Source organism: Panicum virgatum, chromosome 2N (genome assembly GCF_016808335.1).
Source record: "Panicum virgatum strain AP13 chromosome 2N, P.virgatum_v5, whole genome shotgun sequence".
Taxonomy (NCBI): domain Eukaryota; kingdom Viridiplantae; phylum Streptophyta; class Magnoliopsida; order Poales; family Poaceae; genus Panicum; species Panicum virgatum.
This window is the reverse complement of record NC_053146.1, coordinates 69,408,441-69,521,569: the sequence shown is the minus strand read 5'-3', so window position 1 is coordinate 69,521,569 and position 113,129 is coordinate 69,408,441. Positions and strand designations below refer to the sequence as shown.

The window sequence follows — 113,129 nt, the reverse complement described above, 5'->3', positions numbered from 1 at the left end:
GGGTTGCTGCTGCTTCAAGAGAGACAAGCAGCCAGCACAAGGCTGCCACGTGCTTGTCCAATCCTGTTCCTCTCCTGATTCACTCTGGTCGGCAGCTCCAGCAGCCTCCAGCCCAACAGTGTTTTTCTCTCACACCGCTCCAGCACCAGCTTCCAACCACCAACCAGCCAACAGTATTTTTCTCTCACACCACTCCAGCCACCGGCTCCAGCTCTAGCCCAGCGAACAGAGTGATTGACTGCGCTGCACTAGTACCGACAGTTAGGAGTAGCATGTTTGTGTTCTTTTTCCAGGGCAGTTTCATTCCCAGCCCCGGCCCTTTAATCTGTCCGGATCAATGGTCTTGTTTGGAGAAATATACTAGGAATATTTTGAAGGTTAAAGAATAGCCTCAATTTGAAGGTTAAAAAATAGCCTTAAAAATAACCCACCAAAAAAATAGTCTTTAGTCTGTTTGGATCTTTGGACTATTTGACCGTTCATGCACTTTTCTGATTATTAGGCTCCCACTACCTTGGATCTAGCAAACTCTGCTCGTGGCCCTTCCTATGGCCGCCCTCGCGTTCCTCTGTCATCGTGGTCCAGCGCCGCTACCGCCGCTAGCCGGTGTTGTCATGGTCAAGCGCTGCCGCCACGAGCTGGTGCCGTCATGGCTTAGCACCACTGCCGCCGCCACCAGTAGAGTCCAGCGCTGCCAGGCCGCCATGGAGGAGAAGAACGGAGGAGGAGGAGGAGGAGGAGCCGCGGACACTTGCCCGCCAGTCAGCCGCGCCGCGGGAGCCGGGCCTTTGTGACGCCACGAGTGAGGTGAGGCGGCGCCAGTGGGGGTCGCGGGTGGAGGCTTCGGCGCCTGGGACTGACTGGGAGCGAGGCGGCGGCATTGGCGAGTGGGCGAGGTGGCGGCGCTTCCGGGTGGAGCAGCGACGCTGGCGGGTGGAGGCGGCGGCGCGGGTGGGGGAAGCATCGCGCAGGTGGGGAGATGCCGAGATTGGGATCCGGTGCGGGTGGGAAGATGCCGAGACGAGGATCCGGTGCGGATGGGAAAGAGAAGGAGAGTTAACTTTTTCAGTGGGTCCCACACAAAATAGCGCAAATATCACCCTTTAGGGTGGGATAGTTTAATTATTTGACTGGGCTATTTCCAAATAGCCTTAAAATATTCTACATGTTTGGTTTCTCTAGAGCTATTTGGGCTATTTGAGGGGTGAGATAATAAATATCTTAGGATCCAAAAGGGTCCATGTCACCTGCTACTATAGTAGGTGTATTTGCATGCAGATATGAAATTGACTGATTTTTTAGTATGGCTGTGTTTAGATGAGGTGGAAAGAGGAGAAAAAGTCACATCAGTCACTGTAGTATACTGTAGCACTTTTCGTTTGTTTGTGGTAAATATTGTCCTACCATGACCTAACTAGGCTCAAAAGATTCGTCTCGCAACGTACATCAAAACTATGCAATTAGTTTTTTTATTTAACTACATTTAGTACTCCATGCATAGGTTATTTACTATATTTAATGTTTCGATGTGATAGGAGATGTGATAGATGTGATGGAAAATTTGGAAATTTGGTGGGAACTAAACACACCCTATGATTTGTATGCCTGTGACTGAATTTGACTCGTCGGAACAGGCAAAGGCAACGTTTGCGGCTGCAGCTTCTAGACGTTCTTCAGTATTGTAGTGGGACAGCTGAAGCACTTGCTTGCTACTAGTAGCTCACTTCTCAAATTGAACGCCTTTGCGCTTGACTAACGACGCATACACTAGCTTATTGCAGTGTATCAACTGATGACTTGTTTGCCAGCTCTGTTAATCTTGTTGTATCCTCTGTCGGACTTGACCGCAACAATTGAATAGGCACAATGTGATGTGACTCTTTGGTCAGAGCAAGAGAGAGAGAGAGAGAGCATATCTCTCCTCTCCTCGATCCCTATGTTTTTCTCATTTCGTTTCCAAGTCTTCTTTCCTTCCTACCCACTAAAAATAGCTAGGACCAATGCAAATTGGTCTAGTGTGTGTGGTTCTGGAGTGCTGCATGGACTACACTGAAGAATTGCAGCAGCATTTCTAGCTGTACTCGTCAAACTGAACCATCATCCAAGATTTGTCTCCCGGTCAGAGTAATTCAACTCCAACATTGTCAAACTCAGACCGATCCATCATCAGCCCAAGACAGTTTGTCTCCGAGGCAGAGTGATACGTTCAAAGTAAGTCTGACGACATGCAAGTTTCATTCAGCACATGGTAAACCTGTGTGTGTCATTAAATTGTCTCTCTGCTTGTCCCTTTACAGCCGTGTAAATACGATTGTTGGAGCTGTCAAAAAAAAAACAACCTGATAGCAAAGACATTCATCTCATCAGTGCTTCTTCACCGTACCTGGCTTACCTAATACGTAAGTAAAATTCCTTCTACTACTTCTAGAAGATGGATACTCCCTCCTTCCCCGTTTATAAGGCATGGTGGAACATGACACGGTCTTCTAAACAACACTTTGACCATTTATTTATCATATATTATATCACTTTTGATTATAAACTTATAATCATTGTAAACTATGTTTGATTATGAATCCAATCATATGAAATTTGCATTATAAAAATAAAAATTTAATAGTCAAATTATTGGTCAAAGATGAGAAGATTTGAATCTTGATATACGTGTATGCCTTATAAACGGGGAAGGAGGGAGTAGATCACAACACACAAAACGGCATGTCCTTTTCTGCATGGACCTCGCATTGAAACTTGCACCCTCGCAACAACTCGTGCCGTTTAATTTCTTCCCATAAAGAAACACATCCCCGAAACGAACCCAGTGTCGTTTTTTTATACGAAAATCGTCACTCACCTAACACGAACAACACTACTAGCTCTCTCCACAAGTCAAGGCGTTGTCCTGAAAGAAGAGTATGGCTGTACGAACGACTCTGACAAATCAGGCTGTCCTGCTTTGCATAACCAACCATTATCTATCTCATCTCAATAATGATAAGACCTCGATCACATCATGCGGTAGCATTTGTCTCCATGAACAAACAAAATGCTGTCTCGCGTCACGTAATTTTTGACTCCGCGACCGCTAACGTTTGAAAGGTTTCTCTTGCTTACATTTGACTGCACTGCACTGCACTGCACTGCACTGCACTGCATATTGTGTGATCGTCTACCTGTTTTCTCTGAAATTCTTGGTATGCATATATCAGCCTGCCCTAGTTAGTTGTAGCTACGACCAGGCGTCTAATTAATTAATAAGCTGGGACCCTCACCAATGCAATAATGCAAGCAGTAGATCGAGCTGCACCAGACCAGACTGCTGCCGATAGACATATACGGGGTACATGACCTTTATCTACGCATGCATGCATTTCAACATGGAAGGGTCTAAAGATTTGAAAGTAATTCGGGTCAAAGACGCTTGCAATTTGCATTGGAAGCAGGCTGACCACTGGGCTACATACTTAGGTGAAACGAACCGGGTTCCCGAAAGAGCAACCCGACTCCCTGTATCGTCGTGATAGTCCCTGGATCAGTCGCTATCACATACAAAACTCATTTCAAGCAGTAATCACAGTCATACCAGCAATTACAGAACATTCATGGGTTTAACTTATTACAGCATTCGGGATAACAGTAATAATCTCCGAGTACAAGCCCGATGGGCTAAATGAGGTGCAAACATAAAGCATAACGGTAACTAAGACTTCATGCTGGTCCTCCGCCGTGAATCTTCTTCTCCACGGGCATCCTTGAGTGTAGCACGCCTTCAATCGTACCACCTATCGTCGTTGTTATCGTACTCCGAGTCATACACTGCATCTACCCAATCTATCCCCAAGGATGGGATAGGTCCACGTCACCATCCGCATGAAGCAATATGTGGATGCATTAAGGTAAAAACAATACCAAGAAAAGGCTATGGTTTCCTATGCAAGCATTTATAACAAGTCATTCATTCTCCTTCAGACGCGGGCAGCTCCGGCACCCGGACTCCCGGTCAACTAACTTCCGCTACAACAACTACCCAAGTTCGGTGCGGGAACTCCCTCTCCCCGCTCCTCAGCTGCTATCCGAGCAGGAAAGTGGACTAGAGGGAGGTAGAAAAGTATATGTGTATCTAACTACATTCGTGGGGCCAGATCGAGAGTTGTACATGACCGAGTACGCAGCTATACGTATAGTTTTCACCCTATAGGGGTTGTACACCTGTACCCACTCGCCCCGAATCCAGCCGGCAAGCAACTCCGACTATCTCTGAGGCACCAGTCAACGAAACTAACGGCTACGGCACCATCCTACTCCCGGTCTGGGGCGCGTCCTCCCGCAGTAGGTCGCCCGGGGCTGTGAAGCTATCTAGAATGGAATCTCCATGGATCCTGCGATCGGGGGCGATAGGGTCCTGCCCTCTCCCCCTGACACTGAAACACTATCCTCCAGCAGTAACGGTGCCGCGCATAGCTAGCTCGGGCTGGGTCCCCCCTCATAAAGGATAAGTGGTGTGCACGTTTGACATAGTTCCGTCACTAGGGCCACAAAGTCAAGTCCTTAACCCAGCAAAGGCGAGCGTCTTCGTCCACAGTTTGCATTCCGTAAACACAGTTCGCGATCGGCACCCATTACAGGTATCGCCACCTGAACTCATCAACTCATGTTCCCACGGGAACAGCCTTGCACCCGCCACAGGTGCTCATCACCCATCACAAGTGCTCACAGGGTCGTGCCCAACACACAACCCCCAGCTCCCGACCGTAAGGTTGGAGAAAGGGTCCGCTCGCCCCGCTGTAACCTATCCCCAACTCCTATATATGTGGAGGCACCTTCCAGCAAGCAAGGACTATATCATATATATATTCCCATACCCCAATCTCATACACATAGTAGCAATAGCACGTAACAACAATGATAAACATGGGAAACAAGGAATACGGTAGTAAATGGCTATGCAAGCTCATCTCAACACTCAATTTGGGGGCGTAGCGTGTCTAGCAAGCAATGCCTAATAGGTATTCAAAACATGGATGGGCGTGAACCTGGGGTCTCCTCGTAGTGCTCCTGGAAGTTGGGGTAGTCGTAGCCTCCGGTCTGATCCTCGGCGTCAGGTCCTATTCGTAATTACGGGAAAGTATAAGGGTTCAAGTGCAAAGATGCACAAAAACTCTCCAAAAGAATTTCCAAATCATAGCAACTCCTAGTCTAACTCGTAGGTCATGATTTTAGAAGAATTATGAAACTGGTTTCATAATTTTCGGAGCTATGGTTGATTTATTATCAATTTTCTAAGCCTAAAAGCATTTCTAAAAATAATAAAAGATTATCGGAAAACATAAAGGAAAAAATCAGTGACACGGCGTCACCTCCTCCTTCCTTCTTCCCTCCTCTATTTTCCTCTCTCTTGGCGGCGGCGGCGAAGGGGGAAACCCCTGGGTGGCTAGGGTTTAGGCGTCGGGGCCGTGGGGATTTTATAGGCGGGGTGCTAGGGTTTTTGGCCCGGACACCGAAAAAGGACGGCGGTGATGTGATGGTCGCCGAGCAGGGGTACGTGGCGGCATCAAGGGCTCCGAGGCTAGGGTTTTCCCGAGCGCGGGCGGGTCGCGCGTGCGCGGCGGGAATCGTGGCCGACCGCGGGGGCAGATGCGGGCGTCAGCAGGGCAGGTGGCCGGCGGGAGACGCGCTCCGCGCGTTGTCGCGGAGTGCCACGGCGAAAGCAGGGGCGAGGCACTGCTGCGGGAGGAGAAAGGTAAAGCTGACAGGCGGGGCCCGCCAGTCAGCGACCCAAGGCGGCGGACGGGCGTCACGGGTTGAGGCTAAAGGCTCGGTGCGGACTGGGCCTGGCGAAGCAGGCTGGCTGGGCCTCGCGTGCGCGTTCGCGTGAGGGCGCGCGGAACCGGTCTGCGATGGCCGGTTTTGGGCTGGACGGGGAGGAAAGGTTGGTCGGGCCGGCCGGGCTAGGTGGGTTTCGGCCTGGTTTAGTTAGAGAGTTATGTTAGCTTTTGTTTTTAATTTGAATGGCTGATTCAAATTAAAAACCACTCAATTCAAACAAAAACCATTCAAACCAAATTGAAACAAGTAGAGCTAAATAAACTCCAAAGTTCAAATATAGCACACTAACATTTAGGTCCTTGTGTTAGAGTTATAGTTTAAATTCTTATGAATTTGGTAAAGAATAGCATTATCCCTTGAGTGTTCCTAGCTACTAACACTTCCACGCAAAAAGTTTTTGAAATTTCGTATTTTTGAAGACTATAACATTCCGTAAAATTACGGGATGTTACAGTCTCCCCCCTCACGACAATCTCGTCCCCGAGATTAAGGGTTTACCTGGGTTTCGAACAGGTGCGGGTACTTCTCCTTCAGGTCGGCCTCCTTCTCCCAAGTGGCCTCTCGTTCTGTGTGATTGCTCCACAGAACCTTGCAGTAGGGTATAGAGGTCCTCCTCGTCTCTTTGACGTCTCTGTCTAGTATTTTCTCCGGGTACTCCATATACTCGAGAGTATCTAGCAAATCCACTGCTTCTGCCGGTATAGCTTCATCTGGCACTCGCAAGCATTTGCGTAGCTGAGACACATGGAAAACTGGGTGTACAACGGCAAGTTCTTCTGGTAGCTGCAGCTTGTACACTAGCTCTCCGATTCTCTGGATCACTGGATATGGGCCAATGTATCTTGGTGCAAGCTTCCCTTTCACATGGAACCTCCGAGTTCCACGAAGTGGTGATACCTTCAGGTACACATGATCTCCGACTTCAAAGGCAAGGTCGTTCCGCCTTTTGTCTGCGTAGCTCTTCTGTCGGCTCTGGGCTGTCTTCAAGTTCTCCCAAACCTTGGTCACATTCTCGGCTGCTTCTTCGATTGATTCTGGTCCGAAGAAGGGTCGCTCTCCGACTTCCGACCACATCAGTGGTGTTCTGCACTTTCTGCCATATAATGCCTCGAAAGGTGACATCTTGAGACTTGCTTGAAAGCTGTTGTTGTAGGTGAACTCTGCATATGATAGGCTCTTTTCCCAGTCTGTGCCGTAGGTCAGAACACACGCTCTCAGCAAATCTTAGAGTATTTGGTTGACTCTTTTTGTCTGACCATCTGTCTGGGGGTGGTACGCAGAACTGTACTTTAGTGTGGTTCCTATGGACTTATGCAAGCTCTGCTAGAACCGGGCGGTGAACTGTGGCCCTCTATCTGATACTATACTCTTGGGTGCCCCATGCAGTCGCAGAATGTTGTCGACGTACAAATCTGCCAACTTGGCAACCCTGTATCGGTCACTGATGGGTATAAAGTGAGCCACCTTGGTTAATCGATCAACAATCACCCATATCGCATCATGCACGTTCTGGGTACGGGTTAATCCCACGATGAAATCCATGCTGATGTCGTCCCACTTCCATACTGGAATATCCAAAGGCTTGAGCAGTCCTGCCGGACGTTGGTGCTCGGCCTTGATTCTTCTGCACGTGTCACACTTAGCCACACACTCGGCTATATCTGTCCTCATATCTTTCCACCAGAATCGGTCTTTGAGGTCTTGATACATCTTCGTACTCCCCGGATGTATGGAGTACTTGGAATCATGTCCCTCTCTCAGAATCTCTCCCCTAATCTGTTCATCCTTGGGTACGCATATGCGATCTTTCAACCATAAGGTTCCCTGCTCGTCAACTCTGTAGTCAACTGCTTTTCCCTCCTTCATTAGTTCTTGTATCTCGAGAATCTCGAGACACTGCTTCTGGGCTTCACGAATCCTATCCTCGAGATCATACTTGATGATCATTCCGCTCAGCTGCCCTTGCTCGATTATCTCAAGCTTCAGCTTATCTAGCTCATCACACAAGTCAGGTTGTTCATCACGAACCATCACGTTATTGCAATAACTTCTTCTGCTGAGCGCATCTGCCACTACGTTGGCTTTGCCGGGGTGGTACTAGATATTGAGATCGTAGTCTTTGATCAGCTCTAGCCATCTTCTTTGCCTCATATTCAGTTCCGACTGGGTGAAGAAGTATTTCAAGCTCTTGTGATCGGTGTAGATATCACATTTATTGCCAATCAGATAGTGCCTCCAAATCTTCAGCGCGTGCACAACTGCTGCAAGCTCAAGATCATGAGTCGGGTAATTCTCTTTTGCTTCCTCAGCTGGCGTGAGGCATAGGCAACCACCTTGCCTTCTTGCATCAGTACACATCCAAGGCCTTGGCGAGAAGCATCACAATACACCACGAAGTCCTTCCGGATGTCCGGGAGCGTAAGGACCGGGGTAGTAGTAAGCTTGGACTTGAGTTCTTGAAAGCTAGCTTCACACTTCTCTGACCAGACGAAAGGTACACCATTCTTGAGCAGTTCTGTCATTGGCTTGGCTATCTTCGAGAAGTTTTCAATGAATCGGCGGTAGTATCCGGCCAATCCGAGAAAACTTCTGATGTAAGTGATGTTTCTTGGTTGCTGCCACTCTGTTACGGCTTCTATTTTAGCGGGGTCCACTGCAACACCCTCGGCTGTCAGGACATGTCCCATAAATGCAACCTTCTCTAGCCAAAACTCACACTTGCTGAATTTGGCGTATAGCCGGTTCTGCCTTAACTTCTCGAGTACAATCCGCAGGTGCTCCACGTGTTCCTCTGCCGTCTCGGAATAGATTAGAATGTCATCAATGAAGACCACAACAAACTTATCCAATTCTTCCATAAACACCTTGTTCATCATGTTCATGAAGTAAGCCGGGGCATTGGTCAGCCCAAAGGACACAACAGTGAACTCATATTGGCCGTATCTGGTCACGAAAGCTGTCTTCGGAATGTCCTCGGGGCGAATCTTCATCTGGTGGCAACCGGACCTCAAGTCTATCTTGCTGAAGTACTTGGCCCTCTTGAGCTGATCTAGCAGATCATCAATTCTTGGCAACGGGTACTTGTTCTTGATGGTTACCGCATTCAAGGAGCGGTAATCAATGCACTTTCTCATGGACCCATCCTTCTTCCTCACGAACAATACTGGTGATCCCCATGGTGAAGCGCTTGGTCGGATATAACACTTATCTAGCAAATCCTTCAACTGTTTCTTTAGTTCTACCAGTTCTTCCACCGACATCCGATAGGGCCGTTTAGTGATCGGAGCTGTACCGGGTACTAGGTCGATCGCAAACTCGATGTCCCTATCAGGCGGTAGCCCTAGCAACTCCTCCGGAAACACATCCGGGTACTCGCATACTACTGGTACATCATGTAGTGTTTGCTCTTCTGAACCTACTAGGTTGTACATCCGAGGTACCTCTCGGGATTTTAGGGGTTCTACCTCTATTTTTCTTCCACTGGGGTGTTCTAAGGTTACTAGACGAGGTGAGCATGAGATGACCCCCTTATGTTTGGTTAACCAATCCATTCCCAAGATTACATCTATCCCTTCTGACTTCAGTACAGTCAGATCAGCCATGAAAGGCATTCCTTGTATCATGATCCTCACCCCTTTGCACTCAAGGGTACACCTAAGATCTCCTAGTGGGGAACTGGTTACTATGGGTTGGCTTTTAATGGTCATAGGAAGGGAGTTTTATGTAGCATACTTGGTAGAGATATAGGAGCTAGTCGCTCCAGAGTCGAACAACACCAAAGCTTTTGCACCATTGACTAGGTACATACCTGTCACCACCTCTGGTGCTTCACGAGCTTCCTCCTTAGTCATGTGGTTCAGGCGACCACGGTCGGCGGTGCGAGGCATCTGCGCAGGACGGCCAACGGGTGCTGGGCCGCGTGCAGGCGTCTGGGTCTTCTTGTCGGGACAGTCGTAGGACTTGTGGCCCGGCTTGTGGCAGGTGAAGCAAACAACTGGAGCGGTACCGGTGTTAGCTCGCTGCCCCTGCTGGAAACGGTTGTAGCCTCCTCCACCTTGAGCCGGTCCCTTATTGTAGTTGTTCTGGTTGCCTCCTCCTCCGAAACTCTGGTTTGGTGGGACGGAGCCGGAGAGGTAGTTGCTCCTGGATGGGGGTGGTGGTGCACTCCTGTTCTTTTGGAAAGGGCGGTCACGCATTGGTTGGCCAGCCCATCTCTTCTTGTTGCGCTGGCGATCCTCCCAGGTAAGCCTCTCCTTCTCTGCGGCGATGCAATGGTTCACTAGGTGGTAGAGCGTGGGGAACTCGCATCCGGCCACCAGCTGGCGAATAATGTGGTGCAAGCCGCGCTGAAACCAGAACTGTTTCTTATCATCGGTGTTGGTGTCATCGGGGGCGTATCGCATCATCTTCATGAAGTGGCGCTCATACTCTTCCACCTTCATGGTACCCTGGACCATTGTGCGGAAATCCTGGGCCTTCTGAATCATCACTTGCTTCGGCACGTGCTGGTCGCGGAATGCCTTAGCGAACTCCTCCCAGGTGATGTGAGCGGGGTCTGCGTGGGAGTCGCAATAGCTGTCCCACTAGGACTTAGCGGGTCCCTCCAGCTGGTGCGCGGCAATGGCGACGCACTCCTCATCATTACAGTCGGTGAGGTCAAGCTTCGACTCGATGACCCTGAGCCAGTCGTCGGCGTCCATCGGGTCCTCCGAGTAGCTGAACGTCGGTGCCTTCAGACGGATGAATCTCTCGATCTTCCGGTGCAGGCCTTCCTCCTGGGGGGCGGGGTGTGGTACCCTGAGCTGAACCCCCTGCTCGGCGAGCTGGGTCAGGCGCTGCATCCACTGAGTCTGAGCAGCCATGACCTCAACGAGGTTAGGCAGTGGTGGTGGCGGTGGCGGCGCCTGTTGGTGCTGCGGTGGTTGTTCCACCTCGATCTCTTCATCGACTTCGTCGTCCTCGTCATCTTCTTCCTCTGCCTGCTCTTGGTGCTGTTGAGGGGCTTGGGCAGCCGGGGCTGTGCCCCAGCCACGCCCCGCAGGCGGTGCTGGTGCGGGAGCACGTCCGCGTCCACGGCCACGTCCACGGCCACGTGCGGCGACAACGGCTTCCTCACGAGCGGCTTCCTCGAAGCGGGCCATGATCCGGTTGGACCGACGGATCGACATCTTTCAGAAACGAAGGTTAAAAGGTTTAACGAACGTCACTCAAAAAGAAGAGACTTATACTACTTAATAATTATACAGTCAATTGGAAGAACGAAACAATAACATAAAGCATCAACATAAGATCCAAACACTCAGTCAACCATGCATGAGGTACAGAAGACACCAGTGTTTATCCGAGGCTAAACCCTAACCCTTGATACATCATGACAACACTGCCGGCATTTTGGTCCTCGGCACTACACTACTCATGACTCTCACGCCGGAATGGGACATCGGCGACTGCTGCTCTACAACTACCTTATTCTAGCTCTACTACTCACACACCCTATTCTGAACGGGGGCGCTTGCGGAACGGGAGCACCCTCTTGATCTCCTCTGGGTGGTTGAGGGGAAAGATCACCCTGACGGTCCTCATCTCAGTGACCTTGTCGCTGACGGAAGTCTCCAGAATCATCCGATCGGTGATGATCCGGTGAAGGTCCTCCATCTGCTTGGCCATCTTGCGGTGCTCTGCCTCTGACCGTCGCAGCTTCTCCTCAGCCTTGTCTCTGGCGTCCATCATCTTGTAAGCCTATAACTCGGACTCGCGGACCTGGTGGAGCATCGACACCAAGTGGGTCTGAGTGAAGGCCATGCTCCTGTTCTCTCGCTCCAACCGTGGTATCAGCCTCGTGTGGCCTCGCGAGATAGAGTCCAGCTGGCGGTTCACCTCAACAATGTCCTCCAGCAAACAGTCAGTACTGAGCAAGTACAGACCTGTGGCGTGTACCAACGCACCACTTCTACTCCCCTCCTGGACGGGTGCTGAGAACGTCTCTAGACGGGTGATGTCGGGGTCCTCTCCTGGTAGCACTGCTTGGGGAAGAAGACGGTAGCTGCTGTCTCGGAACTTGTTCTCCCAGTACTGAGCAAGAACCTTCTACACCATCCGGTAGGCGGCGAGCTGGGCGCAGGTGGTGGCGGTGGTCGAAACTGCCTTAACCGACAAGCCGGTAGAGCCGGGGGTAGTCAGATCAGGCATCACGACCAAGTCGGCGTCGTAGCTCTCAAAGTCTCCCTCGGACACCTTCTGTATGGCGAACTTGATGCGGTCCTTGGAGATGTCGGCCTTCCTAAGGACTCGCTCGAACAATCCGAAAGCCTCGGCGCGGTGCAGCTGGTAAGCCTCCTCGTCGTGGTGGAGACACTGCCTCAAGTGCTGCTCGATCTCCTCGACCTCGTCCATTTGTGCGTGAACGTAGAAAAAGGTGTTAGCAAAAGGTGAGATGGTTAGATGAAGAAGGTGGTAAGAGTAAAGTAGAGTCAAAAGGGTAGTTATTTATAGTTCAAGGGGGCATATAGGAGTAGATAGAGTAGTTTTAGATCATTACTAAGCTAACGACCATTCTAGGGCTCGTGCTACAGTCAAGTATGGCTCTGATACCAACTAAAACGAACCGGGTTCCCGAAAGAGCAACCCGACTCCCTGTATCGTCGTGACAGTCCCTGTATCAGTCGCTATCACATACAGAACTCATTTCAGGCAGTAATCATAGTCATACCAGCGATTACAGAACATTCATGGGTTTAACTTATTACAGCATTCGGGGTAACAGTAATAATCTCCGAGTACAAGCCCGATGTGCTAAATGAGGTGCAAACAGAAAGCGTAATGGTAACTAAGACTTCATGCTGGTCCTCCGCCGTGAATCTTCTTCTCCACGGGCATCCTTGAGTGTAGCACGCCTTCAATCGTACCACCCGTCGTCGTTGTTATCGTACTCTGAGTCATACCCTGCATCTACCCAATCTATCCCCAAGGATGGGATAGGTCCACGTCACCATTCGCATGAAGCAATATGTGGATGCATTAAGGTAAAAACAATACCAAGGAAAGGCTATGGTTTCCTATGCAAGCATTTATAACAAGTCATTCATTCTCCTTCAGACGCGGGCAGCTCTGGCACTCGGACTCCCGGTCAACTAACTGCCGCTACAACAACTACCCAAGTTCGGTGCGGGAACTCCCTCTCCCCGCACCTCAGCTGCTATCCGAGTAGGAAAGTGGACTAGAGGGAGGTAGAAAAGTATATGTGGATCTAACTACATTCGTGGGGCCAGATCGAGAGTTGTACATGACCGAGTATGCGGCTATACGTATAGTTTTCACCCTGTAGGGGTTGTACACCTGTACCCACTCGCCCCGAATCCAGCCGGCAAGCAACTCCGACTATCTCCGAGGCACCAGTCAATGAAACTAACGGCCACGGCACCATCCTACTCCCGGTCTGGGGCTTGTCCTCCCACAGTAGGTCGCCCGGGGCTGTGAAGCTATCTAGAATGGAATCTCCATGGATCCTGCGATCGGGGGCGATAGGGTCCTGCCCTCTCCCCCTGACACTGAAACACTATCCTTGTCGGTACCCTGTAGCAGGGATACCCACTCCTACTGTAGCAAGGCAGGACTCGCGTAGTCATCCGTAACAACGAAATAATGGGCGGAGCAGACGGGCCCCATGGGTCAGGCTCTTACCTCACTGGGCCAATGGCCCCGGACCCGCTCCCCGCTCTGGGACGGGTCCGGTGACGCCATGTGTCCCTGAGAAGGGGAAGCTCCGAGCCAACAGCCAATGGCTCGGACTCCCCATAAGGGTCCGAGACCTCCCCGCGTCCGTCTAGACCTCCCACGCGCGTAGAACCAGCATTCAATGCGGGTGGTTGAGGCGTGCTCTGCCACCGCGGCACGCGGGGCAGCCTTTATCAGGCCTCACTGTAGACCGCATATTACCAAGGTATACAGTGCAGCCGCATGCGACGGCACTGCACCTTTTCATCATACCGCCTACGCCGCAAGCTACACGGCCCGTTCAGCTACGCTGCAGGCAACGCCGCAAGCTACTCCCTAGCGTCGTTTCGACAAGACAGGACATGGATATGCTGGACGAAGGATTCCCATGGGCAGAGCAAGGAAATCCAGGAATGAGATCTCCTTCGCCTGCAATGCCATAATGTCTGAACTGTATGTTATTTTATACTACATCGTTGGGGCCACCTGTCGGGGACCCAACGGCCATGTACGCGCCTCCCTTGAGATATAAAAGGGAGGCGCTCGCTACACAGACACATGCTCAGACTCTCTCGAGACTCAGCTGGAGAGCGCAAGCAATACAACACACACTGGACATAGGGTAGTACGCTCCGGCGGCCCGAACCACTCAAAAGCGGCTGTGTTCATCGCGTTCTTCCACCGAGATTGGGCTAATCCTAGCTAACCCCCGAGTACTCACCCTCTAGGTTTAGGCGGGTGCATTACGCCACCCGGCTGTGGGTTTGCACACCACGACATTTGGCGCGCCAGGTAGGGGATTTTAGCTGGTCTTAGTTCATCTCCTGCCCATCTCCATGGTTCGGGTGGTTGAGCACTCCCACCACGACGATGGCGAGGAGATGGCGGAGGGTGTGGCGTCATCTGCGCCACACGCCTCTCGCCTTCCTGCGCCAGGGGCAACCGTGCCCGTGGAGCAGCCACCGTCGGCAGCGGCGCGCGCTACACGTTGGCAAGAGTCAGGGCGCCCATCAAGGGCCCCCTCACAAGCTACGAGCGGCGGAGCATTGCCCAGACACTCTGAGGCAGTGGCGGGACGACGTTGACCATCTCATCCATCTGGCTCAGGCCTCCCCCAGTTCTGCAAGGACTGGGCAACGACCTCCGCCTGGCAATGCGGTGGTACCCTACGGGCAGAGCTCAACCGCAGGCGTGCAGGTGAGGACGCCCGCATCTCTGTGGAAAGGGCACGAGATCGCCGCCTCAACATTGAGGGCCGCAACCTCAATGCCGACTTGGATGTAGCGGCACCCAAGCCTCCGGTAAACGCCCGGATACAGGCGGGCACCCCGGTGGCTGGGGTGGGCTGTGCTGCGCTGGCGGATCACCTCCGCGCGGTGGCATGGCCATCCAAGTTCCGCCCACACCTGCCGAAGAAGTATGACGGTACCACTAATCCGTCGGAATTCCTGCAGGTGTACGTTACCGCCATCACAGCAGCTGGTGGTAACGACGCTGTCATGGCGAGCTACTTTCATGTAGCCTTGACTGGGTTAGCCCAGACTTGGCTCATGAACCTCACTCCTGGGACGATTCAGTCCTGGGAGGAGCTCTGTGCGAGGTTCACTGCGAACTTCGCCAGTGCGTACCAACAGCATGGTGTGGAGACTCACCTCCATGCCATGAGGCAGAAGCCTGAAGAGACGCTCCGGGCATTCATCTCGCACTTCACCAAGGTACGGGGTACCATTCCTCGTATCTCTGATGCATCTATCATTACTGCTTTCCGTCAGGGGTACGTGATGAGAAGATGCTCGAGAAACTGGCGACGCACGAGGTGGAAAGCATTACTATGCTTTTCTCCCTGGCTGACAAGTGTGCCAGGGCCGCTGAGGGCCGCGCATGGCACTCAGCCCCCCAAGATGGAGACGCCAAGGCTAGTGGCTCCATGGCTATCGCCCAGGGCAGTGGCAAGAAAAAGAAGAACAAGAACCGGGGTCGCGGGGAGCCACATCCCGGTGGTCCAGTCGCTGCAGCAACGGCACCAGCTGCAGCGGCAGCGGCTGGGGGCCAGAATGCGAATGGCAAACGCCCGCGCCCACAAGGTGGCAACGGAGGTTCATGCCCAGTGCATCCCACCGCTCGCCACAGCGCCGCTGACTGCCGTGAGATCCAGAAACTCGTGAAGCGGGTCAGTGGGCGGCGTGGGCAGTCCTCTAAGGATGGCTCACCCCCTCCTCGCCAGCGGTCTGGCAAGGAGAAAGCCTCCGACAGTGAGACCGCTGCCGGGGGGAAAGGAGCTGGGGTACCAATCCCCCGCTCGGGAGCTGAAGGGCATTTACAGCCACGACAACTCTGACTCCGACAACGAGGAGCACCGCAAGAAGCTGTACGTAATGTACGGCGGAAGCTGGGAGCTTGTCTCCCGGCGGGACGTGAAGACCCTTCGCCAAGAGGTCCTTTCGGTGAAGTCGGGGGTCCCAAAGGCGGCGCCGCACCACAGGTGGAGGAACACCACCATCTCTTTCGGGCCATCTGACTGCCCGGAGAACATGGCCGGGGCTGGTGTACTACCTCTAGTCACCGCCCCTGTCATAGCCAACATCATGCTCTATCACGTGCTGATTGACGGTGGGGCTAGCCTCAACGTCATCAGCTATGCAGCGTTCAAGCAGCTGCAGATCCCGGAGTCCAAGCTGACTCCCTTTCGCCCATTCTCCGGAGTGGGCCCACATCCGGTATTCCCTCTGGGGAGCATCACTCTGCCGGTCACGTTCGGGACCGAGGAGAACTTCCGCACAGAGAGCGTCCAGTTCAATGTTGCGGAGGCAAACCTCCCGTTCAATGCCATCATTGGCAGGCCGGCTCTCTACCGCTTCATGGCCATTGCCCATTACGGGTATTTGGTCCTGAAGATGCTTTCCCCTGCCGGTGTCCTCACCGTGTGGGGTGACCGAACCGCTGCCGTCGCTGCAGTTGAGAAACTGCACGCTCTGGCGGCAGAGGCTGCACGTTCCGAGGAGGACCCATCCACCTCGCGAGCCAGGGCGCCCGCAAAGGTACCTAAGGTTCAGTCGTCTGATCCGGACGATGTTCTCGTGAAGACCGTGCAGATCGGAGTGGACTCCTCCGGGCAAATGTGGACTTGTTTGCCTGGGAACCATCACAGATGTCCGGGATTCCCAGGGAAGTGATCGAGCACCATCTGAGGATCTACCCCGACGCCACGCCGGTACGCCAGAAACCTCGGAAGCAGTCCGTGGAGCGGCAGAACTTCATCCGTGAAGAAGTACGCAAGCTGCTATATGCTGGCTTCATCGAGGAGGTCCACCACCCCGAATGGTTGGCCAACCCGGTCGTCGTCCCAAAGGCCAACGGGAAGCTTTGGATGTGCATCGACTACACCAGCCTCAACAAGGGAAGCTGCTAGGTTTCCTGATCTCTCATCGAGGCATCAAGGCAAACCCAGCCAAGATCAAGGCGATCAAGGCGATGAGGCCTCCTGGCCACATCAAGGACGTCCAGAAGCTTACTCGATCTCTGGCCGCTCTTAGCCGCTTCATTTCGAGGTTGGCTGAGAGGGCCCTCCCCTTCTTCAGGCTATTGAGGAGGTTCGGTCAATTCTCTTGGACTGAAGAGGCTGAACAAGCCTTCCAGGAACTGAAGCAGCATCTCACCTCACTGCCAGTATTGGTGGCTCCAGAGCCAGGTGAGATATTGTTTTTGTATGTTGCTGCGTCTGCAGAGGCGGTCAGCATGGTGCTGGTTGCCGAGAGGACGGAGCAAGCTCGCCAGGGGGACACCAGGGTCCCTCCGGCCAAGGATGGTGAGCAGGGCCACGGACATGGGGGTCCGGCAACCACTCCTCTGTCTGAAGGTTCGGACCCCGCACAAGGGGGTCCGGAGGAGCCTCGACCCAGTGGGAACCCAGAACCACTGGGGGCCCAAGGACCTGACGTGGTGGACAAGGGCGAGCCGGACCCGGTGACCAGGGTCCGGACCATCCAGAAGCCAGTCTACTACGTCAGCGAAGTCCTCCACGAGGCAAAGGCCAGGTATCTTGAGACGAATAAGCTTATCTATGCCATATTTATTGCATCCAGGAAACTGCGCCACTATTTTTAGGCACACAGAGTTGATGTAGTGACCTCTTACCCGCTAAGAGCGATCCTGCACAACTCCAACGCCACATACAACATCGCCAAGTGGGCAGCAGAGTTGGCTGAGTTCCAGCTGGACTTCCAGCAACGCCACGTAGTCAAAAGCCAAATCCTGTCTGATTTCGTAGCAGAATGGACTCCTTCCCCAAGCAATTCTGGGGGTCCGGACCTCAACGCCGGACCCCGGGGCCGGAAGTCAGGACACCAGTCTTCACCGAGCCCACTGGACACTCTTCTTCGACGGGTCCGTCCGCATGCAGTGGGCTGGAGCTGGTGTGGTCCTCATCGACCCAAACGGAGATCAGCTGAAGTACATGGTGCACCTTGAGTTCAATGCCACCAACAACATGGCGGAGTACGAAGCTCTGATCTTTGGCCTGACACAAGCCCTGTCTCTGGGGGTCCGGCAGCTCCTGGTGAAGGGAGATTCTCAGCTAATCATCAAGCAGGTCCGAGGGGATTGCAGCTGCAACAATCCCCAGCTCACGACATACCTCATTCATGTGAGGAAGCTTGAGAAGGACTTCGACGCCTTGGAACTGCAACATGTTCCCCGCGAATTCAACTCAGCAGTAGATGATCTCTCTGCAAGAGCATCTACCTGGGCATCCGTGCCCGAGGGCCTCTTCGAAAGACGGTTACTGAGACCTACCACCCAGCCTACCGAACTGGGTGAAGGGGATCAAGCTGGCACCTCAAAGCTAGCGGTCCCGGCGGCATTCCACATGTGGTGCCCGCCCTGGGTTGTGTGCTCTGTTGAGGATCCTGGAGACCTCATAGAGCCACTCCCACCTGCTCAGGGAGCTCCCGATGCATGGATCTCCGAGATCCGGGACTACTTGAAAGAAGTATCCTTCCTGATGACGATGTGTCCGCTGAGCGCATAGTACGATTGGCTAAACGCTACGCGGTGGTAGAAGGGGATCTCTACCGCCATGGTGCCAATGGTTTCCTCATGCGGTGCATTTTCCAGGGAGAGGGCCGCGAGTTACTCGCGGAGATCCATGGAGGCGAGTGTGAAGTCATTCCTCATCTCGCACGGTTGCTGGTAAGGCCTTTCGGCATGGCTTCTACTGGCCGACAGCACTCCAGGATGCGGCTGAGCTGGTAAGGTCATGCAAAGCATGCCAGTTCCATGCAAAGCAAATACACACACCGGCTCAAGCTCTGCAAATGATTCCGCCCTCATGGACATTCGCCGTATGGGGCGTGGATATCCCGGGGCCGTTCCCCCAGGCCGTCGGCGGGTATCGGTTCCTCTACGTCGCCATTAACAAATTCACAAAATGGCCGGAGGTTACCCCTGTGGTGAACATTACCAAAAAATCAGCAGTCGCATTCCTCAAGTCCATTGTGTGCAGATTTGGCGTCCCAAACCGCATCATCACGGACAACGTGACCCAATTCAAAAGCAGACTCTTCCAAGAGTAATGCGAGGACATCGGCATCTAGCTATGCTTTGCGTCCGTGGCACATCCCCGCAGCAATGGACAGGTCGAGAGAGCGAATGCAGAGATCCTCAGGGGACTCAAGACCCACACCTATAACTGCTTGAAGAAGCATGGTGCCAAATGGGTTGATGAGCTTCCGTGCGTACTATGGGGCAACCGGACCACACCCAGCCGAGCCACCGGGGAGACCCCATTCTTCCTGGTCTACGGGGCTGAAGCATGCCTTCCCCCAAGAATTCACCTGGGCTCACCACGGGTCCAGGCTTTTGACGAACCCATGCAGGAACAACTGCGGTGTGACGATGTGGACTTCGTTGACGAACGAAGGTGGCGAGCAGCAATCCAAAATGCACGCTACAACCAGGTGCTCAGGCGCTATCTGTCACACCCGGTTTTAAGAAGAAAATCGAATGCATAGCTATATGTATGTCAGGATCAAGTTTCATACATATAGAGACATCATAAGTGAATAATCAGTAACAGTATCACGTAAAAGAGAATTAAAATAACAAATAAAAGACTATCAGAGTTATACAGCTTATTCTGGAAACGCAGACTCCAAACTTCACAGGCAATCGACTGGGGGTTGCGTACGCCTAGAACTCAGCAACATCTTCAATAGACTCCACCATAACTTTCTCCTTCTGAGCAGCAGTAAGCAAGGGTGAGTACACTTATGGTTGGTACTCAGCAAGGCCACAAGAAATAACCAGAATGTGATTTATATCCATCTTTAAGTTTATTAATCATGTGAGGGTCCAAGCCGCTCTTGACCGTGAGCACGGCTGATATATCAGTTTTACACTCTGCAGAGGTTGTACACTTTCACCACAATTCGCGTAAAATCCTAGAAATATATTGGGACCTAACGAACTCAAATAAAATATTTGGAGCTCATGAGAAGATTTGGAAGAGCCTCTAAAAATTAGAGTTTGCTCTAGGGAAAAATGGGAAAAGATTCCAGAAAAATCCGGAAAATTCCCGGGAAGAACTTTTGATGATAGAACACGTTTTGAAAGGTTTTCACACTCAACAACACTATGCATGTGACATGAATGCATCACCAGAAGAACAACATCATTTAATTTGAAAAACAACCGATATTTATTTTCTTTTACACTAAATTCTCTATGAAGAAAAATAAATGTTGAGAAAATTTTTAAAATTGTGAGAAAATTGTTGTTTTATTTTTAATTTTAATCGCATCCTGAAATTCAAAAATTTCAGGGTGTGACAGAACTACCCCCCTAAAAAGGAATCTCATCCCGAGATTCACAAGGTTAGCAAGAGACAAAGGTTTAGGTGGGTACCATCCGACACATGTTAACTTTCTTCACGATCATTTGTTCTTACGATACATGCTCAAACATTCTTCTTTATTCTCTGCAACTCACATCAAACACTTCATGGTTACTCAGTCTAATTTCTACTTTAACCATCCATTCTTTCCTCGGCTTCGTTGGCCCATCTGTTGAAGTAGTTCCCTTGTATCTTGATAAAGTGATTTGAATAGAGCTTGGTTGTTTTTTTCTGGCATGGAGTCTTGTATCACCTCTCAAGTCTTCATGTACTTCTGTCATTAATTATCATTTTCTTTTTCACACCAACTGGCGAGGTGTCCATCTTCTCCACACTTGAGGCAATATAGTCCGAGATCACGGGATCTAGTCTTCTTACGCTTTGTTGGACATCTATTAGCATAGTGGCTTTCTTTACTACCTACAGACCACATTCTCTTAGCATACTCATCCTGGCTTCCTCGCTTTGTGGAACATCTGCTGGCATAGTGACCCTTTTCACCACATTTAAAGCACACTACTCTTTTAACATGTCCATCCCGACTTTCTTTCTGCTCCATCTCCACTCTTTGTGGAATGGCTTGTGCGTCAGGATTCTTCTCGATAGAGTTGTCATATGGAGGTTGAACCACTTCAGGCTGTAGTTGGTTGGAACTGGGTTGAACACTTCTATCGGCCAACGGTTGTGGTAACTCCACCTTCTCTTGCCTTGCTTTACTAATTTGTTTCTTGGACTGCTTGCTTCTTTTAGGCTGAAACTCTTTCAAAGAGATAGTCCAATCGTCGAGGTTTATAGTCTGATTACTATCTCTACCTTGGACGACTTCTTCTAGGACTAGATCCTGGGCAGATAACTTTCTGTTGATCTCTGAATGGTAACGTTGTCTTGCTTCTGCTGTCATTAAGCTATCTTCTTGAAGACATAGACGACCATAATGCTCGCAACATTGGCACGTTCCCGGAGTCTTACTAATCTCATGTTGCTCCTCTATCACTAGCTTTTGTGCTTCGGCGACTTGCCTCTTCACTGGTCCAGGTAGGGATCTCTGCTTTGGTTAACACCATGCGATGAGGTGATACCGTATTGGACTGCATCCTTCTTTGTAAGACTTGAGCTTGCATAGTTATTAACTTCTCTTCATCCATCGGTGGCAGAGTTGTCGAGATCTGTTGGTTGTCACTAGTGATATGGTTACGGTTCTCTGGGAATAAGGCTTGCTCTGTAACATGTTCTTGGGTATCGACCATGGTTGGAACCATTCCTTGCAGTCCTTGAGTTTGTGCTAGGATGTTGAGCTCTCCTTTATTGGCCCTATCTTCTCGATTTCTGTTGGGACTCACCATCTTCAGCTTCTTGCATTTGTTGATCATTGTAGATGCTTGGAGGTTTCTACTATTGCTGTTAGTGTTGCCTTGAACTTCCTTCTTGACATCCTCGAAAGGATTAGGTAGAAATACGGAGGATAACAAGGAGGGGGAAGTATAAAAGAAGAACCCATCTAGGCAACTGATGTCATTGTAGGTAGAAGACCCACAGTACACCAACAATCATTACAAAGATACGAATCAGACAAGGCCATAAAGTCAAGCATCATCATGCAAACACTGAACTCCACCAGTCAACACAGTCAAAGAACGATGCTAACGTTGTTAATAGAGTTAGAAGGGGTACTCCTAAGCTTGATTATATCTTCCAGCTTCGTCATGGATGACACGTGCCTCCTTCAGCGTGTCCAGCGTTGACTCCACCTTTGTGATTGTAGTGGTAGTGAGAGTGTCATAACCTTGCTCAGGCTTCAGACTTGATTCTTTGGTGGCGCTCTGAATCCTTCATCCAACTTGAGCAGGATTGTGGGCAAGTGGTATGATTCCAATTGGTTCGACTTGACTCCTCATGATGAACTAGTAGCTTCATTCTTCAGATGGCTTGCACAAGCATTAGGGTGCGTGGCATGAAATATCTAAACAATTTTGAATCAGAAAAGATACTTTGGAATTCAAGTCAAGAGATGAATCCAAAGCGATATTTATTTGGGAGGAAAGGGAAGGAGAGGGTGTCGAGAATTAAAAAAAGGATTGATTGACCTAGGGTTGAGCATCAATAAGAAAATTATAAAGGAGAGAGTAGGTCAAAATACAAAGATTGCGGATTTTGTTTTACATTTGCAATTAAGAAAGTGCAAATGAAATAAAGGGTCCGGTGAGAAAGATGAGTTATCAAGGTTCATTGAGAAAGGAAAAAAATAGTTAAGGAGAGAGAATATTCAATGGAGGGGGTCAAAAAATAAGCAGGGATAGATTTTATATCAGAAGAAACCTTAAAAAAACGACCATTGCTACTTAGGCTTACGTCCTATAGTTGATACAGCTCTGATATCACTTCTGTCACACCCGGTTTTAAGAAGAAAATCGAATGCATAGCTATATGTATGTCAGGATCAAGTTTCATACATATAGAGACATCATAAGTGAATAATCAGTAACAGTATCACGTAAAAGAGAATTAAAACAACAAATAAAAGACTATCAGAGTTATACAGCTTATTCTGGAAACGCAGACTCCAAACTTCACAGGCAATCGACTGGGGGTTGCGTACGCCTAGAACTCAGCAACATCTTCAATAGACTCCACCATAACTTTCTCCTTCTGAGCAGCAGTAAGCAAGGGTGAGTACACTTATGGTTGGTACTCAGCAAGGCCACAAGAAATAACTAGAATGTGATTTATATCCATCTTTAAGTTTATTAATCATGTGAGGGTCCAAGCCGCTCTTGACCGTGAGCACGGCTGATATATCAGTTTTACACTCTGCAGAGGTTGTACACTTTCACCACAATTCGCGTAAAAGTTCCGAAGAACTTTGAACCCAACCACGCAATGTGCTAGCTAGGCACAATACCACACTTCCGAGGTGTGATTGCATAGGGACGCTACGAGGCCTTTACAAAGATTCCCTAACCTATGACAATCCGCTAAGGTTTCAAGTCAAAGCGGTCATAACACTGTCCTAATGAGGTGGTACCTTGCCAAAGGACCATTAAACAATACCAATTGCCCCAAGAGGACCGAGCTATACCCCGTTGATGCATCCCCTCTTGCCCTTTCGGTAAGATTGTCACAAGCTAGAGTCTCTAATTAATCAGCCAAGACCAGAGCCATATAGTATTGTGGTTGTACTGTTTTCTTGGGTGGTTCTCCATGTTCCAATTAAATCATCATAATACTCTTGTAAATAAGCATAGACAGAAAGATGGTTAGGGTCACTTTCCTTTCACCAATGAAAAGCTACTCTTACTGCTCTTCAGCTTTTGCTCACTCGGAGAACTTGATCTTCAATCTTCAAACGACGATCCTTCAACTCGGGGCAATTAACGAGCAAACATACAAAGCAACAAACAAAAGATACAACTAAGAACAATACACCAAAACAAAGAAAGGCTTTAAAAGAACATATTAAAGGATAGGGCTCGCTGCTACGGTTACGAGAGCGCAAGAAATGCGGAAAACGGAACTAAAACGGCGATTCTATAGACTAAACGGTGCTTCAGGGATCTAGTCGCGATTAACTACGGACACAAAGGGCTAGCAAAAAGTATTTTCGAGGCATACTAAAGTGTTCTCACAAAGTATAACAAGGTGATAAAGCTATTTCACACGTCACAAGGATCACGTGAGCGCAAGAATCGATAAAAACGGAGCTAAAACGAAGAAGTTATGGCTAAAACATGGTTCTAGGGACTTATCTGCGATAGCTTTGAAAGAAAAGGGGCTAGCTATAAAGAAACCAAGGACTAAAAAGAGATTAAACATAAACTACAGGGGTTAGCTTGCAAAACTACGCACTAAGGATGGCGGGTTCTATTTTGGAAAAGCTTAGGGTGTTTTCCATAAAGATTTGGACTAAAACAGAAATAGTTTTGAACTGCGATGGACGGAGGGTTGATTTTGGAAAAACGGAGGGGTTTATTTGCAAAAATGACCATGGTTGACTGGTATTTGGTTTAGTTGACTCGGGTCATATTAGTTCTGGGCCGCTGGATCTAAATCGGACGGCAGGAGTGGATTGGGGTGGGCTGGCGGCGGCGCACGGCAGAGAGTCTCCGAACTTCGCCGAAAATGGCCGTCCGGGGCCCGAAATCGAGCGTGACTAGGCCGGGGAGCAACCGCGCGGGGCGGGAAAGTGATCTAGGGCAGCGGCGCAGGCTCTCATGACCGGAGTGGAGCTCGCGGCGGCTCATGGCGGGGCAGCAGCGACGGTGAGCAGGACCGGGCGGAAACAAGCGCGAGGGAGGGGGAAACGGGCCGGCAAGTTCCTCTACCTCGACGCGAAGCTCCGAGATGGTTCGAAGACGGCGGGGGCGCGACAGAACGGCCACGCGGCGGCGGATCCGAGCTCCAATCGGCGCGGCGGCGGAGGATAGGGTTTTGTGCGTGGTAGGAGGCGGCTCTATTGCGAGCGGCGGCGGAGCAGAGCCGGCGGGCGCGGGCGCGCGCAGGAGCGAGAAGGGGAGCGAAAAAAGGTCGGAGAAATCCCTTGCTACCTTGCGAAACTCTGGGGCGGTGAACTTGTCGAGGAGAAGGCACGGGGTCGACGGTGAAATGGCAACGACTCGCAAGAAGGAAGACACCACGACGAAGAGGACGACGAGCTGAGCACTAGGGTGGTGTCGGATTTCACCGGAGATGCACGGATGCAGAGGATGGTGGGATTCTAGGGAAAATATTATTTTAGGGATTCCCAAACAAGGAGCCTCCCTATGGGCAGTCTATATTTTTGTGTGGAGTTGCCATGAGAATTTGGTTTAATATATAGGGAGAAAAGTCTCACCATCCCACATGAACTAGCAATGTGGTACTAAACCTTCCTCCCAACCTAATGGACTTTACGTGCCTTTAGCCCATTAGGGAACACACGAATGGGCCATTGAGGTCCATTAGAGATTTATGTACTTTTGATAGACTTATCCCATTTAAAATTCGGAATTAATTATTTTCGAAATTAAAATAATTTTATAAAAATCTAGAATTCATATTTAAAGTCCGAAAAATATTCCAAATGGCCCGAAAATTCTAGGAAAAATCCTAGAAATATATTGGGACCTAACGAACTCAAATAAAATATTTGGAGCACATGAGAAGATTTGGAAGAGCCTCTAAAAATTAGAGTTTGCTCTATGGAAAAATAGGAAAAGATTCCAGAAAATTCCGAAAAATTCCCGGGAAGAACTTTTGATGATAGAACACGTTTTGAAAGGTTTTCACACTCAACAATACTATGCACGTGACATGAATGCATCACCAGAAGAACAACATCATTTAATTTGAAAAACATCCAATATTTATTTTCTTTTACACTAAATTCTCTGTGAGGAAAAATAAATGTTGAGAAAATTTTAAAATTATGAGAAAATTGTTGTTTTATTTTTAATTTTAATCACATCCTGAAATTCAAAAATTCTAGGGTGTGACACTATCATCAACGGTTCGTGCACAGTAGGGAGCTCCGGGCTAGCGACCTCGTCCTAAGGCGGATTCTGAACCGAGCAGGGCTCCACAAACTCTCCCCCAGCTGGGAGGGTCCCTTCATGGTTACAGAAGTATGCCGGCCCGGATGCGTTCTCCTGGCCACAGAAGATGGGGTGCCGCTACCCAACCCATGGAACATAGAGCATCTGCGTAAGTTTTACACTTAGACAGAACAGGAAAATGAATTTTTCCTTTGTAATAAGATAGAATTAGCGTGCGGCCCAGAGCGGTTGGGGTCCGTCCTCATAAACCCGGCCTCTGGCATCCATCGCACCATCGGCTAGCATTAACACGCGGCCCAAAGCGGTAGAGGTCCGTCCTCATAAACCCGGCCTCTGGCATCCATCGCGCAAGCCATGTATATCAAGTTGCAAAGGAAAGATTTGCCCCCGATTCTGTCTTTGTGTCAAAATTTTATTTCGCATTTCGATTCTCGAGTTTTTACCTTTCTAACCCCCGCGCGGACTTCCACTCTTGTCGCTACAGCTAAGATCTGTATTGGGTTGTTGGACTGTCGTACAGGTCCGGACCCCCTTACTGCTGGGAGAGGGGTCTGGACCCCTAAGGACCTTCTCTGGAGAGGGGGTGCTTGTTTCCTGGGGTGGTCCGGAGTCCCGTGTAGCCGCTTAGCCGGTTCCGTACCCAAAGCCTACACGCTCCACCACCCTGTAATGAGTGCTCTAGTACCCGGAGCTGGGTAATTGGGGCCCGAACCTCGTTCTAGCTCAAGGGTTGGCTTCCTAAGTCCTACACGGCAGTTCCAGCTCCATATCTCAAAGGATCGAGTACGACAAAATGGTCTCACCCACTGCTAGGGAGGGGTCCGGAACCTCGGAGCCAGGTCTGGTAAAGTCGTGTTTGTTTCCTGGAGTGGTCCGGAGCCCTGTGTAGCGCCTTAGCCTAGGTCCGTACCCTAAGCCTACACACTCCACCACTCTGTAACAAGCATTGAGCTACCTGGACCTGCGTATCCGGAGCCCCGGACTTCGAACTAGCTTGGGGGCCGGTCCAGAATAAGTCTCGCGGGCCTGCTACTAAGCTTTGAATTTGAGTGGTATGCAGGTTAGGCCTTGACTGGTGGTAGCTAGCCTCAAACCATTGAACCTACCTACCATGGGGTCCCGGCATCCTCTTTAAGGCTTCATGCAGATCGAGGTCCAGTCTCAGTGGTAGACAGACTTAAAACAACTGAGCCTGTCTCCCAGGGGGGGCCGGAGCGTTCGCTTTGAGCCAGACATCAAGGATCGATTCTGCATGCGTCAAACAGCTAAGTTGCAGTATCATTACTACCATCCCAGAGAGTTTGATTTTCTTCTCTGTAGTTTTTTCTGCTATACAGGGAATAAGTCGCTCGTTCAACTTGCAATTTATGCTACACCTATGCCCAAGGACGTTTGCTCAACCTCATACGGGGGTCCGGAGTGTCTTCTTCGGCTCCGATGGCAGATAGGTTCTAACAACTGAACCTATCTACCAGGTGGCCAATGCGCCGGGGTGCTGCATACCGCAAACTAGAGCAACTGACAAACAGATAAGTTGAAATTTTCTTCTATTAAAGTTTCAACAAGTACAATGTTTTTTACATAACACAAAAAACAAAAGATCACCTGCTGTGATGGTCCAGCACAGGAATCTGCAGGCTCCCGCTTGAAGTAAGCGGCTACGAAGTCAACGACATCCCGCATGCTTTCCCGAGCGGTGGCCTCCGTCTCCGCCACTGGACCATCGACGATGGGGGCTAGCGAGATGGCTGGGTCGTGGCTCCGGAGGCAGGTCAGAATGTACTCCGCCACCATCTGGCACAGCTCGCGGCCCTCAGCTTCAAGGTGGCCAGCAAGGATCGGCTCCAGGTGCTGGAGTCTATCTGAAGCAGAGTTCAGCACTGGGAGGGCGTCAGCAATTGAGGCTGGCGGCTCCGCCACTTGGATTGGACTCATTCCAAGTGGCACCAGAGCTGAGCTTGCTTTGCTCGCCCAGTCGACGATTCGCTGGGCCCCCCCTGAGCTGGTCCTCCTGCAGCTTCCGGACCGCCTCCTGCACCTGACCATCCAGTACCGCCTGAGCCGCCTCCAGCTGGCGGGCCTTCTCCTGGAGCGAGGCCTCTTTCTGCGCCGCTGACTCCTTCAGTTTTTAAGACACTAGCGCTGGCGCGCAAGGGCTTGCTCCATGGTGGTGGTGAGGGATTCCCGCTGGGCAAGGGACTTCCTCTCCCCCTCGAGCTCTATCTCGACAACGATCTACTGGCTTGCGGTCTCCTGCAGCTCCTGGCGCCATTGGTGCAGAAACTCGGAGAGCTTGTCGAGCTCCAGCTTGCAGACCTCGAGTCCCTGGCTGCGAGACTCGAACTCGAATCGCTGGGCCGCGAGGCTAGCCTCCTCCTTGGCAATAGCCTCCTCCCGCAGCGCCAGGGCTTTTTCCCGTCTCACCACCACAAACTCCCGGTCGAACACCTTCCGGAGCCCTTTCCTGTAGGACTCAAGGTCGGCCTCAAGCTCGGACCGGGCGGCGGCGACACGGGAGGCTTCGGCCTTCGTGTGCTCCTCCAGGTGGATATGCCAGTCGCCGAGGCGCTGACGCTCGCTCTCTAGAGCAGCCCACTCTCGCCGGAAGGCCGCCTCGGCGGTAGAGGTCGCCTCCTCTATTATCCGCCGGACCCGGACCAGCACCTGGGGGAGAGGAGCCGCATCCTCCTCTGGGGGACCCTGCAGGAGCCGCCTAACAGAGACCTCCTCCAGCTCTTCCTCTGCCGCAGGTTGGGAGCTGGAGGAGGGGATGTTCGGCACAGACGTCGGGACCTCAGGAACCGAGGTGCTTGCCGTTGCCGCGCCCGCTGCCGCTGTGCTCGCCGACGCCAAGCCCGGTGTCGGCGCGACTGCCGCCGTAGCCGACGCCTCGGGAGCCACCGCGTCGGGCATTGCTGCGCCTGGCACTGGCGCACCCGCCGCCGCCGCGTTGGGTTCCATCGGGTTAGCAGAGGTCGCCGCACCCGAGCTCCCCACATCCGCTGTCGCTTCCGTCGTGGCCGCTGAGGCACCGGTCGCCTGGACCCCCACTGACGAGCCAGTGGCGGTGGAAGAGCTGCCTGGGCGAGAGGACCTGGCAAACAAAGAGAAAAAGTCCTTCAACAAAAAGCGAAGCACCGGGAATAAGGGGAGTGAACGGAAGAACACTTACCCTGAAGCGCCGGGTCTCCAGCGTCCACGGAGGCTGGGCGACTGCTTCTGCTGCTGCTGCCCTGGTGGTGGCGGTGGTGGTGGAGGCTGCTGCTGCTCCCGAGGCGGCGGCGGAGGCGCACCTCGTGGCTGCTGCGAATGCTTCGGCTGCTGCTGCTGCCCTGGTGGTGGCGGTGGTGGTGGAGGCTGCTGCTGCTCCCGAGGCGGCAGCGGAGGCGAACCTTGTGGCTGATGCTGCTGCTGCTGCTACCAGGGAGAGGCACCTCCCGGCGGTGGTGGTGGCTGCCGTGGCAGCGGCGGAGGCGCACCTCGTGGCTGCTGCAGCTGCTGTTGCTTCCGGGGGGAGGCACCTCCCGGCGGTGGTGGTGGCGGCACGGCTACTCCAGGGGTCCCGCGAGAGCCGGGGGCCCGGGAGCTACCCTGGCCCGCGTCCTCAGCGGTCCTCTGATGCTTTGCGGCGGGCTCCATAACTGGGGTCCCGTCGCCGCGGTGCAACCTGCACCGGCTCACTTCCTCCGACGAAGTGCCGGAGCTGCTCCGGGCCTGGCTGGGACCGCTCGCGACGGAGCTACCAGCCACGGCCTGCTTACTCTTGGCAGAAGAGCCAGACCCCGCGGCGCTCAGCACGGCCTGTTCCCCGGATGCACCAGGGATCCGGATCCCACGGTCCGGGTCGCCTCCAGTTTGCTGTGCTGCTAGCCCACCGTCGTCGAGGGTCGGCAGGTTGGCCAGCACCGCAGTCCTCAGGCGTGAGTCCTCGCAGAGAGGAACGACACCCTGAGGAAGGATCAGGTGCTCCGGGACGAAGATCTCCCCCGTCACCGCCCGCACCAGGACCTCCAGGGCTTCCTGGGTCAGATCGTTGTCCTCCCCGTGGTGGGTCCTGCTGCAGTCTTGGGGCCCGGTGAAGTTCCAGGTAGAACGCGGCCGATGCTTCCGAGGGGCGATCAGACGCTTCAGGAAGTCCCTGAGGACATGCAGCGAGGTGAGGCCGCCCTCCGCCATCGCCCTGATCTTGCTCAGCACGGAGTCGAACTCCGACAGCAGGGACGGCTTGGCCCTCCAGGATTGGCGGTCGGAGGCGGGTCCCCCGGTCGACATGACGAGGCGCTCGTTGGCTTCGGTGGTGGCGATTACCCACTCCTTGTGCCAATCCTCCTACTTCCCGCTAGTAAGCCCGGGGATGTAGGGCGTCCGTAAGTCGCTCCTCGTCTGTAAGTAGTACGCCCCCACTTCATCCTTGCCCTTCCCGGACTTCACCAGGACGAAGAAGTGGCGGAAGAGAATGACGCAGGGCCGCACCCCCACGAACATCTCGCACAAGTGGACGAAGATTGACGTCAGGAGGATGGAGTGGGGCGTGAGATGCTGGAGCTGGAGGCCGAAATCTTCCAGCAGTAGCAAGAATAACGAAGAGATCGGCAGCCCCAGGCCGGTGGAAATGTGCGAAATGAACAGCACAAATTCCCCGACGCGCAGATCGCCGAGGGGAACCGAGCCTGCTCGAATCCCCCAGGCAATCTCCTGTGGACTCCACCTAAGCAGGCGGCGCACCTTGTTCAGCTCCTCCTCGATCTGGAAACGACGGAAACGACGGGGGCTTTAGAAGATGGATAGATCACAACACACAAAACGGCGTGTCCTTTTCTGCATGGACCTCGCATTGAAACTTGCACCCTCGCAACAACTCGTGCCGTTTAATTTCTTCCTATAAAGAAGAAACACATCCCCGAAACGAACCCAGTGTCGTTTTTTTATACGAAAATCGTCACTCACCTAACACGAACAACACTACTAGCTCTCTCCACAAGTCAAGGCGTTGTCCTGAAAGAAGAGTATGGCTGTACGAACGACTCTGACAAATCAGGCTGTCCTGCTTTGCATAACCAACTATTATCTATCTCATCTCAATAATGATAAGACCTCGATCCCATCATGCGGTAGCATTTGTCTCCATGAACAAACAAAATGCTGTCTCGCGTCACTTAATTTTTATCTACGCATGCATGCATTTCAACATGGAAGGGTCTAAAGATTTGAAAGTAATTCGGGTCAAAGACGCTTGCAATTTGCATTGGAAGCAGGCTGACCACTGGGCTACATACTTAGGTGAAACGAACCGGGTTCCCGAAAGAGCAACCCGACTCCCTGTATCATTGTGATAGTCCCTGAATCAGTCGCTATCACATACAAAACTCATTTCAGACAGTAATCACAGTCATACCAGCGATTACAGAACATTCATGGGTTTAACTTATTACAGCATTCGGGATAACAGTAATAATCTCCGAGTACAAGCCCGATGGGCTAAATGAGGTGCAAACAGAAAGCGTAACGGTAACTAAGACTTCATGCTGGTCCTCCGCCATGAATCTTCTTCTCCACAGGCATCCTTGAGTGTAGCACACCTTCAATCGTACCACCCGTCGTCGTTGTTATCGTACTCCGAGTCATACCCTGCATCTACCCAATCTATCCCCAAGGATGGGATAGGTCCACGTCACCATCCGTATGAAGCAATATGTGGATGCATTAAGGTAAAAACAATGCCAAGGAAAGGCTATGGTTTCCTATGCAAGCATTTATAACAAGTCATTCATTCAGACGCGGGCAGCTCCGGCACCCGGACTCCCGGTCAACTAACTTCCGCTACAACACCTACCCAAGTTCGGTGCGGGAACTCCCTCTCCCCGCACCTCAGCTGCTATCCGAGCAGGAAAGTGGACTACTGCAGGGGTTGTACACATGTACCCACTCGTCCCGAATCCAGCCGGCAAGCAACTCTGACTATCTCCGAGGCACCAGTCAACGAAACTAACGGCTACGGCACCATCCTACTCCCGGTCTGGGGCGCGTCCTCCCGCAGTAGGTCGCCCGGGGCTGTGAAGCTATCTAGAATGGAATCTCCATGGATCCTGCGATCGGGGGCGATAGGGTCCTGCCCTCTCCCCCTGACACTGAAACACTATCCTCCTGCAGTAACGGTGCCGCGCATAGCTAGCTCGGGCTGGGTCCCCCCTCATAAAGGATAAGTGGTGTGCACGTTTGACATAGTTCCGTCACTAGGGCCACAAAGTCAAGTCCTTAACCCAGCAAAGGCGAGCGTCTTCGTCCACAGTTTGCGTTCCGTAAACACAGTTCGCGATCGGCACCCATTACAGGTATCGCCACCTCAACTCATCAACTCATGTTCCCACGGGAACAGCCTTGCACCCGCCACAGGTGCTCGTCACCCATCACAGGTGCTCACATGGTCGTGCCCAACACACAACCCCCAGCTCCCGACCGTAAGGTCGGAGAAAGGGTCCGCTCGCCCCGCTGTAACCTATCCCCAACTCCTATATATGTGGAGGCACCTTCCAGCAAGCAAGGACTATATCATATATATATATATATATATATATATATATATATATATATATATATATTCCCATACCCCAATCTCATACACATAGTAGCAATAGCACGTAACAACAATGATAAACATGGGAAACAAGGAATACGGTAGTAAATGGCTATGCAAGCTCATCTCAACACTCAATTTGGGGGCGTAGCGTGTCTAGCAAGTAATGCCTGATAGGTATTCAAAACATGGATGGACGTGAACCTGGGGTCTCCCCGTAATGCTCCTGGAATTAAGTCGGGGTAGTCGTAGCCTCCGGTCTGCTCCTCGGCGTCGGTCCTATTCGTAATTACGGGAAAGTATAAGGGTCCAAGTGCAAAGATGCACAAAAACTCTCCAAAAGAAGATCCAAATCACAGCAACTCCTAGTCTAACTCGTAGGTCATGATTTTAGAAGAATTATGAAACTGGTTTCATAATTTTCGGAGCTACGGTTGATTTATTATCAATTTTCTAAGCCTAAAAGCATTTCTGAAAATAATAAAAGATTATCGGAAAACATAAAGGAAAAAATCAGTGACACGTGGCCGCGCGCTAGGCACGGCGGTGCTAGGACAGGGGAGCGGCGGTTTGCGAGGTGAACGACGGCGCGGCTCGTCGGCTCCTGCAGGCGTGCACACACAAGGGGAAAGGGCTCCCTAGGGCTGTCTAGGGTCGGCTCAGCGACGGCCAAGGCATCGCCGGCACAAGGGAAGGGTAGGCGAGGCGGATCGACGGCGCTCACCTGGCAGGCTCGTGGACGAAGGGCTCAGAGCGGTGGCGATTCGGTGCAAGCGGGCCAAGGCAGTGCCGTGCAGCGCGGCTACGGCGATGTCGAGGTACGGGTCGCCGGCGTGGGGAAGCTCCGGCGGCGACGGCGTCACCTCCTCCTTCCTTCTTCCCTCCTCTGTTTTCCTCTCTCTTGGCGGCGGCGGCGGTGAAGGGGGAAACCCCTGGGTGGCTAGGGTTTAGGCGACGGGGCCGTGGGGGTTTTATAGGCGGGATGCTAGGGTTTTGGGCCCAGATGCCGAAAAAGGACGGCGGCGATGTGATGGTCGCCGAGCAGGGGTATGTGGCGGCATCAAGGGCTCCGCGGCTAGGGTTTTCCTGGGCGCGGGCGGGTCGCGCGCGCGGCGGGAATCGTGGCCAACCGCGGGGGCAGACGCGGGCGTCAGCAGGGCAGGTGGCCGGCGGGAGACGCGCTCTGCGCGTTGTCGCGGAGTGCCACGGCGAAAGCAGGGGCGAGGCGCTGCTTCGGGAGGAGAAAGGTAAAGCTGACAGGCGGGGCCCACCTGTCAGCGACCCAAGGCGGCGGACGGGCGTCACGGGTTGAGGCTAAAGGCTCGGTGCGGACTGGGCCGGGCGAAGCAGGCTGGTTGGGCCTCACGGGCGCGTTCGCGTGAGGGTGCGCGCAACCGGTCCGCGACGGCCGGTTTTTGGGCTGGACGGGGAGGAAAGGTTGGTCGGGCCGGCCGGGCTAGGTGGGTTTCGGCCTGGTTTAGTTAGAGGGTTATGTTAGCTTTTGTTTTTAATTTGAATGGCTGATTCAAATTAAAAACCACTCAATTCAAACAAAAACCATTCAAACCAAATTGAAACAAGTAGAGCCAAATAAACTCCAAAGTTTAAATATAACACGCTAACATTTAGGTCCTTGTGTTAGAGTTATAGTTTAAATTCTTAAGAATTTGGGAAAGAATAGCATTATCCCTTGAGTGTTCCTAGCTACTAACACTTCCACGCAAAAAGTTTTTGAAATTTCGTATTTTTGAAGACTATAGCATTCCGTAAAATTACGGGATGTTACATTAGGAGTACTGAATTAGCAAATATAGGCCATCACTTTCATGGCTGCAGTGGTAATGCTAATTTAGTTTGGATTATTAGCAGCTATATAGCTATAGCTCAGTTCCATGCAATTTGGAGTTGGAGCCATGCCAAATAGAACCGTAATACAATAGGCTGATGTTAGAAAACTAACATAACTTAATCTTAGGATTAGGTAGCCTAATTACATGAACACCTATGAACTGCAAATGATTAGAATTTAATCACTTATATATGGATCTGTAGTCTGTAGATCCACTTATGGCTACTGACGTTCCCGTACGTGCCTGTTTGAGGAAGCAGACGCGATGAGGATGAACACCGGAAGTATAACACCATCACAGAATGGATGGTGGCCGGCGATGGTCTTCGGTGACACTCGCGAGCTGACCTGACTAGGGGGTTAGGGCAGAGGCTGCACTTTCTCATCACTGAGAGAAGGGGTGGCTGCCCTTTCTTATAGCTCGTGGTGGCCCGGGACCTGGCCATTTAGCAGTTGGATAGGTCCACTGATCATGAGTAAGGCTTATTCCAATGTGACCGTATTCTCATGGGCAGTTAGCCTCTTTAGAACTAGGTCCTCTTTAACTAAGCCAAGATCAATTCCAATAGTTGAATTATATCAACTTCTTGGTTACAACGTATTATCAGTCGGACTAGAGTCAATAGCAACGTGCTTGCAGGCATGTCAGTCTATCAACTCCAATAAAACAGTAGTCTCACCATCAAACCTGGGGTAAAAAATGGCGAATCTTTCATGAAGAAAATAAAACAACTGTAAGGTCTAAGGATGGAATGCTTTATCTATTTCTTCTCCTTGCCTAAGCTGATAATAAGAAAAACTATCAATTCGCCTGTAGTTCAACACCACTCTCCAACAGGCTGCGCGGTTGTGCCACTTGTTTCGAAATAAAGGAGAGCATGCACCATCATCATCATTATATTTATACTGTTATATATAGTGACTAATAAGGATAGCGTACGTGGCATCCACTAATATCTCCAAGGAAGGGAACTGAAGGGGCTAGCTAATGATAGTGGATGGAGTATAATGCTGAACAGTACTGCTTTTACATTATGTTAGTTGATGGTGCCATATCAACTTCGCAGCCATTATTGGTGGTCTCTCGCTCGCTTATCCCTTTGTAACACTGAAAAGCTTTGCAGAGTTGTTGCAGTTGCCAATCGTGCAGACACGATCATGGCGAAATTCCACATGAAGATAAGTGATGAGCAGTAGTACCTTTTTCTCCTTCCATGATTTCTTTTGCACCACTAAACAGCATTTACAGTTTTACTAAGAATAACCCATAAAGTAGAAAAGAATACATAGGGCACTTTTTTGCATCTATGAACTGAACCATCCAAACATGGCTAAATAAACTTTACTCTCTGGTTGTTGTTTTCCATAAACCTTACCCAAAATGATGGTTGTGTTCTATAAACTTTCCACATGAATGATAAAGTAATAACTGATGTGTGTGTGTGTGTGGGGGGGGGGGGGGGGGGGGTTGAGTACTAAGTATGTCTATGCACGCATCAGTTCTATACTTTTTTTTAAGAATGCACAGAAGAGCTATATATCTTTGAAGAAGAAGAAGAAGAAATTAGAGTTTACAACATGACTCGGATCCAGAATCTATTCTCTTTATTTATCTTACTCAGCAATGGTGTAATTATGGCCTGATCCAGCGGTGGGTCTGGAGGGGCTCTAGCCCCTTCTACCGCCACTGGACCCATGAAGCTTCTCCTAAGCCTCCCCTACCATTTGTTGCTATGAATGCACTGCGAGAAGAAGTTGAAATTGTCTAGAGGTGAAAGAAATCCCTCCTAACAATTATTCTAGGTCCACCACTGTTAGCATTCTATTTCTTCTAAATTCGTCAGGACACACAATGCACGCCAGGCAGTGTTTGCTCTTTGCTGCCGGCCGCTTAAAAAAAGGAAGGGAAAAAAAAGCAAGAATGTTGAGTCCATCCCCCTCTGCTGTTCCTTGTCAGCCCTTGACGCAGTAGCAACCACCAGTAGTGCTTTACGAGACAAGTTCAAGTTCTGTTTTCCTTTTTCCTTACTAAGAATGCAAACGAGTAGATAGAGAATAGGGATAATTCACTATATAGGTCATGTATGAGCAGGCTAGAAAGTACTCTAAACGTTTTTTGTTTCTGTTCGTTTGGGTATTATCGATGATAACGTAAGCTAGGAGTTCACCAAGAAATTGGTAGTGTTAGTACACTTGTTGCCTCTGCTAATGCTTTTTATTAGAATATGTACCAGACTGATGTTTGCTTAAGTTTCGCCGCAATTAGCATGCGACTTTTCAGACTGCGTAAGCATCAGAATACTAATTAGGCCAGGTTGATGCTTGCTTAGTAGTGCTAAACTTTCCAACCCAAAGAGTTCCTTTTTGATTTATTCAGAATATGGAATCCCAACCATGTAATCACTTGCTCTTCCGTTTCTTACAACAAGAGTAACTAAGATGCTTTGATGCAAAGTATAGAATATAGATCGATCCCTATTCAACCACATGGTGTTAAATCTGTTTATATATTAAAAAAAACTTGCCGTCATGTAGAAGCCTTACATTGCTTTAGCATGGGAACTTGAAACATGGTGGTGAAAGTGGGAACAGGAAGTTTCTTGCAAAGGTAACTCCAACGTTTTAAAGGTAAAGATAGCATGATGGTGACTAACTAGAAGATGAAAAGACCAGGCACTAAATCCTTATGCTGCAGTCCCAAGCCCTCTACTAGTTGAGTTGAATATATTCTGATGAGTCTGCAAACTGTACTGCTGTGTAATGCTCTTTGGAGAGACCAAAGCAAACTTTAATTCAGCTTCGGGAATCCCTGAGGAGACTAATGCTGGGAATATGTTCTATCCTTGTGTGACAAGAAGCTACTAGCAAGTTTCGACAAGGGTGAACATAACATACTACTAGCACTAAGTAGTCTTCATCTTGTTTCCGACATGTGCCATATTTCTCCCTGGTTCCTTTCCCTTGAAACATTGCGGTACTAGTATAAACAATAGGAGATTAGTTAGGAGAAAAGTCTTGTTTACTTCCACTCGAATCGAAACAAAACAGAGAACACAGGGAACGAAAGGAAGAAACAAAGAAGGAAAGCAACTTTAATGTTATTCTATACACTATAGGTGGGATGATCAGCGTAGGAAGCACATCTAACACATTGTCTTAAGTTTAGTGCTAATCATATCAACAAACATGTTGCTGCTGCTTTAAGGAACATGTTCTTGAGCCTGTCCTTAAATTCGGGACAGAAGGCCCTTTTCATCAAACGTGTGTGATTGTTTTTTTGTGGGGCTTAAGTGATGCTCCCTCGTGTGTCAGATGACTGGCTTTTTCTTTATTTCTTTTGCTCTGAATGTTCATAGATGTGACAAAAAACACTTTTATTGGACATTGTGAAACAGAGGTAATGCATGCCACTATGCTTCTTCATTTACAGTATGTTCTTGTGTGCTGCACCGTAGCATGCATTTGCAAGAATCTGGACAAGCGAGTGACGAATGGCCCATTCCCGTGCTGTGCATGTAGATTCCCACCCATGCCCCGGTGACAGAGGCGGCAGACATCGTCGGCGAGCGACGACCCGGCCCACCCCTCAACCATCAGCAACGTATGATGGTTGAGGGAATAATTTGACCTTTGTCACCCATTTCATGGACGATGGAGCAGGCTCGACGATCTAGGATGGTAGGCATGATGCTGCAGCCGGATCGGAACAAGACGTACAGTCAGAGAAGTCAGAGAGATCCAGATAAAACAATGGCCGGGACAAGCTGGCGCTGGCGACCTCCGCCACACCGACCGTCCGGTTGGATGCGATCCGATCCAATCCAATACCATGGACGACGGAAGGATCCAAGGTCAGGGTGAAGGAAGCAGCAGCAGCAGCAGCAGCTCTGAATTTCTAAAGGAGGACAGACAGCATGCACTTGGATGGGCGATCGGCATCAGAGGGGGAGACCCGAGTCTGCGCCTTTGACAAACAGAGCACCCACCCCAGCATTCCGATTTCAACCCCCGGTGTGGAAGCGGCGGACCATCCATCCATCAGTTTGTGGCTGTTTTCAGTTGCACAACACAACAACTTAATTGATACATGGTGTTGGCATCTAGTTGCTACAGTGACGCCGAGCAGAAAATTATTTCTTTTCAAGTAAATGGTTTCAGAATTTCTTTTCAAGTAAATGGTTTCAGAATTTCAGATACAAAGATGTACGTTAAACAGCAGGCAGGCAGGAGATGCACGAGAGGTCAAAGCACCCGTCAAAGTTGACGTGTGCGCAAGGATTAGCATCGCTAATTAATCTCCCCTGTGCTTTTGGCTTTTGGAATGAGTTACGTTCAATGATCAACAGGCAGCGGTGGCATAAACAATTTCTCCACAGTCTCCTCACATCATGCTGCTGCTTCTTCTTTCCAAGTCCACGCGCGGCACCCATCACCGTACCTCATCATCTATAAAAGCCAAGGCTCTCCCGCCCTTTTCACCACAATCCTGCCTCCAAACTCCTCGCATACCCAGCAGCTCATAGCTAGCTCCAAGGAAGCTTCAAGCTGCCACTTCGTTGTCCTGCTTGCTGCCTGCCAGATTGGCGAGCTATATAGTCGATTGGTGAAGATGGCGGCGCCTGATCAGCGAGAGATGATGATGAGCAGCAACGAGGAGTCGTCGGTGGCGCCGGGGGACCTCTGCCGCGGGCCGTGGACGGTGGAGGAGGACCTGTTGCTCGTCAACTACATCGCCGCGCACGGCGAGGGACGCTGGAACGCGCTGGCACGATGCGCGGGTATGCATCATCGATCGTCAACTACAAGTCCATCTTGTCAGACGACAGGCCACCAATGCAAATTGAAGTTGAACTGATGATGACTCCTTGCTGCAGGGCTTCGCCGGACGGGCAAGAGCTGCCGCCTGCGGTGGCTCAACTACCTGCGCCCGGACCTCCGGCGCGGCAGCATCACGGCGCAGGAGCAGCTGCTCATCCTGGAGCTGCACTCGCGCTGGGGCAACCGCTGGTCCAAGATCGCTCAGCACCTGCCCGGCCGCACCGACAACGAGATCAAGAACTACTGGCGCACGCGGGTGCAGAAGCACGCCAGGCAGCTCAACTGCGACGTCAACAGCCAGCGGTTCAAGGACCTCATGAGGTACCTCTGGATGCCGCGCCTACTCGAGCGCATCGGGGACGACGCCCGTGCCACCGCCACGCCGCCGCACCTCCCGGCGGGGCCCGTCGACGACGTGGAGGTGGAGCTGTCCTGCACCACGGCCGCGTCGTCGTCCTCCGTGTCGACGCCCACGGACGGCACGCAGCAGCAGCAGCAGCAGCTCGTGTCGCCGCCGGCGCCACCGGCGACCTCCGCCTTTGGCGAGAGCGCGCCCAGCGGCTACGACGGATCCTATTCTTCCTACAGCAACACTGGTACCATGTGGGACACGTTGTGCCACCCACCACAAACAGACTACCACCCGACGACGGCGCACTTGGAGGCTGCAGCTTGCAGCTGGTCCGACGAGTCGCTGCTGGCCCCGGGTCTCTCTCTCCCCTACGGCGACATGGGGATGGTGGGGTTGCCGGAGCTCGCCGACACCATGTGGGGCGCCGGTGCCGACGACCTGTGGTACACGCAGATAATGGGGTTGTGAAAGCAAGTCCGCCGCTTGGACGGGCACCGAGACCCTGAAAGATCCCAGAGCAGGAAACGTACTCAATCAAGACGGGCTAGAGGAAGGAGAAGGTTATTATTGGGGGGCCCACTTTGCCCGCCAATAATTTGTTCCCCAGTTCTTGCCCATCACATCTCTGTGCGTGTCTCTTTATACTACACCTGTGCTTTCTACTCTTATATAGCTAGCTAGTAGTACTGGAGCAGCAGTTACAGTAGCGCACAAGCTAGCTACCTTACCTTGAGGTTAACTAAACTAGTATAGCTTGGTTGTTTTTACTTTTCATTAGTTACTACTGCTTTATTTCCTCCATTAATTCTTTGTGGGTAAATACGGAGTGGTTATTGGTTTGTAACTTTGTGTCATGTCTGGATGATCTTGGAATGGAGCCAATGGAAATAAAAAATTGAAATACCCCCTGCACTGCACGTCTGGGGCATTGTTGCTTAGCACTAGCAATCTGAATCTGCTGAATGCTGCAAATAAACTTTGTTTGTTTGTCCTGATAATGATGCTGGGCTGATTGCGACTGGCGCACTAATTATTAAATACAACCAATCATATAAATACATATTTTTTCAGGTATGTTCTACTACTTGTATATATACCAAGTGGAAATTAACCAATCATCCACGTATTTTGTGAGGAATAATCGATCACGAAGAGGATGAATTTAGGTGGAACCTAGACTCGATGGGTGTTTTTCGGTGAAATCACATTATCAGGGTCTAATCAATCAGAATGTTCCAAATATAAATAAAGATTTTTGAAAACTGAAAATTCCACTCAAAATTAAAATATTTCTTTGGTACCTTAAACGCGGTGTAACCCTCACAAAGGATAATCTTGGAAAACAAAATTGACAAAGCAATAAACAGTGTTGTCTCTGTCATAAAAATGAAATGGTATAACATCTATTTTTCATTGTTGGTTTACACTGATGGCTTGGGCTACAGTGTACGCAGCACAGGGCCTCTGCAAATCTTACAATATTTCAAATATGCTTGGAAGCTGGCTCAATGGAATACCAAAATACTACAAATCTCTAGTTCTTGAAGGAGCGGCAGCCTTGTATTGGTCTGTTTGGCTCCGCAAAAATTCTAACGTCTTTTAGAACCACTATAGGATTCTTGTCCATTGCTAGCCATAAAAACACCCGAGTGCCACCTTCGGTATATCTCACTCGCCAAAGATTTAGACAGCAAACAACTCTTTGCCGAGTGTTTTTTGTCGGACACTCGGCAAACACTTTGCCGAGTGTTGAGTCGACTCTCGGCAAAAAAATAAAAAAAAGTAGTGCGGCAACGGCAATGTGTTGTTTGTCGAGTGCTCGATGGAATGCACTCGGCAAACCAATAGGCATGCGGCAAACGTGAGTTTTTCCGTAGTGAACAAACACTCTTCTTTTTTCAGGTAATATGATCGCACTGGCTCCGTATATGGGCTATCTTTCAATAGCCTACTTCCAAAGAGGTGCTTATTGCGGCATCTCGTTCTCGGAGGGGTGGCCAAAGATTTTTTTACCCGAACACATAAATGACAGTCTAGTCTTAGCATTGACAGTCACTAGTATGTTCTTTTATGTTTCAGACTATTTTAGGTTGTGTGTTGTTTGGTATAGGTTGGGAAAGATTTAGTTGTTGTATCCCCTTGATGAAACTTCTTGAAATCAATAAAGTTTCTCTAAAAAAAAGAAGATGGCACGCGTACGCATGATTGCTGTGGATCACTCGCTCGCCTTAGGAGTACATGGGCCTTGTTTGGTTTGGTTCTGGTTAGTGAATAGTGATACTTTGACCGTTAATTACGGTGTCAAATAAAGCCAGTTTACAAAATCAACTTCAGAACTCTCGCGCTAGTGACTCTGAAGAATCTAATAAGACCTTTGACCGCGCGATTAGAGGATGGTTACTGTAGCAAATCATCGATTAATTACTGTCATTAGATTCGTCGCGAAAAGTTACACCCATCTCTAAAAAAGTTTTGCAAATAGACTTTATTTAGTACTTTATGCATGCGAGATTCTCTTTTCGAGAAACGTACGTGCTTTTGTTGCGGATCCAAACAAGGCCATGGCATGGGAAAAGGGAAGAGCAAAGAACGAAAAAGGTGTCCTCTGTCAGGCGGGTCTCAATGGAGATGAGGAAGGGAATCTGGCTTGTCATGGCACTGGCATGGGCCAATTAACCTAAACGATGGAGCAGGAACGCGGGTTGATTGATTTTCACACGTCAGGTATTCTCTTCCCGGTGGACTGGATCGATGGATCCGTTGGCCACTGCGGCTGCTAGTGCTGCTCCGCGGCCGGCGATGGCGACGGACCCATGCATACATGGAGCGGTCGATCAGGCAGGGGTCACCTGAGGAAATAAAGCGAGCGCAGGCGCAGCGATGAACTGATTCTTCCCTGCCTCGCGGGTTTCGTGGCCAGGCCGACATGCGATGCAAACGAGACAGATCTAGTGCCGTGGTGGCGAATCATTGCATTTGCATCATATCAAAGTTTCGTGCAGCTGCAGTTTGTTAGCCGACTACGTATGTACTTATTACTACATGTCTGCATCATCTGTAGCTAGATTAATATCTGCTATATCACCATACCACAGATCTGCTATATGCATCTGCAGCAGAGATTCAGAGCTGCCAATGCAAGTTCAGTACGGAGGCACCTGGAAGTGCAGGTAAAATTAGCTAGTATCTGGCCGATCGGATTCATCATGTGAATGGACCCAAAATTAATATATTCAGAGCTGACCAGAACACAAGTAGTAAGTGTGTTTGTTTGTTGCTCTTGCTCGGCGGCAACATAAACAGCGACCGGCCATCATATCAGGTCGACGACGGACGTCGGTTTTAAAATCCGACCGGACCGGCCTAACCGCCGCCCTCCGGTACCGGTTTACCGGACCGGTTAGGCCGGTAACCGGTGGAAACCGGTTGAATTCAAATCCAAATTCAAATAAATTCAAAAACTCCCATACAACCGGTTCCGACCGGTTTACCGGCCGGTTTGACCCGATTTACCGGCCGGTTTTACCGGTTTACCGGTCGGTTTGACCGGTTTGAAATTCAAAAGCTCCCGTGCAACCGGTTTACCGGCCGGTTTGACCGGTTTACCGACCAGTTTGACCGGTTTGGTCGGTGGGCCTTCATGGGCCGGCCCATTTTTTTTTCTTTTTTTTTTGATTTAACTTTAAATTCCCACAAACTATACTAAATGAATGAATTTTTGAGAAACTTTGACACCATTAGATTCATTACACCTTGAAGTATTTTTAGGAATTTTTTGAGAATTTTTTATTTTTTGAATTCAAATTTAAAATTTGAATTTTGGCCGGTTGGGTACCGGCCGAAACCGGAACCGGACCGGTTTGACCGGTAACCGGTCAAACCGGACCGGTTCCCACCGGTTAGGTTAACCATGTGGACGACACGGCCTGCCTGAAGCAGCAGCGCCACCATGCATGTGAACACGCCGCGTGCAGTGCCCCCGGGTCCGCGTGCGCACACCTATGAAGCTATCCCGACCCGATCGATCCCCGGCCTCACCTTTCCTTTTCTGCCTTCACACTGATGCATGGCTGAATATATATAATAATTAATGCAAAAGCAGCAGGCTTCACACTGAGACTCATCTATCCCTGCTGCTGCTGCTGCTGCTATGTACTAGCTTACATCTATCTATCCTCCAAGTTTCCTAGTAGCTAATGCACCAAATAATTCTCTCCACATGGGCACAGGGACGCAATGAGAAAATTCTGCACATCACAGCCGGACCTTCACAAATTGCTCTCTACATTAACCTGTATAGCAATAGGAATAGCATTCTGTATCTACCTGCACCGATACAATAAAGCCATCATTCGGCTTCATCTGCCCCGGAAGCCGCTTCTGGTGGCTGTGCAGCGCCTTCAGGTTTAGTTTCCACGGTATCTGCTGAGTCATTTGAACCTGGGACATCCAGATCATCGCTCTCGCTTACTTCTTCCTCCCAGTAACTCTGTAACAGTTTCATGACCAACTCGTAGATCCTGTCGCTGTTGATGTCCTGCAGATCCTCCAGTTTATCTAAACCCCTGCACTCTAGAATGAACTGTGCATACGGGTTTGTCCCAGATTCCTCGCCCTTCTTCCCCGCCTCACCTGCCTGGAGTATATTCTCAAGACCTTCCAGGCATGTATATAATAGGTCGTGATCTTGGTACGAGAGGATGCTGCAGAGGGGCTCTAGACATCCCCGGCTCACCAAATACCTGCACCCAGATGGAAAGCATGCATTGCAAAGGATCAACTCTAATGTCGTGAACCAAAGTACGTACTGAAGATACATACATTATGAGCACATTCAGACAGAACATACTGAATTTGTTCACTTGAAGCACTGGACACAGCATTTGATAAAGCCCAAGCAGCTTCCTTTTTTATATCTGACTCTGATGTCTTTAGGAGGACAACAAGAGGACTAATAATGCTCGCGTCAATTACGGCCTGTTGGAAGGATTACAAGCCAAAAGATAACAATGATTTCAGGTACAGGATTTAGTTGACACGGGACAACATGATGATGCTACATAGTATGTACATCCCTTTGATGGCACGAAGAGCATTTGTAGGAAATGCACAACGATTCAGATTATGATACCTGAATTTGTTCCTTGTTGCCAGTGGCAATATTAGAAACAATTAAACAAGCTTGTTTCTTGATGTTCTTTGGGTAATTTCGCGCGAGCAATTGGGCTAAACAATTGAGAATGCCATTTTCTATTAAGACCTGCAAGCATTGTTGCATTTGTGTTCAGTATAACTTACAGAGATTTGGGCAAATCAAAGCAGAATGCAGAACTAATTGCCTATGTATTAGACAAAGTATAAGAACTTTCTGGTAGGCATGCAAACTTTTATCTCCCCCTTTAACAGCTATACTGCAGATACACAAATATTTTACAGTAAAGGCGCGTGGAGCCCCTCAGAGACCTCATCAGTGAAGGATAACACACTAAGGAATAATAAGCTGAACCTGAGAAGTACAAAAGCAGTTGCGCCATTGAAAATAGTCCGAAGACGATGAAGCTGGCATAGTAACGGGTGTGATAAAAGCTGATGAGCTTTATTGGCGGCATCAAATGAGGCCTATAACCTAAAGTTATGGTAGTGGGACCAGTGCGGCGCAGAAGAGCAGGGGCATACTTTTCGTTTAGTTATTGCGGATTGGATTAGTTGCTTCGTTAGCTTATTCTTGGCTACTATAAATACCTAGCCGCATCATCAGTTGTTAATCAAGCAAGAAGAACCCTAAAAGCAGTCAGAGCCTACAGAGAGGGAGGGCGACTAGCCAGTTCTTCTTGCTATCCCTAGTCCTGCCAAATCACATTAGTACTGTAATAATAGCTGCAGTTGTAGCTATGAAATGTGAACGCAGAACATACAAGCTTTGGGCCATAAAAGACCAAAGCATTATCACTGCAACCAGCAATTCCACACTGAGCTTTTTTTATCATTGCATTCTTGGTTTTCGTGGTTGTCCTTGGATAGGAGCAGCACATGGAAATCAGCTATTAAAATGCCTGAACCAAAAAACAGGCTTTAGATCCCCTAATAATATCACTACTATTGATTCCGTACATATATTATTTTCTTTTTTCTCTTTCTTTTCCCTTTTTGTTGGTGGCTTGTGTTGGGTTACAACTCTAGCCTACCCCAACTTGCTCAGGAGTTGGGACTAAAAGTCTTTGTTGTTGTGGTTGTTATTGTTGTTGCAGATCACCAGGGATTTGTATTTGCGAAGTAAAGGGCATGACACACAACAACAAAATAGCTATAAAGCTACCTGAACTTGAGCATCATGTCCGGCAGAAATTCTTGCGAGTGCCATAATGACAGGAAGAAGAACACTAGCTGATGCATGCCTAAAATCAGGAGAAAAGAAAGAGACCAGTTAATTATAAGGAATATCAGGTAATAACTTTATAAAAGGTGCAGCTTTCACTATGAAAAATGAATCTGGCAACTTACATCAAGAGATTTACAAGTTGAGGGCAGACCCCAGCATCCAATACATCTTGAATGGCATCATCTACACCACTACATATATAGTATGCAGTCCAGCATGCATCTGCCAGTATCTTCTCATCAGCAGAATGAATCAGCTGGCTGACAATTTCCAGTATCGGTTTCACCTGCAATGATAAGCCAAAACAAATGTCAGTAAACCCTTTCTTCAAAAAAAAAATAATATGAGAAAGTTCAGAAGATAAACAGCGGTAACAAAACCCTACTTGCACTTCGGCTGGCAATTTTCCAAAACAAATATTTGACAGGGCCCACATAGCAGTTCTCAGAACTGGAATTTTCATGTCGTCTCTAAATTGAGAAAGTAATGGCGTAACAACACCATGATCAAAAAGAATGTCTCTGCAGCTAGGCAAGTCTGCAGCTATATTTCCAAGACACCATATAGCCTGTTTCAAATGTCAAAGGTGAGAATATCACAAACCAAACTGTTACACGCACAAATAATGGTTGAGTAAAACTGCTTCACCTGATGCCTGATGTTCGCATTTGGTGACCCTAAGAGTTCCACCAACCTTGGAACAGCACCACATTCTGCAACCAGCAGTGTATAATCAGATGCAGCTATGTTGGTAAGCACCCATGCCGCCTCCATCTGCAAAAGGTACACGAGGTAAACCACAGAAGAAAACAAAGAAGAGAGAAAAATGAGGAGACAAAAACCAAGGAACATACTTGGAGCTGAGGAAGCCCATGTCTTGAAAGAAACTCAGCAAGTCTGGGAAGGACATCCGCTCTAATGATTCTTATCACAGTTGAATTCTTCTCTACAGACATAGCTAAGATCAGATATATATAACAAAAAATAAAGGAGTTGCATCTAGCATTAAACATGTCAAGTACCATCTGAAAGAAGTTTCCTGAACTGGACTGTGGCTTCCAGCTGACTGGTGGTGTCATCTGAACATACTTTGTCCACCAATTCTGACAGGCCTTCAAGCTAACTGGATACAAAAGACAAACTAACGAAATTTGAAAAGAAACACAAAAGGTTAAAAAGAAAAAGCATTACGTTTTTCTGACACCTCCAAATACCAAAACGTCATACACCTCGCATGTTATTCACCATTTCCGAAGTCATATAAGAAACATGGAGAGTAGTCCATAATTTCAAAAGGCGGTAGAATACAACTTTTTTCTGCATCTCTCTACTACTCCCTCCGTTCCAAAATGTAGGTCGTTTTGGCTTTTCTAGATTCATAGTGTTTGCTATGCATCTAGATATAACATGTCTAGATACATAGCAAAATATATGAATCTAGAAAAGTCAAAACGACCTACATTATGGAACGGAGGGAGTAAGTGTTAACCTACTGACATGGTAATGTAAACAAGGATTTGGGTGGAAAAAAAGGCACAGTAACCATCTAATTATTTTCAGAAATTCTTTTGCGCATGAATTTCTTTTGCTGGTTTCGAAACCTGATGGATGTATGCCATGAGTTACTAGTTGCACAAGAGAACGAGAACTGTATTAGCCTCACTCAGGTCACCACGATCTTTCGCTTTATGTAACTTCTTCTGGACTTATCAAAGGTGCGAGAACAGTCGAAATAAGTAGAAGGAACCCTAGCCCTAGGCACGCACCTCTGATTCGATGGCATTCCGGGGAGCCGATGGGTCCGGCGGCGAGGAGGAACCGGGTGGCGGACGAGCGTTGGATGCGGGTGGGGCTTCTTCGACGGATGTAGGAGCGGGATCGGAGGCGTGGACAGTGGGGGCGGTCTCGTCGCGGCGGCGCTTGAAGAGGCCGGCGTCGCGATCGAGGCGGCGGAGGGCGAGGAGGCCGTCCTCGCGGCGGCGGCGCGAGCGGCTGAAGTCAACACGCGGCTTGTAGGCCCCGCGGCGCGCCTCGTCGGACGGCCGGCGCGGGGCGCGCGGCATGCCGGTCGCCGGAGAGCGAGGTGAGCTGTGTCCGCGGTTGCAAAATTACGGGAGCGGACGGAGGGCAGTTTGGTCACAATTTGACAGGTTTGTTCAGATATAAAATGGCCAGTTGGAGGAGGTTTCGAAACAAATAACTGAAAAAATTGACCAAACTGTGAATATAAATTGTAAATGAATCACATTAACATCCCAGATTGACTCACAACAATATTATTCATTATATATTGCAGCCATGACTGAATAAGTATGTTTATGATTGGAAACACAGAGATATAATGAGACATATTTTACTAATTTAGCATAGTAGGAACGCCGTGGTGTACCCATTGGCTCAGATTGGACACAGTTACAAAAGTGTGATGAAGATAAGGAGGCGGTTCAGAAGGCATGTCAAACAATGGAGGTCCTGATCATGCAGTTATTTGCCAACAATGGATAGAGGTTTAGTAATAGAGTTGGTTTTTAATAAGTATCTTTATCAAACTTTTGGATTGGCTATGTCGCCTTTTTATAATCCTGTCAATGTGATCGCAGACAGTGTACTGCAAACTTGTAATAAGCGGTTGTAGCCTCTTTTGATGTCAAGATCGGGTACTCTCTTTTTTCATTATCTAAAAAAAGATTAGATGTTGTACCAAAGCTGACCATACCTTCCAAATTCCAATCCTTTTGTTGAGGCTTTTATTATCAGCGCACGGTCTGCACCTGCACTAGTTAATTGCTCAGGCTTTTATTACCTACTACTCCAGTGTTTTAACTGTTGTAGTGATTAGCACTTAAACTAAAAGAATTTCGGCATTTTAACTTGTTGCGTATAATAATTAATAACATGAATGCGGGAACAAAAAGGATCTAAAAGAAATTTCGGCAGGAGGATTCTATTGTCATCTACTTCTTCCATACTAAAAGAGCAAATCATTCTAGGATTCAAAAATTGTTCCAAAAAATAAGTTATTCTACCCTATTTATAAAGTGCATGTGCATAAAAAATTAATTAGTATCAAATATAAATAATAAATGAGAATAAATATTGTCATTATACCTTCTCGTTAATTTGTCTTGAAATTTCTGGGATGGTTTTCTGGGACAGAGGGAATATATACGGTCTGATTTTGGAATTGAGAGGAGAAAGTTGGCGAGAAATTATACATATTTAGGTATAATAGTCGTGGTAAACTTTATAGTAGATCATTGGACAGCAACTTTAGTAGATCATGGAAGGCCGTCGCCGCAGTGGCGATTGGCGAAGCCCAGGAAAGAGGGGACAGCCAACCACACATAGCGGCGGCCGACGTATATAACCGCCGCCTCGCTTCGAGTCTCGTCACCTCTTCTCTGCTCCTGCTCTCCCCCCTCCCCTTGCCGATTGCCTTTGCTCCCCAAACCCAACAATCTCCCAAGAAAAGGGCCTGCCGCCGCCGGAGATGCTCTGCCTTCCTCCGCGCCCGCCGCGGCATACGCTGGCGGCTAGCGCGACCGCCATGCCGTACATGGCAGCCGTGGGGCCCGTCCCCTGGCAGCCTTCCCCGGCACTGGCGGCTGCGGGGCTCCTCGCCGCGACCTCCCCATACGGCAATCCCGAGCCCCAAACCCTACCCTTCTTGCCGCCGCCGCCGCCTGCGATCCTTCCTCCCCGGGCCCCGATCGTCCTCCAGCTCCACCCCCACCCCGGCTTCCTCGCCGAGGTGGATCGCCGCCGCAGCTGTTCCCTTTTGCAGGTTTCTTTCGCCCCGGAGGTTCTTCAATCTTGGTCGGTTGCGCTCACAATTCCGACCGGCTTCTTTCCAGTAATATAATACGTGTGCTTTCTACCGTGATGCAGCTCTTGAAGGATGAGGGGGCCGCCCCGTCGCCAGAGGATGAAAAGAGGAGGGAGCAGGTCATCCGAGAGCTCAAGAAGGTAAGTCAAAGAAAGAATCTTGCGAATTTGGTGCCCTGCCTGGATTTCTGACATATAAGATGCTCTGTTTCCGCGCTTCTCTCAGATAGTGATGCATTGGGCCAAGGCGGTGGCGTGTGAGCAGAGTGTGCCCCAGAGGCTAGCCACGGCTACGGTCTTGACATATGGTTCTTACTCGTTAGGGGTAAGCCACAGATTACGCAACTATGGGCTTCTGAATTGTTGCGCGTCTTACGCTTCTAGCTCATGTTGTGGCCACTGCATTTTACAAGTTACTGCTTAGCAATATCTATTTTACTTACCTTCTATTTCGACATAGTTTCTGCTTATGATGCATATTAATTCCATATTTCCATGAACCGGAATAAATGGAAAGCACAAACAGCTTCAATCCCCCCACATTGTTCTTTTCCTTTTGAACGAATATACGTTGCCCTTTTCTAGACTTGTGTCGCAATGTTAATAGAGGAAATGAGTTGCCATCATTGGTCTTCAAGCGTAGCACCTATGGATGACACATCTCCACTGGGTTTGCTAATCCTTCTTATTCCTTTTCAAGGCTCACGGGCCTGAATCTGACATTGACGCACTTTGTGTTGGGCCTTGTATCGCAACACTGCAGGTGGGTATCGTTCTTTCTGTTTCATGTCTTTACTGACTTGATATTATTCAGCATGCCAAGTGCCAACACAAGAACTCCTGTGTATTTTGTAGTACCATTTCTTTGTTGTTCTGAGACAAATTCTTGAGGGCAGACCGGAAATATCAGGAGTGCCAACTATTGAGAGTGCTAAGATTCCGTTGATGCGGTTTAGATTCTCTGGTGTTGCAATTGATTTCACATATGCTCAGCTTCCTGCTTTTGATGCATTAAAGGCAAGCAAATTCCACTGACAACATAACTTGTTGCATTTTCTTTTTGGTAATGCTTATACTATCATCCCATCTTATCTGTGTTTCTAGTTCTCTTGGGGTATGATGTTGTGTGGTATTGAACATAGAAATATTGTTACATATTTATTTCAAAAAAAAATATTGTTACATACCTTCTAAAGGACACAGAATGTGCTCAACCTAATGACTAAACTTTTATGTTTGTTAGCAACGATGAATGGATTAACCTTTTAACTTTATGATTTCACTGTTACTGCACCTTGCCCTGGTTGTTGATACAATTTTGTTTGTTATACATAGGAGGTATTAGGTATATCAGTTAACCACCATATGAACTTCATAGTATGCCCATCTGAATGTTCCAGTTACCGTATTAGGTCGTAACCATTTGCAGTACTTCTGCATTTCTACTGGATTCTACACCCATGTGATTTACTTGATATTCTACATAAAAAAAGTATGATCTCTCCAACTGTTTCATGTTATAGTGTGCTTATACAGACTTAGAATCATATGCGAGTATCATGACTCCTCTTCTGGTTTGACATGTTCTCTAGCCAATAAACAGTCCAAGTATTCATTACTTTACTTGCTCCTGCAGGCTATAAATATGTTTTGCCCTCGGTTACTACAGAAAATTGATGAACGGAGCTGGAGGAGTCTATCTGGAGTTCGTGTTAATGAGAAAATTGTTCAGCTAGTACCAAATTCTGAGGTTAAAAACTAATCTACTTGCAGTGCTTTTTATCTTGTCCATTGAATCTATTGTGGGTCAGCATCCAATTAGTCATGTTATTGTGATATCCAGCCCTTGACAGTTCTACCTTTTTCTAATTTATTTTACTTAGACTGATATTGTTCCACTTTTAAGACCTGCCATTTTATTTGATTTGTTTTCTTGAATTGATTGATGACAATGCGTACTCATTATGTATATCTGGCAGATGCTTTAAATTTTGATTTTTCTCTCTCAAATTTTGTTCATTTTACCAATATTCACTTTCCCAAAAATGCAATGCAGAAGTTTCAGGTTCTGTTGCGATGTGTCAAACTATGGGCTAGGAAGAGAGGACTTCATTGTCATGTATGTGGTTTAATTTTCAATGCTGACTGTTCAGTTCTAGTGCAGCTATATGAACATCATATCATCATTTTGGTCTAACAATGGGATTCTTACTTGTGCCATGACATTCAGCATCTTGGATTCTTTGCCGGGATTCATTTAGCGATCCTTGCGGCTTACATCTGTCAGAGATATCCAAACGCCAGTGTCAATGGTTTGTTCGTAATGTTCTTTCAGACTTTCGCTCACTGGCCTTGGCAAGTTCCAGTAAGTCTGCATGATGAGCCAACTGATTGCCTGCACCCAGAGGGGCGTCTCATGCCCATAGTGATGCCTTGTACCCCGCCAGAGTTTTGTGTGTCAAATGTGACAAAAAGCACCTTCAAGAAAATAAGAGAGGAACTTACACGTGGTTATGCTTTCACCAAGGTGAGTGAAATCTACATAACTTTCAGTTTTTTTCCTTGATGTTCATGTACAGATCCTTGAAGTATCATCCACGATGCTTCTTATGGCTCTTAGTATTTTCTAGGATAGACTCAACCTAAGTCAAGAGAAGTCCATTTTTTTCCTAGTTCGTCGGACTCCGAATCCCAAACTGGAGGCATTTTTATTATTTGTTCCCATCCAGATCTAAATTGGAATATCTGTTTTAGTCTGGATGTTTACTAAAGAGCATGGGGCATTGTTGCTTATCAGTGTCGGCTTAAACCATTCTTGTATATTTGTAGACTACAAGACTGAATGCATATCTGGGACTTTCTGTAGGTACTTAAGTTTACACAGAGCATTCTTGTACTTGTGAACAAAATTACTGTTCTGCTATTCTTTCGGGTCACAAATAATTGTCACTTACTTTGTCAATCTGTACTTCTGTGGCACATGCGACTAACTCCATTTCCCTCAATCTGTATGGGTTCGCTTGGTTTCCCTATAGGCTTAAACCATTTTTTGTAGTCCAGTCAAATTTAGTCACGTGATCATTTTCATGGAAGTATGATAAAATTTTTAATTTTACGAAATTTATTGTGGCCTGGGTATCTGATATCCTGCTTTGACAGTTGCAAGTCACATTAAAATACTTTGTATTGTCTTTTTCATTTTCATGATTGGCACCCTCGTGCATTGTTATGCCTAATGTTCCCTGCTTGAAAACTTGGATGTTAATATGTGATCTTGTCTTTATTTCAGGATCCATTGAGGCATGATTTTGAGTGGACTTGGCTTTTTGAATCCTTCCCATATGCTGAGAAACATCAACAATTTCTCCGGATTGCTTTATGTGCGCCAACATTTGAAGAGCTGCATGACTGGGCTGGATGGGTGAAATCTCGCCTCCGTTTCCTTATTCTGAAGGTACTATTGATGCAACTTTTTTGTTGTTTCTTCATGCTCTTGCTGCACAAATCGTACGGTTCTTTATTAATTTTTGGAATCTTGAACAAAACATACAAACTCAGTCAAGTCTGCTTTGGTTCTGCAGTTGGAAAGGTCTGGCATTGGGTGTGACCCGTGCCCCTCAGAGGAGATTGATCATACAGTCAAGGAGCCAAACATGGTCTTCTACTGGGGCCTCATCCCTGAAAAAATCATTCATGTGGACACTAGCGCTCTGAAAGAAAATTTCATGAAAGATGTCACCAATGATGTCTACGGCAAGGTGAAATGCACGCGTTCGGTTTTGACAATATCTGTGGTTGGTCTGTCACAGCTGCCAAAGAGTATGTGCACCCATTCTGTTCACTGGCAATACTTGCAGCACTGCATGCTGGGCTACCAGGCTAGGAGTGAAGACCAGAGTGCAGGTTGGCTAGGACTTGCTTAGGTCATCTCATCTGGGAGGGGCATGTTCATGTCTTTCGCGGCAACTGTGTATACAAAATTGTTGAGGTGTTTTCTGCCCCTAGCACAGGGATTCAGGATCCTTGGCTGGGTATTCTTTTGACTGAGCGTTGCATGAGTGCTTGTGTGCTCATGAATCGGACCACTGACCCGTAGAAGAACAAAGAGTAGATAGTATTAGCGGCATGTATATAAAAACATAGGTTTGGTGTGGTCGTCGCCAAAAGTGTAAAATTCTTGTGTTCTTATCGTAACTGCTGTTGCACCCTGATTCATATCAAATTTTGTAATGGCCAAAAGTGTATATAACTGGTTCTCTTTGACTCGGTGGATGTAAAAAATTTTGAGTAGCATGTTGTTAGCTGTGACCAGAATGACCTTTGGCTTTGAGCATCCGTTTGTAACTGTAACTTGCTTGATTGTCTTGGTGCCTAGAGTTGGGATCTACGGCAGTTTAGCTGGATTTCCTATCATGTAACTATACACCTATTGTTCTGTACTAGATGATGATGGTAGTTAATGACAGTATCACTGCTAGTATCAAATAGGATTACTAGTTTGTGATGGGATTCATTTCATTTATTGTGCAATCTTTTCTTAAGCTGAACCAGACAGCTACGTACAAATCCTACGCGGCGATGATCGGGCTTCTGACGACATGCTGTCCTGACACCCAGCTCAAGCTGCCTTGCAACACGTCGCCGCCTTGGCCGCCGCTCACCGTGACGCTGAACGTCTTCTTCTCGCCGGCCTTGGTGAACACCAGCGTCCCGGGCGATACGCGCACCGTCAGGGACTTGGGCGCCTCCACCTTGGCCGTGTACGTCGACGCCGCCGGCCCCACGTTCGTCACCGTCCGCTTCACCGTGAACGGCGCCGCCGGCTGCAGCGGCACCTTGATGGTCGGGTAGTTGAGCTCCGCCTCCGGCGTCTTGGGCAGCTTCGCGCAGCTCAGGCTCGAGGAGTCGCGCGCGATCACCGCCAGCGCGGCCTCGCCCAGGAGCGCGCAGATGTAGCTGGCGTAGTCGGCGGCGCCGAGGTCGTACACCAGGCCGGGGTCGGTGGCCCTGCCGGGGTTGACATGACCGGCGCCGGTCGCGTACGCGCTGGCATGCCTGTGCTGCTCGTCCAGGATCGGGCCGCCGCTCCTGTCGACGGCGTCGGAGGTCGTCATGATGGCCGACTTGATGGCCGCCGGCGACCAGTCGGGGTGCACGCTCTTGATGAGCGCGACGACGCCGCTGATGTGCGGCGTGGACATGGACGTGCCGGACAGGACGTCGAAAGGGCCGGCTCCGAGAAGGGTCTTGGGCGGGTACGCGGCGAGGATGTTGAGCCCCGGAGCCAGGACGTCCGGCTTGAGCACGCCCGGGGTGATGGTGCTTGGACCACGCGACGAGAAGGAGGCCACGGCAGGAGATGGGCGGACGCCGAGCACCGTCCTGTGGCTGTACCTGAACCTGACCGCGGTCACCGAGTTATTGGACGACGCGTACTTGCTGGTGACTCTGGCTCCGTCGGCTGCGGTCAGCTGGACCACGCCGGAGCCGTAGTCGTAGAGGACGGTGGTGTACCCGTCAGCCTTGGTGTTGATCAGCACAACGCCGGCGGCGCCGGCGCTCTTGATGTCACGGAGGATGGACTTCTCCGACGTGTTGTAGGGTAGAAGGTTGTCGACGGCCTCGCAGATCACGATCTTTCCGGCGACGGCTCTGCGTTGCTCCTCGCCGCGGTAGATGCAGCTGCGCCGCTCCTCGGAGTAGAGGACGGGAAACGTGCTCGAGTTGGTCACCTGCTGCTGGTTAATCGCCTCGCCGGCGACGCCCCCGTCGAGCTGAACCTCCGCGAGGAGGCTCCGGTCCACCGAGCTCGCAGCGACGGTGATCAGCCACGGAGCGTCGTTGACGACGGACGCTGGCTTGGGGCCGTTGTTGCCGGCCGCGCACACCACGGTGATGCCCTTGGCCACCGCGCTGAAGGCGCCGATGGCGATGGGATCGTGATCGAATCGGAACGTGGCGTTGCCACCGAGGGACAGGGAGATGACGTCCACCCCATCCTTGATCGCCGCCGCGTCCATCCCGGCCAGCACGGCCGAGTCGGAGCACCCCTTGCCAGTGCACACCTTGTACATGGCGACGTGCGCGCCGGGGGCGACCCCGGCCGCGGTGCCGGCGGCCATGCCGTCCCTCGAGGCGCCGGCGACGAAGTTCCCCGCTGCCGTGGACGAGGTGTGCGTCCCGTGGCCGAAGTCGTCCCCGGCGTCGTCCCCGACAAGGGACTTGACGCCGATGAGCTTGCTGTTGCATCGGGACGCGGAGCCGGCGCACGTGCCCTTCCACTTGGCCGGCGGCGGCGCTACGCCGTGGTCAGCGAAGGAAGGGTGCGCCCCGTAGATGCCGACGTCGAGGAGGCCGACGATGGCGCCCTTCCCGTACCCGGCGACGTCCCTCCAGAACCCGGGGCCCTGCCTGAGGCCGAGGAACTCCGGCGTGTGCGTGGTCATGAGCTGGAGCGTGCGGTCCGGGAACGCGCGCACGAACCCCGGCTTGCTGGCGACCGCGTCGAGCTCGGAGTCGGTGAGCCTGGCCGCGAAGCCGCTGACGGCCTCGGTGTAGGAATGCACGAGGCGCGGCTCGCCGGAGTCGGTGAGGGAGGTGGGCAGGAAGGACTCGTGCCACAGCCGGTGGGTGAATTCGTCAGCCGCTGCTTCGGCGTCCGCTGGTGGCCGGACGAGCACAATGCGCGTACGATAGGCCGAAGAAGCATCATTCTCCTGCAGCAGGTGGGGAGTGACACTGACATAGCACATCGCAGGCGCAGGGGAGGCGGCGACGACTAGGAGGAATGTCAGCAAGGCATGTGCCATTGGGTTTATTTGTGTGATGCTTGTAGCTGCATGCGAGAAGGGGATGAATGATGGCGATGATCGAAGTGCAGAGAGAGGTAGGTGCTTTTTGATATATATTGTTGTGCTGTTCTTGCATTGGAGGTCAAACTGTTGAGCAGCAAAGAAGAAAGATATAACTTGCTGCTTAATTTGGATGAGGTTTGATGGTATGCTTTCATTGCATTCTCTTGCCAGCTTGTGTGTATCGATCTTGTGGGCGCTGCCCTTTTGTAAGTTCATGCCCTCGAGTTTCTCGTGTTGGCTTGGGATGCGATTTCCAAGTCCTCTGCCACGAGTCACAGCTAGCTCGAAAGTTTTTTGAACGAGATCCAGAGTGTTCAGTCTTGGAAACAACTGTATCCATCAAATCAGAAGATCCTCACGAGTCAAAAAGAGTTTCTAATGGAATCCAAGGTGCTTAGTATCCAAATCAAAAATGGAGTCAAAAAGATTCCTTTGGCATGAGTCACACATTTTTAATGGAGTCCAAGTTTACTCTTGAATCAAAAGCATTCTAATTCTTCTCCAGACCCTGGGCATACCGGGTCATGCACAATCCTGGGGTGCCCACGAACGCTATGAGGATCTGGGCAACGCTCCTCCCCACGAAAGTTAAATTCTTTTCCTGGCTGCTAAACCGGGGGCGCCTGAACACTCTGTGCTTATCTCCATCATAGGAATATCAGGGCTCTGGAGGACTCCTGGTAAGGCCAAAAACTCATCTTTCACGAATCAAAAAGTCTTTTGGATGAGAGATCCAAACTACTTTAGTCTTGAATGGAAAGTTTTTTCCTCCAAAACAAAGTTAGCGCGAACCAATTGGAAAGGAGTTAGTCCTGTCAAAAGTCTTCTCTCCAAAAAAAAAGAAAAGACCGGTCATCTCATTATGCAATTAACGCCATGTAATTTCTTTTGACAAAGCTTTTGAATAAATAAAGTATCTCTTGTCAAATTATCTTATCCTTGGAAATTAAAAGAGTTGGGTTGGTCTAATTTATCGCTTGTTTATTACTATATATAAAGTGGAGTGAAAATTATTATTCACATGTAAACCCCACCTAATACGTTCCTCCTGCACTACTAGAAAAAGTGCCATAGGTACCGGTTTCTTGAACCGGTACCCCGAAAGCGGTACCAAAGACTCCGGGTAAAATAACTGGTACATAAGGCCTCCAAAATCACGCAAAATATTCTTTGGCTGAGATTTGAACCCACGACCTCTAGCCTCGTGCGCTGTCCCTTTACCATCTGAACTACACATTAGTTCTAATTGAGAAAGATATATTTTTCTTTTGAAGTAACCTATGGACGAGTCTAAGGTACCAGTTGGTAATACAAACCGGTACATAAGGCTTGTCTATTGGTACCGGTTAGTGGTACCACCCGGTACTAACGTAAAAGTTACCACCCGGTACCTATAGACCCTAAAAGTACCGGTACTGATTTATCTTCATACCGGTACTTTCGGTACTTTTGGGGTGGAGCTAAGACTTATTTTCTAGTAGTGCTGGTTACCCCACTTAATGATTCAAAGCCCCTCGTTTTTACTGGAGCCTACAACCTCAGAAGATTCTTTTTTTTACATCGATTTGACACGTGATCTTCATCAGCTGAAGATAAAACACATACTAGAAAATAGTTTGTCTGCGAAATTAAAAGAGCAAGGCTACATGAGCAAGATCAAATCCTATCCACTAACTAGAGACCACCTATCTATCTACTATGCTTATGCATGTCACTCCTCCATGGACTAGTGCAGTGCAGAGCCTTCCCTTCATCCTGTCTGCACCGGCACGGCCCTTCCTTCACTTGCCATCCTTCCAGCGCCGCTCGCCCTCCGTAGCTGCTGTGCTCACCTTGCTCGCGCCGGACTGCTCGCAAACGACGTCCTCTGCGCGCAAGGTCAGGTACTCCATGGCCTTGCGGGCCGCGTCGGCGGCCGACTCCTCGACCTTCTCCTCTGCGGACCTCGTCGTGTCCTCCATGTCCATGGTCTTGTCGCCTCTCGCCGCCCCCGCGCTCTGCTTGGCCTCCCGTGCCTTCTCCGCCGCAGCGTCGCGGTACTCCCCTAGCTTGTCCTTGCCGCCGGCACCCGCCGTCCGGCTCGCCTTCTCTGCCGTCGCGTCCTTCATCGCCGCAGCCTTGTCCTTGGTCGCCTCGGCTGTTTCACTTGCCTTCTGCGCGGCGGCGTCCTTCGTCGCCACAGCCTTGTCCTTGGTTGCCTCTGCCGTCTCGCCAGCCTTCTGCGCGGCGGCGTCCTTGATCGCCAGAGCCTTGTCCTTGGTCGCCTCCGCCGTCTCGCCAGCCTTGTGCGCGGCGGCGTCCTTCATCCCGGTGGGCTTGCCGACGGCGTAATCCTTGTACTCTCCAAGCTTGGCTTTCGTCGCCTCTGTTGCTTCGCTGGCCTTGTCGGCGGCGTAGTCCTTGTACTCGCTGAGCTTGTCCTTGGTCGACCCGGCCGCCGAGCAGTCCTTGTACTCGCCCACCTTTTCCTTTGTGGTGTCCCTGCTGGCGACGCCGAGCGTGCGGCCGACTGCGCTCACCAGCGACCTGGCGCCCTGCTGCACGCTCTCCAGGATCCCGGCGCGGTGGCGCTCCTCGTGCCCGCCGGTGCCGACCACGCGTGCGCGCTCCGTGCGCTCGTGCGCAATCTCACGCGCCGCCTCGCGGGCGTGCGCCTCGAGCTCGGCGCTCGCCAGCTGCTCGCCGGCGCGCTGCGCTTGCGCTTTGCCCTCGGCGCTCGCCACTCGCTGCTCCTGCCTCGACGACATGGCTGTGTGTTGTCTTGTGCTCTGCTCACTGGGGAGCCTACCGATCGTGTAGCTGGGATGAAGGAACTGCTCTCTTGGTAACACCGATGATTCGAACGGAAGGGAATGGTCGAGCCTGGAACATCGGTGAAGAGATGGTCGGTCTCCGATGGACACGCAGCTCTCACAACAGGGACACGTGTGGGCCTGTGTGGATAACGTCACATGGACAGCGACACGTATACCTGTGACTCGCCACGGCGCTGTTCAACTTCTGACATGCAGATTTATTTTTTCCTCTCTTTTATGACGAAGGGATCATCTCCATTTGGTTCTTTGTCCAGCGGCGGCTTGGCCATGCTGGGCTGGGAAGACCAGCCCATTCATGGTTTTCAGCCCGTTTGGCTTGCGGGGAGGAGCGACCCAGCTGGGGCTGCTTGGCGAACAGGGTTCCAGCCCAGCCCAACCAGCCATAAATGCTCAGCCGAACAAGGTCTTTAACGTTGAGGTCAAACATGACCGCTCTCTAGGACAGTCACATGGTAGGTTCAGAGATAACGAACAACAACACAAACAAGCCCTGTAAATATTGTTCAGAAACAGCACAACCAGTTTTCCAAGAAGTAGTTGATACATGCTGCAATCGTTTCAGGGCCTGTTCAACAACTGAAACTGCTATCAGCTGTATCAGGTAATGTGACAGGCTCTAAAGCTTCTTATTACTGCCTCCCCTGTCCCCTCTGTGTACAGTGAGTGGTATAACCAAGTTTTTAATGGACAATGTGCCGCAGCAAAAAGATTGTTACGAGCAGTCGTGTAGGGCAATACAAAACCTAAGCTCAAAGAAGGTCGGTCACCAAGCAACCCCCAGGTGTGTCTGATCGTAGTAGCACCCGGTCGGGCCGTCGTCAGGGAGCAGCGCCAGCTCGACGGCACCCCTGGCGCCTTCCTCCGGCGGGATGACGCCAGTGTTCCAGTTGATCTCCGTCTTGACGAAGCCCGGGTGCACGCAGTTGATGCGCATCTCCGGGTGCCGCCGCGCCAGGATGCGGGTGTAGAGGTTCACCACCATCTTGGACATGCTGTACGCCGGCAGCATCGTCGGCCACCCCTCATCCTCAAGCCGTCCATGCTTCAGGGCCTGCAGGAACTCGTCCAGCATTGCTTCCATCCGCTTCTCGTCCCAGGCGTCGGCGTCGCCAAGCTCCTCGCGCAGCTTCTCGTTCGGCATTCTCTGATGTTGCGCAGGAATTACTAATTAGGGTGTGCTATGTATCTCCTTTTCAATTGAAGCATGTACCTTCAGCTCAGACCGAAGGGAGGTGGTGTTCACAATCCTTGCTCCTGATGTGGACCGTTTGAGCAGGGGAAGGAGACCTTCTGTCACCCATTTGATTCCGTAGTAGTTGGTATTCACACATTTTACTGCTTCATCATAGGTTTGAACGACCACACGATCCAGCAGGTTGGCGGCTTTACCCGATAGCTGCAATCATAAAGGCATTGAACGACTGAGAAGCCAGCCCATCGCTGATTTGTTTCGGCACTTGTGACTGCCGACCATTCTTAGGTCTTGGACACAAAACAAATGGAAGTTCGCATAAAGTATCAAAAACAATATATGGATACTCCGACACAAATTTATAAAACTATAGAGTAAAGATACAACCAGCAACTAACCAAAGCAGAGAAAGGCCATCTGAAGCCAAGCAAATATGCTTAACGTCATGAGGAATCCTACATACCCATGTGTCAGGATCAATGTTGAGAGCTCTCAGGGCATCCTGGTCTACCACAACTCCTCCAACACCTGCATTGTTCACCTGCATCTCCAGGTCCACATTCATTCATAGACTCTCAAACCAGTAGGATGGTGAGCTAAATAAGAACTAGGCTACTAGCAGATCGAAAGACTTCATTTACCAAGATGTCGAGCTTCCCATATCTGCTCTCAATATGTTTAGCTAAGGAGGCAACACTATCACCATCTAAGATATCGAGAGGATGGTAGATGACGTTGGAGAGGTTACATTCATGGCGAAGGTATTGGACTGCATCTTTGCCTCTTTTCTCGTTCCTTGCTGTAAGAATGACCGTTACACCCTGCACAGCAAGCTGGCGGCATACCTCCAGGCCAATTCCTCTGTTTCCACCAGTAACCACTGCAAGCCTGAATTGGCTACAATTTAATACCATTTTTCATCAGAAGGGGAAGGGTATGGCATTTGAAGCACATGATAAATCACCTTTCCGGTACGGTTTCATGGTCACGTCTCACCGCCTCAAGCCTGTGGGGCAATGAGTTTTTTCTTGCATCAGATAAATAAAATAATAGAGGCTCATAAAAACTATTAGGTAAGGAATGTAGTGTCACAAAAATATAAAAAAATAGACAATCAAGAACCCAAGAATTATGTACTTTTCTCTTGAATAGGATAGGAGAGCTGCGTGTCATTCCATTAAAGAGGACAAGAGTGTGACATACATTACCAAATACACACCCAATACTTTGAGTTACATTTGCACCAACCGAACAATTCTAGAGCAACCTGTGGGGGAACTATGATCAACCACTCCTAGACTATCCTGGTAGAAGGCTGTGGAGTTGTTGGTCCCTGACAAGAACCATATACATAACACAGAAAGTCCTCGCAGGAAAGAAGGTGCACAGGCAAATATCTACTCACACAGGAGTTTATAAGTAGGAAAAAGTTTAAATGGTGCAGTGCTTATTCATCACAGCTGCGTAGGATATAAAACAACTCCCAGCCATAAAAGAAAATAAAGCTTGTTTTGCGTTAAGAAAGAAAAAGTTTAAAGACTTGAGAAGAAAATAAAACTAAAAAGTACCCTAAATTAGTACCCAATGTCTGTGTTTACAAATTTAGAAGCAAATAAAGGTAGGATGACTCTAATTTGTAGGTACTCCAATTTGTGCCCCCAATGTCTGAACGCTTACAGAAAACCATTGTGAGATCACAAAGTTCATAACATTTTTTTCCGCATTGAGGGGAGTGAGATAGCTCGAAATAACTTGGCAAAGAATAATGAAAATTAATGGATACTGCTGAGAAATGGGTCCTTTTAGGTTCAGTTTAACTGATGGTGCCTAACCTGCTATACATGTGGTTATTTCTTGATAGTTGGCAGCATGTATGTATTGACAAATTAGGCAAGAAAGTACATTTATGTGGAACAATATGTTGGATAATGGATGAATGTACTCAAGAGTCCCCCCTGCCCATATCTCCAACCTAAGCAGCACAGTTAAAATCTAAACTTGCAAAATAACTTATCAAAAAGCCGTGTTCAGAGTTGAGACATCTGTACAGCGTCATCTTGCTGAAAGGAAAAGCAGACACTCGCAGAGCAATATATCCATGCAGAGTTTAACAAGAGAGGAAGCCGAGGACGAGACCTGTGGTGTGGAGGTGATGCCGGCGTCGCCCCCGCGGCCGCACGCGCGTGCACTATGCTAGCGGCAGGGAAGGTGACTCGCGGCTGGAGTCGGGCGGGCGGTGATGGTGCCGCGGCGCGGGGTCGGACCCTACAGGGCGAGCTCGGGGACACCCCGAGGTGGCGCATCTCGGGGTCGTCGTCTTGTACCTCTTGTCTTTCTTTTTGGGTGGGACGAGAGGGCGGCGGCCGCGTGTGAGGGCGTGGTAGGGTGGTAGGCAATGTGCAGTGCACGCCGGCGCCGGAGCTGTGGGCTCCGTGCACAGCCATGTGCCACCGCCGGCGTCCTCTGAGCCTCTGAGGTGAGCAGCGCTCTGGACGGCAACAGATCGGGGGCACACGAGGCTCGGAGGACCAGGGCCCTGTTTTGGAAGTTTGGATCCAAATTTTTGAATAAGGAATCTTGCATGCATGATATATTAAATAAATTTTATTTGCGAAATTTTTTATGGATAAGTGTAATTTGGCGCGACAAATTTAATGAGTCTAATTAAGCCATAATTTACTACAGTGATGCTACATTAACTATACACTAATCGTGAATGAATATACTTCGTTAGAATCGTCTCGCAAAGTAGCTCTAGGATTCTGCAATTAATTTTATGATTAAACTTTATTTAGTACTTCAAATGGCAAAATTTTGTGATCTAAAATCTAGATCTAGAAGAACCCAACAGAGCCTAGAACACAACAGGTTAATTGGCGTGGACCCGTCAACGTTCAGGGTTTCACTGATCGCGGGCCCACGAAGCAGGGACGGCCCATCCGGCGGCCTCTTCTCTATGAGAAATTTCAATATTTGATATTCAATTCGAGAGTCTTACCGTATTTAACACCTAATTCGACCGACTTTTAAAATTTATCATCGAAACCACGAATCTTTTTAATCCAAAGGTTTCTCTCCATTTTCCTTCTTTTTTTTTTTGCTTTCCTTATTTCTTCTAACCTGAACTGACAAGTTCACTCCTTAGCCTTATCCTCGTATCAAGCTTGACGGACCCGGACCTGGATGAGAGTATCTTGCTGCTGCTGCTTTCCGCCGTCGTCGCCTGCCGTCATTGCACTTGGACCTCAGCTCCTTCCTCTTCCTTGATCTTCCGGCACTACTGCCCGGATGGCATTTGGGTGACGAATCCGCAGCGCGCCATGGCCGTGCCTCTGCCTGAGCTGCTGCCCTTCAACTGCTGCGGTGGTGACCGCTGCCTCTCGCCATCGAGGGTAGTGGCGGCGCGGCCGCGACCATGACGCATCTTCAAAGATTAAATCTGCAAATCCTCAAAATTTAAAAGTCATCACAGACGTTTCTCCATTGTTCATAATAACTGTAACGTCAAGTTCTTTTGCTATGAATTAGAGGCTCCGTTCATATGCTACATCTCTGTAGCTATTAGTCTTTTTTTTTATCAAAACTTGAATCTCATATTCATCTTTGCTTCATCCGCATCCGTAGTTTCAGATAGCGTGTTTATCTGTCCATTCAATTCGGGCGTCTGTCCCACACTTTTCCAGAGGGGAAATGGCCCGTTAACGTTGTACGGGCTGAGACGATACACTTCGGGCCCATATTACGGCCCAGTATGCCACCTTTACACATGCTTAACACAGCCCAGCCTCTCGATTCAAAATTGTGTGTGCTAGGCCTAGGCAAAGCAACCCAAACTGAACTGCGACACATACATACATAAATCCAGTCATTAACAAAGCTAAACCCCTAGTTATCTGAACATGGACGGACAGATGGATCGGGTTCCGAAGCTCGCGTCGCGTGCATGAACTGAAGCTGAAGCGCTCAAGTTACTGAACAATACGAGTCCCCAAAGATTTGCTCCCCGGATCCGGTCCACAAAGATCCAACACTGTCTGTGTCCGATGCCAAGGGAGCGAGCATCAATAGTATAGTATCCATCCGTTGTTCAGAGAACCTGTACGTTTTGGGAGGAACAACAGAGCATGTGCTTTGGCCAACAATTAAGTGAGTGTTGATCGAGCGTCGAGCCATGGAAGAAGGATTCGTTTATTTTTTGCGTGTGAATTTTGAGTTATTATGTGCCGATGATGAACCATTCATGGTCCATGCACAAAAGAGAAGAGATTCCAAGTTCTTTTATCCAATAAATAATTTTATTTCCTTTTCTGAATTCAATCTGGTTGAACGCGTGATTTATGACGATATTTCACAGGGCTGCACAAAACAGCACAAGCAGGCGGCAGCAGTAGCACGAACAAGGAGTCAAATGCCATAGTCACTCTACTTTCATTATTCAGCAAGGCTGAACGTGAACCGAAAAGCATCAGGCCATCCAGAAAAGCTCACCACAAGCTATATATGGTGCTTATAGTATCAGACCATTCAGAAAAACTCACCACAAGCTATCTGAACATGAACAGACAGGTGACGATTTGCCACAGAGTCTGACGCTTGCACGTGTGGCCATTGCTAGTTCAGACGGCGTGCAGTGAACTCAAGTTGCGAAGCAAGCGAATGAACACGAGCTCCCAAAGATATCATATGGATCTCCCCACAGGATCGGATCCACCTAGATCCGATCTGATCCTCGCTTGTCTGACGCCAAGGGAGCACGTCCTTGTCACTGCCAATTATTTGCAGCCCGCTTTGCCGCTGTCTGCGCCATCCTACACTACACATGCCCGTTCCTCCGTTGTTCAGAGAACCTGTGCGTTTTGGGGAGGAAGAAGGCGCCATGTGCCCGGCGAATAAGCTTATCTGTGCTGTGCTTCGAGAACCGAGCTCAAGTTTACTCAACTGCATCGGCATTGCCAGCGGCCTACATACATGCATTCATCGATCCCTCCCCGGAAACAGGGTGAATTATATTCGTTGACAATAATGCTAATTGATAAGAAATGATAGAGCATCAAGTTGTGCTAAACACATTCCTTGAGTGATACACATGTTTACAGTAGAATATCGATGGGAGGAGAGATCAACGAGAAGACTAATAAGTAAAGCATTGACCTCATCATTGCTGCAATGTATGGTTACAGGTTGGGGCAAGTTGCTAGTTGACTTGCACATATAAAGGATGAGCAGACCACGTTGGTGCAAATCTTCTCCTTTTCTCTCTCCTCTGATCTTGCAGAGTATTTTTATGCAGTTGATAGCATTGTTCATCTCATATATTCTCATGTTTTGTTTTCTACGCAAGTCCTGAGCTTAATTAGCACTTGGGCTGCATCCAGTGCTTCAGGCAACTTTTTTTTTGTTGAAAAGATTGCTTCAGGGTTCAGGCAACTATCGCTGGCACCGATGGCTGCCTCCTGAAAGGGATGTTACTTCTGCGTATGCCCAGCACAGCTGGCTGACCTGCCGACACCTTGACTTTGAGGAGCATGTCCACGTCGAAATGGTAATAACAAGGAAAGGGAGGTTTTATTAGGTTAGTGGGCCTGCACTGAAAAACAACCCAATAATAGCAGCCATGGGCGTCAGAGATTAAGAGCATGTTTGAAGGGCTAAAGTTGAGGGCTAAGCTTTAGCACCTAATACCACTCATGTCTTTGCTAAAGTTTTTAAGTCTTGGCTAAACTTTAGCGGCCTCCTCCCCAACCAATCATGCAGGCGCCCAGCTAATAGTGATGGCCATGCGACTCATATGGGTAGGACCTGCCTAGCTGCTGCTCATTTTGGACCCAGAAGAAGAAGAAGAAAAAAACAGTAACACTTCTTGCAAGCCATGAGTGACAGCTCTGCCACGTGTACGCGATCTGATCTCAGGAGCAGGTCATCAAAGTGCGTATAGCATGTTCTTCATGTAAAGTTATTTTTTTTTTAATAATGAAGGTCTTCTTTCATGTAATTTTACGAGGAGAAAATGGTGTCCATGATAGATTTCACTGTAGCTTGGATAAGGGCTTCTCCACTGTTGATTCCTCTGAATCCATCCATGCTTTTATTTGGTACTGTTCTGCAGCTTGAAGTTTGCAGACACCAGGTGATCAGTGCATGTTCAGCCACTTCAGGGGCAAAAAAAAAAAACTCCCATTTCTGTTGCTGAACATTTCCTCCCCTTTTTTTGTGTGTGTGAGCATGGTCTTTATCCAAGGAGATGTTTGAGTGGCCGGTTGTCTTCTAACAATTCGAGTTCCTGCCCTATTGCGGTGTCCGTCGGTATCTACACCAAATTGTAATCTTCCTCTCTTTTTCTTTCTTCCCTTTTTTTGTGCTTTGCAGCCTACAGCATGACTTTGGTTCAATTTTCCTCTAGCACATGGGTGCGTGTTCATATGCATATGCTCGATCCAGTGGCCGGTGCACAAGAATCCATCCAATCCAAAAACAAATTCTGTACCACCATCTCTACTCCGCATTCTGCAGGTACAGTAATAATGTAAATTTACACGTAACACTTTGCTGTTAACAGCGGGAGATGCAATTTTTTTTTTTGAAATAAAGGGCGTTCCGAGGGGGGAGGGGTCTGCTCACCGCCATCCTTAGGTGCTGGAGAAAGACGACGGCCGGAGGAGCCGACGTGGGTGGGCTATGGCTACGGGTGATGGCGGGGCTGGGCACCGGCGTAGGGAAGGAGAAGAGAAGGTGGAAGGTGGAAGAGATAAGATGGGAAGAGATGGGTGAATTTAAACCATCCTTTTTAGATCCAATGCCTCAGAAATTATTTTGAGTAAGGAGAGACTTTATTTATTCAAGTGACCAACAGGCACTCCCCACTATGTCACCACCTCTACTTCACATTCTGTAGGTATGGTAATAATGTGAAATTTACATGTAACACCCTGCTATTAACAGCAGGTGATGCTTTTTTTTTGAAATAAAGGGCGATGCAAATTTCGGAACGTGTTAGACAGTTCCTTCACACGGTCGTTGCAAGCTAAGGTTGAAGCTGTCTGTCAAGCTTGAGCTCACGGCTCACGTACTGGGTTTGCGCGTCCTGCAGCTTCCCCTGCAGGCACCTGCATCTGCAGAGGTCTCGTATATAGCAGGCAGCTCTCACTCTCAGCCGACGATACTTCTAGTAGTCAGAGTCACTAGCTAGCGAGGGGTGGGTGGTTTGCTCCTGCTCGGCGCTCTCTTCGCTTGCCACCTGCCATCTACACCGCCGGCCACGATGATGGGAGGAGGGGCGCTGGTGCTGGATCAGCGCATGCCGGCGGACGACAAGGCCCCCCTCTTTGGCTTCGGGCCAGGCGAGTGCTTCCTCGGCGAGGGCGACCTCGTCAACCCGGCGCCGGCGCACGACGACATGATGAGCGGCTTCCCCGACGGCGACGAGAGCGACGACGACGTGGGCGGCATCGAGGAGCTGGAGCGCCGCATGTGGCGCGACCGCCTGCGCCTCAGGCGCCTCAAGGAGCAGCAGGGCGGCAAGGAGGCGGCGCCGCGGCAGGAGCAGGCGCGCCGCAAGAAGATGTCCTGCGCGCAGGACGGCATCCTCAAGTACATGCTCAAGATGATGGAGGTCTGCAACGCGCAGGGCTTCGTCTACGGCATCATCCCGGAGAACGGCAAGCCCGTCACCGGCGCCTCCGACAACCTCCGAGCCTGGTGGAAGGACAAGGTCCGCTTCGACCGCAACGGCCCCGCGGCCGCCGCCAGGTACCAGGCCGACAACGCCGCGCCGGGCGGGGGCGCCGCCGCGGCGGCCGCGCCGCCAGGGCCGCACTCCCTGCACGAGCTGCAGGACACCACGCTGGGCTCGCTGCTCTCGGCGCTCATGCAGCACTGCGACCCGCCGCAGCGCCGCTTCCCGCTCGACAAGGGCGTGCCGCCGCCGTGGTGGCCCGAGGCCGGCGTGCCCGGGGACCTGGGCCCGCCGCCGTACAAGAAGCCGCACGACCTCAAGAAGGCCTGGAAGGTGGCCGTGCTCACTGCCGTGATCAAGCACATGTCCCCCGACGTCGACAAGGTCCGACGCCTCGTGCGCCAGTCCAAGTGCTTGCAGGACAAGATGACCGCCAGGGAGATCGTCACCTGGCTCGCCGTGCTCAAGCAGGAGGAGGACCTGTACCTCATGCAGCACCCGGGCGCCCTCCCCCCGCCGTCCTCCAACGCCGCCGTGCTCCCGTTCAGCACCAGTTCCGGCGAGTACGACGTGGACGGCGCCGACGACGGCGAAGAGACCGGCCGGAACCCGAAGCCGGCCTCCAACGCCGCACCCGCGTTCGTGGACCTTTCGTCGTCCATGGATGCTACGGCGGTGCTGATAAAGGAGGAGACCGCCAAGCTCGAGTTCTTCCAGAAGAGGAGCGCGGCGGCCGGCGTGGAGCCGGAGCCGGAGCTGATGCTGAGCAACAGCTTCCGCGCGTACACCTGCAGCAACGCGCCGTGCCCGCACAGCAGCAGCGTGCACGGGTTCCTCGACCGCGGCGAGCGCAACGCGCACCAGTACACCTGCAAGTTCAACACCCCCGCTGATAGCAACAAGCTGGCACCGTCCGTCTTCCCGCCGGCAGGTCAGGGGGTCGACTTCGACTTGCCCGTCGACGGCCAGAGGTCGCTGGCCGAGCTGATAGACATGTACGAGGCCAACATGGGCGCGCCCCGGAGGCTGAGCGGCATCGACGACACGGCCGCCCCCGGCGGCGTGCAGGTGTCCGGCACATTTCTGACGCCGTGGCTATTTGGCGGCGCCACTGCCACCAACGGTGTGATGCAGCAGCAGCAGCAGCAGCAGCAGAGCGCGGGGTTCTACGTCCGTGACGATGCGCTGCCGTTCGGAGGCGACATCGCCGCCGCGTCGCGGGAGTTGAGGTTCAGTTCAGGTCTGAACGTGCCAGGAAGCACCGCGCATTACGGCGGTGCATCGCAGCTGCAGCAACCGCACAAACCCGCGGGATCCAATTGGTTCTACTGAGTACTGACTGCTGCATTAGAAACATGGACATGATGGTGCTTGCTAGTTTCTTATTATGTATGTCATTAGAATCCAAGATCGTTCTGGGTTTTCAGTCTGCCTGTCCTGTATAAGGTTTGGGTACTGAACTAGTGATGATGGAGCTGCAGACGGCTGATGCCATCCAGCCGTATGCCCTTTCTTAGTGGGAACCTCCATCCATCTTGTTCAGCAGTTTGACTTGAATATCATCAGTACATGATGAGTAATGACGAGCTCAGCTTCAGGAAGCCAAGGCACTACTACCCCTGCTTAACCAAGCTAAGTTGGGGATTTCAGAGCCAAGCTCCGGTTTGCGCCTCTTGGAAGAAGACTGGTTTTCCTTTGGAGCCGCTCCAACTCGCTCACATCTTCGTCAGTGAGCTACCGTGATATAAAAATGAAATTCATGTGCAGCAGCTCAATGATTGATGAAGTAATAGTTGTTTTCAATAATTTTTTCATTTTCAGCTCGTGAAAGGTGCCTTTTCCTGATCTAAAAAAGTAAGGTTGCCCTGCCCTGCCCTGCCCTTTCGTAAGCACAAAAGGCTTCCGAGCCTTGCCTCCCCACTATCATGGAAGGGAACAGCAAGGTGGTGAATTGGTGACTAGGACCCTTTATCCGACCTGACTGACATCTAAGGAGTGGTAATGGATTATAGCTTTAATGCTCTTTTCATAATTCTATTTGGTTTTTAATTTTTTTTAGCTCAAAATTGAATAAGATTAGAGTCCGATTTTTTATAGTCTCATCCTTAAATTATTTAAACAAAAATTATGCCCCTTTACCACCGCTAGTGACAGCCCAGCAGCTAGCTTGGCGCTAGCATCACAGTGGCCGGCGCCGCAAAGAAAGATGGGATGCGAGTATGTGACATGACACGCACAGAGATTCCTAGATGCTTGCTAATTGGGCAGGCTGCTCTGCAACTCCAAATTCAAGAACAGGCCTGGGATCGGCTGCATGATGCATCATATTTTCAGGCCTAGTTTAGTTCCCAAACAATTTTCTACGGCACCCATCATATCGAATTTTCGGACACATGTATGGAGTATTAAATACAGTTAAAAAATAATTAATTACACAATTTAACTGTAAATGACAAGATGAATCTTTTAAGGCTAATTAGTCATGATTAGACATTAATTGCCAAATAACAACGAAAGTGCTACAGTTCCAGAATCCAAAAAATTTCACGAACTGTACCTCAATTACCTCAATTGGAACTGCGATAAAAGTGTTCAACTGAACCAGGTTTATGCTCACATGCATAAAAAACAAGATATAAACAGCTTCAGTGGAAAGCTTTTGAAACGAAACCTTGATGAGAAACAAGGCAGACGCAAAAATTCTTTTTGATGAAACAAAGCATCTACAAATTCCAAATATCCCATCAGGCCATCACATCATCCTTGAATGCATATTTCTATATGTTAAAGCCCCGAGGGGCGGCGCACGGACAGGCAGGCCACGTAGGCCGGAAAAATCCGGCCGTCCGATCGCGAACCGATGGCTACGGACGAAAGAGAATTTTGCTATTTCAGAGTACTAAATAAAATCTATTTACAAAATCTTTTATATAGATGGGTTGTAAATCACGAGACGAATCTAATAAGCATACTAAATTCATGATTAACTCATAATTAGGGAACGGTTACTGTAGTATCACTGTATGGCTACGGATGAAAGAGAATCTTTCTATTCCGAAGTACTAAATAAAATCTATTTACAAAACCTTTTACACATATGGGTTGTAAATCACGAGATGAATCTAATGAGCACACTTAATTCATGATTAACTCATAATTAGTGGACGGTTATTCCGAGGGGCGGCGCGCGGACAGGCAGGCCACGTAGGCCGGAAAAATCCGGCCGTCTGATCGCGATCCGATGGCTACGAACGAAAGAGAATCTTGCTATTTCAGAGTACTAAATAAAATCTATTTACAAAACCTTTTGTACGGATGGGTTGTAAATCACGAGACGGATCTAATAAGCATACTTAATTCATGATTAACTCATAATTAGTAAACGGTCAATGTAGTATCACTGTATGACTACGGATGAAAGGGAATCTTTCTATTTCGAAGTACTAAATAAAAGCTATTTATAAAACCTTTTACACGGATGGGTTGTAAATCACGAGATGAATCTAATGAGCACACTTAATTCATGATTAACTCATAATTAGTGGACGGTTATTGTAGAATCGCTGTCTGGCTACGGATGAAAGGGAATCTTGCTAAGCATACTTAATTCATGATTAACTCATAATTAGTGAACGGTTACTGTAGTATCACTGTATGGCTACGGATGAAAGGGAATCTTGCTATTTCGAAGTACTAAATAAAATCTATTTACAAAACCTTTTACACGGATGGGTTGTAAATCACGAGACGAATTTAATGAGCATACTTAATTCATGATTAACTCATAATTAGTGGACGGTTACTGTAGAATCACTGTCTGGCTACTGATGAAAGGGAATCTTGCTATTTCGGAGTACTAAATAAAATCTATTTACAAAATCTTTTGCACGGAGGGGTTGTAAATCACGAGATGAATCTAATGAGCATACTTAATTCATGATTAACTGAGAATTAGTGAACGGTTATTGTAGTATCACTGTTGCAAATCATAGATTAAGTAGGCTCATTAGATTCGTCCCGCGATTTACAACCTATCCATGTAAAAAGTTTTGTAAATAGATTTTATTTAGTACTCCATGCATGTGCTCAAATATTCGATGTGACTTTTTTGAGATAAAATTTTTGAATCTAATCACAGCCCTAATTTCTATATGTGAATGCCCCGAAGGTCGGCGCAAGGGCAGACCGGCCACATCAGTAAAAAAGATTCCCACCATTCGATCCTAAATTGATAGTGCATGTGACTGGCCGTGCCATCGTTATCTTTGAGGCTTGAGACACGAATGGTCCACGCGTCAGCACTCCATTCGGTCACTGCAAAATATCTGAATCTAGAACTCTCGATCGGTAATTTTGGTGGCCTCCGAATGGGTGTGTGCTCTACTGCAACAACAGCAAAGAAGCTAGGCCGAAGAGTCACGCGGCGAGTTTGGGCGGGCCACTGGGCACGCTCTCGACTGGTGCGGCGAGTTCATACCGTCACCGGCGGGTGACCCGGCCTCGCTCCGGTACGTCGCAGTGCCGCATGTCGAGCGTGATAGCCGCGCATTGCATGGTGAGGAGATGTCCAAGGACTGCTCCCGGCCGCCTTCGACGGCGAGATTGAGACGTCAGATTTCAACTACTATTTTTTTATTTTTTTACTTTAAAAATAAATATCCTATTTCTATCTATGTATATTCATTTGTCTATACATCTACTACAAACCTTAATATAAATTTATATTGTCAAATGAAAACAAGTAAATAAATTACGCGCGCCAAGGCGCGCGCAAGGCACTCGTGATGATCAAGAGCTGAACGTAACTGAAGGGGGGAAAAACAAGAGCTGAAGGCGCACAAAAAACTCATGTCACATGTCCAGTAGCACCTGCACACTACTCCGACAATAGCAGTAGCAGTTCGACACGGAACACCGCCAGCGAGGGGATGAGATGAGCCAAGGACAAGGACAAGGGGGTGCGGCGCGGCGGGCTGCTCCCCCCAGAAAGCAACGACCGCGCGGGCGGCATGGACCAGGCGCCGGTGGGTGGCTGCAGACCCTCCCTGCAAGTCCTTGACCGGCAACCCCACACTGCGTTCACATCCTGTGCTGTGTGCGGTGTGCCACATGCCCACTTGGGATCAACCGGAACAGAAGCTGGATTGATTGATCCGGACCACTGTTCTGTTTGTCTGATGAACAACATGCCACACTAGTACAGTAAAACTGTAAAAGTGCTTGACATGGTTCGACGCAGAATTCAGATAAGGCATGTGATCGAGGTTGTTCGTAGAGAGCAGCTTAATAGCCCCCGACGAGTGCATGGTTTCACAATTAGATGCGCGATTTCAGCTTTAAAAAAAGCTCCATCTAGTGTCCTTTTGTTCCCGACCCTTGAAGTTCCAACAGTGATCGATGACTGGTCGAAAGCAACACCTTGGCACCTCATCCCGACTCCTGAGCAATCTCTCTTTTTTTCTTTTTTTTGCGAAACGACTCCTGAGCAGTCTGGAACTCTCACTCAACACAGTTGACGATGTTGAATTTCCTAATAAACCTAAATAAACGTAACGTTCTCACATATACAGTACAGAGCAATGCGCAGTACAAGCCCCTTGCCTTTTCAAGTGCACAAACTCTCAAACGTATAAAACGTCACTCAACCATCAGAATCAAGTAGATGCCTACGTCCCTACGAGACAAAACATACAGCTCCTACCTCACCATGGAGATTTTTACATCAGCTACAAACATTCTGGAACAATGCTTTATGATAGGAGTAATCACTACAGCCAAAGTCACAAAGCGATGGTAACCACCACAATTCCTAAGCTGACAGCCTATGTCAATGCACACCTTGATCAAACCGAACAAGTTCAGCAACCGCAACGCCACCATCAAGTGCTCATTTTCCCAGTGAACTGCTTACCATCTCAAGATCTGTCTTGCAGTTCTCTCTCAATTCCTTTAACTTCACAAAAGCTGAATGCTGAATAAAAGAAATTTTTACTATTAGGACACGGCCAATAATTGAAAATGCAAGTTAGCGACGTAACATAAGCATGTCATGGACAATGTACTGAATGCAACATAATCAAGATCCTTTGCGCACATCTCCAACTCCAAGAATTTTTGGAGAGTAAATTGCCCAATGGGTAGCACAACTTGCAACAGTGGGCAATTCTGTCATAGATTTTGGGTGCGGTCATGTAATCCATGCACCAGCCTAAGCAATCAAGCCCATGTATCACCGATAGGGCTGTCAGCGTGGCAGCGTAAGCACCTTGACCAACATCTAGTTTGGGATCTGAACAATGGAAAGCACAAACCTAGACCTAGACTTCCAGAAAAGAGGAGGGGGGGGGGGGTTAATAATGCTAAACATGCAATTACATTAGCCCATCACAAACTCTGGCAGTATACCCCAGAATAGAAATGTCTACTTCTAGCATAGAGCAACCAAATAGAGCAACGATATCTACATACAGCAACCAAATAGGACCAAAGCAAGCGCTCAAAAACAAAAATGGCTATATTAACCATTCGCACAGCTCTTTTATTTTATGTGAAAAGCGAAGAAGGAAAGCATTTCACTACCTCCATTTCAAAGACTATGGACAGGTTCTCCGACAATTGAAAGGCGCAACAATGGTTAAGTAATTTAATATCCAATACTATACTTTAGAAAACAAAGGTAGCATATAAAAAAAGGTCACATAGTGTGCCATACCACTTTCCCAACTTACAAAGGGAACAATTATGATTTCACAAGCACAGGAGCTTGGCAACAGAACACTGAAGTAGATAACACAAGATTACTAAAAGAACTAAATTCATTAGGTACCCCAACAGATTCCACCAACATAGGCATTTTCATCTTCAAGTATTGAGCTAGTATTCCCATCTTATGTGCAAATAGATGCATCTATGCTGAAGAAACTGTGCCACAATTTTCTTTTTTCACATATAACCACCGGCATAAATCTATGGAAATATACAAGCCACACAATCTTTTAGTAATAAGGAGGGTAAAAGATGGATAAAATAACTTACAAGCTGTGTTGACTCGCGAACAAGGGCATTCTCTGTATAAAGAAAGAGTGATCTCCATTGTTGAGATAGTTCAAACTCCATCTCAACAGCTCGTTTTGACTTGTAGCCGGCTACACTGGCAGCATATTCATTGCCTTTGCTTTTTGCCTCCAACAACCTAGCAAACTTTATGCTTTTCTTCAATACTAAGGAATCAGTAAAGATTAATTGACATCAGCAAAATGATCAGTAGTCACATAAAATCAGAAGGTACTTATCGTTTCTCTTATGAGTAAGATAAAAGGAGCTGAGTTTGCGGTCATACCAGAAAGTCGGCTTCTTGCATCCTGATAATGGAGATCTGTCCACATAGAGGCAGCTGTTTGGGGGCCAAGGAAACAGAAGTAAGGTATATGTTTACATGCCATCATGCTGACATAAACAAAGACATCAGAAAGGAACAAATGTATGTGAACATACCCTTAAGACAGAACGAACAAGCACAAGACTTTGTGGGGACAGCTGCTTCTGAGCCATTAGTTCTCATTGAAACGTGCTGAACACTAAAACTTGGCATGTCACCGCCTGCCGTAAATTCCAATGAACACAGAGGCTTCTGATTTCCTGATGATCCAACTATCTCTTCTTGAGTCAGACACTCGCTGTCATTAGCAGCTGTTTTACTAGCTAGCTCAGAGCCGATAAAATGGCCTGGCAACTCACCATCCATCTCATCATCATCTTCATCATAGTCACCTTCAGATTCCAGCGAAGAATCCTGCTCCTTATCACTGAGATCAAATGGATCTATTGATGCACGACAGTTCTGCAAGTCACTGTCCTCCTTGGATAACAGCCCAGCTGCTTCAGCAGCCATGTGCTGGACCTTAGAGTCCCGAAAAATAGAAGGCCTTTCGAGGTTCTCTTTGGCAACACCATCAAACAAATGTCCATATACAATTCCTTTCCCTCTGCTGCTGTTTTTCGCATATTCATCAAACTCTCTCCAAGTCCCAGCGTCCTTTTCAAACCGTCTAATCTTTATTCCACCCATACTCTTCTCCAGGTCTGATGGGGCAGGTCTCTTGCGAAGGACATTTGTCAAGTCCCCAAACACATGGCGACCACTACCACGAGTGCTTTCCGCCATTACTAGGTCCAGAACCTCACCAACTAGCTATATTAATTCTGCACAAACCATGGACCAAAATGTCCCAGCCAATCCACAAACAAAAGCCATAGTAAGCAACATGTTCGCATGTGTTTAGGTAGCATCGTAGCAGTAGGAGTATAACTCTGGCAGCATGATGTGGACTCAAACAGAGGGGGAGGGGTAGGTTTTGCTGATCATGGAAACAATTGGATCTGGCCTACGTAGGAGGCAAAACAAGTACCAGTTCAGGGTGCTAATTGACATTTCGAGCGAATCCAGGTGCCCTTGCAGCATACAGTGTAAGACACAAACATACAAAAAAATCGAAGGCTATCTAAGACAGTAAGACATGATCCTTTCAATTTTCACCCAAGAAAAAATCAAAGATAAAAATGCCCAGTTAATTTTGTTACAGTCAATGTCACAGCACGCATAAGAAAGGAATGCCTTATCTCTGTGTTTCAAATATGAAAAGAAAATACAATTGTTAAGCATCCCATACTGGCTACAACACATTGTGTATTCAAACAAAAAACAATAGTTGCAGCGCAGTACAACCTACATATCGTATCGTTCCAGTGCGGTATCACATAGCTAGTTCTGTGATTCAAAGGCGAATAATAGTTATCGCACGTTATCTATTGCATTGTTTTGGGTAAAAGCATAAACACTGCGAGTTCATTCAGCCATTACAGTGGGTGATTAAGTGCTGACAATAATTGAAATACAACTCGTACAACATCACAGATATGAGATATGTATATCGGATACAGCCATTTCAAGTGTAGAGCAACAGTAGTATGCATAGTCACCAGATCGACACGACTAGCAATACATACATCAAATGGTCCGATTCGTTTTCCGATACGTTTCGACCACAACAATCCACATGACCAGCATCCTCAAACTTGAAAGGCAGCGCATGGCACTTGGGAGGAAATGGGGAAGACTTTATTACCTCGGTTGGACTGAAAGCAGGCAGCGCAGGCGGGGCGTCAGGCAGGCTCCTCCAGGGGTCGGCGTCACGGGCTCCTCCGGCTCTGGGGTCACAGGCAGTAGCGTACCCAGGATTTGAAACTAGAGCAGACCTGGAAAAAATTTTAAAGCTCAATCTGGTATAATCTAATAGCATTTCAATAACAATAAGGTATATAGTAACCAAAATTACAGTAACATAATTAAAAAGGTCCCATAATATGTGCAAATCAACAAATTAGTTGAGAACATGAATATACTGATAACACACGGCAACAATGCAAATGGATGCATCAATTATTCAATTATTTACACAATGTCTGAACTCAAAAGTGAAATTGAGATGGAATCGTGAAATGGATGAGAGAGAAAGCAGTACACAGCAGAGGGAATTACAATTGGGCAATGGATGCTGCCTGCTGGGGCTGATGCCCGAGATTGCCCCCTGCCGCTCGCGTCGGGGCGGACGGGCGGGAGGCCGCGGGTGCAGGCCGGTGCGGGGCTGCGTGCTGCGGGCAGCGCCAGGGTCAGGGCGGGAGGCGCGCCCCTGCCCAGAGGCCAGAGCAGGCCGCGGGAGTCGAAGGGGGCGGTCGGCGACGCGCCCGGCCTCACGCGAAGGCGCAGGGTCGGGCTCGTGGTGGAACTAGCGGGTTGCCTGCCTGGAGTACCAACCCTTAGGCCCGCCACTGGGACTCACGGCCTCCTCCAGCTCCGGCAGGAAGCACATACGGGAGCCAGCGTCATGGATGGCGGGTTGGAGGCAGCGCGAGTGCGCGACTTGGGGGGCGCCGGCGCGGGATTTGGGGGCGCGGGCGGATTAGGGCGGCGATTGGCGGTGGCCGGTGCGGAGGGGGGCGGGTTCAGAAGGTTTTTTGTGTTTTTCTTTTCCCTTTTCTTAGCGCCGTTTCCGGTCACGCGCGCGGCAAAATAGCCAGCAGCGCAAAAACTAGTGGCGCGGAACGAGAAAAAGGAAAATCTAGTTAAAAATATGATGATATTTTGACGATGCGAATAGGGAGAGAGGGGTAAGAATGTGGGTTACAACCAGTTAAAAATATTTACAGGATTTTAAAACAATACTACGGCTTTCAAACTAATTTTTTTTCGTATGTCAAAAAATTGCTTTTGCAGGTTTTCATATTGAAAGGATTCTCTCTTTTATATTTTTTGATGAAGGGAGAATCATTACTAATTAGAGAATCTTTTGAAACTTACACGTGAAGCCACCTACGATCCTAGATGGAGACTCTAAAAAAATAGAGGAATCCTATAAATTCTCACAAAAATCAGAAACATCCTACCATCAATCCGACAATTGTAATAATAATAATTATTGGATCCGTTATCTTTTCTAATAAATTATTCACCTCTGTCATTATGAAAATAAATTGAAGTAACCCTTAAATATGTATGTAAATTACCCACCTTTATCATTATTATAGAAAAATATAAAGTAACCCCCTAATCTTCGTATAAATTACATATCTATCCTATTGTAAAAATAATACAAATAACCCTCTAAATTTGCATATAAATTATTCAATTATGTAATTATTAAAAGTTAAAGTAACCCCTGAATCCAAAATATGTAATTATTACAAAATATTTATAGTGCATCAACGTAAAATTCTAAATTACTATTTCTATCAATATTAATATATTCTTTATGTTATTGTTTTATAAAAATACTACCCAATATATTTGTCACCATGTATTCATGTTTGATGGAAGAGATAAGAATATCAATTCACAAGCAAATTATTCAATTAAATATATATGAAACACACATGAAGGTGTTATGCAAATTGATACCTATTTCAACTAGAAAATAATAAAATATATATTTAGAGTATGTGTTAAAATATTTAATAGATGAAAGAGAAGGGGAGATAGATAATTATAATTATAAGTTATACGTCTTATTTTTTATATAGATGAAAGAGCGTCGGGCAGGAGCACGGCATGGGCTTGAGCGACGATGTGGGACGAATCGACGGCCGTCCTTCGTGGAGGACCTCCGCGGCCCGCCATTTTGCCGGCAGCGGCACCGAAATACCCAGACGGCAGCGCTGAGATAGGGGGGGGCGGCGCTAGAGTTAGCAATCGAGAGGGGAAGGGAAAAGAAAAGGCCGTGCCGCCCACGGAGAACCTTCTTGGCTTTATTAATTTTTAGTTCTTACTTGTTTTTTGTGCTTCCCTCTCAATCTACTTGGTTAAAGAAACGCATCTCCAACATTGATTTTAGATAACATTAAAACAGTGGCAATTTTCATATTGTTGTTGTTTTCCTCACAAAACCGGAAAGTCAAGTATTCTCATAAAATGCCTATTGACCCATCTATGAGACATTTTGATCCTTTCAACTTTCTCCTTTGCAAAATTTTATAATAGTGCTGGCTTGAATAATCCTGGTGCACCAAATGAAATCTCAACGGAGGCAATACATGAAAGATCTTCCGTGATGCATCAAATACCTCCTACAACAGATTGTTAGTGGGCTAGCTTCCATCGACTAGCCACACATTTCTTGAAATAACCTTTTAATTTGATTGTTTTGCTAATGGTCATTTTGTTTGATTTCACAGTTGGTGATGCCAGCAATCCTTTGTGGGGCTCATGTCAGCTCACGGAAAACTGAGATAGAAAAGGCTAATAGCAAAGTAGTAGAGTTCGTTGCCATTGGTTGTACGAGTAATTCTCTTTCAAATACTGTAACATACAGCCAGCAACATACTAGTAGTTGTCAATGCTGTTAATTCAACACTCATATGTACCAGAAAATTATTCACACGGACCTAGTGCAAATAAATTCATGTTTTCTGTACATTTTTTATCTTTTGGAACACTATCTTTATAAATGTTGTAATGTGTGTATGGGTAAAAGGACCTTGCAACAATAAAAACAAAAATATCTAAGTTATTTTCTGGAATGTTCTTTGGAGAGAAGATATCTATGAAAGAGGAACTGATATTTTCTCTAAATGACAATGGTGCAGTATATATAATCTCATGAGCCATGAATAAACTAGGGATTTCTAGCGGCTATACATAACATAAGCCTCGAGATAGCCAGTGGTGGACTTTGCTCAAAATTCACTAGATAATAGCGAGAACAATTAACAAGGTTACAATTAATTATATTTTAAGAATTGTTCTACAGTATTACTAAGGATATAATTTAGTTTAGTTGAATAGAATAAAATACCAGAGCAGAAGAAAGAAATTGCATTCAAGAAAAATAAGAACCACAACCACGTGCGTCACTAATGGGCAACACAAAATTGATAACTATTTCTTAGGAGGCCAAATTAGTATCCAATTGTCAAGAGATCCACTCACAATCTTCTATTATCTTATTATTTGGCCAACAAACGGAGCCTCCACATTTGCTCTCAAAGTCTAGAAATTCCCACGTTAATCGGAGAAAATAAGAGAAATTTAAATTACCCATCACTGTCATTATAATATAATTAGTCAAAAATATCCCTTAACTTATTAGCCTAGTAAATTATCCACCACTGTCATTATAATATAATTAGTCAAAAATACCCCTTAAATTATTAGCCAGGTAAATTACTCACCACTACCGTTATAATAAAATTAGTCAAAAATACCCTTGAACCAACAATACGATGCCGTCGCGAGCTGGTTTCCTCTCGACGCCCGGCCGCGGCCTCCGCATTATATTGCTAGATATATATCCTGCATGCAAACGGACTCAAACTATTTCTGTGTACCATGTACGAATCGTTTCTCATCTGGCTGGGTGCCAAGCACGGCTGCAATATGTAGCGGTGTCGCCACGGCTGAATGCAGCTAAAGACGGACCCACTAGGACAAACAGTAATAAACTCAACATGTCTCGCCGCAACATGTTTCTAATATATTTACATAAATGAGATAGGACGTTTCAATATTTAAAAATTACATATAAAAATATAGTTTCTACTCATAACTTAAAAAGCACAAATTTTATAATAGAAAATAAATGATGTAAACTTATAATATATCTAGCCGCGCAAATGCGCGGGTGTCCCACCTAGTTTTGTAAATACAAGAAGGAGGGAACACAAGTAAACCAAGGAAAATTCAAACATGATTACATTAACAAAGAATTAATTGGATGGTCAAATTGTATCTCTTTTTACTCCCAGTAGCTAATCGCGCACATGATTCTCTGCAAAGCTATGATTTGGCATTGCAAAATAATCATACCATTGAAGACCTACTGCAGCTATTGAGAAACGGTAGACAACACAACGCAAGGTACATGCACGCATTATATGCGCTGATCTTTGGCAACAATTTCCAAATCTCATATCCAATTTCCAGGATGAGTTATATAAAGCTGGCGGTATGAAAGGACTTCGAGTCCTAAAGTCAAAGTGAACCTTATAGCCGAAACGATGTATAATAGTATATGCTAAGTTTTTTTCTGCTATTGTAATAATCTATAGTAGGCGAATATATCTTAATTAGCTTGGCCATAACTCCCTGATTGTAGCCTCTAGCTATACACGTAGTTGTGTACATTATTATACATCAATTGAAAGATCGTTGGGTGAATCATTTTTTTGCTTTCAATATCGATTTGTCACTATTCAGTCGACCCGATAATGTATGGTTGTATCTGTACATGTTAGAATGAATCAACATCCTCTTTTTGAGCGGCCCCATGAGCCCTGCCTGAGCAAGCTTTGCTGTCAGATGAGGGGTGAACTCGAACGGAATCAGGGGCTCCTCGAGACGAGACGTTGGCTAAGCTGTACTGCTGTAGGACCAGGCAGACGTCGGGTTGATAGCTGCCTGCTTTGTGGTAAGGGCGCGTTTAGTTCCTAAAAATTTTCACCTCGAAATTTATGACTTTCTTTTTAGACACATGTATGGAGGGCTAAATGTAATTAAATAACAAAACTAATTACACAGTTTGCGACGAGACGAATTTTTTGAGCCTAATCAGTGCATGATTAGCCATAAGTGCTACAGTAACCCGCATGTGCTAATGATGTGGTCAAAGGCCTCAAAAAATTCGTCTCGCGGTTTCCAAGTGAGTTATGAAATTAGTTTTTTAATTAGTGTCCGAAAAATCCTCCCAACATCTGATCAAATCATCGACGTGACACTTAAATTTTTTTTTGTTTGGGAACTAAACAGCCCCTAAATCGATCGAGATGAGTGCTCCTCGCCGGCTGCTGGCATATACTATCTCATTCCCTTCCCTTACATGAGGCCTGAACTGAGCTGCGGCAACCGGCTGCTGGCATATACTATCTCATTCCCTTCCCTTACATGAGGCCTGAACTGAGCTGCGGCAACCGGTAACATTCCGGGGCCCGTTTAGTTCCCAAAATTTTTCCTACAGTATCTGTCACATCGAATCTTTCGACACATGCATGAAGCATTAAATGTAGTTGAAAAAATAACTAATTACACATTCTAACTGATTAGCAAGAGATGAATCTTTTAAACCTAATTAGTTCATAATTGAACATTATTTGTCAAGTGAAACGTGCTATAGTAACTTTTTGCCAACTTTTTGCAAACTAAACGTGGCCTGGGTCGAAAAGCCATTCCTGCCTACCCTGAACGCGACTTGACAGACCATCAGACAACCTATCCACCACCGCACCGCTGGCTGCCATTCTTTTTTCCGATTCCACAGGGCCAGCCACACGGTTATATTTAGCGAGTGCATGTCCGTGAAGGGAAACATCGCCATGCGCTCATCCACAAGTAGCAAGTTTTTGCATTGGCCCCGCCGCGCTGCACGGCCGTCGGCGCGCCGCTTTTGCATTGGCCCCGCCGCGCTGCACGGCAGCCGCTGCAGCCTCCGCGCCGCAGCCATCACCGGCAGTAGCAAGCGCCGGTGAAGGAACGCGCGATGGCGGCGGGGGAGGAGCGGATCCTGGTGTCGGTGCGGCTGCGGCCGGTGAACGCCCGGGAGGCGGAGCGCGGCGACGGCTCCGACTGGGAGTGCGCCGGTCCGACCACGCTCATGTTCCGCGGCAACATCCCCGAGCGGGCCATGTTCCCCGCCACCTACACCTACGGTGCTCGATCGATCGTCGTTCCTCTGAATCAATCGATGCAAATTGTTTGCTCAATCATATATATCATCTGAATTCAGACAGGGTGTTCAACCCGGAGTGCAGCACGCGGCAGGTGTACGAGGAAGGGGCCAAGCAGGTGGCCCTATCGGTGCTCACCGGCATCAACTGTATGCACGCCCGCATCCTTCCTGCAGTATATAGTATAGTTATCCATTCAAGTAGCAAGGAATGCAAATTTTATGCTTGCTGCTCTGTACCTATGTGTTGCAGCAAGCATATTTGCGTATGGTCAGACGAGCAGTGGGAAGACGTACACCATGGTCGGCATCACGGAGCATAGCATGTCAGACATCTACGACTACATTGACAAGGTTGCATTGCATTGCATTGCATTGGGTGATAGTAGCTAGCTAGCTGCAGAGCTATCCATTCATCAGATATTCAGATTTTGTCTGAATTCATGCAACACTGCACCTTTACTTTTGACACCGCCGGCCTGCTTGCCTGCAGCATCCCGAGAGGGAGTTCCTCTTGAAATTCTCAGCGATGGAGATATACAATGAAGCAGTGAGGGATCTCTTGAGCCCCGACGCAACACAACTAAGACTTCTTGATGATCCAGAGGTCAACAATTCTTGATGAAATCAATAATATTTGTTCTCATTTTTGCCGTACACACACACAACACACACACACACACACACACACATTGGTTCTAGCTTGTTTATACATTCGGCCGGCATTGCCATTTTTATTCCATCAGAAAGGAACTGTGGTAGAGAAACTCACGGAGGAAACTCTTAGGGACAAAGGTCATCTCTTGGAGCTCCTTGCAGTGTGTGAAGGTATATATACCTAACTGAATTTTGTTTTTTGTTTGCAAGAAATAAGCAGAACCTATCGGTTTACGCTAATCCTTTTGGTTTGCGGCCACAGCTCAAAGACAGATTGGGGAAACTGCTTTGAATGAAACAAGCTCCAGATCTCATCAGATACTCAGACTGGTTGGCACTTTTGCGATACTGATGAATGACGTGCAAATTTTTCCGCAAAGAATTACTTTCTGTTCTTAGCATAGACAACATGTATGTACACTGCAGACCATCGAGAGTTCGGCAAAGCAGTTCATGGGACGAGGCAACTCAAGCACCCTTATGGCTTGTGTGGTATGGAAATCTCTGCTGCGTTTTGTCTCATTTTCAAGCATTACATTGCTATCCTTTGACTCTTTCAAATTTCTTCTGGGCAGAATTTTGTTGATTTAGCCGGAAGTGAGCGAGCCTCTCAGACGCAATCAGCTGGTATGAGGCTAAAGGAGGGCAGCCATATTAATAGAAGTCTGCTTACACTTGGAAAGGTCATTCGGCAACTCAGGTCCGTTCAACTGATCTTGCCATCTATCTTTGGCATTTGAGAAATACTCCACTTCAATCAAATTTACTTGTAGAGTTTTGCAAATTTCTCTTGATTTAAACGCCCTTAATTTAATGTTGTCGATGCGGGATATCTGAATTTCGACAACTCACACCTGCTGCAGCAAGGGGGGCAATGGCCATATACCTTACAGAGATTCAAAACTCACTCGAATCCTACAGTCATCTTTGGGCGGCAACGCAAGAACTGCTATTATCTGCACCATGAGCCCAGCACAATGCCACATCGAGCAATCTAGGAACACACTTTTGTTCGCAAACTGTGCAAAAAATGTAGTTACTAATGCACAAGTTAATGTGGTAATGTCAGACAAGGTATTGGTGAAGCATCTTCAGAGAGAGCTTGCGAGGTTAGAGAACGAGCTGAAATTACCTGGATCAGTCTCTTGCAGCGCTCACGCTGAGATTTTGAGAGAGAAAGATGAACTGATTAAACAGGTACTATTACTCTTTGCTTTAATTTACTCATTTATGATCATCGTATTGTTATATTCTTTGTGCGTTTTCAACATTGTATATTGTTTTGTGATCTGGAAAACATAATTATTATGAATGCTAAGCTGGAAGACCAGTTGAAGGAATTGATGGAGCAAAGAGACACCGTTCAATCTCAACTTGACAATTTTCGCAGGGTTGCAAGTGATGGAAATATCAGTGACCACACAACAAGGCGATGGGTATTGATACTTATTGCTGGACTCCTTCTAAAGATCATGCAACTGTCTTCTTAATGTCCAGCTAACTATCCAACTTCTGACAGGATGAACATAACCGGTCTCCGGACTCCCTTCCACGTAATGTGTCTGAAGACTTGCTTTCTTCTTCTGATACTTGTGAAGCAATCTATGAAGATCAAGACGATATTGGCTCAAAAGCACTTGATGCGTCACATGTTTGTAACGATCATCATCATGACCCAGAGATCCCCAAAGGAACAAGTGAGACACATCAGCAAGCAATGGATGAACATTCAGTGCCTAATTTGCATCAACCAAGAGGCCATACTTCTGCTGATAGCATAGAAATATATCAAGCAAACATCATGCCTTCATCTGAGCTAACTGAGGAGCATTGCAAGGAAGTCCAGTACATTGAGACAAATAAGCTCAGAAGGAGTCAGGCATTCTTACCTGCTGATCATGATGGCACAAACATTGATGAAGGGAAGCACGGTGAAAGCATGATAGACACAACAGACAGTGCCATCAAACTCTATACATGTGATTCTGACCCATCTTCTGATACTGAAAAACCTAACAATGACGAATCTTTGGCCCTGAAGAGGTGTGTTATAAGCTCCAGGGATAGTGTACTGACTAGAAGTAAAAGTTGCAGAGCTAGTTTCATGGTCATTCCAAATAGTTGGTTTGATGATCGTTCAATGGATATGAAAATAACAACACCAGGTGACATTTTCAAATATGCTCCTATAAGGCCAGAGAAGGTTAGGAGGAGCTTGTATCCTGAAAACGGTGACTTCCGATGTGATCTTTCATCAGACTGTTCTAAGGCCTCTGGAAGAGTTACATCTGACACAGTTGTAGACAAGAACACTTGCGATGATGAAGAGGAAGGCTCCATCAATGACCTCAGCTGCATCCCAGAAGTGAAAGAGAAGATAGAGGAGTGCCGTACATCCCAACTTGAGGGGAATCAGGTACAAGTAGTTTCTTTATAGCAATGGTCTCTCCATAGGCTCTCTGCTCGTTGGCCGGATGCACCTTCACTTTTGTAGAGGCCGGGATTTGACAATTCCTTTATCTAAAAATAGGCTCTCTGCTCGTGAGACCTTGTCAGTCTAAAACCTACAATTTTCCGTTACACGACCGATAAATAAATGTTAGTTACTGGAAATAGGAAAAAACCATCAGGTTCAGTTACTTGAATGGAAATAAGCACAAGAAGATGACTAGAGCTGTATGTGTACATAAGACACAAACATCTTTCCTAATATCCCAGCCTTTTTACTTCATCAGTCTGAATTCTGATGTCTGTATATAATTGTTTAAGCAGTATACTATTACTGAAGATCTTTCGGAGATGAAAAACGCCGAAGATGTTATATCGGCGATCAGTGTTGACTCTCCTTCACGGTGGCCTATTAATTTTGAGAAAAAACAGAAGGAAATCATTGAGTTATGGCATGAATGCAATGTCTCTATAGTACACAGGACATATTTCTTCCTCCTCTTCAAGGTCGATAACGCAGATAGTATCTACCTGGAAGTGGAGCATAGAAGATTGTCCTTCATTAAAGGCTCTTTCAAAGCTGGGTTTGAGGCCAGTGCTACCATTACATCAAGGTAACTCACCCTTTCATAGTTAATTCCTATGTAGTATTCCTTACTTAAATTACTGAAATCAACAGATTTCAGCTCGTTTATTTTGTGAAGGTTGTGTATATAATGAATTGCGTGCGTCCATGTTCATGTTCATGTTGGCAGCCTAAGAAATCTTCGGCATGAAAGGGACATGCTGTACAGGCAAATGCTAAAAAAGCTCCATCTTGTAGAAAGAGAGAGCCTTTACACCAAGTGGGGGATCGATCTGAATTCTAAGCAGCGAAGGCTGCAGCTATCGCGGCGCATCTGGACACAGACTGACATGGAACATGTGAGGGAAAGCGCAGGTCTTGTCGCAAAGCTGGTAGAGCATCTGGAGAAGGGGCAGGTCATCAAGGAGATGTTTGGGTTGAGCTTCACACTGAACCCACGATCTGACCGGAGATCTTTCGGCTGGGTCGGTGCACGCTCCTAACTGAGCATTGCTGCAAAGACGGTGATGACTCGATGTCTGCATATCAGGAGATGATGAATGAACTAGATCATCCCAGCATTATTGATTTTCACTGATGCCCATGTATCTTTACAGCTAAGCTGGTGAATTATCAAAATGAGACGACGTGATGAGATACCAAGTCCTTCTTGGCACCTACTATTAGTAGTAGTAGTCATCGATCGATTAGTGTTAGTAAATCATCATCCTCGTGGATATGAATATGATCCTGCTGCTGCTGACCAGAACGCGGCGAGCTCCTCCGCGAATCCCCTTTCCCTACCCGAGACCACGGTGGCGTGGTCACACCCGGGCATGAGACGGAGCTCCGCCTGAGGGAGCTTGGCTTTGAGATGGCGGCTGCAGTCGACGGGAACCACCGGGTCCCTGACGCCGTGGATGAGCATCACCGGGATGCCGGCCGCCTGGACGGCCTCCAGGTGGGTGTCCTGCAGGCCGGCCCCCCCGCAGATGACGTTGTGCATGGTGTGCCAGGCCGAGTGGTGGGTGTGCCTCGTCAGATCCCTCACCCGGAAATCCACACCCCTCTTTCGTGTGAGGAGCCTGATGAGCCACTCCCACAGCCGGTGGTTCCTGCAGAGGAGCAAGCACACCGTCCTGCCGACGTGCTCGTACCACGACATCACCGCCGAGCCGAAGAGCAGCGGCGGCCACAGCTTCTTCTGGGCCAGCCTGCGAAGCGCGACCTGGCTCGCCGTGTGCTCATCGCACGCCACGAAGTAGGGCTGCATGCATCATCTCGGAGGAGGTCATGATCATGCACATATCAACCAACTGATGACGCCAATTCAGAGCTACTTACTGGTGCGAGCAGTGTGATGGATTTGACTCGGGTTGGGTGCTTGGCAGCCAGCGCGAGGGCGATGATGCAGCCCATGGAGTGGGCGACCAGGTGGAAGGAGGATTCGATATCGATAATATTCAGGATGGCCTCCACGTGGTCTTTCAGTGTGTACATGCAGTTGCCCGGCTTGGGGCTCTGCCCGAAGCCAAGGAGATCCACCGCCAACAACCCGCTGCTGCCGAGGATGGAGGATTCGCGGAACACCGTCTCCGCCCAGAAGGAAGACGACGACGCGAAGCCGTGCAAGAAGATGGCAGTCTCGTCGGTGCCATCGTCTCTGCTGCTGCTTGTTGGCTGCTTGCCGACGACGTGCAGCCGGCCGCCTGCTGGTTGGCTGCCCGTGCCCCGCCACGCGACGCAAGACTTGCAACCGCAGTCCGACCACCTGGGGCTGCGCCACTTGTTGCACGCCCGCCCCTTGTCTCTAGATCTCCTGACGACGAGCCCCAGGAGCCCCAGCAGCGCGCCCCTGATGGCGCTCCTCCGCGAGTACAGCGTCTCGGAGACCTCCTCCTCCTGCTCGCCGCCGCCGCGGCTCCTCCTGTGGCAGTAGCAGCGCACGGGGCTCTCCTCCAGGATGCCGTCGAGGACGGCGTACACGAGGCAGAGGACCACGTCGACGACGTCCAGGACCGCGAAGACGGCGGCGGCGAGCGCCGACGACGCCACGCCGCCGGCCCATGTGGACCACCGCCGGGGGCTCATCGATAACGTTGCCATGGTTGTGGGGCGACGGGGTTGTTGGACTCACAAAGCGGACGGATCGGATGGGTGCGATGCGTGTGGTGAGGTTGGAAAGCATGTGTGTTGGCCGTTGCTCCACGTCGCGCGCCTTCTCTTCTCCGATTCGGCCTCTGTTTCTTCTAGCTCTAGGTACTGTGTCGGGGTCACACCATCGATCTGCCTCGACGAGTGTCTTCTTTTTCTTTAGAAAAAAAAACGGGTCGGACTTTATTACATCCAGCCCATGCAAGGGGACCCCTTCAGAAAATAGATATTACATCCAAGTCCTTTTGCGGCTGATCTTTTTTTTTTTGAATAAATTTTTTTGCGGCTGATCTGCAGCTGGGCTTTGTTTAGATGGTCCAATCCTAGGCCCGCATCAGAAAGCCCAGCTCACCAATAAAAAAAGGAAGAGAAAGCCCAGCTCAAATAGTCAAATGGTCCGTTAATTCGTGGCCCAAAACCAGTTCAACCCACCACCACCACCCTCGCCGCCGGGGATCCTTCCGCCTCCGCCTCCGCCTCCGCCCCCGCCCCCGCCCCGCCGCGGCGGTCACTCCGCTTACAGACCACGCCAAGGCCAAGCCATCCAGCTACGAAATCCTTCGCGTTCCCCTCCCGCTTCTCGCCCAAAAAACCCTAAGCCCCGACCGCCTCCACGCGCGCCACGGCCATGGGGGCGCCGCGGGAGCTGGACCTCTCCGACGAGGTCGAGGGCGACCACGACGGCACCACTGACTTCGTCTTCCGCCTCACCGGCGACCCCATCCCGCTCCTCCCGACCGACTCCTCCCCGCTCCCGCTCTTCGACCTCCAGTCCCCTCCCGCGCGCCCGCTCGCTATCTCCGACCGCCACGCCGCCGTCTTCCTCGCCCACCCAAACGGTACGGTATGTTCACCGAGCCCAAGGGCTGCGCGCCTGCGCCTCTATCTCACCGACTAACTGGGGTTTCTCGCTCCATCTCCAGGGTTCATGGCCGTGAGGACCAAGGAGCTCATCGAAGCCAGCAAGGAGGCGCGCGACAAGGGCAAGGCCAGCACCCGCTGCGCGCAGGACTGCTGCATCGCCGACGTGCCCCTCCCCGGTGTCTCCCTCCTCGCGCTCTCCCATGACGACTCCGTGCTAGCCGCCTGCACGGACAATGAGATCCACTTCTTCTCCTTGGCGTCTCTGCTCACTCATAAGGTCATCAGGTTCTCACCAGTCTCAACAGAATTTGTGCATGCTTGGATTTCTGTATTGGTCAGCGCAGCAGTACATGAAATGTGAGGACTGCTTTTGCTGCAACCGATTAATTTCAGTTTGTGGCTTTCATCTGTGCTCAGTAATGGCTTGGTCATATCCATATATGTTTCTCTGATTATGATTATTAGAACTTGTGGGAGTTCAGCATTAGGTTTCACGCTGCTGGTGCTGGATAAGGCCTGTGTTGTGCTGTTTCAGCATTAGCATGTTTATATGTCCGAGAAAGTGTTATTGCTTTTGTCAATCAATCAAGATTATCAATTGTGCTATACAGGATGTGGTACCATCATCATCATGTAGCCTGGGACGAGCTGGCACCGTGAAAGACTTCAAGTGGTTAAATCATGCCTCTGCAGCATATGTCGTACTATCGAATGGTGGGTTGCTGTCTCATGGGAGTTTGGGCAAAGGTCTTGAGGATGTGATGGGAAATGTTGATGCAGGTTCATGTCTTTTCCTAATACTATTTATTCCTACTGCATTTATATTTGATGTACACATCATCAACTGCTGCTATGAATTCTACTAGAGTATTATGTGAATTATGGCATACTAATATCTCCACCATATAACACACTAATTAGTTCCACTTGAAGTGAAATTCAGTAGTATGAATTGCTCCTGTTTTTCGACTGGGGAGAATGTTCTATGATGAGTACAGTTGATACGGGCAAATTAAACCATGTCCATTACTTCCACATACTTCATTCCAAGGATCAAAATAAAGAAAATTACAACCAGAGTAATCCTGTGATATATTTCTTCTAATGGTTACTCTTAACAGTGCTTCAACAACAACAACAAAGCCTTTGCTCTTAGCAAGACTGACTACATTAAATTTATCAGAGGCCTGTACATGAATAGTAATGCACAATGTTATATAAATCTTGGATGCATTGCATTCTCCTTTGAAGCTTTAGCTTAATTGCCAAGTTAGTTCTTTAACAACCCATCATTGCTACGATGTTGTCACTGAAGTTAGTCATCACTGTTTAGGTTCTCAAACTGAAATATCTGTTTTAAATGTATATAGTTGACTGTTGCAAGGAAGGAAATCATATTGCCGTTGCAAGAGAGAACAAACTTACCATATTATCATCAGATTTTAAGGAAACGTGCTGCATGTCCATCCTGTTCCAGTTGTGGTCTGATGAAAGTGATTCAGAGGGCACTACCATCAAAGGTAACCATACACCTTTTTCTTGTGTAGTCTATATTGTAAAATCCCTAGATACAGAATGAAATGCTCTAATTAGTGAAACTGTTATTTTCTGAACAAAATCCCTAGAATTAGTGGAACTGTTATTTTTCTGAACATATATTTTTCCACATAGCCTGCCCCACCTGCTCGGGACTAAAAGGCTTCATTTTGTTTTTTATGTTACCGGTTTTACTTGCAGATGCATGATCGAACTATATGAAATTCTGTTTAGTATGTAGTATGTACTATCATTGTTCAGTGTTGATGATTTTCCATTTTTTACCAGTGGATTCCATTGGCTGGATACGTGATGATAGTATTGTTATCGGTTGTGTTCGATTAAATGAAGATGATAATGAAGAAGGCTATCTTGTTCAAGTTATAAGGAGTGAAGAAAACACATTTTGTGAGGTCAATTGGTCCTCTAGATGCCTTCTTTTCTCTCATCGGATTCATATCACATGTTATGTTTCTTTAGCAAAAGTTTCATTTGCAAATTTTAAGAACATGCTCGTATAAAGTTGCTTCAATAGCTAGAGATATATCTCTGAGCATAGTTTGGCCATGACAGTATGCATGTCGCGGTAAATGGCAAATCATGTTCCTAGGGTATATTTTGAGTGTTGTAGTCCTGTCATTCATCAAAGTTAATATGCTTGGTTGGAACTTCTGCAAGTTAAGACTGTGTCTGTGCTTTGGTCTTGATAACCCATATGTTAACTCCGAGAACTTGGATAACAGAACATAAACCCCAAATTGGTTGATTCTCATATCATTTATCAGCAAGGGTTACTGAATGTATTTATGCAAATTTTTGCATTCCTAACAAATATATCACTGATTGGTTGAACTGAACGAATTACTTTTGCAATGCGCTTATAGAGCCCAGGCAAGCCAGTTGTTTATACCTATGTGGATTTCTTCAACGGCATGATGGATGATGTTTTACCATCTGGATTTGGACCTAATCTGCTATTGGGTTGTATGCGTCGCTGGTATGTGAACCTAGGCCTAGAAAATCTCTATTGAATATTTTGGCATGTATGTTTGAACTTGGAAGGCAATTATTTGGACAGGGTTTTATCAACTCTGATATGGCAAAATAATTTTCTGCATGCATTTGTTGTGGTATTAAACAGCCTTTACACCAAAAATCTTGTTACCCCTACACTATCATGAAGGGGATTGGTTCCAGGAAGGAAATCCTTGTTCCGCACATTCATCCATTTAGATGGAAGTTACTGTTCATTAGCCATTTATGGGAGCTCTTTACATGAAGTTAATGGTGTATGCTAACTTTTGGGTTGTCCATAACATGAGGTGAAAGGATATATAAGTTGTTCAAACAAATGTTGTGCGATGCACCAACCTCTGCTGTTCCTATACGAACATAAAAGCACAATGGCTTTGCTTTTTACACCCTCCCACTTTAGTGCACTTGGTCCAACTCCAACGCTATCCCATCATATCAATTGTATCTTATGGATCCTAATTTCTTTATACTTCCTCTTCCTCCTTCCAACAGTTGATAATTAACACCAATGATGTGGCCCCAATCACCAACAGCTTACCTAATTAAAGGCATGCAGCTGTACACAGTACTAGTCATATTATTGGCCCCCATTTACTGTGTGATTTTTTCAACTTCCATTAGATGAATCCCCTGCAGAAATCAAGGGGGAGAATTTTTTTTTCATCTACTACCTCTATAGCAATAGATAAGCATGATGACACGAAACAATTAAATGTATATGTTAGTAGGGTTTTGCCATGCAACCTTTGTCTTCTCTTACCTTGATTAGACACTTCCTTAATATGTGGGGAAAGTGCAATGGGGCTTTATATATGGTGGGAGTATTAGCCTTTTCTTCTTCTTATGCTGGTGTCGCTTCTGCCATTGGACTTCGGTATCACTAATACATTAGACACTGTCGGGTAAGGTCCACCTCTTTGCTAGCCTATCTGCTGTAAGCCTGTAACCTGTTGATATTTATTTACCTGCTAGGTTCTGTTTGCATTTCTTTCTGTGATTGAAACATATGTGTGTGGATTTTTGCAATTTATAGGGATCTCGTGGTGGCTTCGAATAGAAAGAGCATTGATGAGCACATTGCCCTTCTAAAGTGGCCGTCCACACATGATGAGGAAAAAACTGTAAAATGTCTTGAAATGTTGGAGGATAAATACAGTCCTAGGATTGATTTGCAAGGTGAATCCTATACCAGAAAACGATGGCTTTTAGCATCCACTGTGCTTTTCTTTGAAAATGAAGTCTAAACTGTTTCGGTCCTCCTTTATGATTTCAGAGAATGGCGATGACAATGTCATACTAGGGTTTGGTGTCGAGAATGTTTCATTATTTCAAATGATCACTGTGACAGTAGGACCCGAACAAAAGGAGGTTGCCCCTCAACATATTCTACTCTGTTTGACTGGTGAAGGCAAACTAGTTCTATATTATCTTGCCAGGTAAGTATTTTTAATTGATACTTGGCATTGCTATGTGGTGAAAATTTTGGTCACTTCAACTTCTAAATATTGTACTTCTGTTGGGGACACATTTTTGTATTGACACTGTATTGTTTAGGATTTCGGACCCTTCTGATTTACCTCATACTACTCTGTCTACCAATGAGGACTGTGGTGAAAAACAGATTTCACCTGCACCTGTATCTGAAAAGGAGTTTACTCCAAGTGTTACAGGCTCAGTATCTAAGAGTATTCTTACTGAACATGGTGCTGATCCCTCTAGTGCACAAACAGGTAAAAGGCTGCTACCCAAGATGTTCTAAATTGCACTTTGCTTTGGAAACTAAAGAACCCTTCTATATTTGTTTATATCCTTGCAGGTAGCAACCAGCAGGAATCAATGGTTATGAAAAATAGTTCTTTGGTTTCAAAAAAACAGGAAACAACTGGCAATTCCTTGCTTACCTCTTCTGATAAGAAGCCATTAGACACCAAGCAACTGAATGTGACTGCTGCACTCGCAACCGCACCTAGTTTAGCACTAACAGGAAACACAAAACCTGCAATGTCTTTCAGCTTTTCTACTGTAAATAATGAAGGCACAAATCCAACAGGAAGCAAGGCACCTAGTGGATTAGCTCCTTCATTGCAACCAGGCAGCAGCAGTTTTGGAAACAGCCAGAGTGGTAAAAGAGGCCTGGATTCAACCCAATCAGTGGGGACATTTGGTGGATCTCAGAACTCCAATAAAGATGGTGGTGGCTATAGTTTGAAATCATCATTGTTCGCCTCTAGTGGATCAGTCCCTGCCAAGATCGGAGAAAGCAATGAGGCTGGTTTTGGAAATCCTTCGCCGCAAACCAGCTACACTGTTGATAGCTACACTGTTGATGGGAAAGTATTTGGTCCTCCAGTTGCCTTAAGTCCCGGACCTTTACCATCCATATCTCCAGCTAAACCTTCCCTAATTGGATCTTCATCAAGTGGGTATCGGGCAGGAAACTCTGAAGCACCTCAATCGTTGCATGGATCACCTCTGTCACAGCAAACTATGGGCAAATCACACAACAGCAGGACACAAGCACCAGTAGAGTATTCTAGAAACTCCAAGATGAGCGCAATATTCGATTCCCAAGAAGACGTGTCTAAAAAGTTTTACAGTGTAAGATCACTGAACGCGTTAGTTATTATATTTATTTTTCTATCTTTTACTTTCCTTGTACCTATGAAATATTATCATCAGTGCAAGGAAAATTTTAAGTAATGAATGCACCTCATATTTTGTTGCCTCTTGGTGCATCACCCTAACATCTTACTTTGGCATCTTCTTTCTTGGACACTAAAGTTTTTCCCCTTCGTTACAGGTAAATGAAATGACGAAAGAATTAGATGCCCTACTAGCTTACATAGAAAAGGATGGTGGTTTCAGAGATGCCTGCATAACCTTCCAGCAGCGTCCTCTTTCTATGTTTGAGGATGGTTTGCAGAACTTTTTGGAGTTGTTGCAGGTCTTCAAGGTATATAATAATTGCGAGCGCTCTCCACTCTTCCTCCCTCAATGCCCTCTTTGTTGTGCTGTCTGTTCTTCTGTTTGAAAATTATTACTAAATGTGTATATGGTTGTTTCAATCCCAGAACAAAGTAGAGGGACAATGTTCAAGAATTGAAGATTTGAGGAAGAAGATGTTTCAAGGTGAGCCTTTCATATGTTTTTTTTTGCTATTTTTGAGTAAGTAGTTAGAACAAGCTACACGTTTTCACTTATTGCTTTCTTTCATAACTTCGCATGTTAAAGAATTATTTGATCAAATAATATGCTTTTTCAGGATAGATAGTTTACATCATTTTTAAAGTTGTTTTTAGTATATAATCAGCAAAAATACATTTGCAAATGATTTGCCTACATGATCTACATGATGTTACCTATTGCTTTCATTCATACCTTCACACGGCAAAGAATTATTTGACCGTAATAGTGCTTTGTCAGGATAGATAGATAGTTGTTTGTAATATATAATCAGGAAAAATACATTTGCACATGATTTGCCTACATGATCTGACCATAATATTGAAGAAATATAACTGATTATTCTTGATTAATAGCCAAGTTTCAGTTACTTTATTGGTTCATTTTCAAATGAGTAAGCTACATTTCCTGTGGTAGACTGGTAGAGAAATTGATGTATTGATTATCTCTAGATCTTTCCACCAGAAAAAAAGACTTTTGCCTTCAAGTTATGTATATTTTTAGAAAAAGATGTGCTGATATTTTACCTTATTCTTTGTTCACTTCAGTTTCTGCTAGGCAAGCTTACATGAAAGGAATTGTCAGCCAATCTTCAGATACTCAGTACTGGGATATATGGAACCGTCAGAAACTGAGTCCAGAATTTGAAGTAAAGAGGCAAAATATTCTCAAAGCTAATCAGGTATCAATATCTGACATTCTGACCTACTTCATTTGTTTCTATGATATTGGAGGAGAATAATAGATTCTTTGTCACACAGAATTTGACAAATCAGCTAGTCGAGCTAGAGAGGCACTTCAATAATCTGGAGATGAACAGATTCAGTGAAACAGGAAGATTGGCTTCTGGTCGTAGAGCTGTTTATTCTAATAAGTCAAGGTCGAGGTATTCAACTGTTAATACCATCTTTCTACAAATTTCATATATCCTTAATGAGTATCATCAAATGGATGGCAAACAAATAGCCTTTCTATGCTTTGTTCCTATCAAAGGGATTACATAGAAGCCCTTCACATACCCTATGTTCCAATCATATATGTGTTTGGTTTACCTTTTCTTTTTCTTTTTCTTTTTGGATCCTTTTATGAGTATATGATGTTTTAACTGATATTTTGCTTTTACCTTTTCAGTCACATACAATTATCCAGTGTGTACAATGCACTGAACTCGCAATTGGCAGCAGCTGAACAACTATCTGAATGCCTCTCAAAACAGATATCTGCATTAAATATAGGTTCTCCTACTACAAAGCGAGGGGCAGTGACAAAAGAGTTGTTTGAATCAATTGGTTTAGCCCACACAACTGATGCAACCAAATTTTTAGGCAGCACTCCTAAGTCAATTAAGCGGTTTCCGTCAGGGAATGAGCATTCAAAGGGAGTATTAGGGCCTTCCAAGAGTGTTGAACCTGAGACTGCACGAAGGAGGAGAGAATCACTGGATATGGTAAATTATTGAACCTACTAGACCAAAACATTACATTTTTCATGTAACATGCACATAACTTGGAAAGAAGATGTGGGTCTTTGTTTTTTATTACATATTCTGCTTTCCTGCATTTTTTTTCCTCATTTGGTGTACATTTGTCTTATTTTCTTGTTCTTCATGTGGCGGATAAGCAGTAAATCTAACTACAAATTATTTGTCAATTTTTTAGAGCCTGGCTAGTTTGGAACCTCAGAAAACTACTGTTAAAAGAATAGCACAACAACAACGCCTCAAGATCAGCAGTGATCTGCCATTCAGGTCAAACAAGAAAATATTTGATTCTCAAATGGCAGCTATATCACAGGAAAAGTCAAGCGGTAGCTCTGATTCCTCTATAGTAGAATCATATGCAAGCAGACTGCGTTCTCCCAGTGAAGGTAAGTTTTTACAAGTCGACTTCAATTTCTGTGCTTTTCATCAGTATCATGGATATTCTTATTAAATCATCACAGTCTTTGTACGACTTTTGAACTTTGAACATTTTTTTGACAATTTCAGATGTAAAAGCAAAACCATCAGGATCCCAACAGAACCCGTTGTTCAAATGGGTAAAGGAATCAACTGGGCCATCTCAAATCTTTGAGAAAAAACAATTTGAGTTACCAGGGCATATGAAAAGCACCGCTCAATCTTCAAAATTGGCACCATCTCCACCGGCATTTGGTTACACGCATAAGGGTGCGCAAGATAGTGTCAGTCCCTCCAATGTTTCATCTTTTGGAGCAACACATACTGTGCCTAAGTCAAATACTTTAACTTTCAAAACAACTATAACCCCTAAAAGCAATGCCAACACGGAGGCAAATATACTACCTTCCATGGCGACTGCAAAAGCAGCTCAGAGTCCACTGTCTGTGAAAACTCCAACTGGGGATTCTGGAGATTTGTCTACATTGACTATGAAGAACAGACAGGATAGTCAAGCAATGCCATCTTTGGGGAACATAAAAGGATTGGATCCTTCTCCACAGAGCAAGGGTGACATGTTTAGAGATCTTAGCAAATCATCTTTCACTTCTGAAAATTCCAATCCTGCTGTGTTGCATGAGAAGAGTGGCAAGCTTAGCGGGGTTAGTGATGGTGTGCAGAACACTGTGAAAGAAACACCCAAGGTGGCACCTCAACCTCCTGCATTCTCTCCAACATTTGTTACACAAACCAATTTATATTCCATAAAGCCGACTGTTTCCTCTTCAGCTACATCATCCTCATCAGTTATGCAAGGATCAGCTGCAAAGACTTCAGATATTTTGTCTAGCTCAGTGCAAAAATCAACGCCAAAAGTTTCTTCATTAGTACCTGGGGATAATTTGTCTAGCTCCGTACCATCAATCCCAACCCCTGTTAAGGATTTGTCATCTGGCTTGGGTAAAAATGCGTCCAAACCTGAAACGGTTACATCAGAGGTAACAAGTAGCATAGTTTCTGCAAGTAGTTCAGTCATATTGACCACTGAAAGCAAACCTTCACAGCCTCCAATGACTGGTGCCACTTTGCCTTCTACTACAGTCTCTGCTCCTAAAACAGCTCCAACAACAGCAGAGCCAGTTGTCACTTCTACAGGAAAAGATGTAGGACCAAACAACATCTCAACCGATGAAGATGATATGGAAGAGGAGGCACCTTCCGCAAGTGCCGAACTCAATTTGGGAGCCCTTGGTGGGCTCGGTCTCGGGTCTCAGCCTTCCCCAAGTCCTCAAAAGTATAATCCTTTTGGGACCTCCTTTGGTACATCTGACAATAAAAGTTCAGGCACACCATTTACTTTGACAACCAGTCCAGGACAGCTTTTCCGGCCAGCATCATTGAGCATTCCTTCAGCCCAGCCAGCCCAGCCATCTCAGTCAACTAGCTCTAGTGCCTTTTCTAGTACATTCTCAAGCGGGCTTACTGGATTTGGACAGACTGCACAACTTGGATCTGGCCAGCAGTCAGGATTTGGGAAGCCTGCACAGATTGGAGCTGGATTTGGGCAGCCAGCACAAATTCAGTCCGGTTTTGGTCAGCCAGCACAAATTGGATCTGGGCAGCAGTCAGGATTTGGGCAGCCTGCACAAATTGGGGCTGGCCAGCAGTCTGGGTTTGGGCAGCCTGCACAGTTTGGTGCTCAACAAGCGCTTGGATCAGTGCTGGGTTCTTTTGGACAGTCACGCCAGCTAGGAGGTGTAGGTTCTGGAGGATTTGGTGGATTTTCTAGTGCTTCTACATCTGGGGGCTTTGGTTCTTTATCTTCAAGTAATGCTGGATTTGCTGGTGCTGCAGCAGGTGGGGGCTTTTCGGCGCCTGCTGCCTCTGCAGGCGGCGGTTTTGCTGCCGCTGCTACTGGTGGAGGTTTTGCTGCCCTTGCCTCCAAAAGTGGTGGTTTTGCTGCTGCAACTCCATCTGGTGGTGGTTTTGCTGCTGCAGCTTCATCTGGTGGTGGTTTTGCTGCTGCAGCTTCATCTGGTGGTGGCTTTGGAGGTGCCACCCAGGGTGGTGGCTTTGGCAGTGGTAAGATATCTAATGTTTTATACTTAATTTTGGAAGTTTTTGATAAATGCTAATGTGTGATAGCATGTATATCTATGTTTTGCACACGTGCCTTTGTGTCGAGACACCTCACCGAGACACTAATTAATTTTTCAAATAGACCTAGATTCATTTCATTGTTCAGTTGACTATTTGTATTTGGATTTGAACTTCTAGTTTGTGTTGTGTTTCTTCTAGAAAGAAAATGCTAGCATATAATGGTTATGCTCCTCAGGCTTTCAAACAATTTTTGTGCTCACTTGTCAGGAATAATGGTCCACTCATTTTGACTATCCAAAAATAAAAATAAAAAAGGTCTTTGGCTTTAGGATTATTATGTTGATTTCAAGTCTCCTAGGCAAACTTTCAAGCAGTAATCCTTAAACCCATTTCAATCAGTTTGTAGTATTCATTGTGTAGAGTACTAAATATTAATTATATCAATCAGTCTCCATGACCATCCTTTGAAATATGTTCAAATGTTAGGTTTGTGATCTGCAAGTACACTTCTGATGTAGTCTTGGTGCTCAGGAAATGAATATCTTAACATTCTTTTACAGATGCTTTTGTTCTTCTGTAGGAATTGTATTTAAACTGACAAGAAATTATGTTTCTTGGTGATATTTTGAAACTTTACCATTCTTGATGGTATTTCAATTTTCTCTGCAGCTGCTTTCCTTAATTCACTTGCACGCACTCCTTTTTTTTCCCCTTCTGACTTGGAGACTGATGGTGTCAGCTGCACGTTTCTGGGAACTAACACTATCTGTTTGGTTTGAAGGTGGTGGATTCGGATCCTTTGGTGGTAATCAAGGGGCTGGGTTCTCGGCGTTTGGAGCAAGTGGACCTGGAAGACCACCAGCTGATCTTTTGACACAGATGAGAAAGTAGGCTCCAGGCAACCCCCAAATTCCTCGTCTTCAGCAGAAGATTCGGAAGATCTGTGGCCCTTGTGTACATCGAAACATTTTTTTCCCGGGTGGTGGTGGTGCAGTATGACTAGTTTTTGTGGCCCGACGGTGATGTCGGGAAGTGAATTGTATTGTACGTACTTCAGTTACTCCGTGAGTCCTGCCTAGTGGGCACAATTAGAGCTACAGGCCGCAGCTTAAGCGCTTAACAGTGTGGGGGAACTTTCCTGCTGCGCGTAACTGTTACAGAACACATGAGTACATGACGGCATGATGGTCTGGACGGTGGCACTTTGCTCCATTTGACCTTGTCTTCTACTTAATTTGTTCGCTCTTTGCACGGTCGTAGCATCGTTCCGGTGGCTCATTCTGTATAAGATTTTTAATTCATCTTAGCTCTGCTTGGTTTGACGCAGTGGCCCCCTTTATTTTTTTGCAGCCCAGAGGCATTTAAGCATCAAGATAAAACGGAATACAATTTGTGCAGGCTGACGGCAGCTCACCTGCAGCAGGCCGGTTTCTGTCCAGAGAGGCTCATTCCTTCCATGAAGCGTACGCCGACACATTCCATCTCATCTCATCTTTACAAAGAAAAGAAAAATAAAGGCGCGCGATTCTGATTCCTCCTTCCTCTAGCTTTCCCATATTCCTTCTCACGAGAGCGGGTCGCCTCCCCTGCACAGGAATACAGGACGATGCATCAAAGCCAAGCCTTCCAGACTCGTGAGCTTTGCTTGCAAAGAGACGGAGACGGGTGAGAAACAAAAGCATACGATACCAAACACTTAACAAGTAACAGCCGAATGTATCCGTGCAAATCAACTGTACCGTGCCCAATAATATGCAACGGAACCCGGAAAAAAAAAGGACGAGAGCAAAAGTTACGGCATCAAATTATAGTTTTTTTATCGCTATTTTCTCGCTCGCCGCGAACCAATGCCCAAGGAATATATACGTGGTTTCAGTTTCTTGTTATGACAATCATCTTTGCTGACAACTGATGAGAGCCAATGCAATGCAATGCTAGCTAGCTCGAGGAATCCTTCAGCTATTTGGAACGGAACATATGCAGCGCACACCTCGCTTCAATTCTTGTATTAATTCTACACTCTACAGTGAGGAGCTACAGGCATATCACTCAACTCAGGGGTTCCTGCTTCACCTTGCTTATCTTAGTATCAGTGCATAATTGGTCCACAGTATGGAAGAAAACTTTTTCAGGCCACAGTATGGAGTTGGTTATCATCCTTGGTGCACGTGTCGCCTCTTTAACTCCAAACCTGGAGCAACTGTGACGCAACGGTTTCAGTTATCAGTTTTTGTTTATCACACCAGGTTCACTGCTGGATGCATATATATCACTATATTAAGCTACGACAGGAAGATAAACAGGTACGAAATAAACTTAACAGAACAAAAGAATGAAGGAAAAATAAAATGATAACAATATATAAACAAGGCACGTCATACTATCATTGTCAAATATAGAAACAGATTACTAAGCTCCGAGAAACATCAGAGCCTAGAGATGCCCCCGCAGCATGCAGCTAACCCTTTTCCTTTTCTTTCGATCATCTGGTCTTTACAAGGACTAGAAATTAATACGCTGATGATGCAACCATGCGTCCTCACGACGTATGCATCATAACTAGATGGCTCTGTGGGGCACAGCCATCTGGAAGGCAAAGGCGATGCAGTTACTCATGTAAGAAGCAATCTCTGCATGGAGGACGACAAATCATGGTCAGAACAAGTGCAAGCATAAAGCAAAAGAAGGGATACAGCGCAATCCCAGAACTAGGGCTTCATTTTAAGCTGGCTTTTGGATGCCGTTTGTAGAACAGTGAAGTTACAGCACCGGCTTCAAAGCTCACAAGGGATACAGCCTATGAGACTGCCTTACCATCCCTTTGCCCTAGTAGCTCAGCAGGTGCCAAACTTACCAAAGGAGACAAAGGGGAATTCTATGCTTATTCCGTTATTCCATTCGTTGCCTTTGTGCAGTCCCAAGAAGGCATCAGAGAGTTATACAATGGCCACAACCTTCGCTTTATCTCTATGCAAAGCTTTATGCAATTCTTCTTCTCGATGCCTGCAGTCAAAAGAAGGGAAGTTTCAAGATTTGTCCATATAGCCGATATCCTTAGGCCGTACAGTGTCTATCGCTTCTGATGAATGAATACATACAACCCGGCCAACAGTGCAGGACGAAACAATATAATTCGTGTGATCACAGACGATAAGGGATCCTAACAAGTACTGAATGACCACCAATGTTGCCCTTTCATTTCAGCAAACTAGAGGCAGGGAACGCAGTGGAAACTGGAATTGGTTCTGCACACTCCCTAACATATATCATTGAGGAATCTGAGAGAAGAGGCTGGCAAGTTCTAAGACATCAGATTGCAGACCACAGCCCAAAAGGTTCTCATGAGAATAAGGTGCTCCATTCCCTCCAGTTTTTCAAAAGAAAAGAAAAGAGGAGAAAAGATTGTGCTTCGCTTTCGCCCTTCTCATGTGGCAAGTAATTTCAACAAAAAGCTGGTACAAGTGTATATGATCAGAAGAGAAGCAAGAGAGCTGCTGGAATTGACAAAGAAAAAGACTGGTGGGGATAGGGTCCACGGGTACCCCAAGGGAATAAGGATAATATCTCTTTTCAGTTGCTGCAAAGATTGGGCAGCCAGGCTTGAGTGCTCGTTCAGATGATTCGACATTCTCCATCTGCCTTATAAGACGGGACTCGGCGTAAGATCTTGGCAAGAGGAGAGGACAGGAGGTAGGTAGTTTAGTTTGAGAAGCCAAAGGTTGTCTCACTCCCGGAAGACCACAGAACAACTCATTGGTTACTAGAAATAGAGGCACTGAGACTGAATACCGGTAAAGCTGCCAAGGATCCCAGCAGTCAGGAATGTGCAGCCTGCAAGCAGACATTTCAGTACAAAACAGGAACTGAACGGGTGAGATGTGCTTCTACTCTTTTGTTTATTTCGCTGAAGGAAGGCAAAGTCTGTTGTTCAACTATGATGTACTCCATGTAAGCAACGTACTAACATGGAATTCTTTGGTGGCAGATGATGTATCATCAGCAACAGCTCCACGGTCATAGCCAACACCTGTCCTCAAGGTCTGGCTTACCTCCGGAGAAGCAGTTTCTCCTGCAAGGAGGAGGAGATGCAGGTCTTGTCCTCTCCACCGACGCTAAACCTCGGCTGAAATGGACACCCGACCTGCATGAACGTTTTGTGGAGGCAGTACATCAGCTAGGAGGGCCAGACAGTAAGTACAAGATCAAAACATATTATCTGTCAACCATACATAGCAGAAACACAATCACCTTCTAAAGTCCGCATGCAAAACCCTTGCAGAAGCTACGCCTAAAACAATCATGAGGATCATGGGGATCCCTGGACTCACCCTGTACCATCTTAAGAGCCATCTTCAGGTACATATGGAGTTCTAACTCCCTGCTGCATATGCATAGCATGATAATGGCTTGCTGTCACCATCACAAACTTACACAGATAGATGCCTTTTTCTCACAGAAATACAGACTTAGCAAGAATCTCCAGTCCCAAGCTAATATTGGCAACGCAAAGAATGGTATGTTACATTACATGTTTCTTAAAGCTGAAGAAGTCAGTAAAATCCCAAATGTGCAGTGAGTGAGATACTAAACTTGCCGTTGTGCCTCAGTGTTAGGCTGCAGAACAGGAACAGACAAACCATTCGAAGGGAATGGATCACCAGCTAGTCATTTGAACATGGAGCCCCAGATAATAAACAGGTAAGAATCAAGCTAAATTCGTTAACTGTCAACGTTCTTCTCAAATTTTCAAAGGTGAAGCATTTCATAAATTAAATTTTATCAGGTCGATGCACATTAGCGAAGCCCTCCAAATGCAGATAGAAGTTCAGAGGCGGCTGCATGAGCAACTAGAGGTACAACAGAAGCATGCATCTCTGGAATTAAAATCCCCTGCATACTTGTGCCTAAAGCTGTAATATAAGCACAAGCAATGCAGCGTAAAGCATCAAAGTGCATTAGCAGTCGATTGCCATTTTGAATTCAGCAAATAAAGCAGTAATTTTGCATGCCCATCCATGGCACCTATAGCTTCTGGTGAAGAAAATTTAAACCGCGGGGGTGAAATCAACATCTGTAAATCATGTCATAATTAGTAAAGCCACAATCTAGAAGTTGCTACTTGCAAAAGTATCCAAAGCCCATGGGTAAGGTAGGTGTCGAATTCTCACAAACCAAGGAAAGAAACGGAAGGAGCTAAAAGAAAGTGACAAGACCTCTGATTGGATCCCGACAACGAGACCTTGAGCTGCAGAGAGTGCTGTGGGCGTGCCGCCGGAAGAGTAAAGACCGCCGGCGAGAGGCGGCGACGGCGACGGCGACGGGAGCCGGAATCGGAGCCAGCTCCCAGGCGGCTCAGATTCAACCAGAGGAAGGCCGGCGATGGGGTGTTGGGCCCGACATACACCTATTTCGGCCCAGAAAATGATGGATCGCGATCCAACTCAGCTGGGCTCCGCCGGCGCTCGCCCAACCAACCCACCACTTTAGGCCCAGTGTTTGCCAGTCCATCCTGGTTTAATTCTGGGGCCGTAGAATTGGGCTCGCATTCAAGGATTTGAGGCCTGGCCTAGTTATTGTGAGCCCGCACAGCAACTCACAGTTGGGCTGGGCTCGGTCCATGCGCTCTGGCCCATTTGTAAGTTTTATTTATTTTCCTTTTTTCTAGCGTATGCGTATCTGCCTTTTTTTACTGCTTTGTATTTGTAATTGGCATTGCAACATTTCATGATAATTGATTGATGGCTTTTGTGAATTTGTTGGATGCAACATGTCAGGTGCAGAGACACCTGCAGCTCCGGATCGAGGCGCAGGGCAAGTACCTGCAGTCGGTGCTGGAGAAGGCGCAGGAGGCGCTCGCCAAGCAGAGCGTCGATCTCGACGCCGGCGTCCTCGGCCAAGATGCCGCCGCCGAGACGCAGCAGCTGTCGGAGCTCATCTCGAGGGCCTCGGCGACGAAGCGCGTCCAGCTCCACCACCAGCATCTCGGCGGCGTCGGGGACGGGTCGGTGGACAGCTGCCTGACCGCGTGCGAGGGCTCCCAGAGGGACCATGACATGCTGTCCATCGGCCTGTCGCCGGCTCCGACTCCGACTCCGAGAGGCGGTTACCCGTTTGTTGAGGCGGCCAGGTCAGGCGGCAACGACAGAGGAGGGGCGAGCACGAGCTGCGAGGAGTTCCTGTTTCTCCAAGAGCCTGCTGGCACGAGAGGTTCCTCCTCGGATGAGCAGCAAGAGCTGGACCTGAACATCAATGATAGGAACCCTCCAAGGCCTCGCCACTGCGAAAAGATTGACCTCAATGGGTCGAGCTGGAACTGATGACCATTTACGAGTAGAAAGGAGTTGAAGCCTTCTTCTCCTCCTCCTCCTAGAAGCAGAGTGAAAATGGGCAGTTGTTCCTATCCTATGGGTGATGAAAGCAGGATGCGCTGTGCATTTTCATGTCCTCGAGTCGTTTGTAGTAAGATCTGGGTAGAGCTACTATAGCATGGACAACCTGCGTGTTGTCGGCCACGCATCATGGATTCATGGGGCAGCAAATAAGCAGCGACTGAAATGAGGATAAAATTCCCTTTCGATGAAGAACTTCTGGATTCATGTGCAGTGAGAAGAACCCAGATGTTGTTCCTCTGCCATCTGATTGACTGTAGCTCTGTACTGTACATCGATGTGTATGATATGCTAGTACATTTTTTTGTCACACTGGCCACATATTTTTCTTCAGTTTTATCTGTTCTCACTTGCCTGATGGTGAGTATGAATCATGCAGTTCTTAACCGACTTCAGGTAATGTGGTAAACCTTGGCATTTTATAAGGCTTATTATTATACTGTTATATCGGATCAACACGCGGTGGACAGCACCTGCAACCATCCTACGAATTGAAGGATGCGCCGCGACGCAGCGCCTTGCAGGAGGATACGCCGTCCTCTATATTCAGTTGACGATGAACACTCCCTCTGTTCAGAGTTCAGACTGAAGCTGAACTGTCTTCCCATACGGCATTTGAAACTTCAGATTAGTCTAGCATACAGGGCGAACGACCACATGACTTCTTGCAGCGCCACATGATTGTGTAAGAGTCCCTTTTGAGCCCCCAAGAGGTGGAGTAGTGAACACTGAACAGTAGCACCTTGTTCAGACTTGAGAAGAGAACAGTAGCCCCTACTGCGGATATCCTCACCTACCCCACCCTTCCCAACCCATCCGCGCCGCAGCCCGCAGGTCGCTCCCCAGGTCTGCCCTGTACGCATGCGGGCGGCGCTTCTTGCTCCCTCAGCCACCCCGGCCCCATCCTAGCTAGTCTCTTCTTTGATTGGTCAAGCAGGGCAAGAAGCGGTGGCGAGCTGCATCTGGCATGCTGCTGCGGGTGGTGGTGGTCTTAATTCCTTGCTGCTGGTGCTAATAATATGCAGGGGAGGGAGGAGCATCACATGGCAATGGCATGGCAAGAGAATCCCGGGAGCAGGGGCGGAACCAGGATTTGATCATTAGGGGGCCAAGCAGTGATTGGGGGGCCAACAGTCTTGCCGCAGGCTGCCGCTGGGATAAATTCCATTTTTGATAATGGTGCTATAATGTTGCTACGGGATCATTAGGGGGGGCCGGCCCCTGCCCGCCCCCCTTGTCTCCGCCCCTGGAGCCAAGGGAAGCTCGCCGTCCTCGACGACGCGCTAGCATCCTGTGCCGGCGCGGGCCCCGCCGGCGCGGGCCCCGCCGCTGCAGATCTGGACGTGGGGATCTACGGCGCCACCGCCGCGGACGGTGGCAACGTGGTGCTCGAGATCGCGTTGTACTGTGCGCTTGTTGGATTATCTGGGTTTCGGATTATCCGTTGCAGTGGCGGAGCATGATCAAAGAATGAGGGGCCACCCTTTGTTACTTAACCTGCTACAGTAGTGAACAGTGTTAAAATCATTGTTTAACTAATGCAAATTTTGCATATAGGGGGGCGGAGCCCGTATGGCCTCAACGAGGCTCCGCCACTGATCCGTTGGGTTTCAGGTATCCGCGGGTTTTGATTTTAGGGATGAATTTTCACCCGAATAGAAGTTCGGGACGGGTTCGGGTTTTAAGATCGGTTTCGGTTTTGGGTGCCCGGACACTCCACCCGAACCAAACCCGACCTGTTGCCATAGCAGCCAGACTGCTCGGGCACCTGCGTCAATCTGTCAAGCCTCTATTCAGATGGATTACTCATTTTGGCTTCACTCAAATCTAAGTTTATTTCATCCAGGACAAATTCCAAGAAATATGTCCGCATGAATGATGGCCACTTTGCAAGCATGGAAACAGAGATAGAAAGTACACTGTATGTTGCCACTCTTTTTTGCTCTCTTTGGAATGGTGTAGATCTTTTCAGCAACGGACAAGCGCAGAGCGGAGGCACACGAATATAAATTATTCTCTCTCACTGCAACTTGCATTTTTCCAAATCCATGCTGCAGCCTTGCCTGGCTGTTGGTTCATCAGTCAGTACGCTATTCCCCAAGAGGAAAAACCATTTTATTATTGATAAAATAGGGTGCGTTTTTGGCAGTTTCTTTTGGAGTGGCCTCGTCCTCGGCCAGATAAAAATATCCAGCGCTGACACTGTTGCCTGCATGCATGTTTCTTGTTGTTTGTGGTGGAATTGTGTTGTTTTCTCCATGGCCATCTTCTCTCCACTGGTCTCTTTCTCCCTTTTTTTTCATTTTCGGGCATTGCTTCTTTCACTGATAACTACTCTGTACAATAAAATATATATGAGGTAGTTAGCATGAATCAAATGTTTGGCACAAACTTGAGTTTGAAGCATGATATTCAACAGCAACCCTTTTCATTTTTCTCTGTACTAGAACTGATTGATTTGTGCATGGCTATAGCCCTGTTTGGTTCCAGGGATTTTTTTTTAAGTCCCTGGAACTTTTTAGTATTTAGAAGTATTAAATAAATGTTAATTATAAAACTAACTGCAGAACCCTGGGGCTAAACTGCGAGACGAATCTAATGAGGTATATTAAGCTACGAGTAGCGGAAGGTTACTGTAGCATCACTGTAGCAAATTATGAATTAATTAGGCTCATTAGATTCGTCTCGCGAATTAGCACTCAGCTATCAAAAAACATTTATAAACAGATTTTATTTAATACTATAAAATAGTAAGATTCTTTTTGAATTTATAAACAGAATCTTACTATTTTATAGTATTAAATAAAATCTGTTTATAAATGTTTTTTGACAGCTGAGTGCTAATTCGCGAGACGAATCTAATGAGCCTAATTAATTCATAATTTGCTACAGTGATGCTGCAGTAACCTTCCGCTACTCGTAGCTTAATATACCTCATTAGATTCGTCTCGCAGTTTAGCCCCAGGGTTCTGCAGTTAGTTTTATAATTAACATTTATTTAATACTTCTAAATACTAAAAAGTTCCAGGGACTTAAAAAAAGTCCCTGGAACCAAACCACCCCTATATTGCATCCGCTAGTCTCTTTCTGACTCTTTTCTGTCATTCTGGGCATGTTTTTCTCTGACAGACACTCCATAACAAGTTATACAGATTTAACACAAGGAAAAATTGGATCTGTACCATTAAAAAATCCCAAAGTTAGATATATATATCATTGTTATCTCACTGACATGTGAGGCTCACATGAGTCAATGACATTAGGATCACGATGGTATATATCTAACTTTGAGATCTTTTAATGGTAAGCATGATGACCAAAGACGACTTCAGCTCTTTCGTGTAAGTGAAGCATATATACTTACTTGCTACATGTATATATCAGAATAAGGTTATCGTTGCACACAATAGTATGTCTTCCCTGGTGTATAAAGGGCAAATCATTCACATCATTTGCGGCAAATGGACTATATATACTGTAAGTGCATCTAGGCCTTAATGGGTTTTGGTGAGTTGATTGACAACATGATTAAAGGACTAATGATATTATTGAAGTTGTGATGAGCAGGGATTTATTTGCAAATCAATTATTGTCATTAGCTCATGTGATATAGAATCAAACAAAAGGCAAATATTGTTGAAAGTCAAGCATGTTGTGAAGAGAAACAAAAAATAAGTGTTCAGGAAATAATATCAAGTGGTTTCTATATATGGCTTGGCATATATTAAAAGGTGTTTGATTAAAAGAATGATTGCAAAGCAGGACATATGTATGAGATTATTTCTTATTCAAGTCATTGATGTTTGGAGGAAACTTGAGATATGGAGTATTATATATGAGGTCAAGCTCAAGCAATCAAATAGAAAGTTCAAGTGGAATTCATTGTTGTTGTGCAAAACTTAACTTAATGTGGCAAGGGTAAGTGATGAAGAAGCCAACCGAGATGACTGGTACGAGGGACTAAGCAAGCTTTGGTGAAGCGACGGCTTACCGGGTGCGAATTGCTAGGGTGAAGTTGCTAGTATCTATGGGATTTTTGAAGTATCATACCTAAGCTGTGTTGAGAGAAGCAATGCAATGCATCAAGTATATTATGAAGTGACTTGGATTCATGGACATATTTTCCTAAGAGTTGGAATTCCTAAGTCACTAGCTCAAATATGGATTTGTTCACGATAAGAGAATGCAATGTTGAAATCCCAAGTTGACAAGTCAAAGTATGGCAAGACTGAAGTGATTCAAGGCTCAAGTGGTTGAATTGTGTTTCATATTTAATCTTGAGTATAGGTATACTGTACTATCAAGAGGGATGCAACATTGATTATTTGACTCGGTCAAAATTGCTCATAGGTCACCCAAGTGAGGATCCTGAAAGAAAATATCTGAGAACTAACTTAGAAATACTTGAATGATCAAGTCTTGACTTGATGGATCAAGTATGGTCTTATAAACAGGGGTTTGGGGTTCTCTGGCCCTGACCGGTCTGGGGGACCGGTCAAGGGGAGTAACGGCTAGTTTTAGCCAGACCGGTTTGACCGGTCTAGTCTGACAATCTCAACGACTAGTTTTTGACTTGTGGACATTTATACCCCTTGGCCCTCTCTTGCGGGGGCCGCTGGTTCCCTGCATATTTTTGAGTTTCTTGAGGCATTTTTTTGACCAGCTAGCTCTCCACAACACTCTTTGTGAGTTGTGCTAACTAGATTGCATATCCTTGGATTGGGTTGAGAGATTGAGTGTGTGTGAGCAAAGTGACCATTGTGAGAGCTGCATTTCGAGCAGCTGAGAGCAACCATAGCTTGAGCACTCTTGATTCCGTTAAAGATTCAAATTTGTATTTGTTACTCTTGGAGGTGAGCCTCCTAGACGGCTAGGCGTCGCCGGCTAGCTCCCAACGGTGTGGTGAGCAGCGATAAGTCAAGGGATCGAGTTGCAAGAGACTCAAGCCCAACGAGTTCCTCAACGGAGACGTAGGATTCACTTTGATGAATCTGAACTTCGGGAAATAAATTCTTGTGTCTCCTTGTGGTTTGCATCTTTACTCATTTCTCTAGCTACTACTTTGTGCTTCCGCTTCGATCTACTTGGTTGTGTTGTTTCTGTGTGTGCAGAGATTTGAAATATATTTGATATCACCTGTAGAGACACTACACCAAGTTACATTTGTGCTAGAGCCAAAGAGGGGAGATACTCTGACTTTGTGTAGGTTCTGCACAGGACCGGTCTGACTGGTCACACTAACCGGTTTGACCAGTTACATGTTTTCATCAGCGGCTTTGTCTTAGACCGGTCTGACCGGTCTGCCTGACCAGTCTGAACCGTCTGTGTACTAACTTCTATTTTAAGTGCTGAAATTTGCAGAAATTTTAGAACACCTATTCACCCCACTCTAGGCGACATCAAAAGATCCTTTCAATTGGTATCAGAGTTTCGATCTCCGGATTGAAGCTTCACCGCTTAGAGTATCACGATGTCGACCCTTTGTGAGGTATCCTTTGAGCCACTCCAATGCGATGGCTCAAACTACTATTCTTGGTCAGCTCATGTTTTTAATGCTTTAAGGACCTTGGGTTCTTCTTATGAACAGGTTGTGAAAACAAGTATTCTTTCCAAGGACTTTGACAATTTATCAAAATTGTCAAATGAGGAAAAAGAATGTTGGTTTCGCAATATTTGTGTCACTAACCTCTTGTTTGAGAATATGGATAAAGAACTTTCAGATCTTATACACAAAGAGGATAAGCTACAAGAGACACGTGTTGATGCTCATCGTCTTTGGAAGTTTCTTGAAGCTATATGCGAAGAGATAGTAATGATGAGGATCAAGAAGAAGAAGAGAAGTCACTAGAGGAATGCTCTACTTTAGAAAAATGCATTCATCCTCTTATGACTTCTCCCGAAGATCAAGGAGTAAAATCAACTGAGTCTGCAGGTTCCCAGGTGGAACCGGTCAGACTGGTCCTTGTGACCGGTCTGACCAGGGACAAGCGCAGACAGATCAAGAAGTGCTCTCAAAGGCGATCAAGACAAGCGCAACCTTCATCTAGATCAACATCTTCAAGTGAAGTTGATCACAAATGCTTGATGACCAAAAGCAAGAAAATGATCAAGGAAGATGAAGATCAAAAAGTTGAAGCAATCAAGGCTCTAACTCTAGACCTTGAAAAGATCAAACTAGAGCAAGCTTTCTTGATCTAAAGGTATAATGAGCTATTCAATGATTATGCTAATGCTACTAACTCAATTGCTTGTGTAGCATCATTGGAGAATGAAAACCAAATGCTCAAAGCTCAAGTCGAAAAGCTCACTAGTGAGCATGTGGCTCTACAAGAAACTCATTTGGAACTTGAAAAGTCCTATGAGATACTTGTGGATTCACATGTGTCACTACAAGTTGCTCATGAGGTTGTAATGACATCGGTAACATACTATCAACCTCCCACACACACATGCACATGCTCACAAGTTCAATATTCATTATCTTGTGATAAATCTTATTGCTCCCAAACAATAACCTCTTGTGTTGAGCATGTTGCTACAGATACTTGTTAAGACCTCACTAATCAAAAAGGTGATAATTCCGAGAAAGAGATCAAAAAGCAAAAATCAAAGCCAACCAAGTTGAAGAGCAAGGCGCAAGTGCAACCTTCTCAAGATAACCGTGATTACATGGTGAAGAAGCTTGAGAAGGGTTCAAATGTCACTCCTTTTGCTCCACAACAAGGTCAAGCTAAAAGAAGCAATCTTGTTCAAAGTCAAAAGTCCAACATGGAACACTCCACTTGTTCCATGAACTCCAAGAACA

At 47.5% G+C, this 113,129-nt stretch overlaps 12 protein-coding genes across 23 annotated transcripts; 6 read left to right on the top strand and 6 right to left on the bottom strand.

Annotated features, from left to right (window-relative positions):
• Positions 1-38,839: 38,839 nt before the first annotated feature.
• On the top strand, positions 38,840-40,493 carry LOC120662219 (transcription factor JAMYB-like). Its single transcript, XM_039941359.1, has 2 exons — positions 38,840-39,157; positions 39,254-40,493. The coding sequence occupies exons 1-2, from the start codon at positions 38,989-38,991 to the stop codon at positions 40,015-40,017; spliced, it is 933 nt and encodes a 310-aa protein (XP_039797293.1). The 5' UTR covers positions 38,840-38,988; the 3' UTR covers positions 40,018-40,493.
• Positions 40,494-43,786: 3,293 nt separating this feature from the next.
• LOC120662217 (importin subunit alpha-1b-like) lies at positions 43,787-48,066 on the bottom strand. The gene is made up of 10 exons (XM_039941356.1): positions 47,695-48,066; positions 46,951-47,047; positions 46,783-46,874; positions 46,577-46,702; positions 46,314-46,496; positions 46,051-46,214; positions 45,866-45,944; positions 44,681-44,809; positions 44,399-44,526; positions 43,787-44,291 (listed from the first exon to the last, which is right to left on the bottom strand). Exons 1-10 carry the CDS (start codon positions 47,989-47,991, stop codon positions 43,898-43,900), a joined length of 1,689 nt encoding a protein of 562 aa, XP_039797290.1. The 5' UTR covers positions 47,992-48,066; the 3' UTR covers positions 43,787-43,897.
• A 1,259-nt stretch (positions 48,067-49,325) lies between these two features.
• Positions 49,326-54,097, top strand: LOC120662218 (nuclear poly(A) polymerase 3-like). Of its 2 annotated transcripts, XM_039941357.1 has the most exons (10): positions 49,326-49,712; positions 49,817-49,894; positions 49,980-50,078; positions 50,454-50,516; positions 50,609-50,770; positions 51,390-51,503; positions 51,810-51,872; positions 51,984-52,280; positions 53,043-53,207; positions 53,335-54,097. In XM_039941357.1, the coding sequence occupies exons 1-10, from the start codon at positions 49,419-49,421 to the stop codon at positions 53,674-53,676; spliced, it is 1,677 nt and encodes a 558-aa protein (XP_039797291.1). In that variant the 5' UTR covers positions 49,326-49,418; the 3' UTR covers positions 53,677-54,097. The 2 variants fall into 2 exon arrangements, with proteins under 2 accessions (XP_039797291.1, XP_039797292.1); XM_039941358.1 differs by lacking the exon at positions 50,609-50,770.
• Positions 54,098-54,321: 224 nt separating this feature from the next.
• LOC120662976 (subtilisin-like protease) lies at positions 54,322-56,451 on the bottom strand. The gene has a single exon (XM_039942016.1). It carries the CDS (start codon positions 56,197-56,199, stop codon positions 54,322-54,324), a length of 1,878 nt encoding a protein of 625 aa, XP_039797950.1. The 5' UTR covers positions 56,200-56,451.
• A 1,687-nt stretch (positions 56,452-58,138) lies between these two features.
• LOC120659051 (late embryogenesis abundant protein ECP63-like) lies at positions 58,139-59,433 on the bottom strand. Its single transcript, XM_039937122.1, has one exon. It carries the CDS (start codon positions 59,352-59,354, stop codon positions 58,389-58,391), a length of 966 nt encoding a protein of 321 aa, XP_039793056.1. The 5' UTR covers positions 59,355-59,433; the 3' UTR covers positions 58,139-58,388.
• Positions 59,434-59,920: 487 nt separating this feature from the next.
• On the bottom strand, positions 59,921-63,117 carry LOC120662216 ((+)-neomenthol dehydrogenase-like). 4 transcript variants are annotated; one of them, XM_039941352.1, is made up of 6 exons: positions 62,752-63,117; positions 61,580-61,621; positions 61,257-61,512; positions 61,079-61,162; positions 60,634-60,819; positions 59,921-60,567 (listed from the first exon to the last, which is right to left on the bottom strand). In XM_039941352.1, the coding sequence occupies exons 1-6, from the start codon at positions 63,057-63,059 to the stop codon at positions 60,187-60,189; spliced, it is 1,257 nt and encodes a 418-aa protein (XP_039797286.1). In that variant the 5' UTR covers positions 63,060-63,117; the 3' UTR covers positions 59,921-60,186. The 4 variants fall into 4 exon arrangements, with proteins under 4 accessions (XP_039797286.1, XP_039797288.1, XP_039797287.1 ...); XM_039941354.1 differs by having other exon boundaries at positions 61,257-61,503; positions 62,752-63,113; XM_039941353.1 differs by having other exon boundaries at positions 61,079-61,156; positions 62,752-63,111.
• A 3,216-nt stretch (positions 63,118-66,333) lies between these two features.
• On the top strand, positions 66,334-70,093 carry LOC120662215 (protein ETHYLENE-INSENSITIVE 3-like 2). 2 transcript variants are annotated; one of them, XM_039941350.1, is made up of 3 exons: positions 66,334-66,540; positions 66,982-67,125; positions 67,204-70,093. In XM_039941350.1, exon 3 carries the CDS (start codon positions 67,874-67,876, stop codon positions 69,617-69,619), a length of 1,746 nt encoding a protein of 581 aa, XP_039797284.1. In that variant the 5' UTR covers positions 66,334-66,540; positions 66,982-67,125; positions 67,204-67,873; the 3' UTR covers positions 69,620-70,093. The 2 variants fall into 2 exon arrangements, with proteins under 2 accessions (XP_039797284.1, XP_039797283.1); XM_039941349.1 differs by having other exon boundaries at positions 66,334-66,934; positions 67,016-67,125.
• A 3,706-nt stretch (positions 70,094-73,799) lies between these two features.
• Positions 73,800-78,321, bottom strand: LOC120662214. Its single transcript, XM_039941348.1, has 6 exons — positions 77,826-78,321; positions 77,413-77,542; positions 75,782-76,489; positions 75,627-75,680; positions 75,323-75,507; positions 73,800-74,258 (listed from the first exon to the last, which is right to left on the bottom strand). The coding sequence occupies exons 3-6, from the start codon at positions 76,449-76,451 to the stop codon at positions 74,175-74,177; spliced, it is 993 nt and encodes a 330-aa protein (XP_039797282.1). The 5' UTR covers positions 76,452-76,489; positions 77,413-77,542; positions 77,826-78,321; the 3' UTR covers positions 73,800-74,174.
• A 4,822-nt stretch (positions 78,322-83,143) lies between these two features.
• LOC120662210 (kinesin-like protein KIN-7J) lies at positions 83,144-87,829 on the top strand. 3 transcript variants are annotated; one of them, XM_039941344.1, is made up of 13 exons: positions 83,144-83,479; positions 83,557-83,646; positions 83,750-83,850; positions 83,990-84,103; positions 84,243-84,324; positions 84,416-84,483; positions 84,580-84,645; positions 84,729-84,853; positions 85,017-85,350; positions 85,473-85,589; positions 85,673-86,569; positions 86,926-87,215; positions 87,306-87,444. In XM_039941344.1, the coding sequence occupies exons 1-13, from the start codon at positions 83,311-83,313 to the stop codon at positions 87,316-87,318; spliced, it is 2,466 nt and encodes an 821-aa protein (XP_039797278.1). In that variant the 5' UTR covers positions 83,144-83,310; the 3' UTR covers positions 87,319-87,444. The 3 variants fall into 3 exon arrangements, with proteins under 3 accessions (XP_039797278.1, XP_039797279.1, XP_039797277.1); XM_039941343.1 differs by having other exon boundaries at positions 83,146-83,479; positions 87,357-87,829; XM_039941345.1 differs by lacking the exon at positions 85,017-85,350 and having other exon boundaries at positions 83,145-83,479; positions 85,544-85,589; positions 87,357-87,829.
• LOC120662211 (probable lysophospholipase BODYGUARD 4) lies at positions 87,707-89,562 on the bottom strand. The gene is made up of 2 exons (XM_039941346.1): positions 88,511-89,562; positions 87,707-88,433 (listed from the first exon to the last, which is right to left on the bottom strand). The coding sequence occupies exons 1-2, from the start codon at positions 89,270-89,272 to the stop codon at positions 87,891-87,893; spliced, it is 1,305 nt and encodes a 434-aa protein (XP_039797280.1). The 5' UTR covers positions 89,273-89,562; the 3' UTR covers positions 87,707-87,890.
• A 175-nt stretch (positions 89,563-89,737) lies between these two features.
• LOC120662209 (nuclear pore complex protein NUP214-like) lies at positions 89,738-101,182 on the top strand. Of its 5 annotated transcripts, none has more exons than XM_039941337.1 (18): positions 89,738-90,159; positions 90,244-90,461; positions 90,796-90,964; positions 91,555-91,704; positions 92,009-92,133; positions 92,605-92,717; positions 93,789-93,931; positions 94,029-94,191; positions 94,310-94,485; positions 94,572-95,353; positions 95,556-95,708; positions 95,827-95,884; positions 96,487-96,620; positions 96,700-96,824; positions 97,070-97,385; positions 97,597-97,804; positions 97,926-99,917; positions 100,717-101,182. In XM_039941337.1, the coding sequence occupies exons 1-18, from the start codon at positions 89,949-89,951 to the stop codon at positions 100,824-100,826; spliced, it is 5,346 nt and encodes a 1,781-aa protein (XP_039797271.1). In that variant the 5' UTR covers positions 89,738-89,948; the 3' UTR covers positions 100,827-101,182. The 5 variants fall into 5 exon arrangements, with proteins under 5 accessions (XP_039797271.1, XP_039797273.1, XP_039797274.1 ...); XM_039941339.1 differs by having other exon boundaries at positions 90,043-90,164; XM_039941340.1 differs by lacking the exon at positions 89,738-90,159 and having other exon boundaries at positions 90,443-90,541.
• A 2,272-nt stretch (positions 101,183-103,454) lies between these two features.
• LOC120662212 (myb-related protein 1-like) lies at positions 103,455-106,630 on the top strand. The gene is made up of 7 exons (XM_039941347.1): positions 103,455-103,806; positions 103,921-104,125; positions 104,215-104,291; positions 104,392-104,449; positions 104,543-104,633; positions 104,719-104,788; positions 105,710-106,630. Exons 2-7 carry the CDS (start codon positions 103,921-103,923, stop codon positions 106,250-106,252), a joined length of 1,044 nt encoding a protein of 347 aa, XP_039797281.1. The 5' UTR covers positions 103,455-103,806; the 3' UTR covers positions 106,253-106,630.
• The last annotated feature ends 6,499 nt before the right edge of the window (positions 106,631-113,129 follow it).

Excerpts from the sequence above, each read along its gene's own strand:
- LOC120662212 (XM_039941347.1), top strand. The coding sequence starts at position 103,921 with ATGATGTATCATCAGCAACAGCTCCACGGTCATAGCCAACACCTGTCC. Across the intron at positions 104,126-104,214 it reads TCAGCTAGGAGGGCCAGACA|AAGCTACGCCTAAAACAATC; the intron begins GTAAGTACAAGA and ends AAACCCTTGCAG. Across the intron at positions 104,450-104,542 it reads TATTGGCAACGCAAAGAATG|TGTTAGGCTGCAGAACAGGA; the intron begins GTATGTTACATT and ends GTTGTGCCTCAG.
- LOC120662210 (XM_039941343.1), top strand. The coding sequence starts at position 83,311 with ATGGCGGCGGGGGAGGAGCGGATCCTGGTGTCGGTGCGGCTGCGGCCG. Across the intron at positions 84,325-84,415 it reads GCTCCTTGCAGTGTGTGAAG|CTCAAAGACAGATTGGGGAA; the intron begins GTATATATACCT and ends TTGCGGCCACAG. Across the intron at positions 85,351-85,472 it reads AAGATGAACTGATTAAACAG|CTGGAAGACCAGTTGAAGGA; the intron begins GTACTATTACTC and ends ATGAATGCTAAG.
- LOC120662211 (XM_039941346.1), bottom strand. The coding sequence starts at position 89,272 with ATGGCAACGTTATCGATGAGCCCCCGGCGGTGGTCCACATGGGCCGGC. Across the intron at positions 88,434-88,510 it reads CCATCACACTGCTCGCACCA|CCCTACTTCGTGGCGTGCGA; the intron begins GTAAGTAGCTCT and ends TGATGCATGCAG.
- LOC120662218 (XM_039941357.1), top strand. The coding sequence starts at position 49,419 with ATGCTCTGCCTTCCTCCGCGCCCGCCGCGGCATACGCTGGCGGCTAGC. Across the intron at positions 49,713-49,816 it reads GCAGCTGTTCCCTTTTGCAG|CTCTTGAAGGATGAGGGGGC; the intron begins GTTTCTTTCGCC and ends ACCGTGATGCAG. Across the intron at positions 50,771-51,389 it reads CTGCTTTTGATGCATTAAAG|GCTATAAATATGTTTTGCCC; the intron begins GCAAGCAAATTC and ends TTGCTCCTGCAG.
- LOC120662216 (XM_039941352.1), bottom strand. The coding sequence starts at position 63,059 with ATGGCTGTGCACGGAGCCCACAGCTCCGGCGCCGGCGTGCACTGCACA. Across the intron at positions 61,622-62,751 it reads GCATCACCTCCACACCACAG|GCTTGAGGCGGTGAGACGTG; the intron begins GTCTCGTCCTCG and ends ATTGCCCCACAG. Across the intron at positions 61,513-61,579 it reads CATGAAACCGTACCGGAAAG|CCAATTCAGGCTTGCAGTGG; the intron begins GTGATTTATCAT and ends ATTAAATTGTAG.
- LOC120662217 (XM_039941356.1), bottom strand. The coding sequence starts at position 47,991 with ATGCCGCGCGCCCCGCGCCGGCCGTCCGACGAGGCGCGCCGCGGGGCC. Across the intron at positions 46,497-46,576 it reads ATGCGAACATCAGGCATCAG|GCTATATGGTGTCTTGGAAA; the intron begins GTGAAGCAGTTT and ends CATTTGAAACAG. Across the intron at positions 45,945-46,050 it reads CAACTTGTAAATCTCTTGAT|GCATGCATCAGCTAGTGTTC; the intron begins GTAAGTTGCCAG and ends TCCTGATTTTAG.
- LOC120662976 (XM_039942016.1), bottom strand. The coding sequence starts at position 56,199 with ATGACCACGCACACGCCGGAGTTCCTCGGCCTCAGGCAGGGCCCCGGG.
- LOC120662214 (XM_039941348.1), bottom strand. The coding sequence starts at position 76,451 with ATGGCGGAAAGCACTCGTGGTAGTGGTCGCCATGTGTTTGGGGACTTG. Across the intron at positions 75,681-75,781 it reads TTGTTCGTTCTGTCTTAAGG|CTGCCTCTATGTGGACAGAT; the intron begins GTATGTTCACAT and ends GCCCCCAAACAG. Across the intron at positions 75,508-75,626 it reads TGCAAGAAGCCGACTTTCTG|TATTGAAGAAAAGCATAAAG; the intron begins GTATGACCGCAA and ends CTGATTCCTTAG.
- LOC120662219 (XM_039941359.1), top strand. The coding sequence starts at position 38,989 with ATGGCGGCGCCTGATCAGCGAGAGATGATGATGAGCAGCAACGAGGAG. Across the intron at positions 39,158-39,253 it reads CGCGCTGGCACGATGCGCGG|GGCTTCGCCGGACGGGCAAG; the intron begins GTATGCATCATC and ends TCCTTGCTGCAG.
- LOC120659051 (XM_039937122.1), bottom strand. The coding sequence starts at position 59,354 with ATGTCGTCGAGGCAGGAGCAGCGAGTGGCGAGCGCCGAGGGCAAAGCG.
- LOC120662215 (XM_039941350.1), top strand. The coding sequence starts at position 67,874 with ATGATGGGAGGAGGGGCGCTGGTGCTGGATCAGCGCATGCCGGCGGAC.
- LOC120662209 (XM_039941337.1), top strand. The coding sequence starts at position 89,949 with ATGGGGGCGCCGCGGGAGCTGGACCTCTCCGACGAGGTCGAGGGCGAC. Across the intron at positions 91,705-92,008 it reads AGAGGGCACTACCATCAAAG|TGGATTCCATTGGCTGGATA; the intron begins GTAACCATACAC and ends ATTTTTTACCAG. Across the intron at positions 92,134-92,604 it reads AAGAAAACACATTTTGTGAG|AGCCCAGGCAAGCCAGTTGT; the intron begins GTCAATTGGTCC and ends ATGCGCTTATAG.